Raw genomic sequence first — 144,179 nt, 5'->3', positions numbered from 1 at the left:
AAACCTGGTGCGAACGCTAGCAGGAGCGACCTCAAGGAATTAAGATGCCTGATTTGTCTGTTATTAATGTTTGTATCTTGATTCACGGACAAAATTGTGAACTAATAATACCAGGATCAGGATGTAGAGCGGGTTCACTGCAGCAGTTACAGAGAGAGGGGTGACAATTAACCATATACAGTTGACACCAGAAGTTTACATACACTATATAAAAAGACACATACGCTTTTTATTCTCATTGTCTGACATGAAATCAGACTAAACTTTTCTTTTAGGTCAATTAGGATTACCAAAATTATTTCTAAAAGCCAGAATAATGAGAGAAATTTTTTTTAGACAATTTTTCATTACTTCAAAGTCACAAGTTTACATACATTTCATTAGTATTTGGTATCATTGACTTTAAACTGTATGACTTGGGTCAAACATTTTGGTTATCCTTCCACAAGATTCCCACAATAGTTGGCCCATTCCTCCTGACAGAACTGGTGTAACTGAGCCAAGTTTGTAGGCCACCTTGCTTGTACATGCCTTTTCAGGTCTGCCCATACATTTTCAATAGGATTCAGATCAGGGCTTTGTTTCACTTTGTTAGTCTTAAGCCACTTTGACCCAGAGCATATTGACAAATTGTTTACACTGTCTATCTGGAAAACCCATTGTGCCCAAGCTTTAACTTCCTGGCTGATGTATTGAGCTTCTGTATTTCCATATAAAGTTCTTTCCTCATGATGTCATCTATTTTGTCAAGTACACCAGGTCCTCCTGCACTAAAACAACATGATACTGCCACCCCTTATTTCACAGCTGGGATTGTGTTCTCAGGTTTGTAAGCTTTCCCCTTTTTCCTCTAAATGTAACAATGCTCATTATGGCCAAACAGTTCAATTTTAGTTTTGTCAGACCACAGGACATGTCTCCAAATTAAAGCCTTTGTCCCTCTGTGCATTTGCAACATTTTTTTTTTGGAGTAATGGCTTCTTCCTGCAGAGTGGCCTTTCAGCCCATGTCGGCACAGTGGTTGTTTCACTGTGGATAAGGGCACATTCGTACCAGCTTCAGTCAACATCTTCACGAGGTATTTTGTGCTTGTTTGTGGGTTGATATGCACATTTCAGACCAAAAGCACGTTCATCTCTGGGACACAGAACCCATCTCCTTCCTGAGCGGTGTGATGACTGGACATTCCCATGGTCTTTACACTTGTGTATAATTGTTTGAACAGATGAACGTGGCACCTTCAAGCATCTGCAAATTGCACCTGAGGATGAACCAGACTTGTGCAAGTTCTCTTCCTGATATCTTGGTGGATTTCTTCCCCATGACTTTCACATGATGTTACATAAAAAAGGAGTGTGTTTCAGCTGCGCCTTCAAATACATCCACAGGTGTGTCTCCAATTAACTCAAATGTTGGCAATAAACCTCATCAGAAGCTTCCAAAGACATGACATCATCATCTGGGTTTTCCCAAATTGTTTAAATGCATAGTAATGTTACTGTATGTAAACTTCTGACTTTGAAGAAAGTCATGAAAAATTGTCAAAAAACAAAAACAAAAACTCATTATTTTGGAATTTAGCACATAGAAATATTTTTGGTAACCCTAATTGGTCTAAAACAGGAAAAGTTTAATCTGATTTAATGTCAGGCAGTGAGAAAAAAAAGTGTATGTGTCTTTTTATGTAGTGTATGTAAACTTCTGGTCTATGCTTCTGTCACACCTAAGTGATGCCTTTTGGAAAAAACATCTCTGCATCTGTAGATCTGTCTAGAGAATTCACCATCCTGTCTAATTCAGTTGGATACAGTGCTTGTTTTTTAATTTTTTTTCTTGCCAAAATGAATGAGCTGGAGACAAGCAGGTGTCCTTCAGGAGATGCCAGAAGAATGCAGACAGACACAGGCCCTGAGGAGCCTCTGTCTGGGCTCTCTCTGGAGTAAGGCTCAATGGAGTGCCAGGTCCTTTTAAAATCATGACTCTTTTTGTGTGAACTGACTTCAAACAATTGTGCAATTGCATCTATTTGGAAATAATGTTTATTGCAATTGGATTTATGATTTTTGTTATATTCAACTGTGGGCTTAGTTCTTAAATTCAGTGTGTATAAACATTAACTAATACGAATGTCACATGCATTTCAGAACATACAGACATCTTAAAGCAGACCAATAATGCAAAATCAACTTTTCAGACTTTCAACCATGTTATAGTTGTTTCCTTCTCATTTACCCCCTAAAAGTTATTTTGAGAGTGATTCAGGCATGTTTGAGCAATCTTTAATGATCTGTGATCTGCAGCTGTCCATTGGAGGGCCCGACAGCTCCACGGCTCTTTATTGTGATGACGTTTACGGTGACGGCAGCTCCCAATGGGCAACACATTTTTCTAATGGGGAAGTCAGCGGGCTTGTTTCTTTTATATAAAGTCATTTTAGATTAATATTGTGATTTAAAGTGTGCAAATTATAACATAATGATTGATGGGTGTCATAAATTATAGCAGTATAATGGCCATAATGATAAGGAAACAATAAGCATAAAGTATAACAACACTGATACAGACAAAGTACAGTATGACTTTATATTTAAAGTGGTCTCTCTCTGTATTATATAAAAACTTACATTTATGAATACTTTGGCATTGCTTTTGTTTTAAATCTAGAGCATTCCACAATTTCACCCCACATAGAGTCACACAAAAAGTTTTATTAGTGTTTTGAAGATTAGGCAGTATAAAATTTCCATAACCTAGATATTGTTTTGCTTTATTTATAATTGAGAGGCTCTTGGCTATTTTAGTTTTTATAGGCCGGATGTGGGCTTTCCATTATAATTTGTTGTCCAGAATTACTCCTAGGAATTTATTCTCAAACACATTTTCTATTTGTACACCCTCCAGTAATTCTGGATTGGTTTTATGGTCACCACAGGTCATTACTTTGGTTTTACTTAAATTTAATGGCAGTTTATTTGTATCCATCCATTGTTTTATTTTATTTATTTTCACATTCACAGCGTCTACAAGCTCATTATGATCTAAATGTCTATAAAAATGTTAGTGTCATCAGCAAAGAGAAATAGTTTTAATGAATGCGATTAAATAATAATAATAATATTAATAATTAAATATATAATTTATATAGAGATTGAAAAGCATGGGCCCCAACACTGACCCCTGGGGAACAACACAAGCAATGGCAAGGTATTCACATGAGTGTTCTCCTATTTTAACATACTGGACTTTTCCTCATAAGTAATCTCTTAGCCAGTCCACAGCTGCTCCTCTGATCCAATGTCTTTCAAGTTTATTTAGCAGGATTGAATGAGTAATTGTGTCAAACACATTTTCAGATCAATAACCACCACCAGCATCAATAACCACCACCAGCATGCTTCTTTTGGTCCAGTGCATTGGTGATTTCTTGTACTGCTTCAATTATTGCCATGGAAGTGGCTCTTTTTGCTCTGAAGCCGTCATTTATTATTCAATGTTTCTCAACAAACTTTTCTAGCCAAGATATGAATATTTTTTCTAGAATTTTTGAGAACTGAGGCAACAGTGAAATTGGTCAATGATTTGTGAAACTGTGTTTATTTCCATTTTTGAATAGTGGTATAACTCGTTGGAAACAGACTGAAGAGATAAATTGCATATATGGTTTAGACATTTTACAATGTTATCTATGACTTTTTAAACAATTTACTTTTTACATTTTTGAACAACATATATGACTTCTTGTTTGTTGCTTGCTGAGAGAAAAAATTAGAGAAGGTTCCTCATTATTGTTTTTCTACACTGAATTTTAGCTTGGTCTGGGCTTTCAGCAAACAGCTTTGGGCCAATATTTAAAATGTTAAAATATATACCGTTAACTATATTCTTCATGTTGTGATTATCCCCATTTATATCATCAAAATAACTGGGCTACACAGCTTTTGTTGATCCTTGTTTGATTGCACTATTTAGTATGTCCCAGGTCCTCTTTATAATTGTTTTATTTTCATATAATTTATAGTATTCTTTTATATTATGACTATTTGCCAGTTCTAAGTATATCTGTTCATTTATTTTTATATGACTTGTATCTTTGTTCAGCATTTTTAGTTTTTAGTTTGATAAACTTTTTTTTAAACAAGCATTTAATATTCCTTTGCTAAGCCAAGGACTTTTTGTTGATTTGCCATTTTTACGATGTTCTTTTAGTGGACAGTGTTCATTATACAGAGATAGAAATACTGTATGTTCAAGAATTTCTCATGTGCTTGGTTTATTAACATTTGTCTCTGTAAAGACTGAGATCTGGTCCTGTTCTTTTAAACTATTATCAAATGCATTAATGGTCTCTTCACTTCTTATACGTTTATATGTCACCTTCTTGTTCTCTTTGATTTTTTTGAATTCACAGTCATAGAGAGTAAAGACAGGTCAGTGATGTCACATATTAACAAGCCACTAGTTGTTTGGTTTCCCATTATATTAGTAAAGATGTTATCAATTATTGTTGATAACATCTTTACTGTGTGACGTTATTCTGCTGGGTTAGTTTATTGCTGGATAGAGGGACAAACTGAACATTATATCAGAAAAATCATCTATTGCCTTTTGTCTAGGTCAGAAGGTAGATAGATAGATAGATAGATAGATAGATAGATAGATAGATAGATAAAACTTTATTAATCTCCAAGGAAGAAATTCAGGTGTCCGGCAGCAAACGCACACTTGCACAAACACACAGAAGGTCGACCTCAGATAAATAATAGCTTATGATTAACAGTAGAAAACAATTTATCCATCCACTCTGTAACTGTAAGTTTGTTTACCAGCTCCAGCAGAGTCAGAATCTTATATATCCTCGATCTCCTCTGGTGTTGGGCTTCTTTTTGGAGGATGAATTAAGTCTTTGTTCATGCTTTCTTAAGGCTATTCAAAGTGCAGTTATAAAGTCTTACCATTTGCGAGCATCCAGATTGCTTTTTGATCTCATGGCATTTAATCTTGCAGCCCTGATAGCAACCCAATATGAAAACGAATTAGACCAAAGTAGTTGAAATATTGTGACAGATCAATCTTTTCAAACATTCTTCAAAGTGAGCACAGGGAGTAACTCAAATGGCTTCTATGATTATGATCCACAGACATAATGAAGCATATGTAGATGCATACATTTCAGATACATCAGCTTATCCCATGTTTAAATTATGTATGGCTCATTTGGCACATTCTCTTCGCAAATGATATATTGATTTCTTTGGCACAGATGAGTATCACCATAAAAAATGTCAATCTCTGATACATTTCCTCTCTGCCAGTAAAGGGCTAAGAATGCATGAGCAAACATCTGATACAAAGTGATTCCAGAAGCGATCATTTTGTAGGTTTTCTCATTGTAACAAATATATTTCATTCCCTTTTCTTTCAAGGTGCAAAAATGTAAAAATGATACCATACACGGTGACATGCTTGCTACTGGGATTCCCATAGCATCCATGTTGGGTCTAAATCCATCATCTATAGTTTTAGTCAATAAAAACAGATTTATTTTAACTGTATGATTATTGCATTGCTGCATAGAAATGTACATGACAAGTTCCTCAGACGTTTTTAAATAATAGTAAGCTTTACATTGGAGAAAAAAAGAAAAAAAAACAGCCACTCCATAAAACCTTGTTTCCATAGGGCCTGTATTGGGTCCATTTCAGGGGTCCAAAGTGGACCGCTGGAGGTACTATCTTCCAAAGGGGTTTGGAATGCTTAGGAACTGGGACCGGCTCGGACCGGACCTCCAATGAAGCATTGGGCCTCCAATGAAGCATTGGAGCTCCAATGATTGTGTGGGGGCAATGCTAGTCACGTGCACACACAGTCATTGGAAGACCAGCAGCAACTTCAGCCAAGTTGTGTTTCCATGGTCTGGGTATGGCCCCGGGTCCAGTTCTGCTACGTGAACAACTGACATCACCTCAACATAACTAATATTAACTTTATAAAATCTAAATGGTATCTGAATTACATTTTCTAAAGGTTGATCTCAGCGAATGACAAAAAGACATTATTATTCCAAGTTTGTGGCACGAGGCTAAAGCTAAATTTGCGTAAATACTAAATCAGTTTATCGTCACTTTTTTGCATATATTTAACTTATCTGCACCTCTGTGCTGTGTTTTAACCTCTCTTTATTTAATGCATTGAGGTTTGCAAGAGCTTGTTACATTATACACTGCAAATGTAATTTAAAAAAAAATCTTAACGGGAGTGGTGTGCATGCCTATACAGGAACCAGCTAGCTAGATCGGTTTTGCGAAGCATATTAGCTCAACAGATGAGTTGCCATCACTGTAAATACAGTGGTATATCACAAGATCATGTGAGTGTCTGGTGAGAAACTATTATTTTATGTTCATATCTTGTTTTTTTGCCATCTTAATGATGATTGTTTATCCAAAAAATGTCACATGCACCACTACTGGCATAATGCTAGTCCTCCAATGACAGTGTGGATGCATATGCAGCCCCAACCTCCGCTAACTCATTGTTGTGCCACTATTGATCTGTTTTGATGCTCCTGTAGTACCAATGTTTTTATAGCTCTCCTGACTTCGTCATGCCTTTGGGTGTGTCATGCTAGACCTGTGTCATGCACAAAAGTGACCTGGGCCTTTTGAAATCAAAACACTCCCTGGCTGGGGGTGCCCCCTTCCCAACTGTTCCGTGCCGTGGCGGGCCTAAGCGAACCATGCAAGTGGAAATGAAGCTTAGGAGAATAAACCGTCACAAGAGCAGCTCGGGACTCCAGTCAGGTGTGCATCTCCATCTCAAAGCCTCTAACCGCTCTTTTGAAGATAGTAAGCTACACATCTTAGCCAAAGAAAATAAATGGTGTGAGAGGGGAGTTAAAGAGGCCATTTTTGTTAGGAACAGGAATGCGGCCTTCGACATCATTATCTCTTATTTATAACTCCGTCGTCAGACCTAAATCTAAACAAGGACAACAATAGTGATAGCCTGTATGCTAATAATCGTTCAGGCCCTATTAATCAAAAGATAATTCAGGCAAAGTTCACACTTAGTGTAGTTCAATAGACCTAGCTAACAAACAGAAAACAAATAGTTGTGTTATTTTTAGTGTAGTTAGCTCCTCCATTTAGAAAGATATAAGGCAATGTCCACCAGCAATCAGAACTGAGGTCACAGCGAAACATCTTCATTTTAAAACTTTTGCCCAGTTGAAAGAATTGAATTTAACTTTTGCTATTTAAGTCATTACGATTTTTTTATTTTTTGTTTTTATTAGTTTTATGCAGGAAAAATATGACACTAACAAAAAATATTTTATTAGATGAAATTTGCATAATTCATAATTATTATTATCACTTGAAAATGATGAGGAATGGCCACAGGAGCTTATGCACCTGATGTTGAAACCCCGGGACTCTTGTGACACCTGCTAATGCATATTAAAGGGTATAATGGGGATATAATGCTAAACTTGTTGGCACTTTCTACCATTTTATAATGTTGTTCCTTCAACAAAAACATGCTTGAAAAGGGTTCAGATGTCATCCATGTTTGAGTATTCAGTAATCTCTCCCAGGCCCAATTTGAGTCCTCCTTGCAGTTATTGTATAATCCTGTACAAGACACAGCCGGCAAGCCTGTGTAACCCGTGCTCGTGCATAACTCATGATTTTTCATAAAACAGCATGATACACTAGAACTTCACAGTAAAATATAAAACTATGCGCCAAAAATTCCCAAAATTGAATACATTTAATTTTAAATGGACTTACGAAGTTATTATTATTATTATTATTATTATTATTATTATTATTTATTCCTTTTGTATTGTTCTATATTTTAACAAGGCGCTTATGAAAAAAGAGTCTCGCACTCTTATTGGGCTCTCCTTGAATAAATATGAAAATGTGACAGCCACTAATAGCCCATAGACGTGTAATACCCCCTCTTTAAAGTTAACACTCATTGTCCCATTTGTGCTGTTGATTTTTTGGGGTGATTCAAATCTGACACAGTTAGTACGTCCATATATGTGAAGAGTCATTGTTCTTTCTACAGAATCCCCACTCCAACAACAGAAGTCCATAATCATTAGCTATTCAAAGATACCTGCTGTCGCCAAAGTCAAGAAAGATTAAGCTTCAGGACAGTGAGGACGAGATTGGAAAAGAGAGAAGAAAAGGAACAGGCCGACAGGTTGTAAAAATGCGTCGGCACACTCGTGAAACCAGAAAGAGCTATTGATTGTGGCCTGTGCACCAGCCAAAATCAAATGTCATCACCGGGGAACAAACTGACGGGTTCCATCTCGTACAAGGGTCTCTCTGGCTCTCATCCCCCATTCTCCCAACATACATCAACATTCATGACTTCATCTGTGGTAAACGCAGGAGCTGGAGGAGGACAGCAGTCAGGCACCGGGTATGTGTTGTTTGGTTAGAAAAGTAGATGATTTTTGTAAAACGGTGAGCTGAAATGTGTCAATTTTATAGGGTCTGCATTATAAATATATAATATGAATTTTAAAGGGCCCATGTTAGGCTAGTTTGTGATCTATGTCATAATGTTGTTTCGTCATCACAAACAGACCTGGAGTTTAGTTTTATTTCATTCACACACGTTTAACACACAAACCCTGCATATTTAGGCTTTTATTATTAGATCTCTCAAACTGAAAACACTCTGTTCCACCTTGTGATGTCATGTGGTGATACTCCATACACCTTCCTTCACTCGAATCATTTAGGTGATTTCAGCCCTGAAATTGCAAATCTCTACTGAACTAAAGGTAAAACTACCGCTTCATGACATCACAAGGTGGAACAGAGCATTTTGAGCTTCGGAGATGTAGAAAGACTAATAATACACAGGATTACAGTGTACAGGATTATAATACAGGATTAATTAAACTTGTGTCAATGAAACACAACACAACTTTAGGTATATTTTTGATGAGGTAACAACATTATAACATGGCTCACAAGACAAAATTTGTGTAATATAACACCTTTAATGCATGGTGTTGAGAAAAAAAAATAAAAAAAATTCAGACAATACTGTGGGAATTGATCAGAAAAGTCCTAGAATGCGCCTTGAGTGACGTCCATTTAACCTATAGCACAAAGAGTGAATGGATGGTGAAATAAGAAATATCACTTTACACCCTTATTTTGTGTATTTATAGTTTAGTTTATTAGTTTATTTGAAGGGACAGTGTGCAAAAAAAATATTATTAAAAATAAAAATTATTAAAAATATTATTTGTGCATTTATAAAACAGTAGAGTGTTCGTTGGTAGAGTATTCGTCCACTGATACAAAGTTCGGCGGCTCGAATCCCACTCTCGACCAGATCCACCGACTCACAGGTCGTCGGTGTGATTCCAGTTCCCACAGATGAATGCTGTTGTTGTGTCCCTAGTGTAACCCAGGTTGAAATTCTGTCTTATTAAAAAAGTTTTATTAAACTCCTACTTTGACCTGCCGTTAAATCTTGTTTATATAAAAGCTGCATTTATATATTTATTCCTGCCCTCCGTGTCTCATACGTGCCATACGTAACCGCACCCCTAATTACGTAACCCGCGTCGGCCAATCACAGCACACAGAGCACCTTTTCAATCTGTGCCGGCAGCTTCCCAGTCAGAGCTGTGGGAGAAGCTACCGAGGCAGCTGTGAAAAGGTTAGTCTCAAACAATTAACAACATTCGCTCTTTTCTGTGTTTTGTAAGCTTCAACAAACTAAGTAGTCCACTTTTAATATTGTAGAGCTAACCTCCGGTCCGTGGGGAGTCCGTTGCCGCCATCATGCGATGTTAAACTGAGGAATTGGTGAGTTTTGAATGAATGAAACGCGCTGTTAGCATCCGACGCTAAGCTAACTAGCTTAGCATTAGCATGCTCGGGCTAACACCGGTTTCTTGTTGTGCTTATTGTAAACCATATGTAGTGCCTTTTTGGAACATTTAGCACTTTCTTATGAACTGATTATTCAATGTTATGCCAGTAATGTAAGACTCAATTATTGCTAAATGGTTGTTTTAAATGTATTCATGTGAAAGCCTGCAAGGTTAACACTGCACCTTGTTCAGAAATTATTTAATTACAATTGTATTCAGAATAGTAAATTGATCCGTGTACACAATGAAATTGAGCAATGTAACCTAGTTTAGGTTAATTAATTTAGACATTTGATTTTTATTCAAGTCACTTAAGTAATCCTGTTTATTCAAATGCAGGCCAGGTGTTCTTGATTAGGATGGCGAGCTAAGACCGGAACCTACATCTTCATCATCTCACCCTACGGGTCTGGTAGGAGGCTGACACAGCCTGCCCCCCCACTCTTTCAATCTTTTGCTGACTTTGTAACTGTGATCAAAGCCAATGGACACTATTCCAATGAACAATACAAACGGATACTACGCAAAGAACTCATACTCTCAAACATTGGAAAGTCAGTAATAAGTGGACGCCACCCGTATGGAGTACTTCTTTTCATTTTCTTCCTTCTGTTGCTACTAACTCATCTCGACCAACTAGAACTTAAAGTGCACTTACCTATCGAATCTGCAGAGTGTAAATATTTGGGGTTTCATTGTTTTCATTATTATTATATTACTATTTTGTGTTTCACTATTTTTTTTCTGTAAATATGTTGTATTATTCACTTCAATATACGGTGCCAGTACCCAACATAATTCCGGCCTCTTGCTTACTTACTACACCAGCTCCAGCAGTCGAATCCCAGTCTTCTGATCTCAGTCAAACTCAGCCCAATTCATTCACACAGTAACTTTCCCTTTTTAAATATAAGTTAGCACGCAAATACATGCTACACTAGTGTCTGTGTACACTGGTGTATGAATGTATGGGTGAGTTCTTTCATGTAAAGTGTTGTATTGCTGTGACCATTTACCATTTAATTGGATTAGGACACTGCAAATTAATCGTTATGTCAGGTAGCAGTTTCATATGTTAGACTTAGCACAACAGCTAAGTTTTATCCATTGTCCAAAGGCAGATAAAACACATTGCATGACATTATACGACATTCAATATATGAAAGATTACACTGTTTTTTGTTTTTGACCTATTTGTAATAATTATCCACTATCATTGCCTGTTATACTACACTAATTTGTTTTAATCTCTTTCCATGCACCTCCCACCCACAACACTGGTTTAACTTGTTCCATCTTGCCCTACACATATGTTTGAAAGCATTCATTCAGATGTTGCTCAGCTGCTGGTGTGGGCTGCGGGGTCCGTTTGTCTCCTTGCGTTGTGTAGCAGGGTCTGGACACGTGTCAGTCACAGAGACACCTCGGGCACGACTCTTTGATCTGCCGACTGACAGCCCCACATGCTGTCCTCATGGTTAACGCTACAAGACAAGCAAACACTGGCGACCACCTCAGATCGTCGCAGAAAAAAGCGGCTTGTTGTTGAATGCGGTGGGACACGGAGGGGCCAACTTGGTCAATTTAACCATAATAACACCATGATTTTCAGTTATGAGTATTATATGTGCAAAATTGACTATTGTGAGCTTTAAACCATGTTAGAATGTTATCTCATCATATTTCTTATTCCGTGCATTGAATACCTCGCCTGCGCATAATTTTAATCGATTATTAATTTTACATGCAGCGGGTATCTGAGTATATATCAGCTGCTTTAGATGATGAGATTCAAACTACAACACTTCAATCGTAATTCCAAGGTTTAAATTGGACAAGACTAGTTATTTAGTTTTCCGGGTGCATGTAAACTTCGTAAATTAAGTGTGAAAAGTCAGAAAAACCAGATGACTTATGCAACGTCCTCAACGCAAAATGAAGTTTACATGAAGTGTGATAAACATCTAAATCGTGCCTCAAAGAAGGTTGTGATATAACACTTTTCGACATCTTTTGGCGTATTGACGACAGTGGGTCAGATGGTGTAGTGTCAGATCCAGTGACCCACAGGTTGGCGGTGCGATTGGCTGCTGCCGTTGTGTCCTTGGGCAAAACACTTAACCCAACTCGCCTCCAGTATCTGTGTAGACTGCTGTATGAACGTGTGACTAAATGAGTGAGTTGTTTCTTGAGGTAAAGCGATTTGAATGCCTTGAGGGTGGAAAACGTTATATAAAACTGTGACCATTTCCATTTACCATATCGCCCACTTTCTTAATAACATTGTCCGTAAATATTTCAGTGCAGTTACTTTATCCAGACTACAGTGGACATGAGGGTTCACAAGGACGAAAGCTCGGGCCGTGAAATCTGCCGTCACCTCTCTGAGCTCGGTTCATACGGCAGTGGAGTGGATATTGTATTGTTGTGTATGTGGTGGTCTCACTCCAGGGGCTGCAGAGGGTTAAGAGGTGGAGCTCTGGACTGCCTTCGATAAGGAAACAAACCGCGCGAGAACTGCATGCTACTTGGAGATAAAAATGAAAGGCTAGAAAAACACTTTTGTCTTTCTGAAATCAAGAGCACTGCGCACACACTAAGGCAGGATTAATAAAACAGATTTGTTTGGTCATTTTTCAGGGTCATCACGGGTTGATTTTTTTTTTTTTTTTTTTTTTTTTTTTTTTTTTGCACAAAGGAAAATGGCGTTTAAAGGGGAGGGCAAAGAGACATGGTTTGTGCAAATGCCACGTTAGCATTCCCGCCAGACATCCATTTGTGAATGTTGCCAGCTCTTGATCTGCAGGGGAAGCATGTAGCCATTTCAAAAGACACAATGAGGAATACGTCTGTCTGAAAAATACAGAACAAAAACTAAACTCAAAGTGCTGTTTAGGTTTTTGAGGGGATAAGTACATCAGCAGCTCAGTTAGTAGAGTGTTTGTTGACTGATCTGAAGGTTGGCGGTTCGAATCCCGCTCTCGATTTAAACATCATTGGTTCAGCAGTTAAGATCCACTGACCCCAGACAGATGAATGCTGTCTTTGTGTCCTTGGGCAAGACACTAAACCCACCTTGCCCCCAGTTTTTGTGTGAATGGATGAGTGGTTCCTTGATGTAAAGCGCTTTGAGCCTTGAAGGTGGAAAAGTTCTGTACTATAACAATGTGACTGTTTACCATTTGTATGCCCCAGTGGTGAGCCTAAATCACAAGAATACAGGTGTAATACAACCTACAGGTCTGAGACTGCTATCCATCTCAAACCAAATCTGTTTTTGGAGACCATGCTTCTCCATTAGATTCATCATTAATCCCCACCAACAGAGGGTGCTCTGGATTTGGACAACAAACAAAACAGATGCAACTAGTTTGAACAATTAAACTCTAACCACACAGTACTGCTGGAAATGTAAACAATTCTAGAGGGTGGCACTGACTGAAATAGTAAATGGTGCAGGGGGAGTTGGGTTAAGTGTCTTGCCCAAGGACACAACAGCTGCATTCATCTGCAAGAACTGGAATCGCACCATCAACCTGCAGTTCAAGGGACCTGACTGCTCAACCAATGATGTTTATGTTGAGAGTGGGATTCAAACTGCTGCTGCTGCAAAAAAAAACAACAACAAAAAAAAAAAACCCAAAACAGATCATTACAATACTTGAACAAAGGAAAACAATAGAGCTAGCCAGTTTGCTAATAAGTCTGAGAGCACCCATTAGGGGCCTGAATGATTATGCTAAATAAGACTCAAGCACAGTTCACAGTATTGTAATTAATTAGACCTAGCCTACAAAAAGAAACTGTAAACAATAGGTGTTTAGTTTCAGTGTAGTTAGCTCCCCCCTTCAAACAGATATAAGGCAGTGTCCAGCAGTAATCTAACCAGAACTGAAGAAGTGGCTTGGATGAGCAGCGAAACGTCTTCACTCTTACAACTTTTTGTCGATTTAACAGATTTAAATTTTTTTCTTGCACTATGGACCATACCTGGGCGACTGAAGGATTACACAGACATCATTACAATACATTACTTCCAGCATTGAAGATATTTTTTACTTTGGCACAGGAAAAAGCATCTCTCAGAATCTCAGAGAAAGTGTGTATGAAGGAAGGACAAATAAAATACCTTGATATTTTTAAGAGAACATTTACATCTTCCTGAAGGTTATAAGGCCCTTGACGATGTTTCTATGTTCCAATAGTTCCATGGCACAGAGAAACGTATAGGAATGTTGCCTCACAGCTTTAATACAAACTTGATCTAACATCGCAGCACTTACAGCATGTGAAAAACAAAGTGCGGAGGTTGAACGCTGATGTGAGGCCTGTTTAGAACCTGGAGCTGCTTGGACTCATTGGGGAGAGGAAGTCCAGAGACTGACTAAGTGGTGATGGACATCTAGCCTTCTATAAGTGAGCAGAAGTGATTTCCTCCTATCCGCAGGTATTCCCGGCGTAGACGGTTGAATGGATGTGAGGGGCATGATACAGAGGAGAGTCAGAGAGCCTTATCTCACCCAAACCCTCTGAGCAGATCCGCCTTACTCCCACACAAGGGCACTGAGTCATTTTCACACTAATCTTTGGCTTTTCTCCTCTCCTGAAGTGCTTTTTCAGCTCTGAACAAGCCAATGACATTGAAAATAGAGGATTCTTTTTGCCCTGTCTGCAATATCTTATTTACCATTCACATTCAAAGCAAACTATACATCTGAGAGTTGTGGAGTGCACTTTTTTGACTGCAGTTTGAGGTCAGGGCTTGCACATAACTTTTATTCAGTTTTTGTTTTTTGTTTTTTTCAAAAGTACCAGCTGATTGGGCTTATAACTCATCACCATTTCAGTAGTTTTCATTTTTATGGGGTATAATTTGTAATGTAATGTACTTCTGGCTTTAAACTATACAAGTTACATTAAAGGGGTAAGCTAGGGGTTACATTAAATTGTTATTTCATCAAAACCATAATAACATACATCAGAAAATAGCGTAATACGGGCCCTTTAAGTCTCCCAGCATTCAAACTGTGTTCAATCTGCAGTTAAGCTAACATGCACAGTCTTTCTGTCTTTTGAAGAGCATAAATTTTATATGTTCCATCAACATCAAACACATGTACATATCCTGCAATGATGGTGAAAGTTGGGGTAAGTCTGGTTTCTTTTGCTCTGAGACTGCTGAACAAATGAACATTTTCAAAGCCTGGAAATATAGTCTATATGAAGTAAGATTTATTTGAAAATGAAGATTATATATTATTATTTTTACACATATACAGTCATTTTAGTACTGATCAAGCATAAGAGCATAACAATTGCTACTATGATGACTAATCAAAATTTAAATAAAATAATTGCCAATAAATGAAGGTCAAAAGTCAGGTTTGTGGAGATGCAAGCCCACTCAGTTATGTAGTGCAATAAACACAACCAGAAAACAAAAAAATATATATTTTATTTTAGTTTGTTTACATATTATATCTAGTTTGGACACCACTTTAGACACAGTAAACCCACTTCTATTTTGTAGACTCTTGCAGACCTTGCAGTTATGTAACATTGAAGTCTTCATATAAGATTGGTGCATTCATACAGGGATTGATGGAGGATTAATCTAAACGTTCTCCGGCCCAGTGGGATTGACTTGGGAATTACTTGGCATTTACAGTGGATTTCTGCTATTGACCGATGCTGGGGAATCGCAACAGTGATGCTCTTTTCTGCACATTTTTCATATTTTCTGAATATTTTCATTTTTTCCTCTATCTTTCATCAGACATATGAGGTTCTTTATAGTACTCTTTTTCATTCATCGTGCCAGAATCATGAAGTCAAAATACTTTGTTCTTTCCCCAAGACAATTTCAGGAAGACATTTTTAAAAGGTGTGCTATGTAATATTTCTGATTTAGAGTCTTTCACCTGTTTGTTTTCATTAAGATGTTATTTTATTATGTTTTTAATTGTGTTTAAATGTGTGGAACATAGTCTGGGCAATGTTTAAGATTAGACTCAGCTCTTCTCCCTGGCATTTAATAATCGCTAGACAGTATCTTAGTGTTTTACTGTTCTTTTCCTATGTATCGTGTTATCTGTATTTGTTTTTAATGACTTGGCCAGCTCAAGTTCTTTTAAATTTGCGATATAAATAAACTTGAACGAAGTTGAATTCAGTTCCACAATATGGCATTAAATGTATCTCTCAAGTAACGGGTCAGATTTGCATAATTGTTACACATAAGAGCACAAAAAAGCACTTATTATGGCGTTTAATGTGACGTATAACCTTTCTGAGATGGATATTACACTCTGTACTGTTTGTTTGTTTTATGATGAACAAAACAGACTCTGTACATAAGCCTGAAGGACAGCAGAGACCCCTGCGCTGACAGCTGATCTATACTGAATATGAGTTAGAGGGGCTGCATCGATCCTGTGTGTTTGATTTAACTCTGACCTTCTCCGTCAACTGTGCCCTTCAGTTTAAGCGAGCTGAAAAGTTGTGTTCTTGGTTCTATTTCAGTGGCAGAAATGTCAACAAAGAAAGTAAAAGTAAAGGCAAAATGTTTGTTCATGCAACTTGGCAAATGATTAATTGCATTGAGTTGTATGTATCAAACTGACTAAATTACTCTTAAGTGCATTGATCTACAGTGTTTCAATCATAGACTGTATATATAAATGGACATAGCTAACCTGATAGTCGCTGCGTTCCAAATCTTCTGGCTCCAATTCACTTTCTATTGAAAAACTGTCTCTCTGCCCTCTCTCTGTAACTGCTGCTGTCAGGCTTGTCATTTTGGTCTTAAAATGTTCGTATTAACCCACTCTACATGATCCTAGTATTTATATGTAACTATTGTGTCCATAAATGAAGATATGAACATTAATAAGGGACAAATCAGACCCCTTCTTTCCCTGAGGCTGCTCCCGTTAGCGTTAGCAACATGTTTGATTGACAGTGTTGCTAAGCGCCCGCTGCCTGCTAATGGGTGTTACCTTCAAACAGCCTTGCTCCTGATTGGCTCTTTGGTTGCTATGATACTAGGGGTCGTAATTGCAGATGTGAAACTTGGCTCCAAACCTCGATGAGCTTCATTTGACTAGAGCTAAACACTATGGGTGACGTCACACTTACTTAATCCACTTCTTTATACTGTCTATGGTTTCAATGCTAAAAAAAAAATACATTCCTTTTATGCAACCCTCAAAATCACACGCAATCTTGTAAACTATTTATGTAGCCACAGCTGCCCAGGGGTTGACTGACAGAGGTGAGGCTGCCAATCTGCGCCATCGACCCCTCCGACCACAATCAACGTCTCACTCAAATCATACCCATACATAGGCGAAGTGGTTTAAGTGTCTTGCCCAAGGTCAAAACTATGGACGGGTCAGATTGGGATTGAACAGCTGATCTTCAGGTTAGCGGGCAAATGGTCAAACCTCTGAGCCACTGTCTCTGTTTACTTCACACACAGAAAGAGGTAAATGAAGTCAGATTTGACATGGCGGATTCTTCTGTTGAGAGATAAGTTTAAAACAAGCTACAGGCAGTAACCATTTTTAAAAATAACTCTGCGGTTCATTGTGCACATCTGCTGCCTCCTCCTTTAACCGCTCCACATGATTATATTTACAAAAAAGTAACGCAAGTCTGAGGACGGAACAGCTCGTGTGGCGTGAAGAGAAGAAGACGACAGGTGTGTGTGTGACAGAGAGAGGAGGAGAGAGACGGGGAGAGAGAGGAGGGGGGGGAAGATAGACTGGGGGAGAGAGAGAGACAGAGAGAGAAGGGGGAGAGAGGAGGAGGAGAAAGGGGGGGAGAGAGACAGACTGGGGGAGAGAGAGAGAAAGCGAGAAAGACAGGAGAGAGAGAGAGAGAACAAGAGACACAACGAGAGGAGGGAGAAAGAAATGGAAGGGGAGAGCAAGAGGGAGAAAGAAAGACATAGGGGTAGAAGGGAGAGAGAAAGAGAAAGATAGACTGGGGGAGAGAGAGAGACAGAGAGAGAAGGGGGAGAGAGGAGGAGGAGAAAGTGGGGAGAAAGACAGACTGGGGAGAGAGAGAGAAAGCGAGAAAGACAAGAGAGAGAGAACAAGAGACACAACAAGGGAGGAGGGAGAAAGAAAAAGAGAGGAAGAAGAAGGGTGAGAGACATAGGGGGTATAGAGGGAGAGGGAAAGAGGCAGAGGGAGACACCGGGGAAGAGAGAAAGACAGGGGGAGAAAGAAACAGAGAGAGAGAGACAGCAAGAGAGAGAACAAGGGAGGAGGGGAAAGAAAAAGAGAGGGAGAGTAAGGGTGAGAGACATAGGGGGTAGAGAGGGAGAGAGAAACAGAGGGAGACACTGGGGGAGACAGAAAGACAAGGGGAGAGGGACAGAACGAGAGGGGAGCTAGAGAGGGGAGAGAGGGAAACAAAGAAAGAGGGAGGGAGAGTAAGAGAGAAAAGGGGAGAAAGGGGAGGAGAGGGAGAGAGAAAGACAGATGGGGTAGAGAGAGAGAGAGAGGGAGAGACTATGGGAGAGAGAAAGACGGGGGAGCAAGACAGAAAGAGAGGGGAGATATAGAGGGGAGGGAAACAAAGAAAGAGGGAGAGCAAGAGAGAAAGGGGGAGAAGGAGAGAGATAGGGTGGAGAGATGGAGAAAGTGAGGGAGAGAGAAAGGGAGGGAGAGCAAGAAAGAGAGCGAGTGAGTGGTAAAGCGAGAGAGTGAAAGAATGAAAGAGAGAGGGGGGGAGATAGAGATAAAAATAGAGGTCTCGCGTGTGTGCTTATCCTGTCTTTTCCCTGGAGCTGTTTTTTGAGCGTCGCCTGATGTCCAAAGGGAAACAGATTAAACTTTCATTCCTCAAATGTTACATTTGCCTCACAAATTGTGCTGTGTCGGTGTTTGAAGATTTGGCACTTTAAACAAAACCAATTAATAATAAGCATGTTTCCATAGCCACCAGCTTGCGTCAAATTAAAACGATTACATAGACAAAACACAGGCAGATTCGTCTTCTAAATAATGAAGGAACATGGAGGAAAACGATGCCCCTAATACTGAACAAAACGCTGACTGTTCTTGTAAATTAGTAAATGGATTTTTTCCCCATAGAGTTTATTATAATAGAGAGAGAGAAAATGAGACGGCTGCTCTGTCCACATCTGGTACAGAACTATAGTAACCAGCACTACAGGATTGAACAAATAACAGAAAAAAAACGGTTCTATGGATGAAAATGTATCTTTTATAGTGATGATGCTAACTATTAAAGACCCTGACCCGGATTTTTACAGTCCTCAAAATGTGAAAAAACTCAACTTAGTCATTTTAAACAGTTTGCAGATGTCCAAAATGATTCCTCACTGACCTTATGCATTGAAAACATCCTAATTATTCATCACAAAAAGTATATAAGTGTGTTTTTCAACCTTCAGAAGCCACATTAGAGAAGGTAACACTAACAAAAACTGGCTAACATCACACTTCCTGATTCTCTGATAATAAAACAATCACAAACAGCAGTCTCATGTCTCGTCTTTATTAAATAACAACTTGATAAAATGGTTCTATGCATGAAAATGAATCTTTTACAGAGATGGTGTTGAATATTAAAGGCATTGTCCCTGATTTTTGCAGCCTTCAAATGCAACTTAGTCATTTTATACAGTTTGCAGACGTCCAAAATGTCCAAAATGATTCCTCATTGACCTTATGCAGTTAGAACATCCTAATTACTCATCATGACGAGTTTAGAAGTGTGTTTTTCAACGTTCAGAAGCCACACTGGAGTTTTGCCGTGACGAAAACTAGCATGCTAACATCGAACTTCCCGATTCTCTGAGGACGAAACGTTTTATAATTAGACGCACGAATCACACAGCAACTTCATGTCTCATCTTTATTACATAACTACTTGATAAAATGGTTCTATGGATGAAAATGAATCTTTTATAGTGATGGTGCTAAATATTAAACTCTCTGCCTCTGATTTTTGCTGCTTTCAAAATGTGAAAAATGCAACTAGTTCATTTTAAACAGTTTGCAGAGGTTCAAAATGATTCCCCACTGACCTTGCGCATTCAGAACATCCTATGTATTCATCACAAAAAGTGTATAAGTGCGTTTTTCAACTTTCAGAAGCTAGATTGGAGCTTTGCTGTGACGGTAATGCTATCAAAAACTAGCATGCTAACAGCACACTTCCTGGTTCTTTGATAATAAAACTGTTTATAATTTGATGCAGACAAGCGCACAACAGTCTCACGTCTGTTTTAAGACCTGATTTTACATCTACTAAAGCGACAGTCGCTCAGTCGGCAGCGTATTTGTCCACTGATCCGAAGGTTGATGGTTCAAATCCCACTCTCAACATAAACATCAACAACAGATTGGTGATGTGATTCCAGTTCTTACACATGAATGGTGTCGTTTTGTCCTTGGGCAAGATAATTAACCCCCCTTGTCCCCAGTGTCTGTGTACACTGATGTATGAGTGTGTGTATTTAAATCTATAACTAAAAGTAACAAAAAGCTAACAAAACTAAAGTATATACGTTACAATACCTCAAAAACAAACTAGTCTCAGAACTAAGTCACAAAAGCCTTCAAGTGTCTCAGTTTACAAAGTTACAAAAACCTATGTGGGAGAACAAAAGTAGCACCCTGTTCTCAGACAGAAATCAGCCGCGAGCAGTGGCAGTGGGGGCGGGTCCTCTTAAAGGTGTGGCAGCTGCAGGTGAAGGTCCAGGAGTGGCCAGGCTCTAGGACAGAGATGTCAAACTCAATTTCACCGAGGGCCACATCGGCAAAATGGTTGCCCTCAAATTTGGATAGATGTAAAAAAAATATGACTGTAACTGTGTATTTCCTGATAAACTGACATTTTAAGACAGTCATACATTTTAATTTACCTTGTCGCAGGCCACATAAGATGACGTGGCGGGCTACATTTGGACCCTGGGCCTTGAGTTTGACACATGTGCTCTAGGACGACACGCCAATCAGTAGATCAGACCCAGGAGTCAATGCACATTTACCATATATGTGTACTGAGTTAAAACTAATTTTACCTGAGAAAGAAACCGCGTACAGCCGCTTTATGTCACCTATATGCTTCTCATTTTCCTATGCATGTATTAACTGAGTAATATTCTCTGATAACCTATGACAACGTTCTCACTGGTTGCATCCAAATGACCTTTCAGGAAGCGTGATGAATGTACCTGTAACTAAACTGTAGTTCTTGGAAAATACATCTCCTCCTCCAGACCACCAAGGCCTCCTATCTCCTCATCTTCTCATTTCCAACAAATACTTCACCAATGCCAAGGAATAATAGGACTGGCCTCTGTGTTAATTGCATTTTTTAGATTCAGACCTAAATGTTGGTTCTATTCGGAGTTATTTTCCAGCAGCTACAGTGAGTCTTCCCGCTGCATGTTAAAATGTAGGGCTGAATAATGTGGGACAATGGGAAGAGCACATGGCCGGGGAGGCGCAGGGGGAGGAAGGGGGGAGGCGCAGAGGGAGGACTGGGGGAGGCGCAGGGGGAGACTGGGGGACATGCGCCCCTAATCTCAGTTTGACTTTGGAGAAAAGACATACTTTGGGGCTCAATTTTTACAAATGCTGCACCGGTCTGTAAATCTATTTGAGAAAAACATAGCTGACATTTTCATTCTTACTTATTAATAAAATTGAGTTTTGTGCGATTGCTCAAGGCCTATACGTGTTGTCAGTTTGTAAAATGGTTTTGGACAGACTGCTGTTTTAAAGCAGAACTATTCTCCAAAATCTTTTCAGAACTTTTGACCATGTTATAGTTGTTTCCTTTTCATTTACCCTCTCGAAGTTGTTTTTGGAGTGATTTGTGCATTTTTTGAGCAACCTTATGCTTATTTTATTTTCTCAATGCTGTACATAGTGGATTGTAATAATTAAAAAATAAATATTCGTATTGCTGTAACAAACTCAGTTAGCTCATAGATTTGGTCCTAGTGTAGTCCTGGTTTCAATGCCTAATTAAATAACTGTACATTATTTCACAGCGTCGGTGCTCCCCATACTTGTACCTGGTTGAGCTTGCCCTCTACTGGCAGCAAAGGGACTTACCATAGGGAAAATTAATTAAACTAGGTAATGAGGAACACATCTGGAATTGTTAATATAAGTGTGCAGTAGTAAACACGGTTTGACTGAAGAAATTCACAGAACTAGACACCCTAACTGAGCCTGACCCTGATCTTGAGAGATGAGTCAGCCAGGGTCAAGCTATGACATCACAATCCAGGCAATTTTCAAAACATGTGTTGATGAGGCTCAAAGGCAAAGGACTACACAAGATTACTGACACTAGTGTGAATAACATGAAATTCAAATCCAAGTATGTATTCTACAGGAGGCAAGATGAGTGCATTGTCTTGCCCAAGGACACAACAACAGTGTGCATTTCATTGAGTTTGCCACTGCCGCCACTACAGAACCTGCTACTCCCATCCTGGCCATTGTCCTATAGGGCTCCAGCAGCTCTGTTCATAAATAGTTCAATAGTTTTGCCTCCTCCTGTCCATGTTTCTTAAGCCATAGGACCGTGAGCAGCTGAGCATCCTCAAGAATGTTTCTTTTTCATTTTCAGGGATTTACAAAGGCGCACAAAAGCGAAGACACCGCGCCAACTCAACAGGAGCACAGCCAAAGGGAACGGTTAGGGCGGTGTAAAGAACTAGACAACTCCCCAACTTTTACGGAAGAAATTTGTGGGATTCAGCTAATTTTACGCTGATATGGTATTTGTGAACTTAATTACATTCTACTCTTTAAAGTCAATTAGAATAAAAGGCCCTGAGCCTGTTTTGTGGAAAGAATTTTTAAAATGCATCAACGAATTGGATGGTTTATGGTCACGTTTTTATATAGCGCTTTTCCACCTTCAAGGCACTCAAAGCTTTACGTGAAGGAACCACGGCGGACACATTCATACACAGTGTACACAGACACTGGGGACGAGGTGGGTTAAGTGTCTTACCCAAAGACGATAATGTTTATGTCGAGAGTGGGATTCGAACCGCCAACCTTCAGATCAGAGGACTCTACCAACTGAGCTCCATCTGTAAATCATTATTTGCTGAATAAATGAGCTTAATAACTTGGGATTTTTTTTTTCTTTTTTACCTTTTGCAAGTATTGTTTTATAAAATTTTGGCCATAAATACAGCAGCCATTGTTGTCTCAGATCAAACAGACGCTTAAATGTTCCCATGTGAAAGGCAACAAAACAGAGAGAATATTTCACCTTTATAAATATTACATGGACTTTTTCATGTTTATATCATTATTTACAGGTATATTTGCCATCAAAATCTTAACCTTCAAAGTCTTCATATTTTCCTTTCTACATATGCTTTTCTCATGTTAGACTAAGTGCTACAGCAGAGAACACGAAACCAGTTATTAACTATGAGGAGAATAGACCTCCTGCTGGCTCCCTGCATCTGTATTTAGATATCACGTCATATGCAATTACTATGTAGATGAGAACGAGCAGACAGGCAAAGAGCAGACCTTTTTTTTTTTCTTTTTTTTTAATTGTACTCCATTTTAACAGATCTTTCTTTGAGTTCTCCCTATTTAAATAAAGATACATGAAAAATAACGAAAATTGGTGCTAAAAGCAAAAGTACTTGTTGTTGTTGTAGGACTTTTGTACATGGGAATTCATTTTGGATTATTGTGAGTTTTTGCAGTAGTAGATACAAGATTTCAAATAAACAAAATTATATATAAGACCTAAAATAAACATTACAATTATAATTATCTGCATATGGAGGCGTGTTAGTAATGGACACATGTGCAGCCTGCATGTCCTGGTTTAGTCCTGGTTTAGTCCTGGTTTAGTCCTGGTTTTGTTTTGGTTTAGTTCTGATTTAGTCCTGGTTTAGTCCTGGTTTAGTCCTGGTTTAGTCCATGGGAGTGGATCTCTCCTTCACTGTGGTTCTCTTCACAGTTTATCTTTTTACATGTCTGTAGTGACATATAATGCCTCTGACTTTAAAATGCTGATAGAAAACATTATTCAGTGTTTTAGCACTACAAAAACAAACTTGTGAGAATCTGCTTTTCTACTTTTTCAACCATTGTCTTGCAAAGATGTGTGTATTAACCTGCGTTGACCTGGTTTTAGCACAGTTTTGTCCTGATGTAGACTTGGTCCTGTTCATAAACTGTATAAAGAAGTGGACTAAGTGAGCGTGACGTCACCCATAACGGTCGGCTCCAGTCAAATGAAACTCATCGAAGCTAAAGGTCATAGGGGCGAATTTCCAGCCGAGCTCCATATTTGGAATTCTGACTGCGAGTATCATAACAACCAAAGAGCCAATCCTGTCGAAGTTAACGCTCCTTCTGCACCGCTGGTTTAACAGGGAGCAGACACTTAGCACTGCTGTCAATTAAAACTGTTGTCAACGGATTTAGGGACACAATAGCGCAATAGAAACATGTGGATCATGTAGAGCGGGTCAGTACAAACATTTTAAGACCAAAATGACGAGTCTCACTTCAACAGCTACAGAGAGGTAACATTTTTTCAATATAAAGTGAACTGGAGCCGATGAAGCCGGAAGTGCGCCCATGATCACGCCCTATTTTGAACATGTCGGCTAGCAGGTTATCTATGTCCATTTATATATACAGTCCATGGTCCTGTTTTAGTCCTGATTTAGTCAAGGTTTAGCTCTATTTTAATCCCAATTTTGATGTGATATGTGCAGGAGTGTGACCATACCCTTAATGCCGTAGCTTCAGTTCGGTTTAACCCATCCTGCCGTCGCCACTAACACAAGTGTATTTATGTTTCCCATGTAAAACAAATGCAAATCCAAATACTTCACATGTTTCCTTCCACAGCAGCTCTGTCCCTGAAGCTGGATTAGTGCTTGTATGTGTCAGCAAACATGGCTCTGGTGTTATTCGCGACGACAGCCGATAGTCTTCTTCTAGCCAATGCACATACTCACTTTAATGTGTTTTTACAGCGTCTCTGCCGGCACTGCAGATCATGTGCCATTGTGTCGTGTGGGGAAAGAGCAGATAGGCCGGCCTTATTAATAATTTGTGTTATTGCTTCAGCAGAAAGTGGCTCCTCCGTCAGCCTGAGCCACTGCTGCCATCTCTGTGCGGTATTAAAGCTATTGTTTATACCGCATGTTTTAACACCCTGCTATAAAATTTACACACAAACAGGCAGTGCTACGCTAAACTCCACCTACACAAAGAATACAGAGTAGTGGAAATGTGTACTCAGTTACAAATATAAGTACTGCTGCCAATTTGCACATTTAAGACAGAAAATAGACTAAAATTAAAAATGCAAGCAGTGATAAAGGGCCCTTGAAACCCTTGCAACTGTGGAAGGCCACGACGCACTAGAATGGGACCAAACCAAGCTCCCAGTGGAGGGCTGGATCAACTCTTGGACTGGTTGGCGCTTGTACTGGTTGTTAAGCCTTTATGTGGTCTGTTTTATCTATGAACATTCTGGCACCCTCCAATAGCAACAGTTCATTCATTAGACAATTTTTGCAAGAGTTAAGGGACTTTTAAGATTTCAAAATGGCCGCATTGTTAAGAGACTTGAGACTTATGCAAATTCTTTTAACAACTTTTGACCCCAGATGTGTCCTGATTATGCTGCGTCAGCTTGGAGTCCGTCGGATCAAAGCCCTAGGACCAATTTGCCAGCTAGTATTAAATGCCAGGGAGAAGAGGTGAGTTAAAGACTGGGAGGATCTGACAGGCAGAGGGCGGCTGAGGAAGGGCATTGGGACATTTGGGACTTGGTGCTGTACTGAATAACTCGTATGATTTTAAATGCAGCATATTACAATTACATGGGCAGAACTATGTTGGTTTTCCTGTGACCTTGCCCAAGATAAGCAGAAGAAAATGGATGGTTGATGGAATACAAGTACACTCAAGTCAAAAAATCTACTCAAAAAAGTACAATAACCCATAGTACAATTAGCCAAAACATCTCCTCAGTTAAAGTAACATGTGTATTTGTAATGAGTTACTTTTCACCCCTCCAAATAGGACAAACTCAAAGGGCGCTCTCTTGTTCGCTCATTGCCCTGGGAGAACATAGGCAATCTAAAGCTAATTATAATGAACAGCGTGCTACAATGGCATTAGAGTGTTGGAGAGCTTTTCTTAGCAGGTCTAGTGTGTCATTAATCCCATGGAAACTGATGTAAAGCCAGTGTGCGGTGCAGCACTCTCGCTAACAATCAAATTGCTAACATGCTTTTGCAGAATTACAGAGTCAAATTGACAACTGTTCTCCGGCATGCAGCGAGAAGTGGATTTATACATTTCAATTGGGGTTATAATGTAATATGCTCATATAGAAATTATTATAGAGTGCTTTTTGCTTTTCTAACACAGCATGTACATGGGCATTTAAGGCAAAGCGCTTTAAATGTCTTGCTCAAGGACACAATGGCAGTATATAGTGAAAGTACAGGGTCACGTGCAGAACCATTTTCATCATCACCAAGAGGGCAAACTGGTAAAGTGGTTATAACATCTTAGCTCATAATGGTTTATTGTATGTTCCATTCTCAGAGTATGCAGAGACTTCTTTCAATTTGGTGTCTGATTTGTCTCTTATTAATGTTCATATCTTGAGTTGCGGACACAATAGTGACATAAACACACCAGGATCATGCAAAGCGGGTTAATATTAACATTTTAAGACCAAAATTATGAGCCTGGCAGCAGCAGTTATGGAGAGAGGGGTGACAGTTTTCTAATGTAAAATGAACTGGAACCAAAGTCGATGGAGCCAGAAGTGCGCCCATGATCACTTTCTATTAGAAACGTGGCAGCTAGCAGGTTAGCTATGTCTGTTTATATATACAGTCTATGGTTCTGACCCACCCAAAAACCTAGTTCAGAATGTGCATGGGAGCTAAAGATGGGCGTTACCAATGATTTTTGTATCGATCCTATACCAGTGCATTTTGTATTAATATGCAAATGAAATTCCTCTATTATAAAACGTTAGCATAGGCTCATTTTTCCTTTAAAATGTCTTAAAATTTGAACTGACATCTTTTGCATTAGAATCAATACCTTTCAGATTTTTACTTCAGTCAAATTAGTTTTTTAATACCTCCTCTTTTATAAAAAAAAAAAAACAAACATAAAAAATCTAGAAGACTTTTAATACACAGAACCAAAACTATCTCAAAATTAACCTAGGATTCAAAACCTTTCAGTGCTGTCTAACGAGGCTGTGTGGGGACAGAGGAACAAAACATCTAAGACGCTGCGAGGCGTAGCACACTTAAAATCCTTTTCCTCTGTCTTACTTTTCTTATGGGGCCATCATCCGTGAGTGTCCTCTCCTATTCACTTCTGTGGCATAAGAGCTCCATTACTGTGATTTAGACTGTGCGCAATTACACACACAAACACACACAAAACACACAACTGCCCAAGGCCAAAGGAACCATCCATTACAATTCAGTCAGTCATTGCGTTCACCCTCTTTTCCTCCTTTTTGTTTAGCGCACTGACCTGACACACAATGGAGCACCTCAGACCCGAAGTGCTCGCATGAGATTTACATTTTGAAGCTTAAAAGTAAAAAGAAGTTGTGTCCCTGTATGAGAGTGAATGCAGCAAATATTAAAATAGCCGCCTGGATGTGTCTACCGAAAGTATGGCGAAACAATAGGCACTTCAATAGACTGTATATATACATGGACATAGCTAACCTGCTAGCCGCTGCGTCCCAACAAAGTGAGCATGGATGCACTTCTGGCTCCTTTGACTCTGGCTTTACTTTGCATAGAAAACTGTTGCTCCTCTCAATGTAACTGCTGCTGTCAGGCTTCTCATTTTGGTCTTAAAGTGCTTTTTTATTAATCTGCTCTACGTGATCCTGGTGTTTCGATTTCGCTATTGTGTCCGTAAATCAAGATATGAAAATTACAGAAAAAACAGACAAATTGTGCGATTTCTTTCCCTGAGGTCGCTCCTGCTAGCGTTAGCAACAGGTTTGATTGACTGTGTTCAAATCATAGACTGTAGCCGCCGCATTCCAAATAGGAAGTGAGCATGGATGTACTTCTGGCTCCTTTGACTCTGGCTCCAATTCCCTTTACATTGAAAAACTGTTGTCCTTCTTTCTGTAACTGCTGCTGTCAGGTTCATCATTTTGGTCTTAAAATGTTCGTATTAACACGCTCTACATGATCCTGGTGTTTTTATTTTGCTATTGTGTCCGTAACAGAGGATATGAACAAAAATAACAGACAAACAGACAAATCAGGCGCCTTCTTTCCTCGAGGTCACTCCTGCGAGCATTAGAGACAGCAATGGACATTTTAAGTACCAGCTCTATAAAGTGACTGAACTATAAAGTGAGTAAATGTATTGACCAGTAGTAACGCAGCAGCTTATTGAGTCGAGCTCTTTTGTTCACTGTTTTACATTGTTGTTGCTAATGTATCTAATGGATGTTTTGAACTGCTGCTTCAAACGTGGCGATTTCTGTGGAAACGAGCATATTTCAACGTTCCATCCCAATCTCTTCTTTTAAGTTTTCAAACCCCAACCATTTTTATTGAGAAAATGGTGTCACCATCTTGTTTAAGGAATTTTGCAAGTAATATTTGCTAATAAAATAAATAAATAAATAAATAAAAAATCAAAATGGCCACTAGAATATGTTCATCAGAAGTGTGACAAAACTGCACTTCAGAGTCCGTATAATCCCTCATCTGCCCCGGTTGGATCCATAGCAAAAGAAGGTTCCTATTACGTGGCCGCCTGTATGAACATCTTTGAATTTCCCTGGTGGAATGATCTGTTTTGAGAGAAGTCTGGATGTATTTCTCCACTCTCTAGTTTTTTACATGCTGGCTTTACACAGAAACATGACTGTAAAGCTTTGTATGTACATTTTTTTCACCAAAACTTCACAAAATCTATCAAAAACTTTCATTGTTCTCCCCAAAACTCTGTAGGTCAACGTACATTTTGTTTCCCACACTTTTATCTGACTGAGTAACACCGGCTGCCAGGGACTGTGAGTGTAGTTTGGAGTCTGTTAACAAGCTCGCCCCCTTTTGGCCTGGTTCACAACCTGTAAGTGACTCTATAAAGCTGCCTCCAAGTTCACTGCCAAAGATCTGTATTGATTTTCCTGCTTATAAAGTTGGTGGCACAGGACCCAGAGCTAACACAAATATCAGACTTATGTTTTTGGTCTGTCGAGCTACACAGTGTCTTTGCTCTGTTGTCATTTTAATTCGGTAACACTGGTCAACACTAAATTTATTGTCTAAGATTTTTTAGCTGATTTAGGATAATTTTGATGTGCTGAATCCAAAAATCACATTGGTTTTGCTCAATCAGGTCAACGTTCTGAACTCAGCTACATATTTGTTTTTTAACGATTTTGTTTACATGTATGAGTATTTTCACGTCATATGATGCAACATTCTGTTATATTTCTTGCTATAAACAAATTCTGAAGATTTTGCATGTGCCAACTTATGACTAATTGTTTTTATATATATATATATATATATATATATATATATATATATATATATATATATATATATATTACAAGTGAATGAAATGGCTTGGACTAGATCTTGCAAAAATAAGCCTGACATATTCTGCTACATCTGCGGTGAATACACCAATGTTCCTAACAGGAGTCAAGTCACAAGTTTCATAAAGCGTGCTTACCGTGCTTATTTTGGTATTAAACTTGGTGACCAAGATGAAGCTTGGGTGCCACACATGGCATGCAAGTCATGCACCGAGTATCTGCGTCAGTGGACTAAAGGCAAGAAGAGTTGTCTGAAGTTTGGAATTCCCATGGTTTGGAGGGAGCCGACATCAATAGCTACTTCTGTACTATTGATGTGACTGGGATCAACAGAAAGAACCGAAGCAGCCTCAAGTATCCTGACCGTGAATCAGCACGTCGTCCTGTAGCTCACTGTGATGAAATTCCAGTACCTGTCTTTGTAGAAGTTCCTGACATCAGTGACAAAGATTCCTCCAGTGTGGTTTTAATGATGATGCTCCACATCCTTTTACCCAAAAGGAGCTAAATGTTCAGGTTTCCTGAGAATCTGGGATCACTGAGTGATGAGCAGGTGGAGAGATTCCATCAGGACATAAAAGAGATGGAGACCAGGTATCAGGGACGCTGGGATGCAGTCATGATGGCTGATTACTGTTGGACTCTGAAGAGAGACATCCCTGCTGCTGAGCATTCAAGGGGTTCATAGAAACAGAAGTTCATGTCCTGAATTTTGCACAATGATAACGTAACGTTCCAATTTACATGTACTTACTTTTATCAATTAACACAACATAACATTTAATTAATACATTCTGTTAGAAAACTATTTTTTATCTCCTAAAACATTTTTTGGATGAGAAATATTAAAGAAAATCAACTGATAATGTCACAAAATTGTAATCAATTTAGTCAGAAGATTGGATTTTTCAAAATCAAATTAGCATAAAAACCTGATCTGACTGAGAAAAATGGATATCATTTTTGGATTCAGCGGTGCAAAATGGTCCTAATTCAGTTGAAAAAACACAGACAACTTTCAAAAATGTTTTTTTTGTAACCCAGTGTAATAATTGAAGGATTTTACAAGGGATCGATCGTAATCATGTTTGGATTGTTTTGTTCTCAGAAGGCGTCCATAGATGCATTAGCCACAACAAGATTAAAGTATTTGCTTGAGTTACTACTAGTACTAAATGCATTTATCATAGTGTATCAGTGGTAGAAGTGGTAAAAGTAGTACAGTACTCCTACTACACATTTTAGGTATTTGTACTTTACTTTAAGTAGATTCTAGAGTGGATACTTTTTACTTTTACTTCACTACATTTGAGAGCAGGTATCTGCACTTTCTACTCCACTACATTTTGAACAGGACTGAAAAGTAAAAGTATTTTGTTTTATTGTTTGAGATCCGCTGAAAAGGCGGAGAGGTTATTTTTTAACACATTCATAGTTTAAGCAAACAAAAATCTCTCAAAAATAAAAATAGGTAAGAAAAAAATCTCAACTCAGTTTCTGTTGAACAAAACTAAGCACAAATGTTTATCAAAATCACTACATTTGAAGCTTTATTAGTACTTCAATGCTTTAGATTTTTTCATATGACACTTTTACTTGATTATTTTTTGCTCTGGGATGTGTACTTTTACTTAGGTAACACAACTGAGTACTTCTTCCACCACTGTACTATGCTACAGAATATTCAACACTAACTCTATAGCTGATTGAAGTTCCATTGGTTTACTTTTAAGCTAACAAATCATTCCCAGATTTCAGTCTCAAAATATTGGACTGTCTCTTGCCTGCCTATAGGAACATCTTGGAATTTCCCTGGTGGAATGGTCTTTTTCATTCTGGGTTTACACAGAGACATGGCTGTAAATCAGGGCTCCCCAACATTTTTTGCAGCACTGACGGGAGTGATGTAGGTTTTATTTTCACCAACCGGCCATCTACGCATGGCAGATAAATATGACATTACATACATTAAGTGCATAAAATAATACAAGTCATTACACTGCTGAATCAGTGGGAGCCCTGCACTTGTTTCTTCTTCCTACTTGTTCACATTTGTTTCTTTCAAAAAACTCTAAAGGCTTATCTTTTAATCCAGAGTGCTTAATCTCCATGTGCCGAAGCAGTTTTGAAGGTTTCATTGCCTCGTTCACTTTATTCCGCATATTACCCAGGGCGGACTTGGTGCGTGAGAGTCACCTGTAGTGTCAAACCCATATTTTAAGTAGGACTCCTGGTGTTGTCTGTTAAATTTAGCTTTCTTTTTCTTGGAGGTCATAGGCTCCTCTTCTGGCTCCTCAGTTGGCCTTTTCTTCTTTCCAAAAAAGCTCTCCAAAGACTTTTGTTTTTGGCTCATTTTCACTAGCTTATGGATCTACTTTTGGGCAACGTGTCTGATTATCCGGTTATACGTGATACGTCATGGCGGAGGACAAGAGCAGATCTAGCAGAGATATAATAAACTCGCCGTTAGATCGAATGGATTTCTGTGACGATTTCCCATCAGGATTTTTATTATATATCTACGGATTAACTTATTAGCACGTCATGAGGGACAGGTGAAAGTTACATTGGAGAAAATGCGGTCGCTGATAAATTATGTGCTGTTTTTGTGCGGCCCGGTAGCAAATGCGCAACAGACCAGTACCAGTCCCCGGCCCGGTGGTTGGGGACCACTGCTGTAAATATTTGTATTTTAAGTTTTGTCAAGATCACAGTATGTATATATCGTGTATTTCTGTGTTGTCTTTCCCCCTCCCTTCTGTGTCCTTGTCTGGAGCTGGGCGGAGACTCTGGCACCACCCGCTACACACCTGCAGCCCTTGAGCGATCAAGCCTGCACCTTGGGAGTACAAAGGGACTGAGGATCCTACACACTCCACCAGGTTGTCCATGTATCCTCCGTGTTACAGTTTCTCTTGGCTAATTTTCGTGATTACGGTCACAGCACTCAGCTCCTTGGAACTATCCTGCACCTCCACCTCCGACCCAGCTCTCTACAACTGGTACAAACACCTCCGCCTCCGACCCAGCCTCCTACAACAGGTTCGAAGACGTCAACCTGCGACCCCCTTCTCTACTAACTCCTCTGTCAACCAGCATTCACATTTCTTTGTTTGCAATAAACTCCATCAAACTTTTACCCCGAGTCTGAATCTTTGATCCCCCAGACGTTACAACTAGTTTGTTCACCAAAATTTCAATACTTTTTCTTAGTAGTTTCTTAAATAGACTTTTTCATGTGATACTTTTACTTGAGTATTTTCATGCTCTGGTATCTTCTGTACTATAATGCCATAATGCTCAACAGTAACTCCGTAGCTGATGTTCCATTGGTTTACTTTTAAGCTAATGGATCATTTTCTGGGGTTGTGATGAGACAAACACAAACCAGTGACAGATTTTTGTAAAAGTGTATGTCCATCCATGCTACTTAGAACATGTACGCATTAGGGACCTGTAAGACTTTTGAACCAGCATGCATTTTTTCATGTTTTCTCATCTACTTTTGCTAAAGGATTGCAGTGTTACCTTTATACCATATCGCTCTGAAGGAAAATGAGGTAAATGGAAGTACACCCACGAGCCTCACTTTATTTAAACATTCAAAAACACTGAAATGCAATTAGTCGACGCTGCCTTTATAATTAATGATTGAAATAAACAAACGCAGAGATAGCAACTGCCATTAGCGAGAAGCTTCATGTATAATTAAAATCAATGAGATCTTGTGATAAGAAACGGAGTGAAAAAGAATTAGGATCACAAACCACAAGTCAGCGTTCTGTTGTAGTGGAGACTGGAAATATCACCTCAGCAGAAAGTACCAGGGTCCTCTCCAAAATATAAGACAGTACTTGGAATCTGTTTAATCTTTCATTTGAGTTTCAGGTCAGGTACTAATGCCGTTCCACACCTCTGTTAAAGGTCCTATATTACACAAAATTGACTCTTGTGAGTGTTAAGTCATGTTATAATGCTGTTAACTCTTCAAAAACATACGTGAAGTGGTGTTTTGTTTCTTTCACGCGTGTTTGAGTAACCCTTTATTATTAGTCTGTGTACATCTCCAAAGCTCAAAATGCTCTGTTCCACCTTGTGATGTCATGAAGGGGTAATATTCAAGTTAACATCTCCTTTTACCTTAATGTTCAGTAGAGAGTGGCAATTCCAGGGCTGAAATAATCTAAGTGATTCTAGTGAAGGTGTATGGAGTTTAAAAACACAGTGGAGCACTTCCTGTATCACCACATGACATCACAAGGTGAAACAGGGTGTTTTCTGTTTGAGAGATGAACTCGGTCTAAATATGCAGGATTTGTGTGTAAACCATGTGTGAATGAAACAAAACACAACTCCAGGTATGTTTTGTTTTTATATTGAATATTAAGATATAATTTGAATCATATAATACACATTTTATACTGAAATAATCAAAGTAGCCACCCTTCCATATATGGTGCTTCCTATATTCAATGTGTTCTGTGTGTAATTAAAATGTATAAAGTAGGAAAAAAAAAACAAAAAAAAAGTTGAATGAGATTGTGTGTCCAAACTTTTGACTGGTAGTGTAAGTAAAAAAAAAAAAAAAAGTGCAGGTCCTGTTTGTGACTCACATTAACAACAATTACGATGCCGATACAGGCTATTGAAACAATGCTTCTATTTCCAGGAATTAAACGCAAAACTACTGTAACACAAACGGAGGATAAAGCAGAAACACTGAAGTACACTTGTATCTAAAACCATATTTGCCAGCCCAAAGTGAAAAGTGGAGCGGTGACCTCCAACCGGCCTTCTACGAGCGTGCACACCGCTCCCCAATCATCCCAGATAAGGGTCAGTGTGCGTCCTCAGGCTCGGGGAGGCAGATCACTTCCTCTGCGCCTCCTTGGCCCTGATGGAAATGTGTGATTTCATTTGCCCAGATAGGACCGTCCTCCATACCCTTGGTCAGTGCATTGGGGGTCATCAAACCCTCTTTTGTCCATGGCTCTTGTCCCTGTGTGCTGAGTCACCAAGTAAAAAGTCCAGTGTAGATAGAACTTGTGCAATGGTAGTAGCCACACAGAGGCTTCTTCACGCTGTTCTGGGTCACTTTTTTTAAGAGAAAGAGGGAAGGGAGCCACCTGCTTGTCTCTGGGGAGATGTTACTCCTTTGTCTGAATGTTTCATGGTATGACATTTATTTTGCATTTACTCAATTATATGTGTTGATTGCAAGAAAAGAAAGAAAAAAATCTGGAAAAATGTACCGCAATCATGCAAGTCCACGACAAAAATATCAGATTTATCTCATCAGTTGCCTCAGTTAAAACAAGAAAATATGATTAAAAGTCAATAGAAACTAAAAATAATATTTTCCAAGCAAATTAAAACTCTAACGACAAATTTATGGGTGCCAGGACTGATCCTTGTGGTACCTCAATATTGTGAATTATTAAGATCAAATATGTTTCAAAGTTTACAGTAATAACTTTGCCAAATCATTATTAATTTAATAAAGTAAAAAATACAGTTTGGTGTAATGTGCTACTGTAATAAGTAAATTCATATTGTATTGCGCACCATTCTGACTAAAGATTTGACAAATCTTTGCCTGTGTAAACGACGCTTCTGGACAGGTTCCATCTTGTCCTTTCACTTCCACACCTCACAGCCCATCCTGACCTGCTTCATTTATTTCAGCTGCTCAGACAGGATAATCAAGACGCTATTTCCTCCAAACGCATATAATTACGCAAGGCCGAAAATGAAATGTATTATCAGTTTTGCACAGTCTCAGCCAAAACGTCTTTGAATTTACTGCAAACTGTTAACGACACTGCCCTGATGCTGTTTGAGTGTGTTTTGTTTACAGTAGGGGCAGTATCAGTAACTTCACAACAACAATGTGTCAGGTTAACACCGAGGGCGAAGATAATTAGACATATCAAACTTGGTCTCTAAATGCTTTCACGACATGGGGGCCAATTTGAGAGAATTTGGATAACAACGTATTTGGAAAATGAGGGTGAATCATCAAAGGGAAAATTGACTTGTGAGTTGGCTGTTGTTGTTTCTCTCTTGTGGTGCAGTCTTTATCTGCAGAGTGTCACAATATAAAGCAATCATACACTGCGCTGGAGAAAGAAAACTTTGGGTCTTAAACTTTTGTTAGTAAAAAAACAAAACTACTTCTGGCCATATTTTGCTATTCTTCTGATACTGAATAGGTTTGTCAATTGAAAAGCCAATAGCGATGAATCCATCTGCTCTAACAACTGCAATTACTGTCAGCTTGAAATCTTCTTGCGCCTTTGTGTATCCCTCCGCTTTGGAAATGTGCTAATTTGTGTTTTACTATGATTAGAGGTGCCTCATCTGAGGGTGCTTTGCTTTAGCTCAGAAGATGGCAGAGATGAGATGCTTAGAGTTGTTGACAATCTACTTGTACATTATGGAGTAGTTTAGAGTGTAAATTGTTATGGTAAGTGTTTCTTCTAACACTTCGGATGGTATTAACTCAAGCTTTTTATGGTTACTGTATCAGGCTAAGTTTTAAAGGATTTAAAGGGAGGATGTACAACAAACTGCACTCAGTTGTGTTGGCCAATATTTGTCTAATCCTTCAGTCATCCAAGTATGATCCATAGTAAAAAAAAAACAACAACATTCAAATCTGTCAACTGGGTAAAATGTTACAGGAGTGAAGATGTTGAAGACATTTTGCTGCTCATCCAAGCCAGTTCTTCAGTTCTGGTCAGATTACTGCTGGACACTGCCTTATATCTGTCTGAAGGGAGGAGCTAACTACACTGAAACTAACATACCTATTGTTTACAGTTTCTGTAATCTGACCAGAACTGAAGAAGCCACTTGAATGAGCAGCATAACATCTAACTTTTTTTTTAACTTTTTGTTCAGTTGACAGATTTTACTTTTCATTTTACTTTGTCTAATTGTATGTGTGGCGTGGCTGAGTGGCTACCACCTTCACCTCACAGCAAGACCTTTTTGTGCAGAGTTTGCATGTTCTGCCATTTTTTGGATGCGTTTCCTCTGGGCACTTTCTCCAGCTAAACTCAGACAAGACTGAACTCATCACCTTTGGCCCACAGAAACATAGAGAAAGTGTCAGCAGTCACCTCCAGTCTCTCTCTCTAAAACCTTCAAATCAGGCTAGAAATCTAGGGGTAATAATGGACTCAGACTTGAACTTTAACAGCCACATCAAATCAATAACATCTGCAGCTTTTACCACCTAAAACACATTGCAAAAATCAAATGTATACTGTCAAAACCAGACTTAGAGAGACTTATCCATGTATTTGTCTCCAGTAGGTTAGACTACTGTAAAAGTCTGCTCACTGGCCTCTACAAATGAGCCTTAGCACAGCTGCAGTACATCCAGAACAATGCTGCTCAGGTCCTGACTAGAACCAGGAAGTATGAGCACATAAGTCCTGTGCTCAGGTCTCTGCACTGGCTCCTGTGCCTCGAAGAACAGACTTTAAAGCAGCTCTGTTTGTGAACAAGTCTGTCCATGGCTTAGCACCAAAGTACATCTCTGACATGTTAGTGCCATATGAACCATCTCACACTCTGAGAACTTCAGGGACCGGCCTCCTGCTGGTGCCAGAGTCAGGACTAAACATGGAGAATCAGTGTTTCAGTTTTATGCAACTAAAACCTGGAACAGTCTTCCTGAAGATGTGAGACAGGCCTGTACTTTGATAATTTCATTGCACTACCACAGGGGGCAGTTGCCTGAGTGGCATTGAGGGAAGGGCAAATGCAGTCAGCACTGTCCATGACACACAAAAAAAAGACACCTTAACCTTAATAAGTGCACTTTTAAATTGCTTTACTCCCCCTCCCTGCAGTTAAGTTCAAAATAGATTCGCTTTTGAAGTTGCAAGGAACGAACATAATTAGCTTATATTTTAATAAAACGTATTGCGATTAAGGCCTGTGTGCGTCTAAGAACACCTGAGGAGGAACTATGGAGTGATTGTCTCTCTTTGATGACTTGGCTCAAACAGCTCGGTGTCCTTCAGAGAAACTTTCCGCACAAAAGCTTTGCACTTGATAAAACCACTCAGCAGGAGGAAGTGTACCCTGCAGCCCTCCAATCTCACCTCCGCCTTCATCCGGAGCCACAAGCACCTCTTTGATATTCTGCGCCTCAAATCAAACGTTCTGGTGTTTTGCTGGACCGGCTCGTTTCTGCTCGTGTCTGCCCCCGGTGCCATCTTCACGCACAGCTCCCAGACGCAGCAGACACTTATCACAAAGTATTATTATTAATATTATTACGCATCAGTGTGCAGCAGTTAAAGGTCCTATATTATACAAATGGATTATGGTGAGGTTTTAGTCATGGTGGAATGTTGTTACCTCCTCAAAAACATACTTGGAGTTATGTTTTGTTTCACTCACACATGTTTGAGTCATCCTGGTTTATTATTCTGGTTATATATCTAAAGCTCAAAATGTTCTGTTCCACCCTGTGATGTCATGAAGTGCTAGTTTTCAAGTTATCAGCTACCGTTTACCTTTTGTTTGGTGGAGATTGGCAATTCCAGGGCTTAAATTACCCAAGTGATTCTAGTGAAAGTGTGTGGAGTTTAAAAACACAATGGAGCACTTCCTGTGTTACCACATGACATCACAAGGTGGAACAGAGTGTTGTCTGTTTGAGAGAAGAACCCACCCTAAATATGACAGGATTTGTGTGTTAAACGTGTGTGAATAAAATAAAACACAACTCCAGGTCTGTTTGTGATGAGGAAAGAACATTATAACATAGATGAGAGAATGGAGTAATATGGGCCCTTTAAATGGAAGTGACTAGCCAACTATTAAAATAATCAGATTTTAATTATTGTAATTGTTAATTGGAGGTAGATTCTAAAACACATTCCAGAAGACCTTTTTAATAACAAAGAGAGCAACATTATTAAATTAAAATGTCAAAAAATGGATTTTCATGCATGTCTCTCCTGAACAGTAACAATAAGCTAGTACTCAGCAAGAATGTAAGAACGATACTACTATAACAATAACAAATGCCAAATAAATACTTCAATAACACAAGAGAAATTGAAAAATTAACATAAAAACTGTTGCACTACCTGACCAGTTGAGCAGACCCTCCCCTGACCAGGCTGCTGAGTTGCTCTGAAGGGTGGAGGGGGCACACTTGCTCGACTAGCTGCCTCCTCTGGGTGAGACACAGCTGAGATTACACACAGCAGTCTGCAGGTCTGCATTTTATTTATTTATTTTTTTAATCACTATATTAAAAAAAAATTATCTTCACATTTCCCTTGTTTATTTTTTCACTTGAGTTCACCCCTCACTTGCTACACATGGACACACACCTACACACATGCACACCACACACACGCACGCACACCCCTACACACCCACACACATGCACACACGCATACACATGCAAGCGCACACACATACACATGCACACACATACACACGGATGCACACACACGTGCACATACACGCACACCCCTACACACTCACGCACACACACACGCACACACACACCCACCCCCGCACACACATGCACACACATACACACGCTCACGCATGGTTTATTTTTATTTATTTTTTTCTGTCTTCTTCTGTTATTTGAATCAATATGTCAATATTAATATGTCTCGAACCTACAATCTTGTATTTAAAAATGCTTAACTTTTAGGTCTGTCTGGCTTTAAATAAAAAAAAAAGAATAAATAAAAAATGTAAGAACTATGAAAGACACTTATCAGGGGTTATACTAGTCACATTGTTGCAAAAAGATGATTACACTGTACAGTTGAAATGTGTGTCATGTTAACAGCTATAATAATAATGAATGAATAGCAATGTAGGACAAAACTCTTTGTTTCCTGTGTTTAGTAAAGTACTACATTTATGTAAAAATTTTAGGAATCTGTGCTTTACTTGAGTACATTTTTAAGTGGATACTTAAAAACACCACATTTTAGAGCAGGTATCTGTACTTTCTACTCCACTACATTTTTGAATAGGACTGAAAAAGTAAAAGTATTTTTCATTATTGTTTGACACCTGCCGAAAAGGCTGAGGGTTTATTTTTAACACATTCATAATGTGAGAAAAGAATAATATACAAATAAAAACAGAAGGGGACTCCAAGAAGGCCGGGTACTCTGCACTGCTGTTTGGCCAGGTCGGCCGACACAACAGTGAGAGACCTGTCCCCGACCCGAAGTTGCACCTCTCGTTCACCGGGGTGAACTCCAACATGTGGCGGCTGAGCTGTGGGGCAATGAGCAAGCCCACACCAGCTCGCTGCCGCTCCCCACGGGCAATGCCAGAGAAATGGAGAGTCCAGCCCCTCCCAAGGAGTTGGGTTCCAGAGCCCAAGCTGTGAGTGGAGGTGAGGCTGACTGTATCTAGCTGGTAAAGCTCAACCTCCCGCACAAGCTCAGTCTCCTTCCCCCCCAGCGAGGTGACATTCCATGTCCCCAGAGCTATCGTCGAGATCCCCGCCTTCGACCGCCGCCCGGATCTCTATGCACCGGCCCCTTACGGATTCTCTCGCGGGTGGTGGGTCCACAAGAGGACGGCTCCAAATCGCTCCTTCAGGCTGAGCCCAGTCGGGCCCCGTGGGGAAAGGCTCGGCCACCAGGCACTCGCTCTCGAGCACCCACCCCAGGCCTGGCTCCTGGGTGGGGCCCCGGTGACGCTGGTCCCGGCGACGTAACGAATCTTGATTGTGCACTCATCATAAGGGGCAACAAAATTAAGCACAAATCTTTATCAACATCACTACATTTAAAGCTGTATAAGACCTCAAAATCTGCATAAAATACTTTTACTTTTTACTCTTTAAGTACATTTTTAAACTAGATACTTTAATACTTTTTTCATGTGATGCTTTTACTTTTACCTGAGTATTTTTTGCTCTGGCATCTTTACTTTTACTTAAGTAACAAAACTGAGTACTTCCACTGTATGAAATAGTCCATATGCAGTGTAATTCAGTTCTGACATAAACACAGTATAATAAAAACACAGTGAAACGTCTTTAAAGTGATGAGATTTAAAGCAGAGGATCTGTCTCATGCTCCACAGTGAGTCCTGTGTCTGTGTCACACTGGACTGAACCAGTGACACCTCCAGAGCATTAAAGTCCAACAGACTCAGCCAATGATACGCATTAGAGACACAGGGAGAGGAAGAGAGAGAGGAAGAAGAGAAGGAAGAAGAGAGGGAAGAAGAGAGGGAGAATGTGTGCTGAGAGAGAGAGAGAGAGAGCATAAGAGACACAGGGAGAGGAAGAGGAGGAAGAGAGGGAAAAGAGGGAGAGAGAGCATTAGAGACAGAGGGAGAGGAAGAGAGAGAGGAAGAAGAGAAGGAAGAAGAGAGGGAAGAAGAGAGGGAGAATGTGTGCTGAGAGAGAGAGAGAGAGGAAAAGAGACACAGGGAGAGGAAGAGGAGGAAGAGAGGGAAAAGAGGGAGAGAGAGAGCATTAGAGATAGAGGGAGAGGAAGAGGAGGAAGAGAGGGAAAAGAGGGAGAGCGAGAGCATTAGAGACAGAGGAAGAGAGGGAAAAGAGGGAGAGACAGAGAGCATTAGAGACAGAGGGAGAGGAAGAAGACGAAGAGAGGGAAAAGAGGGAGAGAGAGCATTAGAGGCAGAAGAAGAAGAAGAAGAAGAGAGGGAGGGAGAGAGAAAGAGCATTAAAGACAGAAGAAGAAGAGAATGTGTGCTGTGTATTGACCAGAGGGGAGAAGAGAGAGAAGGACAGAAAGAAAAAGAGAGAAGGGAGAGAGGGTGAGAAAGAGAGAAAGAGAGAGAATGATAGCGAGTGGGAGCGAAGGACAGAAAGGGAAAGGAGAGAAACAAAGAGGAGAAGAGAGTGGGAGAGAGAGGAGGGAGAGTGTGTGTGTCTGTGAGGGATGAAGGACAAAGAGAAAAGTAGAGAGTGGGAGAAAGAGACAGTGCGAGGAAAGAAAAAGAGCAGGAGAAGGACAAAGTGGGTAAAGAGAAAGACAGAGAGAGAGACCCAGAAAGAGAGAGAGGAAGGAGGGGGTAAGTCTCAGCCCGGGGGAGGCCTGTGTCGCCCACATACTCTGGCTGCTGCTCAGCGGTGGTCCTTTTGTTGTGCTGATTTGCCCAGTCTTTTGTTTGAAAGGCTCAAACTGGAGCGGAGTGTGTGAGAAACAAACTAAGGAGGCGTAAGTGAATCAGGAAACAACTTCTCTAACTCCATCAGGAAATATATATGTATGAACCAATTGCTGTCAGGTTAAGAATGCAGATAATAGACCTGTTTATGTGTGATTCTAAATGTATATCTGCCTCTTTAAACATTACAAACTGATACGTGATGTGTTTAAATCTCTCCACTGTCAACAAAACTCATTCACCTCTTGACCCTGTGCAAACTTTACGGAGCCGTTGACCCCTCAAAAGCAGAAGTTAAATGTGCTGTAAACCAATAATCTGTGTTACTATTATTCAATTAAATTCTGTTTTTGTAGAGCCCCAAATCACAACCATGGCAACTCGCAGGGCTACACAAAATTGTTTATTTAACCAACAAAAAGTCCAAATTAAACAATGAAATGGTAATTGGCCAATAAAAAACAAACAAACAAGCAGATCAACCCACATCAATGGAGGAAATGAACAAACTGACTGAGTGTGACTGTTTCTTAATATTTTATGCAAGACTTGGTAACACTTTATAATAACTATGACGTTTGCATCCGCTATATCGTTATAATCTATGACACCTGGATCATTTTGAGATAATTTGCACATTTTAAATCGCAATGTTCATCTAAAACGACTTAATAAAAGAAAAAAGCACATTCACTTCCGCGTTTGAGAATTACGGTGACCGATGGGAGCTGACGTCGCTGTAAACGTCATCGACATCGACAACAAAGAGTCTTATAGATGTCGACCCTCTTATGGATACGAAAGCAAGATGATTACGTGACGCTACCGAATCCTACGCCTATCACCGATTAAGAAAATAAAACTAGAGAATGAAGTCAGTAGGTCACAGTGGGCGTGTACGGGTGGAGGTGAAAACGGAGCTGAGCAGCAATATGGCGTCTTGAAAATAAGCAATTAACATGCACGAATCACTCCAAAAACAAGTTTGAGAGGGAGAAAGAAGCAGTGAGAGGAAAGAAAGAGAGGAGGAGAGGGAGAAAGTGTGTAAAGAGAGAGAGAAAGTGATAGACAGAGAGTGGGAGAGAAGAGAGGAGGGGGAGAGAGAGAGAATGTGGGTGTGAGAGAAAGCGAGAAAGACAGCAAAAGGCAAAGACACAGAGAGAAAGACAGAAAAGAGAGATAAAATGAGACAGGGAGGAATAAAGAAAGACAGACAGGGAGAGTCACAGTGGGCGTGTCCGGTTGGAGGTGAAAACGGAGCTGATCGGCAATATGGCGTCTGGAAAATAAGTGATTAAAGATTGCTCAAACATGCACGAATCACTGCAAAAACAACTTCGAGAGGGAGAGAAAGACAGTGAGAGGAAAGAAAGAGAGGAGGAGAGGGAGAAAGTGTGTAAAGAGAGAGAGAAAGTGATAGACAGAGAGTGGGAGAGAAGAGAGGAGGGGGAGAGAGAGAGAATGTGGGTGTGAGAGAAAGCGAGAAAGACAGCAAAAGGCAAAGACACAGAGAGAAAGACAGAAAAGAGAGATAAAAAGAGACAGGGAGGAATAAAGAAAGACAGACAGGGAGAGTCACAGTGGGCGTGTCCGGTTGGAGGTGAAAACGGAGCTGATCGGCAATATGGCGTCTGGAAAATAAGTGATTAAAGATTGCTCAAACATGCACGAATCACTGCAAAAACAACTTCGAGAGGGAGAGAAAGACAGTGAGAGGAAAGAAAGAGAGGAGGAGAGGGAGAAAGTGTGTAAAGAGAGAGAGAAAGTGATAGACAGAGAGTGGGAGAGAAGAGAGGAGGGGGAGAGAGAGAGAATGTGGGTGTGAGAGAAAGCGAGAAAGACACAGAGAGAAAGATAGAAAAGAGAGATAAACAGAGAGAGGGAGGAACAGAGAAAGACAGAGAGAGAGTCACAGTGGGTGTCTCCAAGTGGAGGTGAAAACGGAGTTGATCGGCAATATGGCGTCTGGAAAATAAGTGATTAAAGATTGCTCAAACATGCACGAATCACTGCAAAAACAACTTTTTTGAGAGTAAACGAGAAGAAAAAAGCTTTGAAAAGTCGATCAAATTGTTTATTACAAATGAATCAGGCTTAATCACTGCTCTACTTGATTAAGAGTTTGCGAGTGAGCCTTTTAATGAAGTCTTTGTTGATGCTTTATTAAGGCTAATTGAGGTGTTGTTATTAAACTGTTTTTTTTTTTTTTTTTTCTTAACATGTCTCGTCTTAAACGTCTTAAACCGCCTCTACTATCCGTGTCCTTTTGCGCCACCGTGTCAGCATCTCTCACACTTGTGGCGCATCACGGAGCAGGACCGACGACAGAAGTGTCCCTCTCTCGCGTGTGTCCCCTCCCCCTTCTCCTCCTCCTCCTCCTCCTCCTCCCCTCCCCTCCTTACGTCACTAACGCAGACACAAAACAAGCGCCCCTCTACGCGTCCCCTCCACACTCTCACCCCGTCTCCCTGTCCACACACGCGCGCTCTCGCTCTGCGTCACCTGCTCTCAACCACGCCGATCAAATCCTCACAACTACTCTCCGCTATTTAACTGACGCAGACCTGCAACCACGTTTCAACTCGGTGAACCCTTTAAAAAAAAAAAAAAAAAAGTAGCAGATGTCACGGAGCAAAACATGCCGATGCCCCCCTCATTTTCACCCCACGGGACAATGCTGAGACCCCGTTGGAGAGGAAAGGGGGGTTTGCTTTTGTGCGTGGAGTAACCGCTCTGACAACCTGCTGCTGCCGCTATCAATTGGAACGAGACTCCGGCCGCCCGCACTCGCTGAATTCAGTACTTGGATAGCTCCTGCCTCTCCGATAGATGTGCGAGTGAGAAGTAGACTGTAGACGCAAGCTTCGGCACACATGGAGCCCGCGTGTTCGCTTACGGTGCCCTCGCTTTTCGGATCGTCGGGTCTGGTGCGGGAGAAGCAGCTCTTTGAAAAGTTTTGGAAAGGGACGTTCAAGGCTGTGGCCACCCCGAGACTGGAGAGCGTGATCGTAGCGAGCATCACGGCGCGCACCAGGGTCGCTGAGTGAGTAGTGTTTCTGTACTAGAGGTGTCAGTGCGTGGCGTGGGTCTTTGAAATGTACACACTGCTTGTCCTGCTTTGGGAAATGTAATAGTTTTCTCGCCTAATCTTTACTCTGGTGTCACAGTGCCTCTCTATTCTCTTGCTGCTCTTTAACTGGCGTTGCAACACTGGAATTTCCCTCATCGTAGGACACGTGAAGGTTCCGGTGTGTTATCTTAATGGAGTGATCTTGCTTCACTATTAGCTCTATTTTGAACAATTTTTCACCTTCTACTTGGATTACACCCATCCATCCATCAATCCATCTTCTTCCAGCGGTCTAAGCAGGGACTCCCAGACTTCCCTCACCCCAGACACGTCCTCCAGCTCCTCCGGTGGGACCCCAAGGTGTTCCCAGGCCAGCCCAGAGACACGTAGTCCCTTCAGTGTGTCCCGGGTCTTGGATTACATTGTTTCTGTTTGTTTAGCTGTTGTAATGTTTAGTGTTTCAGAGTCAAATGTCAAAATTCGTGCGCCAGTCCAAAAACCAGAAAAAACACTTGGATAACTGGAAAGAAGCTGTGACTTACTATTAGAATTAGCCTTTGCGGGACTAAAATCTTAATTTTAAAAAGTTCTACTACTAAAATTAGTTCATCTTAGTCGTTCCTCCAATGGATTTTTAATATCTCATTTTTCTCAATCCTGCTGTGTGGAAACGTGATGAAAATGTGTTTAATGCTGAAGCTTTTGATTAACTTGTGTCAAACGTTTGGACACACCCTATCATTTAAGTTTTTTTTTTCTTTATTTTTACTACTTTCTACATTATATATACACACACAGAAGACATCAAATATATGAAGTAAGATATATGGAATCACGTAGCAAAGACAAACATTTAATGGCCCTACTAAATATCTGTATGTATATAAATCTAGGAAATAGTAAAAATAAAGAGAAAAAAACACACTTTTTACTGGTAGTGTATATCAAAAACCATCTGAACCTTAACACTTTATAAATTGATTGACACCATGTTAAAACAGTCCTCGTCCGATGCTAAAAGCCCCAACAGTAATTGTCTTATGTGGCGTTCTACCTCTCACCAGTGAATACAGCGGTATGCTCGGTTTACGCCAACAACACAGAAGATTGTAGTGTTGAGTTAATGGTCCCGTTTAAAGGTCATGACTCATGTGGCATCCTTGTAGGAACATCACACTAGAGCCTTCTTTCTCTGATGACAGGGTTTGGCAACAACGTTCTCTTTCTCTTGTTATTGTTATACGTCAGAACTAAGATGCAGGATCAGTCTTTTTGTCAGATGCGTTTAAAGGTCCAATATTACGCAAAATTGTGAGCGTTAAGTCATGTTATAATGCTGTTACCTCCTCAAAAACATACCTGGAGTTGTGTTTTTTTGTTTCATTTACACATGTTCAAGTAATGCTTTATTACTAGTCTCTCAAAATGCTCTGTTCCACCTTGTGATGTCATGAAGCGGTAGTTTTCAAGTTAACAGCTGCTTTTTACCTTTTTTAGCAAGTCCAGCGCTGAAATGATCCAAATTATTCTAGTGAAGGCGTATGGAATTTAAAAACACAGCAGAGCACTTCCTGTTTTACCTCATGACATCACAAGGTGGAACAGTTGCAGTGTTTTCAGTTTGAAATACTCAGCTTAAATACGCAGGGTTTGTGTTTTAAACGTGTGTGAATGAAACAAAACACAACTCCAGGTCTGTCTGTGATGAGGAAACATTAAAACACACATCAGAAAATAGCGTATTATGGGCCCTTTAAACTGAATTTTACTATTAAAACATAAATAGCGAATCAAATCACAATCGCAGTTAAAAAATCTGTATTTTTTCCAACTACTCCAGCTCTGGTAATGTAGACAGGATAGTAAGATACATGTGTTATATAGACATAGACATACTCAGAGACAGCTAATGACATCTCTTCATTGTAATTCACTAATTAATGAGCACTGGGCCCTCGTGTGACCAGCATCCTAAGCGCTTGTTCATTGAAGTAGGTGGAACAAATAGATGCAGATTTGAGAACATGTTTTGGTCAAATTGTTGTTGGGATGGTGATGGCATTTGCATACAGAAATAGTGTTTTACTTCAGCTGCTTATAACAAACCTCATGATTGTCCACGTGTAAAACCTGGCCACGCTACGACTGAGATTTGGTTATTTTGCTTCCAACGAATGGAATATATTTCAAGGACAGGCAAAACTGGATAGATTGTTGCCACTAATGCACTTAAATAATCTGGTGATAAACATTTATACTTGCACCTGCTCCTGTTTTTAATGTTTGACCTACGCAGTTGTTTTTTGGTTCTTTTTGTATTGTTCTGTATTTTAACATTGGGCTCTCCCTGTATAAATAATGCTAAAACATCAAATCCATCCAACACCACCAGCCAAACCAGGGCATACAGGCAGAAATGAGTACTTCTGCTGGTAAAAAATGCATCTCTTGTGTTAAAGCTGCACTGTGGAACTTTGTGTGCCTAAAAAAATGTTGTTTCCTCATCACAAACAGACCTGGAGTTGTGTTTTGTTTCATTCACACATGTTTAACACACAAATCATGCATATTTAGGCTGAGTTCTTCTCTCATACTCTCTGAAAACACTCTGCTCCTCCTTGTGATGTCATGTGGTAATACAGGAAGTGCTCCACTGTGTTTTTAAACTACATAGCCGTATCCCATTTTAACGTCTGCATCCTTTGAAGGAATCTGTGTAACCTCTGTGGACCGCAAAGACTGTGCTGAAATGGGACAGGTCTGACCCACGGAGCCGATCCCATGACCCAGCAACCGAAACACGCCGCTAATGCTAATGCTAACTACATGCATCACCCATAATACGCACATGGATTGATTAAAAAGATTACGCTCTAGTGATCAAATACTCAGACCATGAGCCCAAGATATTATAATAAATCTCATCCAAATCTTATGACTAAATACTCAAAAATGTAAACTAGTGTGTAACTTCTATAAATATAACCATTTTGACAATGTTCTTGTAATAAAAAAGCCTTAAAGTTCCAACTAAATTATTTGAATTCTTAAAGTAGGATTTAATATTGACAAGGGAATGTATAAATGGTGAATATCAAATGTGTACAAACCTATTTTATGTTAAGTACAGGTCTATTTTCTGTAACTGGAACATCACCATGGTCGACCTCCTCAGTGTTCTTCAACTAAGATTAAGGGAACCTATCTTTACTCTACATTTAAATGAAATATTTTTAACTTCTGCAAGAAATTAGAAGTTAAACCTAAACTTTACGCACACGCTGCACTATTAGGGGACTTAAGGGACAGCAGCACACAGCATGGGCCCTGATGGAACCATAGATGTCTCACAGGTCTTCTGCAGGACCACCTCCTCCTCAGTGACTCTGGACGGGGGACACTGGAGACATGACCCAATGCTCTATCGAGGAGGACTCAGCTCGCTCTGCCTGCTACACAGTGGGATAATGAGCCATTGAAAGTCCTGCAGAGTCAAAGCCTGTGATGATAAACACATTAACTATTGCAGGTTAGGCTGAAGTTAGGCCCACACTGCATGTCATAAATATTATTCATATCCACTAGACATTTACATAAATACGTATTAACAGCAGGTTAGCACCCCTCTAGCTTAATGTTTATTCACTTTATTGTCATCTGCATTTGACCCGTTTCATGCATCACCGGCATCTTATCAGCCACCAGTTCTGTGACCCCAGAGGTGAGAAAAGAAAATGAATATCAAACATTTTAAGCAGTTTCCTCATTATTATACTATTAGGACTGATGGGCAGAACAGACAGACACAGGTCTATAGTATTTACAATGTCTCAGCACAAATCTATTAAATGTCCAAACTGTGTTCTTTACTTTTTAATACTTTTACTTTTTAATTGAAAAATATTCATGGATTGTGAAAAGCAACTACTTCACAGAATTAAATGCATACCTTGGAGGATTATATTACGAAATTTGCACATAAATATAAGTTTGTTATACATAATTAAACTGTGCCTTCATTTATCTGACCTCCAAGCTCCACTGGCCAAGTTTAGACCCACGTCCAGGAAAACTTGGTTGTTTCCTCCTCGGAGCTTTATGAATTACTCCATGTGCTTCTTTTCTCCTAACAGTAAGAATATGATTAGTGTCTTAATTTGTCCAAATACGAAAGTTTGAGCAGACGTTTTGCCGTGTTAGCTGCAGTCAAACTTTTAGCTCAAATCTCCGAGTCTTCTCTGACAATTTTGCGAGTGTCATGACCTTATGTCAAGTTTACAGTTGTGTTAGTAATGATTTCATGAAGTTTAAAGCGTGTACTTACATGTTTTCTCCACTCTCAGGCCGAGCTTTTCATTTCATGATTTTTGAACTTCAGTCCAGTGGTGCATGATGGGATATAGGAGGCCACGAAGGATGCTTGGACATCTCCTTTCATGGCCGATATCCATGGAAACTTGGGTCACATTTGTGGGCTGCATGAAATGGGACCACCTTGTCGCTCTGATCGTGATGCAACTGGCCTTTAAATGCAGCCACCAAAGGATCCAACCATTGAACAGGGACACGGCTCATACACCTTCACTAGAATCACTTGGATAATTTCAGTCCTGGAATTGCCAGTCTCTGCTGAACTAAAGGAAAAAGGTAGTTGTTAACTTGAAAACTACCGCTTCATGACATCAGAAGGAGGAACAGAGCATTTTGAGCTTTGGAGATGCAGACAGACTAATAATAAAGGCAAAGCAATAACACACATCTACATGGAGACGACCAAGTGGCGGACCCTGCACCATAAATGCACATGTATATGGTTAACTTGTCCATGTGAACGTAGACTCGCACACACACACACACACACACACACACACACACGGCGTCTCTTTAGTTGTAAAGTCTGTGGATATAATGGCGGCTCTTGCATGGCTGAACCTTGACTGCTTTTGACATCCCTTATCAACTTTGTCTCGTGTGAAATTAGCTATGTTAATGAGGATGAGAATGGGCCATTTCACCACGCACGGCACCAGCAGCACACTCAACCGGATAATGTGTCTATAATGACTCCTATTACGGCACAACTATAATGCAACACACAGCTCGAGTTTTTTTTTTTTTTTTTTTAATCATTGCATCTTTCGAAAAACTACATTTTTATCATCAGCGTGTAGCGTCTCCACTTATCTAACCATCTGAAGGAGAAAAAGTTCCATCTTTATTACACTCTTAAACAGCTACGTCTCGCACTAGAGCTTAAAACTGCATACTATTAAAAGAATACTTTAATTAGAGTAGTTTAACTAGTTTATATTTGCTAACTGGAGGAAGATTCACTGTTGGACTTGTTCCACTGTACATTGCTTGTTAGATTCACATTTGCATAATTACCACAACTGGGACTGAACCCGGAATTAAACCAGGACTAGATCAGGAGTGAATCAGGACTAAATCAGGACTGGACCAGGAATAAATCAGGACCAAACCAGGACTTAACTAGGACTAAACCAGGGCTGGACCAGGAATAAATCAGGACCAAACCAGGACTTGACTAGGACTAAACCAGGACTAAACCAGGGCTGGACCAGGAATAAATCAGGACCAAACCAGGACTTAACTAGGACTAAACCAGGACAAAACCAGGACTAAACCAGGACTAAACCAGGACTAAACAAGGACTAAACCAGGGACAAACCAAGCCAAGATGAGGACTAAACAGAGGCAAAATGAGGACTAAACCCAGACTAAATCAGGACTACACCAGGACTAAACCAGGACTTCACGAGGTCTAAACCAGGACTTCACGAGGTCTAAACCAGGACTAGACCAGGACTAAACCAGGACTTAACTAGGACTAAACCAGGGCTCGACTAGGACTAAACCCGGACAAAACCATGACCCAACTAGGACTAAACAGAGACTAAACCAGTTCTAAACCAAAGCAAGATGAGGACTAAACCAAGACTAAACCAAGATTAAACCAGGACTGAACTAGGACTGAACTAGGACTAAACCAGGGCTAAACCAGGACTAGACCAGGACTAAACCAGGACTAAACCAGGACTAAACAAAGACTAAACCAGGACAAAAGCAGGACTTAACTAGTACTAAACCAGGGCTAAACCAGGACTAGACCAGGACTAAACCAGCACAAAAACAATACTTAACCAGGGCTAAACCTAAATTCCAATGTGGTATCGAAATTTCAAACTTCTTAATAATCTTAATTACATCCATCCAATTAACTCAGCAGATTATCATGCTGAATTCATAATATTATTTTTTTTAGCTCAGGAAAATCCGATGTTCTGTGTCTTGCTGTGAAGAGAACATCCTTTGTAAATAGGCTGGGTCTGGAGCGGGGGCTGGATGTCTGTTTAGAATGGGCGGGCTGGTTGTCTGCGTCTGTCCCATGTGGGCTTTGTCCGGGTGACAGTGACGATGATGGCAGCATGGCAGGGGCACGCCACAGCAAACATCTCCACAGAGCGGCAGACAAACTGGGGTCATTCGCTCTGTGTTTGGACAAGACTGGAGCAGTGTCTATGTCTACTGTCCATCTTAGATTCAAATTATTGATATGACGATGTGTGGGTTTTTTAGTTTTAGTATAGCAAGTACTTGGGGTTAGTACTGAGAGTAGTTTGTGATTTATATTTTAATAATAGGATTCTGTTTAAACTCATCCAAAAGAATTGACAAAAAATACTAAAATACCAGGACTAGATCAGGACTAAATGAGGACTAGAACAGAACTAAAGCAGGACTAAATCAGGACTAGAACATAACTAAACCAGGACTAAAGAAGGACCAGACCAGAAATAAACCAATACTAGACCAGTACCAATCCAGGACTAAACCAGGATTAAATCAGGACTCGAACACGACTAAACCAGGACTAGATGAGTACTAAACCAGGACTAAAACAGTACTAGACCAGGACTAAACAAAGACTAAACCAGGGCTAAACCAGTACCAGACCAGGACTAAACCAGGACTAAACCAGGACTAAACCAGGACTAGAACAAGATTAAACTAGGACTAGATGAGAACTAAACCAGGACTAAAACAGTACTAGACTAGGACAAAACCAGGACTAAAACAGGACTAAACCAGTACTAGACCAGGACTAAACCAGGACTAAACCAGGACTAAAACAGGACTAAACCAGTACTAGACCAGGACTAAACCAGGACTAAACCAGTACTAGACCATGACTAAACCAGGACTAAAACAGGACTAGAACAAGACTAAACCAGGACTAGATGAGTACTAAACCAGGACTAAAACAGTACTAGACCAGGACAAAACCAGCACTAAAATAGGACTAAACAAGTACTAGACCAGGACTAGACCAGGACTAATCTAGGACTAAACCGGAACTAATCTGGGACTAAACCAAGACAAGGCTAAAAAAAAAATAAAAAAAATACTGAAATTAGTCCTGATGTAGTCCTGGTATTTCCTTATTATTTTAGTACTATACCAGGACTAGACCAGGACTAAACCAAGACAAGATCAGGACTAAACCAGGACTAAACCAGGACTAGACCAGGACTAAACCAGGATTAAACCAGGACTAAACCAGGACTAGACCAGGACTAAACCAGGATTAAACCAGGACTAGACCAGGACTAAACCAAGACAAGATCAGGACTAAACCAGGACTAAACCAGGACTAGACCAGGACTAAACCAGGATTAAACCAGGACTAGACCAGGACTAAACCAGGACTAGACCAGGACTAAACCAGGACTAAACCAGGACTAGACCAGGACTAGACCAGGACTAAACCAGGACTAGACCAGGACTAAACCAAGACAAGATCAGGATTAAACCAGGACTAAACCAGGACTAAACCAGGACTAGACCAGGACTGAACCAGGACTAAACCAGGACTAGACCAGGACTAAACCAGGACTAGACCAGGACTAGACCAGGACTGAACCAGTAGGGTGCCCGGGTGTCACAGTGATGGAAGCAGGGGTGCACCACAGCAAACGTCCCCACAGACACATGTCTTTTTTAAGCTCTTTGTATATCAAGAATTATTAGTACTGCAAGTAGATTTGTGATTTATATTTTAATAATAGGATTCTGTTTAAAGTTCACATTTTAACCCATCCAGAAGAATTGACAAAAATCCTGAAATATGAACTGACAAACTAATCCCATTAAGAATCCCATTTCTCTTTTCTAGGGGAAATTTTGGTACTTCAAAAATGTCAGTGTCTGCAGTTTGCTAATTAAGTTAATTCAAATTGCTATTTTTGATTCTATTGTGATTAGTCTTGCACCGTTACCATGAGATACACAATTGTTTATTGAATGGATCACGTTTGGCCTTTGGTGGTAAGAGGATGAGGAGATGGAGAGGCTGAGGTGGCTAGTTTGGGAGTTGGTTGACTCAGAACGTTTATTAGATGAAACGATTAACAAGCAATTAGGTGAATATCATAATTCAAGGTGCAATGGAGGAAGGTCTGATATCTGCTTGTTTCCATGGAGATGTTGTTGTTTTTTCACCTGGAATATTCCCAATATGGCATTAAATATAACTAGATACTTTTTAAACTTTTTTTTAATAAATATGCAGTTGAATTTTTGATCCAACATGGCCGACTTCCTGTTCGTCATAGAGCAATGCTTCAATTCATTTTTAGGCTTGTTTCATGGATCTATTGTTTTTGCAAATTTTGTGAGTTTATGCCAAAATTCGCACATCTCCTTTGCAATATGGTTCTGCCTCTAGGTGTTGCTGCTGAGTCAGTGGTCAAACGACATTCTCACGATGCCATTTTATAACTTTTTTTGTTGGACCAATAATTTTTATACCTCCGTGTGACACTTTTCGTCCAGGGGTCAAAAATGTGATTGGTTTGTTGGGAAAAAAAAAATATCACGAAACGAAGAACAATACTCCTCTTCAAATACGCCTAAGGAGAAGAGCAGGAAATACCTCCAGGCCAAGTTACAGGTCAGATCTGTGGAGCTAGGCGACACTGCTCATAGTAACAATGCATGTTTTTCCAAGTTATTTATCTGTGATTGAATAAACGCTAGAAAAATCAGTTTAACGCCATACCAGGCTAAACAAAAACAACTCCATTGGAAACAAACAGGTGATGTACCCCCTACCAGAAAAGTTACATAGTCCACCTTTACCTGGAGTGTGCATTCATTTAATTGTCTACCTGTGTGACCACAACATCCACACACATAGACACAATAAAGTTGATGCATATTGCAAATAATGAGCTCCCAATAAACCCAGAAACTGAAACACACTGTTGTTTTTGCCTGAGTAGAATGCATTACCTAGACCATCAGAATGCATGGCCCAAGGCGTTCTCCTATTCCCATTCTTTTCCCGAGTCGAGGAAGCATCATTATTCACTGAGGATAACTGAAGGCTGATGCACAGTGAAAGCGAGGGGAGGAAGTAGGGAAGTGGGGAAGCGGGGGGGGGGGGCATTCTGTACCTACACGAGGGGAGCGAGGCGAGAGAGGAGTCACCGGATGCCACAGGGACGCCTTTCATGTCCAATCTGTCCTTGCGCTGCCACTGTTTTTTTTGTTTGTTTTTGTTTTCGTTCCTGTTGGGATCCGCTGCAGGCCCAGACAACCACACAGGAGTAATTAGAGTTTGCTGTTCTCCTGGCTGGCTTCTTCTCTGAGCCAAAAAGTGTAAAAGAGGGGAAGGGGATTGGACTATTTTGACCCCACAAGCAGTTTGGGTCTCGGAGGGTGTCTTCATTAAATATGCATTAAGGTTAGCTTTGTATGAAGACTCCTATGCTGTATGTTGGGATAATATTTGCGGGTAGTTTGGAGCTTATATTGTACAAAGATCTGACTCAAATTGTTGCCATCATAGTGAGAAATCAATTTACCACAAGACAGAGAAACAGCTTTTTATCATTTATTTTTGTTCATTGAAAAAAAATCTATATTTTCTTTTAAAGGGGCAGTACCTGATATTTATTTCTTGTACTTCAGGAAAACACATTTTAAATCAAAGAGTATATTGTAAAAAACAGCTATTTGGGGGAAACAGGCTGAATGATATTGCCTATATATTGAAAAGCTGTTTTGTTTTGTTTGCCGGAGACAGACAATTTTATCCAATGAGAGGCAGTGTTAGCTGAGAACCACGTGGAAACAACTGCATGTAACTATCTCACACCGTAGACTGTGTATATAAATGTATATATACAGCCCGCTAGCAGCTGCGTTCCAAATAAGAAGTGAGCATGGGCGTGCTTCCGACAACTCTGGCTTTAATTCACTTTCTATTGAAAAACTGTTGCCCCTCTTGCTGTTACTGCTGCTGTCAGGTTTGTTAGGTTTGGCTTAAAATATTTGTATTAACCTGCGGTACATGATCCTGGTATTTTTATTTCACTATTGTGTCTATAAATCAAGATATGAATATTAATAACAGACTAATCAGTTGGCTTCTTTCCCTGAGGTCACTCCTGCTAGCGTTAGCAAGAGGTTTGATTGACAGCAACAAGATCGTGACGTCTAGTACATGCTATTTTACTACAGCAAACATGTGCCCTCCTAAACTCGTCCATACTATAACTATTTAAAATCTTGTACAAAGCTGAATTTTTACTTTAAACAACGCCCTCTACTGGATGCACAGAGCAACATTCACCCTATTGTGCACTGAAAACTCATCTTATATGCAGACGTTAATCTGCTCCAGCGCACCCATTGAGATCTTTATTGTTGCTGGCATGTTTTGCAGTAAAAGTGGGGTCTTGTCCATTCCAGGGGCAGATGGTAGACTACAGACAGTCTGATAGAACCAGGAGGGGCAACATGTCGGTACTTTGGGGGGGTCTCTTACCTCAGCATAAGGCGCTTTAACGAGGAAGGGAGGTGATGGTTTTGGAGGGGCTCGTAAAGTGACAGCCCCTGTGGGAATGTACGGAAGTGTGGCCAAAATAATGAGAATGCAGCACAAACAATACAGCTACAGGTTCAAAATGGCTCCACGGTCTAATGAACTCATCTTTTCACCAAGCTGTTTCGTGCAAGAGGAGGCACTGCTTGTGACGTAGACTCATACCGAAACAGCACCACAAAATTAGGAACTATTCTCTATTTTAAAATGCGTATTCTGTTAGCGTCCATTGCTAAAACATTATCCCAGGTATATTATCCACTAGTGTTTACTAAAACCAGTGCTATCTATATGGCCAGAAAGATAATGGCCGTCTAGTGGCTACTTTGCAATGAAGAGTTTAAAATTACAGAGGCATTTCTATGTTTTAATGATGTTTACCTGCTGAAAAATACAACCCAAGAACTTTCAATTGGGCAGAAGAGACCATTGTTTGGATATGGAGTTGTGATGTTTGAGAGTGATTATTGTAAAGAGGGGTATTATGCAAAGTTAACCTTTTTGGACCTTTCCACCTTGTTATATCGATGTTCCCTCGTCAAAAACATGTCTGAAGAGAGTTTAGATGTCATCCATGCCTGTGTGAGTAACCTACCACTCTCTTTGGGGTCCTATTTGAACCCTCCTAACGGTTAGATTCTGTGCAATTCTCCGCCCACAAGCTTACGTGTACTTTGTGAAGCTATACAAAGGATATTAGCAAAAATCTTACATCAAAATGCCACAGGTACTTTGATACATGGTCTAGGGGCTGCTTTTGCTTTTCCCAGTATGGCAGAAAGTGTAACCATGCAGGGCGACTTACCCAAAACTGTATAAAGAAGATCAGCTCCAGTCAAATGAAGCTTGTTGATGCTAGCGGTTATAGGGACGAATTTGGAGCAGAGTTTCATATTAGGAATTCCAACTGCGAGCATCATAGCAACCAAAGAGTCAATCCGGAGCGAGGCTGTTGAAGGTAACCCCCCTCTTTCCGCCTGCACCGCTGGTTTGGCAAGGAGCAAGCGCTTAGCAACTCTATTACCCGTTGCTAACGCTAGTGGGAGCGACCTTGAGGAAAGAAGACACGTGATTTATCTGTAATTAATGTTCATATCTTGATTTACGGCCACAATAGTGAAATAAAAACCCCAGGATCATGTAGAGAGGGTTAATACGAACATTTTAAGACCCAAATGACGAGCCGGACGGCGGTAGTTAGAGAGATGGGCGACAGATTTTCAATAGAAAGTGAATTAGAGTCAGAGTTGTTGGAGCCGGAAGTGCGCCCATGCTCACTTCTTATTTGGAAAGCAGCGGTTAGCGGGTTAATTATGTCCATTTATGCACACTCTCCCAACTGCGCTAGTGTCTTAAAAGAAAACTGAATTTTTTTTGTAATACGCCTATTTTTATTTTTGCCTGAATGGAAATAGTAAGTGATTGTCTCCTCACTGGTTTGGACAGGACTGAATAATTCTGCAGCCATCACGGTTTGATAGAGTGACAGCCATATTCTTACAATGACATTTTGCCTGCTGTACCTGTCCTGCCTCTTCCATCCTTGTCTGTGTTGTCGGTGGCGGTGCACATGGCTTGCCTCTTAATATGAGCAGGATCTGAGCCCCCTCCCCAGGCAGGAGGCCACCAAAATGGATTCCTGGTTTGTATCGATTCCCGTGTAACTAATCCATTTGAGTCCAAGCAGCATCTGTGGCTTTGGTTGGGTCTTCTCTGTTACAGTCAGGATGAATTCTATATCCTCCAAAGTACACAACATTCCAGTGCATTTCACAGACTATTTTTTATGTTTGATTTGGCAGCAATTGATGTAAATATATGCATGTGCTTCAGTTGGTAGCGTGTTTGTCCACTGATCTGAAGGTTGGCGGTTCAATATCCTGCTTTAGACGCAAACATCATTGATTGAGCGTTGGTGAGGTTGGTGGTGTAATCCCAGCTCAGATGATCATTGCTGTTGTGTTATTGGGCAAGACACTTAACCCACCTCGCCCCCAGTGTCTGCGTACACCGGCGTATGAATGTGTGTGTGAATGGGTGCGTGGTTCCTTCATGTAAAGCGCGTTGAGTTCCTTAAAAGTGGAAAAGCGCTATATAAAATGTCACCGTTTACCATTTGTTTGAGTATGTTCTATGTCATTTTTCCACTATAGTTGTTATTTGTTTGCCTGTAATGTTTCAAATGCATTTATTCAGTGAAGCCAAAGAGCTTTAAAGAAATGTGTTTTGAAAAGGTACAAATAAAAGCTTTGGGTTTATGTTAGCCATTAGCTTTTCATTTCTGTTGTTGTATATGACACCAATTGAAATAACGACCGCAAAACTCCCCCTTAATGATCTATATTACCTATTGACAATGAGAGTCACTCAATTAGTAGAATGTTTGTCCACTGATCCCAAGGTTGGCGGTTCAAATCCCACTCTCGACATAGACATCATCTGTAGAACGGTCAGATCCATAGACCCACAGGTTGGAGGTGTGACTCCAGTTTCCACAGACGAATACTGTCGTTGTGTCCTTGGTTTCTTGATGTAAAGTGCTTCTGAGTGTCTTGAATGTAGAAAAGTGCTATTTAAAAATTGGATGAGCATCACGTTTGTGTTTTTAGACATAGTAAAGTCGTCAAGAAGTACTCAAAAGTTCTGCACACTTCCAAAAAACATGACTCAAATGCGGTACACGTGTAAAATGTCTAACACTGCAAATATGTTATATCTGATTCTCGCTGATCACTGCTCCTGGGGATCAACTCTGGGTGAAAAGCGGAGTCAGTGTTGTATAATTCACCGTAGTGGCTGGGCCTATGTGATTTATTTTACATAGTTATGTGCAGTGAATGGACAGAGTTTCCTCGGGGCTTACACAGTAGTTGTAAAGGGGACGTATAGAGCGGAGCGTAAAGGGAACTCAGTACAATATATAACTGGAGGCAAACTCTGCTCTGGTTCACATCCTTTTTTACAGACAAAAGTAGAGAAATAAAGATGAAATATGAAATAAAAGTTTAGTGGAAGATATATAAAGAAAACAGTGTTGGTGTTTGTATTTATGAATAACCACAAACACTAAAAGCAGTAAGAAATGAAACATATAGATTTGATTTGTTATTATAAAGTTTTTGTGCAGTATCAGTCTATTGTTGTCGCCAATCTTCCTATTCTCTAAACGCACTAATGTTTGTTGAATATTCTCACAGTTGCATTTCGTGAAATTAAAACAACAAAATCCACAAATTTTAAGATGTGGCGAAGACACTCACAAGGTCAGTGTTTTTAATTACAAGTTGCTTTGTTATTAATCATTAAAAAAAAAGCAAACGTGATTACTTGTTTTGGGTGGCAAACGTTTTGACTACATCTGTGCTGAACAAAATCTAAAACAAGTTTAACTAACTAATTAAAACTAACTAAAATAAATAAAAGTGAAGATGTGTATATCGTGTACCTCATTTGCAGTTGTATAGGACTTGGTTTTGATAACTCTATTCTCTGCTTATAGCGTTAATCACTAGGCACCGATACGATACTGGTATTGGATATCTGCGCCGATATTGAAGTTTTTAATGAGTTGGATATCGGTTATAAGATATTGGTTCAGTTGGTATCACATTTTGGTGTATAAACTGGTGTAATAAGATGATTTAGTGGCTCAAAACGTCTAAAAGCTGTTTATTAGTGACTGAAAAGTATAAATAAATACATTTACAACTGTTACAAAACACATTTTTTTGCCATAGACTGAGTTTGTAGGAATTACATTTTTCAGTCTCTGCCCTAGTATCAGTTGAGACACTTAAAGCTAAAGTATCGTCGTCGGTACCAGTAATCGCCGCATGACGTAAATTTCTCCATAGCTGACATTAAGCCACTACTTAAAGCTGATCAACTCAAGAAGTTCAATGACGTACCTCTACTCTGCGCAGAAGTGTGATCCTTACAGTGCGTATATGAGCTATGATGTCGGGGCACCTAGAGCATAGTTAAACCTACAGTTAAACACATTTATGATGGATGGTTTCTGAATCAGATGCAACCTGTTCATTCTGAGGCCTTGGTTCCTCCAGCTGAATGCATTATACACCACCAGGTTTCAGCTATAACTGCAACATATAACCACCTGCTCTTCCATTACTGTTTGTTAGTGACATTTTTTCCCTTAAGTTTATTTTCACATTTCACAACTCATTTAAAGAGTTATATTTCAAAACATGCTTGATTTATTTCAAATGTCCCAGAAAATAAAAATGTTATATATTGATGAATGAAAAATTAAGATATTGATGCTTGAAATGATGCATTTACAAGCTTATTTTAGTTTTTGAACACATCTCACTGTAGGTATAAAGTAACAATGCATCTTCCTTATAGTTAAACTGTTTTAGTTCAGTAAATAGACTGTATAAAGACGTAGACGGAGTGAGGGTGACGTCATCCACAGCGTTCGGCTCCATCAAATGAAGCTGATCGTCGCTAGCAGTTATAGGAGAGAATTTGGAGCAAGTTACATATTTGGAATTCTGAGTATCATAGCAACAAAAGAGCCAATCCAGAGCGAGGCTATTAAAAGTAATGCCCCTTCCCACCCACAACACTGGTAAAGCAGGGAGTTTAGCAAAGTTATCAATCAAACCTGTTGCTAACGCTAGCGAGAGTGACTGCGGTGAAAGATCTGATTGTTATTAATGTTCATATCTTGAGTTACGGACACAATAATGAAATAAAAACACCAGAGCAGACTAATGTGAACATTTTAAGACCAAAATGACGAGCCTGACAGTGGCAGTTACATAGAAGGGGGCAATGGTTTTTCAATAGAAAGTGAATTGGAGCCAAAGTCGATGGAACCGGAAGTGCGCCCTCGCTTACTTCCTATTTGGAACGCAGCAGCTTGTATGTTAGTTATGTCTATTTATATCTGTAGTCTATGGTTCAGCTTTGTGGTTTAATATAAGCTAATGTGTTACAAGCTGCTAAACACCAGATGAAATCACAAAATAACTGCTTTACATTTTACAACTTCTCTGAAAATCCTTTTTTTGGACATTTTGGTGTAACAGCTGTGCAGAGAATTGAACCCACAGCCTCACAACCAGGTCATTTGAATATATGTAGAGTGAGCACAAGTGAAACATAATTCAGCTGTGTACGGTGTTGTCGTATAGGGGACACATTTTCTGCTCCACTGATCGAGATCGGGGAATGATTTTGTTGAGCTGGTGTTTTTACGCTCAGATTCATTTAATTCTGTGATATTAAAAGCAAAAGATACAAGACTTCATTTGGAGTTAGTGTGATGCCGGCAGTTTAAGCTCTGCCCGTGCATCCATCTGGACCTGTTCACTGGAAAAATAAGGTGCGTTGACATTTACAGGTTCTTGGCATTTAAAACAATTAAGGCTGAAAATAGTGTTTACAAGTTGTGAACTGCAAGAGCGGCTGTAGAAGTTTGTAGAGAAACAGGCTGAATTACAAACTGGGATGGATAGGTGAAATTAAAGGCTCTATATTGCACAAAATGGACTCTTGTGGGCTTTAAACCAAAAAAAATATACCTGGAGTTGTGTTTTGTTTCATTCACACATGTTTGAGAAGTCCTTTATTATTAGTCTGACTTCATCTCCAAAGCTCAAAATGCTCTGTTCCACCTTGTGATGTCATGAAGTGGACATTTTCAGCTACTTTCTTAGCCTAATAATGCCGGATTTGTGTGTTAAACATGTGTGAATGAAACAAAACACAACTCCAGGTCTGTTTGTGATGAGGAAACATTATAGATCAGAATATAGTGTAATATGGGCACTTTAAATAAACACATCTAGCACCGGTTCCATCATTTCTTCCACAAACGACAGAAGCGTCTGTCTTGTTCTGCACAAAAACTGCCAACTCTGTAGTTTTGATTTATTAGACATGTTCTGATATGCAGTTCTTGTATATTCATATTTCACTTGGAGGTTTTAACATTGTGAACTTGAATCCTATTGGTAAAACAAACTGCAAATCCAACAGTAATCACAAAGCTTGTCAGAAAAATCACAATTACATGTTTTTGCCAATTTGGTCTGCCCTAATCAATAGTGGAACGTAACAAAGTAAAAGTAGTAAAGTACTGTATTTAAGCAAAAAATGTAGGTATCTGTACTTGAGTAAATTTTACAGTGGATACTTTACTTTTACTTCACTACATTTTGACCAGGACTGAAAAGTAAAAAGTATTGTTCCACCACTGGCCCTAATGAACAGAAATATGACTGAAATGTACCAGTGCCGTTGAAATGTTATTGAGATTTGACTGGAAGACGGCCAGTGTCTAATGTGCAGAATTATAATGTGGCAATTGCTTGGAAAGTGCCTTGAGTTGCCACTGATTATCTTAACCTTGAAACACAATATTATGAAACAGGAGTGGTTCAACAGTATAACAGCTGAATCATGTAGACCAGGGCTGTCCAACCTACGGCCCAGGGGTCACATGTGGCTCTCACACCAATTTTTTTTGGCCCTGACGCCTCCTCCTAAACTCGCCCAATTGATCAGGAAGTATTTTTTACTAGAAATTGAAGAGATTCTACCTCTATAACCTGAATAACATCACATTGTGTTGTGACACAGACTTAAAAATAATCTTCCAAGTCTTATTATTAAACGTACAATGTCTCTGTCAAACCTGTGTAAAATGCACCATTTGACTCTCTGTATCGACACTGGTCAAATATGTTTCAGTATGCAGCCCTCGGTGAAAAAAGTTTTGACACCCCTGATGTAGACACCTATGTGCTCAACGCTGATGCGCAACTGATCAAAACAGAATCAAACTCGCAATTTGAGTTAGGACAGTTATTACATCATAAATCCCACAATCATTTAGACAAAAGGATGTTTTCTGAACAAAACAAAACAAAAGAACAAAACATCATTATTCATACTCTTTTTGTACCCATAGAATGTATGAAGGAGTGAACTAAGTGAGTGTGACGTCACCCATAGCATTAAGCTCCAGTCAAATGAAGCTCATCGAGGTTAGCAGTTATAGGGGCAAATTCCATATTAGGAATTCTGACCATGAGTATCATAGCAACCAAAGATCTGGAGCGAGGCTGTTGAAGGTAACGCCCCTTCTCTGATTTAGCAGGGAGCAGGCGGGTGCTGTCAATCAAACCTGTTGGTAACACTAGTGGGAGCGACCTTGGGGAAAGAAGTCACAGGCACAAAAGCAAAATAAAAATACCAGGAACAGGTTAAGACGAACATTTTAAGAGCAAAAATGACAAGTCTGACCGCAGCAGCTACAGGGAGAGGGACAATGGTTCTTCAATAGAAAGTGAATTGGAGCCAGATTCGATGGAGCCGGTAATGCACCAATACTCACTTTTTATTTGGAACGCGGCGGATAGCAGGTTAGCTATGTCCATTTATATATACAGTCTATGGTTGCCCCTGGAGTTTTTTACAATGTGCACTCTGAACAGAATCCTATGTTTAAATCAATACTTGTTAAAAAAAAAGGGAAAATTCATAATTATCGCGCAGCCCTATTGTAAATAAATTATAATGTGAATGTTATAATGAACAACAGTAGCTCAGTTTGTAGCATGTTTGTCCACTGACCCAAAGGTTGGCGATGCAATTTCAGCTCCCACAGATGAATGCTGCTGTTGTGTCCTTGGGCAACACACTTAACCCACCTCGCCCCCAGTGTCTGCGTACATGGGGTATGAATGTATAAAGTGTATTAGGTGCCTTGAATGTGGAAAAGCGCTATATAAAAATGTATCAGTTTATCATGTATCCATAGAGGTACAGGTCATGGTGCTCATTTGACATTTACATACATGGCACTGTGCTATTTCTAATCAAATATAGTTAGTCTGAATGAGTCCCACCCAGGTTATAGTCAGTGTATGACGCTGAAGCGCTTTGTAGAAACCAAGGCCTTTCTCACTCGTGGTGTCATCCAACAATCACAATGACCTTGATGCAATATATTTCCAGATATGAGGTTGTCTGAGTAATAATTTTCCCAGAGAAAAATATGGTGAAAGAAAGAAAATAAGCTAGACTGGAGGACAGTGAGTGACATTTTTAGATTGTCCATTTGAGCACACAGGAGCTGCCAAGGTTATTACCTGTGAATGAGTGTGATATTGAAATCCTTTCTGCAGACCGGGCCAAGGGAATTAATTTATGTGTAGGTGCATAATGTACAGCATTGAATAAACTTATATTAGAGGCTGAGCGAAGGTGAGCGGCTCTTTGTCCTCCACACCAAAACGAGAGCTGTAAATCTTACAGACACTAAGAGATGACCTATTCTTTACAGCCATTCATTTTAATAAGGGGCGGCCAGCTCATTACAGCCTATTAGATCTTTACCAATAATCCACTAATATAAAAACCTACTGCAAATATCACTTGACCTCAAGAAAATAAAGTCACCATACAAGACAAAGTTAAGGAGGAAATCAGAGTTTTCCATTGTGTAAAGTCAAACCTGAAATCAATGTACTTTTCGTAGGATAAATGATTTTGGTCTTTCTCACTTTTGTATATTTTACAATGATACATGGCCTAATGTGGCTGCATAAAGTAGTGTCTTGACCCTATGTTGGATTGGTATGTAATACTTAAATACTCATATTTTTTTCAATTCAGTTCAGTTTCATTAATACAGCACATTTAAAACAACTCCATCTGACCAAAGTGCTTCACATAAAGTCAACAAAAAACAAATATTTTAATTTAACCATTTATCATGTGTCCATAGAGGTGCAGATCATGGATATATAGGAAAAGAACCATATCACACCAAGATATCCTATCTAGCTAGTATTAAATGTCAGGGAGAAGAGGTGGATTTTCAGTCTAGTCTTAAACTGTATTAAAGACAGAGAGGATCTAACAGGCAGAGGGCGCTGTTCCATAGTCTGGGTAGGATCTGGTCAGCTGTCCTCAAGACTCGGTGGAGTATAGGGCTGCAGTCACTCCCTCAAACAAAGAGAACCCATAGAGGACAGACATTTAAACACAATCAAAATCTAAATTTCTTTGGCCACTGAATCGCCTGGACAGTCCACCAGCTGCTTTTCTCCACGGAGATGTTATTGCTTTGCCTGGAATGCTCCACAGTATGACATTAAACTTATCTATCTCCATGGAGACATGCAGATGACACTATCAGGCCAAGTTAGGGTTGTCAGAAGTATCGCAAATCAGATACTAAACAACACTAAAATATATAAACTAGATTTGAGCACTACTCAAGCACTACTTATTTGAGCAAGTATCGATACTGGAAAAAATCACAAACAGGATCAAATTAGACCTTTCCTCAACAAAATTATCTTAACTAGTAAAAAACCACATGGTATAGTAATAAGTACTGTTATTTTGTGTTGAAAATTACAATATTGTTTTAACATTTTTATTTGGTGTTGAGAATCAAGTGTATTGTTTAGTATCACGATCAAATGTGAGATTTCAGTATCGTGACAACACCAGTTACACAAGAGCAATGCACATTTTTTACACATTTTAGAGCAATAAACCCCCTTCATTTAAATAAACACTATAGATAAGTTCAATACTATAATGTTTAACAGATATAACATGTTCATAGAGACGAGCAGGTGGCAAACCCTCCACCTGAAAATTTACATAGTGCATCTTTAGTGGAGTAACAACTATGTGTCTTCAAAACTAATTAAATAAACACTATAGATGAGTTCAATGCCATAATATGAAACAGATATAACAGTGAACCCTACACCCGAAACCTTACATAGTGCATCTTTAACATGTATAACAGTTGGAACTATCCACATCATCAAAATTACTTCATAGAAAATTCAAATTCAATGTCATAACGTGAACAGATATAACATATCCATGAAGACAAGCAGCCCTAACCCGGACTCTAGCCCTGCACCCGAAGAAGTTACATAGAGCACCTTTAACTTTAACAGAGTTGCCACTAGCCGTGTCATCAAAAGTAGAACTTCCAGAGATGAACTCGGTGTTTGTGCATAAATTATTGAGTGCGACAGGTTGTGATTATACAGCCTCAGTGAAACTCATAATCATAATAAGATCAAGGGCCTGTGGAGATGGGTATTGTCATATGTGTGTGGAAGGTGGCACCAGGCAGCACAATCACTCATACCGACAGCCCATTCCCTTTCTAAATATGCACGCAGCACTCGGGCGGATTGGAGCATCAGAAAATAGTTTATAATGGGCCGGGAGTTTCTTCCTCTGGCAGAAAATCCAACTCCAAAAGTCTCTCAACGATATCATTAACATACAGAAAGGTAGTGCAGCACATGGGGAGTATTTCATATCCATCTTGCACATTATGATCTATATTTTTGTAAGATTTTGACCTTAAACGCTGTAAAAATTAAAACAGAATTGCATGTTTTCTAAGTTTATGCCAAAACAAGAACTCAAAAGTGCACCGTGTAACTTTTTGATTGGGTGGCACCTAATTGTTTCCATGGAGACGTTATTGTTTGCATGGAACGTTAACATATGTGTCTTGCATTTATTCAATTACAACTCCTGCCAAAAAATACCTTCGAAAACAGTCGTTGTTAATTGTTAGTCTCCAAAGATCCGACCTGTAACTTGTTGTGGTGGCGTCCTTTGCTTGTTGCCATGGAAACTGACAGGTTTAATGCCATACTGTGAACCATACCAGGCCCAATTTATGTGACAAAAGTTTTATTAGCTTGTCAGGAAAAAAAAAAAATCACTGCTTATATTGAAATTTTATATCTTGTGCCTTATGATAGGAATAGCCATGCGACCCTGATAGACACATCTATTTTAGCAACTGATCGTCCGCCATGTTGATTTGCTTTTTGAAACTTTATGTCCAAATATGGCTCGGTAACTGGACCTTTGAAGCGGTCATTTAGAATTCATTACTGAAATGAAAACTTATCAAAGTCAACTCCTCTTGACTTAAATTAAATCATTTCAAGGCTGACTGGCGCCCACATCTCCTTCATTTTTCATTTGCGCTCTATGCCCATCCTCGTTCCAGGAAGACGAGCTGCCATTCACGTCAAATTGCCACCATTTGCATAAGCGTCGCCGTGGTGGTTGTTGCTGGGGGGGTGAAGGGGGACGGGTGTGGCGGGGGCTGGCGGAGATGGAACTGAGTGCTTAATTGGGGCTACGCTGTTACTTCCTGCGTCCTCTTCACCTCCGAGTGGCTCTTTCAGTGTGAGATGATGAGTAGTGACAGGGATCCAACCAGGTGAATGGGACATGCACCAAAAGTAAACAAAACATATATGTAGGCATCTCGTGTGTCCTGGAAAACTCGGAAAATAATTGGCCTGTTTTCCAGACATGGAAAGATATATTCTGTTCTTGAAAATTCCTCCACCCTTTGCTTATTGGATGTCAAACTGGTGCAGACTGTTACTTCCATCATCACAGTAAGACATTTAAAACCCATCAAAATGCAAGAAATTAACCTAATTTATGCAAACTCTAATTTGAATTTGACCGCAAGAGTCCGCCCACAGCCGCATATGGGTTTGTTAGTAATCAGAAGTGCCTGGTTTTAATCAGGCTGGTATTGTGTGATGTCACATAGCACTTGAAATTGCCGTGGCCACTGGAGGCAGCACACACTCAGACACACAGACTGTTTAGGAACAGGAAATGTTATTAAAACACTATGTACAGTTGAGTTCCATTTTCATTCATGTGCTCATAAAATGAACATTAAAAGAGTGAAGTGTAGAATAAAACCCTTTCAGTCATATGCACAGCTAAACAGAACTGTTTTGAGCCTGGATTTAAACATTGTCAAAGTACAGGCCTGTCTCACATCTTCAGGAAGACTGTTCCAGGTTTTAGTTGCATAAAACTGAAACACTGATTCTCCATGTTTAGTCCTGACTCTGGCACCAGTAGGAGGCCGGTCCCTGAAGTCCTCAGAGTGTGAGATGGTTCATGTGGCACTAACATGTGGGAGATGTACTTGTTCACAAGCAGAGCTGCATTAAAGTCTGTTCTTTGAGCTACAGGAGCCAGTGCAGAGACCTGAGCACAGACTTATGTGCTCGTACTTCCTGTTTCTGGCCAGGACCTGAGCAGCAGCGTTCTGGATGTACTGCAGCTGTGTTAAGGCTCATTTGGAGAGGCCAGTGAGCAGACTGTTACAGTAGTCTAACCTACTGGAGACAAATACATGGATAAGTCTCTCTAAGTCTGGCTTTGACAGTAAACATTTGGTTTTTGCAATGTTTCAATGTGTTTTTTTTTTGCTGCAGATGTTTTGATGTGGCTGTTAAAGTTCGAGTCTGGTTGGACAGTCCTCCTACTTCACAGAGTAAGGTTTGTTATGTAGAACTTTCAATGTAAGAACAATAATTGGCAAAAAAAGGAGCTGTCATAGAATCAATATCGTAGTGGTTCCCAAAGTGTCACCCAATTTTAAGTTTTCTGGTGACAAAGCAATAATGTTTCCATGGAGACAAGCAGGTGGTGGACCGTCCATCAATAGTGCACTTTTAATATTTGGGACTATAACTTAGTTAAAAAATGGGACAACATAGTCAACATGTAAAGTTGAGTTGAACTAAACAGTCACTACTATGCTTTTTAAGTCTTGTTAATGTGGAACTTAACAGTAAATCTTAAACAGTTTGTTTTTTGCTACTAAACTGTGGAGTTTTAATCACATTATCTACCTGTTCATTTTTGGCAACGTCAGTACAAACTAGGTAAATTGACCAGCTTTCTGGTCAAAAGTGCGTGCTGCCTTCAGTGTTATCTACAATTTCAAGTAGTTGGTAACATCACAAAAGACTACCCTGACTACAACCAGGTGTTTCTGATTACAAACACTTGGGGCGGAGTTTAAACTGTGGACATCTGTTAGACCAATTACAGTTCTGTATACCTCCAGACCCTGCCCCTATTTCCCCATTCACTCTTCCCTGTTTTAAATGTGGTTGTGGGCGGAGTTGAAATTCCCATTGACCCCTGCATTTGACTCCGCCTTCAATGCCTCTGCAGCAACACGTCAGGAGCTGAGTGCAGCATCTCCAAAATGCAAAATATAGATGCGCTGTTTAATGTTATGGCCAATTGAGCACACTCACCTTTTAACAACTGCACTATAGTGTTATCTCATTACTCAATAACTTAAATATTCACTAATCAATAATGAATCCACTTAGCAGCTTTGTTCTGTACTTGTGAACAGAAGTGATTCCCGGAGGGCAGCTTCCTTTATTACTCCACTTCTTTAAAAAGCAATAATGCATTTTTATAGCCTTTTACCAGTGAACGCCCCATTCTATCTGCGGCGTGTCCGGAGCTCTGATCAATACTCACTTTTAACACACTCTCAGCGCATTACTGTGTCATTACTGTGGTTATCTCCACCTGGGGGACGAGGCGCAGTCACATGGTAAATATACAGTGTAGTCTGTTTTGTGTAAGAGTGTGACGGCTAAAATCGTAAAATTGTACTTGTTAGCGGAGCTGGGTAAGTGATATTTTTTTTTAGTGCTTTTCTACTTTCAAGGCACTAAAAGCACTTTACATAAAAAAAAAACAAAAAACAGTTGCACATTCACACACATTCATCAAGTGTACACAGACACTGGAGGCGAGGTGGGTTAAGTGTCTTGCCCAAGGACACAACGACAGCATTTATCTGTGGGAGCTGGTAACGCACCGCCAACCTGTGGGACAGTGGATTTGACCGCTCTCTCAACTGAGCTACTGTCGCCCCCAAGAGTACCATTACTTCAAAATGATATTTCTCAAGATGAAGTGCAAAGCGTTGGTGCAAGAAATCACCCAAGTAAGAGTAACTATCTGGAGGCAACATCTGATTTATAATTTGAAAGTAAAAAAAAAACAAAAAAACATCAATTAGTAATGGACAAACTCTGATATTTTCCCAATATAGACCTTGTTTCAGGTTCAGTTGGAATCCCATTCATTTAAATCAGGCATGACCAAACTGTGGCCCCGGGGCCAAATGCGGCTCTCAGACCAACTTTTCTTGGCTCAAGCTTCCATATTTCCTTACACAGTACTTTTTACTGTACATTTCTGAAAATCTACTTACTGCCCATCTCAAATATTGTCCCATTGAAAATGTAAGCATGAATAAAGGTCTAGTGGTTCAGTCTAACTTGTAATAAACACACAGATTTGAAGTATTCACTGTATTGGTGACCAGTCTATGGCCCTCAATCGGCCCTCAGCTTTGTCTGTGTTTTTATATGTGGCCCTTAATGAGAAAAGTTTGGAAATCCCTGATTTACATGGAGAATTTGGGAAATGTTTTGTCTTTCTTTCTTTCTTTCTTTCTTTATTCTTTATTTGACAGGGACCATGTACAAATTCATTAATCTTACAAAGAAAAGATGATTTGCACCAGATTTAGCTACTGCTACTTTCCATCTGCAGTCCCTGAGCAGGTGAACACACATTAAAAAACACATATCAATTGACAATTACAATATATGACTACCGATCTGCCATACATATGTCCCCCCCAGTCCAAACTAATATAAAAATCATTATGTGCAGGTTTATACAGTGAGCACAGAGCAGCACCAACTAACTAGACTAATGTGGACACGTTTGATTATTTAAAATGAACTTTTTCAACTAAAATATGATATAAAGTAGTTACTATTTGTTTAAAATGTTCACTGTTCATGTGCAGCACTAGCCCTGTCACGATAATTACTATATCAACTTATCGTTCATATATATTAGATGGAACAATACTTTTTGGGGGTCAATATTTATCATGGGTACCTTTTCCTTGGAATCGTGGGATATTTTTGGTTATTTTTTGCAATATCAAATTTGAGCAGCAGGAGACTGAATTAATAACTTCTATGACTCATGATAGATACAAACAAATTACTTGACTTACTGAGTAGTATTGAATTCTGCTATTTAGTTATTTTAGCTGTTTTCGGTTTTCCTAGAGAACTTATTTCAAGATTGGCCGCCCCATGCAAAATAATACAACCTGAATGACGATGGCGGCGTCCACGGCAACTTCCGAAGGTGAATAGACCAAAAAAATGAGAAAAATCTATATAATATGTGAAGGATGTTGATATCATGTATGATCATTTAATATTATCAGAATAAAACTTTTGTCACCTAACTAACGTCCCTTACTAAGCCCTTACTCAAGAGTGCTGCCATACTGTAAAACGTATACCTGATATATTAATCAAGTAGCAGTATCTGAAAACCTCTCACCCAACTCAGATGATTATAGATAGTTGCTATTCCGTTGCATGGGTGGAGGTTGTTTTATTTAATTACCTGGATCTAAAATGATTGCAATGGAAATGAGTCCTGACAGGCTGATGAGGAAAAATGTGGCTCTGGAGTCACCTTCACAAGTTTAAACACAACCAGAGGAAGCGGAACAGGATTCTGCGAGGAAACTTTGAAATACTTTGAATACTTAAAAAAAAAATGAAATCATATTACCTAATTGTCTTCATATTTCAATGTCACTGAATAAAAAGTGTGCAGAAATACTAAAATAAGCTGGTTTAAAAGGAACCACCAGTGAAGACTACTTAGCAAATTACTATAGCGACTACTTTTATGTAGTAGTGCCATAGACTGTATAAAGAAGTGGACTAAGTGAGTGTGACTTCCGCCATTGCGTTCAGCTCCAATCAAATGAAGCTCATCGAGGCTAGCTGTTAAAGGGGCAAATTTGGATCCGAGTTCCACATTTGGAATTCGAAACCGCGAATATCAAAGCAACCAAAGAGCCAATCCGGAGCGAGGCTGTTAAAGTTAACGCCTCTTCCCAATGCTGCCAATCAAAACCGTTGCTAACGCCAGTGGGAGCGACTTTGGGGAAAGAAGGCGCCTGATTTGCCTGTTATTAATGTTCATATCTTGACTTGTGGACAAAATAGTGAAATAAAAACACCTGGATCATGTAGAGCGGTCTAAATTGGAGTCACTGGAGCCCGAAGCACGCCAGGGCCGGCTCAACAAATAAGCAGACTAAGCAGCTGCTTTGGACCCCAAGGCCATCAGAGGGCCCCCAAGAGCCCATACGCTTGTGCTGAAAATAATATAATATGTAAAGCTACTTCTCTATCTATAATTATATACATAGTAGCAAAATATCAGTTGCCTACATTTGTTTTTGAACCAGGCATAAGTGTGGGCAGCTCTGTGTTTACACCCCCGACGTGCGCTGAGGCCTCTGACGTACTTTTGAATGGCTGTTTTACAAATTAGATTAAAACATGTCAGTCTTTTGGTCATATAAATAGAAACAAATAGAAACACACTTGGACAAGGTGACGAGAGCAGGGTCATAATGTCGTCAAATGTGAGTCACCAATAGCTGAGCCCGGGTACAGTCACTGCCAAGGAGCCCAGAGACACATTCTACCTAGGGCCCCCTTAAAGCTAGGGCCGGCCCTGAAGCACGCCCATGATCACTTCCTATTTGGTACCCATTGGCTAGCGTGTTAGCTATGTCCATTTGTATATGCAGTCTATGGGGAGTGCTGAATTATTTAAAAAAAATCTAATTAAACATCTAACTGTGATTTTTCTGACAAGCATTGCGGTTAGATTAATGTTTTAGAATTGACAAAAAGACTGAAATCTGAATCACATTTCAGAACTACAGGGTTAGCAGGTTTATGTTTTTACGCAGAATAAGACTAAATATTGTCGTTTTGTGGAGGAAATGATGGTCCTTTGCGATTTACTAAGTGCCTCGGTTCAAACTCCGATTTCGATTTGATTGCGATGAATCTCGTGGCCCTGTTATGTGTCTTGTCATAATTAGAAAGAGAATGGTTAACAGTCAGTAATTACACTCAGGGTGAAGGGTCTTAATTGGCTAACAAGGCTCACAAGGCGACTGAGGAGATTGTGTCATGAAGGATTTATTCGCTGACTCCAGGACTCGTGTTTTAAAGAAGTATCTCGTTCCTGCACAAACCGTCATGCCCACTGCGATCTGTTACAGGTTCAATCATTTCAGCTGCACTTTAAAATGACTAAGCGGTGTTTTTATGTGATGAGATGATAATGTCAATCCGCTTGTATTATTCATGGGTTTCGGCTTAATGCTAGATGCAAGAAATCATTCAAAAGATGTAAAGCTTAAAATTGTTCATCGCTACGGCAACGGTCACAAGTTTGCATCATTCGGAAACCACATTTAAACGCGACTCCTGTGTGATCTTCAAATGTGCAGGGTTTGTGTGTTAAATGTGTGAATGAAACAAAACACAACTCCAGGTGTCAACTCCAGGTGTGTTTGTGATGAGGAAACAACATTATAATAGATCAGAGAATAGTGTAAAATGGGCTCTTAAACACAACAAATTCCATTTCCGCAACGCACTACCCACCTAGTTATTCACATTTAAACACAATTGTGATATTAGCTTCAAATGTATTTCATTTTTAAACATTATAATATTAAATTAGAGTAAAATGGAACAGATTTCATACAAACAGATCAGATATTTGGCCTATGCATGCACCAACTAACCTTTATAGTGGATAGTCCCATCTGCTTGTTTCCATTCAGCTGTTAATGCTTTTCTTAAATGTCCCACAGTAAGACATTAAACTTCGCAATCTCCATAGAGGCAAGCCACTGGGATAAGTTGCAGGTCAGATCTGTGGAGAGGTGACCCTTCTCATGGTATAAGCTCTTAAAAATGTGAAAAAAAGGATTAGTTCTTTTTTCAATTTCATTTATCTTTATTTATACCAGAATATCAGACACAAAACAAATAACTGCATAGATCCATTTAAAATATTAAAAACAGGAGCAGGTGTGATTACAAAAGTGCACTACTGGCACCGATGTATCCAGTTTTGCTGTACTTGAAATGTGAAGTCCATTTTTAGGAACTAAAATAACCAAAAGCTTTGTTCCCATTTCAGTTCCAGTGCGACCAGTTTTTTTTTTTAGACATAAACAATATGACATCTTGTATTAAAAGTTTCTGTATCAAAGTTCAACAAACAAGTGAGCTACTCAGTCTATCGTCGTAGTCACTTACAAATACATTTTATACAGTGTTGTTCTCTTCTGACAGATAGCGACGGCCAACCTACTTTTTCCGAGTGAACAGTGATGGGTTTTAAATTCATCTGCTGTTATGAAACGAAGGGCTGAGGGAAAGGGTGAATCTAAAGGTTTCAAAGTTGAGGCTGAAGTCTGCATGTGCATTATATCTCCATAATCTAGTAGTTAATCGCCATCATTTACATAATCTTTTACGCTGTTTGTAGCGATCCAGTGTAGTTCCTCATTTTCAGCATCTCCAGTGTCCTAATTATTCACTATAATGAGTTTATAAGTAAATTTTACAGCCCTATTATTATTTTTCCTTATGAATTATAGACTGTATATATAAATGGACATAGCTAACGCACTAGTCATCTCGTTCCAAAGATGAAGCGATCATGGCTGCGCTTTCAGATCCGTCGACTCTGCTGCAGATCACCACAAAAGTTCTGCGGTACACCTTTAAGCTATGTTGTATACGTCACAGTTTTCCAAGCTCCTTTAACCTTTTCACAGGAGACAACAACAAGGTGAGCTGCTGCCTTCTTGTTGCTCTTCCATGTTCTCCTCTCATGTGAGCGATATTCCCAGTGACGCTCCGGTATCTGCCACATCCCTCTCTCCGTGTGAGGACGAGCCGAGCCGACAAGCGGAGTCAGGGGGCCGTGTACTGTCTCTGCAGATCACACATGAGCAGACACTTCCAAGGATACTTTGGGAAAACGCCTGATATCTCTGTTGTTGTACTAGTATAATTAGTACTTAGGCCTGTCGTGAGAGTTACTATATCGACTTGTTGTTTAATATCTGAAAGCTGGAACGATATATTTTGGGGCTTAATATTTAGAATGTGTACAATTTCTTTGCAATAGTAGGGAGATTTTTTTTATGGAAAACAATAAGCTCAGTCACACTGGAGGAGCTTGGAGCAGAGTCGCTGATCGTCCACATCGAGCAGAGAAGAGGAGAGGGAGGAGGAAGGAGGAGAGCCAGGACACGTTGGAGGAACTATGTCTCTCTGCTGGCCTGGGAACGCCTTGGGATCCCACCGGAGGAGCTGGAGGACGTGTCTGGGGTGCGGGAAGTCTGGGAGTCCCTGCTTAGACTGCTGTCCCCGCGACCCGGCCCTGGATAAGCAGAAGAAAATAGATGGATGGATGATAAGATTTGAGCTGTAGAGTGTTGAATAAATAATGTCTGTGGCTATATATTGGTTTATTCTGCTTTTTATTTGTTGCAGCTCAGGCCTTTTTTAATATTGTGACAGTGGCATAGAGTAGTTTCAATATTATCGTTTATCGCAATATTTCTGTGCAGTGATATATCATGCTTCAGCATTTTTTATTGTGACAGGCCTATCAGTACTTATTATCTTTAAATACTGCTTCATGGTTACGTCGGAACAGCATGGATTTGCGAATAATGAAAAATTCCGACTGTTGCCATAGCAATTAACAATTCAAAACTAAATGTTAGGCCTGTCATGATAATTACTATGTCGACTTATCGTTCAGTTTATGAAAGCTGGAACAGTGTACCTTTGGAGTCAGTATTTATCATGTGTACTTTTTCTTTGCACTACTGGAAACATTTTGGTTCTTTTTGGGCTAGGTAAGATTTAAGCTGTAAAAGGTTGAAATAAATAACTTCTATGACTTATTACAGAAGCAAACTAACCATTATAGGGTTTTAATTGCCTGTTTATTTATTGCAGCTTATGATTTTTTACAATATTGTACATTTAGAGTTAGTTTTTGTGGTTTAAATCTGCTCTTGGGTAATTGTGTCAGTGGTATAAATTCATTTCAATATTACCGTTTATTGTCTATATTTTCTCCAGCGATATATCAGACTTCAAAAATTGTTATTGTGACAGGCAAGGCAAGTTTATAAGAAAGACATTAAAATCACAATGCAACAAATCAATACATAAATAATCACAATAAACATCATAAAATTGACATGACTCTGTTTTCTTTTCTTTGTAATGGTGAAAAGTCAGTATGACCATTTATTACTATATTTTTCTTTGGATATTTCACTCCAAACTGTTCCACCTTAAGCCCGGTAATTCCTCTATTCCTTGAAGATCGATTGTTTAGGGTTGCTCTGGGCTAACGGCTCATCACTTTCTTTAATTAAGTTAAGCTACAGACCAATGAACAGCTCAGCATCACAGAGTATGTTAAATGTGCCCAGTGACTGTGATCAAGTGCTGACAGATGCTTCCCAAACCCGCGTAATCACATCGCTGAGTCACTTCAGTGAGTCTGAGGGGGACTATTTACTGAGGGTGTGTTCATTGGACTATCTTATGATGATACATATACCTATAATGCCTGCCAGTGTTGGCTTTAAGCGATAGAAAAAAGGAATGGACTTATTTTAAGTGCGGTAGTGGTGAACGCATATGTCACGATTAGTTGGTTCTTATTTGAGCCACAAATTGTAAATCGTGACTATTTATTTCTTCTGCTCACACAATTATCTTTTTTTTTTTCTCTATTCATTTTTTTTTTTTTTTTGACTCAATGAAATCAAATTATAGTTTAGGTGTAGGTCATATTTAAACGGTTTAGTTCAGGTGGTATAGGGGTAAATGTGCAAACTGCCCAGTCCATGGATTAAAGGAAAAATAAAACCTTTTTTTGATGTAATAATTATATATTTTAAGATGGTCTGATTATTATATGATTGTTTTAAATTATTTAGATTGAAAATAGTGATAATATTTTAATTTTGTCAACATTACATTTTTGTTTTGTGAGAGTCTTTACCGCTGTGCCACTGTTTGGTTTCGTGGTTATTTTACTCAATTTCACTTCTGTTCTGACGATAGACTGTATAAAGAAGTGGACTAAATGAGTGTGACGTCACCCATAGCGTTCGGCTCCAGTCAAATGTAGCTCGTTGACGCCAGCAGTTATGGGGTGAATTTTGAGCCAAGTTCCATATTTGGAATTCTGACTGCAAGTATCATAGCAACCAAAGAGCCAATCCGGAGTGAGGTTGTTGAAGGTAACGCTGCTTCCCGCTCACACCGCTAGTTTAGCAGAGAATGGGCCCTTAGCAACGCTCTCAATTAAACCTGACTTCAGGGAAAGAAGGCGTCTGATTTGTCTGTTATTAATGTTTAAATCTTGATTTATGGACATAATAGTGAAATAAAACACCAGAAGCACATAGAGCAGGTTAATACGAACATTTTAAGACCGATATGACAAGTCTGACAGTAGCAATTATGGAGAGAGGGGCGACAGGGGATGCATAGTGAATGCAAAGTGAATTGGAGTCGATGGAGCCGGAAGCGCGCACATGATCACTTTCTATTTGGAACGCGACGGCTAGCAGTTTAGCTATGACCATTTATATACGTAAGGTCTATTGTAATGACCAAACATTGAAATGCAAGTTCTTAAACCTTTTCAAACATACTACCTGTAGAATCTGCTTTCAAGACCTCAAACTATAGCATATATAGGAGAAAGCTGTGTCTGCTTTTCCTTTAATTCCTATAATATCCAAGACAAACATTTTTCCAAAGAATTCCAGTATTGAATTGCTATCTGCAAGGTTTGATGTTTTGTCTTTCTTTTGTGACACTTAAAAGATATCCAACAGTTTTTGGTGAGTTGCAGGCAGAGGAAAAAATTGTGTTAGCTAATTAAATGTATCAGGGTAGGATCAGGGCTCTCAGGGGATATTGAATGTAATTATAAAATGTGTAATTATCATCTTTGGCACTGTGACTTTTTATAATTTTGTGATAGAAAAGGGAAGAACTTTTGCATCAATAGAAGAGTTGGTTATCGCATTTGAGCTGATTCATTTGGAAAACATGAAAGCCACTCAGATAGGCACGTAATGAAATAGTTATTTTGGGGCATTCAATTTAAACCCAGGCTCAGCAGTGTCCTTGTAGCAGAATGAGAACTGCTTTGTCTCAGCGTTCTCTTTGACTCCAAAGATGGTTAAAGAAATAAAGGAGACATGTAGGGCACAAATCTGCTCTGATTGAAGAGTTAAAACCTTTTGTTTGTACCGAAAGATTAATCCTACAGAAATATGAAAATGTAATGCGCAAATGTGGATACAAGGAATTCACTGTAGAAGAGCATCATTCTTTATTTGAGAAACTGAGAGTGTCTGTGTACATTGATGTATAAATTTGTGTGTGAATGGGTGAGTGGTTCCTTGATGTGAAGCGCCTTGAAGGTGGAAAAGCACTATATAAAAATTTGAGCATTTATTCTTAAAGGTATTCTATCCATCCATTTTCTTCCGCTTATGCGGGGCCGGATCGCGGGGACAGCACTCTAAGCACGGACTCCCAGACTTCCCTCATCCCAGACACGTCCTCCAGCTCCTCTGGCGGGACCCCAAGGCGTTCCCAGGCCAGCCAAGATGTCTTCACCGGGGACTTCTTCCAGAATCATCCAGCATCCAGAACAGTTGCCACCTCAGCTGGCTCCTCTCGCTGTGGCGGAGCAGCAGCTCTACTCTGAGCTTGCAGCGTCTGCAGTGATGCGGTTGCTGTATCGGTCTGTTGTGGTAAAGAAAGAGCTGAGTCGAAAGGCAAAGCTCTCGATTTACCGGTCAATCTATGTTCCTACCCTCACCTATGGTCATGAGCTTAGGGTAATGACCGAAAGAATAAGATCGCGGATACAATCGACCAAAATGAGTTTCCTCCGCAGGGTGACTGGGCGCACCCTTAGAGATAGGGTGAGGAGCTCGGTCACACAGGAGGAGCTCGGAGTAGAGCCGCTGCTCCTACACATCGGGAGGAGCCAGCTGAGGACGCTTCTCTGGGGAGGTGTTCTGGGCATGTCCCACCAGGAGGAGGCCCCGGGGAAGACCCAGGACATGCTGTAGGGACTATGTCTCTCGGCTGGCCTAGGAACGCCTTGGGGTCCCACCGGAGGAGCTGGAGGACGTGTCTGGGGTGAGGGAAGTCTGGGAGTCCCTACTTAGACTGCTGTCCCCGCGACCCGGCCCTGATAAGTGGAAGAAGAAAATGGATGGATGGATGTATATGTAAGGTGGGTTGAAGTATGTCCAAGTCATAACATGTAAATTCGCCATTTATTCAGAGGTCTCATTCAAACTTCTTGAATTTCTTTTGTTTCTATTCTATTTTCCCAGTAATTCTTTCATAATAACTAAAGGTGCACTGTGTAACTTTTCTGATGAGGCGCCATCTGTTTGTCTCTGTGGAGATATCTTTGCTTTGCCTAAGATATTTGACAGTAGCATTTATTCTATTGTGGATATAGTTAAAAATCCCATGAAAAACATCCATTGCCCCTCACTTTGGCTCCTGGGTGTAATTTAATGTTGTACTATGGGACATTCCATGTAAAGCAATGAGTACAATTATTATTTTCCTTAAACACCAGCAGAGGGGCATACCCTCCACAAAATAGTACGCATTCCAGCTTTAATACATACTTTTTTATGGGCATTTCATTCGTTCATTTACAGATGGGTTAAAAGCCTATGAAATGTGACTTTTTAAATGTTATCACTTATTAAAAGTCACAGGAGCTGGAGGAGTTTTCCAAAATAGAAGGTTAGCTTTGTTTGTGATGAATTGCCCAAACAAATATGTTCTCACCGCCACCATAATCCCTCTTTTGGTGACTGGAGGGCATTTTATTTAATACTTTCAGATATCTGCCCCAAAGTCAGGACAAGAAATAGCTTTTGTCTTTTTAATCCACTTATCAGTCCAGGGTTTTTGTGTACACTTTCCTTGTTATTTATCCAGATGAAAAACACTTTTGAAATGCTGGCTTCTCCATCCAGCATGTGCTCTGTGTGTGCATGTTGATAAGCTTTATGTAAACCTGCATAATGAGCGTCCCAGGTTTAGGTTACTGTTGCTTTGGCAGGTTTGGAGCTATGGGGAGTGTTGACGTTCCCTTCTGTAAGAAAACTTTAGAGTGACATATTTACCCCTCTAGTCTCATCCTAAGTCTGGGTCTGCCTTCAACATCTCATCCTGTTGAGAAGGAGCCAGAGACGCAGGAGATTAGCAGCTAATATATGACTGAAAAGGAAGGAGGAATCTCGTGGAAGTCTGTTTTTACCTAAGTAAAGTTTGTTTGGGCAGATGACTGGCAGACATGTGAACGCCGCACACGCAAGACTAAAACCTGGAGTGTTTAGAGCAATGATGAGATGTAATGATGATAAGTCTTTTCTAATAACTGCAGGCGTAAAGGTGATTCAATAAACCCCATAAATGTTCATATCTATATGTGTCCAGTGTGTGTTTTATGGGTCCTATAGCAATGTTCTCAAAAACCAGATATGTTCGTCCCGCCATGATAAAACCTATGTACTTGTTCAAATATATCTTGTACAAATCATTTAAATGCCAATCACAGTCTCAGAGTTATGATTCTGGAGCTTATGCAAAAGGATCCAAGGGGTGGTCATAGGTTAAAAATACTCCTGCAGAGAGAAACATTCTTGATTGACATATTAAATGCAAACAGTTACGCAGGACTCAACGAAGAAATAGACTTTTCTCCATTTTTATAACCTGTTCTCCTTCACCATCTCATGTACATGTGCTCCATTCAGAGTCTATATGAATAATAATATCTTTCCCTCTGTCCTTTATGCCCAACAGTGAGCTCAAGTTTTCTTTTTTTCTTTTTCTTTTTTATAATTATGTACTTTGCTGTATATTATGTAAATGGTAAATGGCCAGATTTTTATATAGCACTTTTCCACCTTCAAAGCACTTTACATCAAGGAACCACTCACCTATTCACACACACATTAATACACTGGTGTACGCAGACCCCGGGGACACGAGGGGTTAAGTGTCTTGCCCAAGGACACAACAACAGCACTCATCTGCGGGAGGTGGAATCGCACCGCTAACCTGTGATGTTTATGTCGAGAGAGGGATTCGGACTGCCACTCTTCGGATCAGTGGGCAAACACTCTACACGCTGAGCTACTGTCGCCTCATGCGTATCCAAATTTACTCTGGTCACATGACTTTACCATGTGACCTCATTAGCTTTAAATTCAACATCTGGTGTTTTCTGGTCATTGCCCTGATGAAGACACATTGACTGTCCATGTCGTGTCCATAAAGGCTTTTCATTTTCCATACTAGGGAGAGCGCCAGGGATGTCACTGCTGTACACACATCTTTAGTTCTTTCTTTGTTCTTTCTTTATTCTTTATTTGTCAGGGACCATGTACAAATTCATTAATCTAACAAAAAAAGAGATTTAGCTGCTGCAGTCCCTGGGCAGGTGAACACACATTAAAATACAAATTTCATTACAGTTACATAAGACAAACAGTTCATCATTGACATCAGCTGTAAAATACAATAAATGTCCCCATGTCCAATACATGGTGTTTCCCACAGTCCATACCAGTTTAAAAAATCAAATATGTGCAGGTTTTTCCAGTGAGACAAAACAATACAATGGTGTGGACACGTTTGATTATCTAAAATGTACTTTTTCAAATTTCTAGTAACATTATTCAAATCTACAGACAATTTCAGACTGTCTGGAGCCGATTCAAAGGCTGTCTGAGCAACGGCCGAGGATCTTTTTGAAACTGTGCAATTTTGGTTCACAGAGGACCAAGTGGATCGGGTCGTTTGATCGGAAGAAAGTTTAGTAGTAACGTTGGCAAGTCAATCATATTTCGTTTTTAAAATACCTTTTGGTCACATCCTAGCACAGGATTACTCTCTTGACGCACTGATACACTACTTTCTCCATTTTTTTCACCCAAATCAAGATATGACGCAATGTTTTAGTAAACTATGAACGTTTGTGTAATCCCTCAGTCGTCCAGATATGATCCATAGTAAAAGAAAAATTCAAATCTGTCAACTGGACAAAAAGTTAGATCTCGACTACAGATTGAAGCTGTAAACAATAGGCCTGTTAGTTTCGGTGTAGCAGTGTCCACCTGTAATCTGACCAGAACTGAAAAACTTGGATGAGCAGCGAAACGTCTTCACTCCAGTAACTTTTTATCTAGTTGATTTGAATTTTTCTTCCACTAGAGGCTACGAATGTCATCTTCATCATATACAACCCTCCACTCCCACCATATTTCCATATTTCTCAGCTCACTCATCAGAAGAACTAAAGCGGTGAGTCAAGTGAACTCCACAAGATTTGTGTCACTGGAGAGTTCTTATAATAAATATGTTTTCTTTTTTTATTTTCCAATATTCCTTCTGCATTCACTGAGATATGAAACATGCCATTTCAACCACAGTGTCTGTTTACCTGTCTTATGAACAGGTACGCCCTTGATGGACTCAAGTACATCTGAAAACAATATGACGATCAGAGTGGAGTTGATTGAATCTGCTTTCACCTTCAGACTTAATGCATCAGATATACTACACCATATATACTACGGTCTCAACGGAGGAAGCGGAGATTGGATTTAAGAATATATATAGACAAAGACCGACCTTGAAACAGGTGGAACGTTACTGCTAACTGACAGTTTTTAAGTATTCTTTCCATATACCTACTTTACTTCTTTCAATAATCATTTAAAACTATTTGCGCTCTCGAAAACAGTGAAATCCGCAATGACTGACAGTAATGAGGATTATGCATTATTAAGTATTTAAAAACATTCTTTAACCAAGCTCGTCTTTGATATACTGCTTTTTGTTGCTTTTAAATTAACTGCTAGTATTTCGTTCTTTCTGTTCATCATAGCGGGGATTCAGTGCTCAAGTATTTTCAATTAAACCACGAAATTAAAGATGTTTTTTTTTTTTTAATCCTTCAAACATCGAAATTGTGATAACACCAATTTAGCTCTCCAAAAGACGACAGTTATAATCCGACGGTAATCAAGGTCTGTCTTTTGAGATAATTAAAGATTTATATAACGGAAATATGTGTCTTGTAATGTACTTGATTAAGATGAAACTGAGGACCAAGCAAAACATGTACCGGGACTATATTAAAGTTGCATTATTTGACTTTTTTCTCCATGGATAGGTCATTGCTTTACTTAAAATGTTCCATAACACAACATTAAACGTATTACCTATCATTTACAGGTGTATATAGTTAAAGAAATGCCACTGAACACCATGCATCCTTCTTGGTCTCCTCTGAAAACAAGATGATCCATGTGCAAGGGGCTTTCCAATAGTACGAACAGGCTCGCATCTCCACAGATCAGACCTAGAACTTAGTCTGATGCTTATCTCCATGGCGATAGATGCCGGCCCTGCTCCGTCAGAAGCGCGGTTGTTCAGGGGCGTCCTCGTCTTTGTCTCTTCCCTTATGCAAGCTGCGCAATAACAAATATTTTGCAGTTTGCGCAATTAGCGGCACTCTCCTGCATCGAGACCTCGCAAACTGTTTCATATCGTCGTATCGTTGGTCTGTGATTCGCGTCCAAATGTCGTAACAGCTGAAGGAAAAAAAATTCACTCACAGTGCTGAACAGGAACAATTGTTAACTCTAAAGATATTTGTATTAGCGTATCAGTATAAATGTGACCCAAAAGCCTCGGTTCTTGAATTGTATTATTATTCTTTGGATGGTGTTTATTTCTTTGAAGGTTTTTCCCCTGTTGGAATGAACTGAGTGAAACCAGTCCACGTGAAGCTCTTCCTTTCAAGCTGTACAGTTAAAAACTTGACAGTGGAAAATCCAATAAAAACAAAGCAATAACCTGGAGAACTTGGAGTAGGTCGCTAGTACATTTATATATACTGTACATAGTGGACCTTATTATTTAGTCTTCAATAACAAGCCACATAGCAATCGCAACTTCTATTTAAAGCTTCAGTTGCCCTGTGGAAGATTGTCAGAGTTTTGGTCATCGTTTTGCCCCAACCACCTCTTCGAGCGCCAATCCGTCACAACAATACAATGGAAGTGTCTAGCCCAAAAATACACAATATCAGTATGCAAACGCCTGAATGGGTGACAGAACTCCATCCCTCAGCTATAAGTCAACTCTACGACTCCCGTCCCAGTATAAAAGCACTTGGCGACTTGCCCCTTCCAACACATCATTGTAATAAGTGAGTTGCCCTTGATCCTTCGCTATATAACCATACACAACTTCTCACCGGCAAATAGAAGGAAGCTCCTCCCCATAAAGCGCTAATGGAGTCCGTGCGAGGGGGCTCTAAATAACATGGGCGTGAGAGGAAGTCGTGTGAGGGAGGGCGTGAGCGTGAGCGGTGGGCATGGGAACCTATTTATTATGTGACTTTGGTGAAGGTGTGTACAAGAGGCTAAGGTCAGCGCCGCATTGATCTAAGGTGTAGCCCGCAGGGAGAAGCTAATTATGTCTGGCTAGCTACATGCACTCAGGTCACCCACAGCTATGGGTAAGACCGCTATACGAAATAACAGTTCATGCAAAAGACGGAAGGTGATGTTTTGGTTTTTTTTTATTATTATTAATGTCAAAGTTAAAGAATTTTTCAAGGTGGACTACGTAATTTTTCTGGAAATTGGTCCATCACCTGCTTGTCTGTACCATCTGTATGAAACTGGACATTTTACAATACCTTAATATATCATGTTTGCACTGTTGTTCTGATGTTGCTGTATATATTTTTAATTATAATAGCTATATTTCTACTTTTTATATTATTATTATTCAGTGTTTTTATGTTGCACTTTATCACCAAAGCAAGTTCCTAGTTTGTGAGTTGTGTTCACTGACAATGGCAATAAAAGGTTTGGTTTCATGGAGATGAATAAGTATAATGCCATGCTGTAAAAACAGTCTGGGTAAAACAGTCTTCATTGAGAGGCAGGTGGCGGACGCTCCTGAAGAAAAGGTACATAGTGGACCTTTAATTACCTGAGCATGAGCACTCTCCATTTATCCAGGTTTGGGGCAAACTGTAGACTGTATAATGAAGTGGACTAAGGGAGTGTGACGTTACCCATAGTGTTCTCCTCCAGTCAAATGAAGCTCATGGAGGCTAACAGTTATAGGGGGAAAAGTCCCATATTTGGAACTGTGAGTATCATAGCAACCAAAGAGCCAATCCAGAGCAAAGCGGTTGAAGGTAACGCCTCTTCCTGCACGCACTGATTTGCCTGTTATTAATGTTCATATCTTGATTTGTGGACAGAATAGTGACATGAAACACCAGGATCATGTAGAGCGGGTTAATACGAGCATTTTAAGACCAAAATGATGAGGCTCTGCAGCAGTTACACAGAGAGTTTTTCAATGTAAAGTGAATTGGAGCCAGAGTCGATGGAGCCGGAATCGTGCCCGTGATCACTTTCTATTTGGGACGCAGCGGTTAGCACGTTAGCTTTGTCCATTTATATATACAGTCTATGAGGCAAACACAAAGAGTATATTTATAGCCCATAAGCACCTACTGACTCATAAAAAAAACATTGTAGAGTTTTTATTGAATGCATTTCTATATATACGTTGTCTAGTCTTTATGCAGTAGGATAAAGATTGAACACGTTTTGTTGACATACACTGAGATGGTAACTACTCCGGTTAATAGTTCCACCCCTTTTCAGCTAAGTGATTAAAGTTTAAATATAGTGAGCTTGTCGCTAATGAGAAGCATGCGTTTTAGCGACTTGACTGAAACTGTGAGCTAAGATAATTTATGGGCTGTGACGCAAACGTTCCAATTAACAAAAACAACAAACAGGTTGTAAAAGTTCCATCTGGCATCTGCTTCTGTCTGCACTGATTTGGAAAATAAATTAATCGAGCAATACTCATTTAAACTACAATGCGTTTGAAGCAATGTCATTATGGACGCAATATGCAACACTGTAAACTCCATTTATCTTATTTTAAAACTAAGCAAAAATATGTTAAAAGTACAACTACTTGGAATTTAAATGTTGTGTTAATGTCCTCGCACAAGTCACATAAGAAATTTACAAAAGCATTAAGTGGTGTTTCCAAATCAGAATGAAATCAAGTCAGTCATGTGTGCGCTGAGAAGAGAGAAGAGTGTTTGTGTGTGTGTGTTTGTATGTGTGTTTGTGTGCATGTTTGTTTGCTTGTGTGTGAGTGTGTTTGTATGTGTGTGTGCATGTATTTGTTTGTGTGTATTTGTTTGTGTGTGTCTTTGTTTATGTGTGTATTTGTTTGTATGTGTTAGTGTGTCTGCATGTATTTGTTTGAGTGTGTTTGTATGTGTGTTTGTGTCTGCATGTATTTGTTGGGGTGTGTTTGTATGTGTGTTTGTGTGTGCATGTGTTTTTTTTTGTGTGTGTTTGTATGTGTTTGCTTGTTTATCTCTATGTGTATGTGTGTTTATGTGTGTGTGTTTGTGTGTTCATGTGCGCATTTGTTTGTGTGTTTATGTGTGTGTTTGCTTGTGTTTATCTCTGTGTGTGTATGCGTGTTTATGTGTGTGTTTGCTTGTGTTTATCTCTGTGTGCATGTGTATTTATTTCTGTGTTTGTGTGTTCATGTGTGCGTTTGTTTGTGTGTTTATCTGTGTGTGTGTGTGTGTGTGTTTGTGTGTTCATGTGTGCGTTGGGGTGTGTTTGTGTGTGTGTGTGTTGATGGGGGCAGTGGGGTGTGATTGCTGTAGTTTTAGGATGATTATTTTCTATAAAAATGCCACATGCATAAATAGCTCATGTAAATTATATCAGAATGTGTGTTTCAGGTCCTTTATTCCTTGTTGACTGTAAACATGTCACTTTTTTCCTTTCACTAGTGGGAAGCTTTTTGTTATTTTCCTTGTTGTTCTATGATCAGATCTGAGCTGTGGAAGGCTGAATTACCTCTATGACTCATTAAGCGTTTCATTTATTTATTGCAGCTCAGGATCATTAATCGTACTGTACATTTACCGTAGAATTGTTTTTTGGAGGGAAATTCTGCTTTAGGGTTTTCATGTCATAATGGCATTCAATATTATCATTTATGGTTTATATTCTCTTCAGCAATATATCGCACTTCAAAATATGTTACCATAAATGATGTTTATGTCGAGAGCGGGATTTGAACCACTAAACTTCAGATCAGAGGACAAACACTGTACCAACTTGGCTGCTGTCGCTACAAGAGAAGTACAGAACAAAGATAGATCAAGAGTAGGTGTGTGTTTTTTAAAGATCGTTACTGTCGACATAATGAATAATAAGTGTCTGAGGTAATTTCAGACTCTGCATTTGACCCATCCATTCATCAACTTCACCGAGACAACCTGTAGGAGAAGTGGGCTGTCACAGTGCAGCACCAAGCGACCCATCTCCAGATCCTAAGCTAGGTTAACCTCTTGAGACCCGAGTTCTTGCATGAGATACTTTATTAATTTCTCTTTGTTATTTGGGCTGACTGGAACCAGATGAGTGTAAATACAAAGAATTATCTTTTTACATCATGCAGTTTCTGAGAAAAAAATATGTAAATCAAATGTCTTCATATGTGGACATTTTCATCATTTTGATAAAACATTTGAACAATGATTTGCAAACCTATTTATTAAGACCCTGAAAACAGCAACATTTGTCCTGAATGTAAAAACAAAATGAGAAACAACAATTGTGCCTCTTGGAACAATGTGTCTTGTGTGAAGAGCTGCTGACATGAGCAGGAAGAAAAAAATAAATAAATAAAAAATAAAATATTCTAAACATTCAAAAAAAAAAAAAAAAAAAAAAAAAAAAAAGAATATATATAATATATTTGCATTGTTGTTGTTCTTCTATTCTTCTAAAAATTTGCATTGTGGCCTAGACAACCCAAAATGTGTTGTCCACATATGAGGACGCCAGGTCTCAGGAGGTTAAGGGCCCTGGCAGGAGCATGGGAATTTTGCATGTTTTTGGTAGATTGGAAAAAAAACAGGACTATGGGAAGCAAACAAATCGTTGGAGATACAATGATATGAATAAAGTACAGAACGCATTCAGCCAAATATACATAAATGTTGGATCAGTGTGACTCTGAAGTGCTGTATGTTTGCAAGTTTTCTCCCCGACAAAACCCACAATGTCGATGAAACCTTCTGCACCGACAAAGGAGTGTTTAAACAAGAGAGAAATGTGAGAAAATGTTAATGTCTGTGTGAGAAAAGTGTATAAAGTGTGTGGTGAGGGGTTTTACAGCTGCAAAACACATATAAAATAAAGCTGATACTTCGCGGATTTTGCCTATTGCGAGTTATTTTTAGAACGTAACCCCCGCGATAAACAAGTTACCACTGCACACTACTGTGAAAGTAAGTTTTAGCCGTTATGTTATCACGGTAAAACTCTGTATATGACACCCTTGGCTTAAGTAACAGCCCGGCACCATCTGTGGGTGTATTGGTCCCATAACTGCTGCACCTCCTGCGTTATGCTTTGAGAAATACACCCCGCTCCCATTGACTTCCACCAGAGGAGATGGGAATAGACAGAGACAGAAGGTTAAGGCTGTGCTGAACAAGCCCCCAGGTCTGATAGAAGGAAATAGAGGGGCCGGTTGGCTGGAGACGGGCGGAGATAGCATCTACAAAGCCACATTAGAGGCATCAGTGGGTTTACACAGAGCTGAGAGGATGCTGAGACTCCATCTGTCTGGGCGCAGTACCTGGTGGGTGCTTAGAGCCCTGTGCCAAAAGCAGGAGTGAGAAGCTCAATGCATGCTGGGTAAACTAATGAGCACAGGTGAGGGAGCAGAGGCAGGTGTGACACATCAGAGAGCGAGATGTGCGCAAACGTCCTGCTAAGTTTGCGGGGATATTTTTAGTAGTTGTTTAGTTACTCGTTTAGCCACGTGCGCTGTGTCCGAGGTTGTGGTCATTTTTCACACTGGGTCAGAGCAATTTTCTCGGGTTCCTAGTTTTAAAACTATACATGGATTTAGGGCTGTCGTGATAACAAATTTTGAAGTGCGATATATTGCTGAAGCAAATATAGACGATACACGATAATACTGAAACCGAACGATAAAGCTGAATTATCCCCAAAAGCTATTCTAAAGTTGCAATATATAAAAAAAAAAATAATAATAATAATAATTAAAAAAAAGAAATAACAGAATGCAACACTTAATTTTTAGTTAGTTTGTATCTATAATGAGTCATAGAAGTTATTTATTTTTTCTAAAGCTCAAATTATATTGCAAATACCCAAAATATACTGCATAGAAAAAGTATCCACGATAAATATTGACCCCCAAAAATATTCTTCCATCTGTCATATATTGTCAGTATAGTAATTGTTGACAGGCCTACATGGATTATTTATTGTTTATTGTGGATCCTCACTACCCCAGTAAAGCTATCGCTAATCTGGATGGGAGCCATGTATTTTGTTCGGAATTTGTGTTAAATATTTCAATTTCAATGTACTCACTTTGGAAGCATCTGTTTTTTTGTTTTGTTTTGGGTTTTGTTTTGGTTTTTTTTATACACCAAATACACCAACAGTATAAAACCCTTCATTTCCTTATGTGCACTGCTTTCTCCACATTGGTTTAGCTGATCATGACTAGGCCTGTCACAATAAAAAAAATAAAAATAAATTGAAGCTTGATATATCGCTACAGAGAAATATTACGATAATATTGAAACTACTTTATGCCACTGCCAACCTAGAGTATCATTCAAAAAGCCCGAGCTACAACAAATAAACACCAGAATGAACCAATAATTAGCCACAGAAGTTATTTATTCAGCTCCACTCTCATTGTTTTACATAAAAAATGGCTAAAATCTCCATACTTTTGCAAAGAAAGTGTCCACATGATAAATATCGAGCCTCAAAATATATTGTTCCATGTGTCACATATTGAATGAGAAGTCGATATTGTAATTATAGACCTAATTATAGGCCTAATCCTGACATAACAAAACTCTATGTAAGACCTAGTTTATAGCTGGTTGTATTTTGAGTGAAATGGTTGATATCTAGATAAAATACATAGATAGTTAGTATGTATGTATCTATCTATCTAACTATCTGCGTGTTTATAATTGTTTTCCATTGAATGTGTTACTTTTATAGTTCTTCTCGCCCCTATACAGCCACTCTGCTCCTCTGTATGAACTAAAGAGAGAGACAACATTCTTCGCTCGGGTGTTGACATTGATTATCTAATCAGGGACGGAACTGTGAAATAGTGTCATCAGCAGGATGTTTTGAATTATTCATACTACTGTTTAGCATACATCAGTGCCACAGAATGAAGTTGTAGGAAAAGTACAACACAGTGAGGGCTGTTAGTCCATAGTGACATCGGCTAATTATGAACATGTCCAAGATATCAAGAGCTTCTTTTGTAAAGTTCCAACGTCCAGTGTTTAGATTAAGATTTAGGCATTCTTAGTGTGACGGAGACATATTTATGCACACTTGCAGCCTCTACTGGATAACTTCTTTGGGTATAGGTGTCCTTCGAAATTACTTTAAAGAAGACCTATTGCGCTCAATGGAATCTTTAGAGCTTTTAACCATTATATAATTGTTTTTGTTTCTCATTTACCATCTCGAAGTTGTTTTTAGAGTGATTCATGCTCCGGTATTCAAGACGTCATTGCTCTACGCCTATTTTCACCACCACCTGTACCAGACATTATAGATCGATATCACTATAATATAATAAAATAAGGTAATGATACATGGGTTACACAGACATATTCATTTGATTAGTAACATGTTGTCTGTGACATCCACCCGCATCTCTCTCTCCACTGCCTTATCTTTAAATATTTATTCATAAGGACAAAATTGGGCAGGAAGGAGTGACGCTAACGGGGAGGTTTAGTCTATTAGTGTCATGCAGTATTTCCTTTATTTACCATGCCATACAATTTGAAGAGGGGTTGCTGGAAAATATAAAAACATCCAAAGACTTGTCGGTTTATAGCATCATCAGCTAATTACCGCATGTCAAAGCCAGCGAGATCTTCCCCCGACGCGCTCCTTCACTGAGGTGTCGATCGGCCCATTGGATCCGTTTGGTCTTGTCATGACTATAGCTGCAGCCCTGATATGTTTACTGACACAAATGAGGGCAGAAGGATCCCCGCTCATTACAACAAAGGGTCATATACTGAAACAGTGTAAGAGTAGACTCCCCCGTTCTGACAAGTGTGCGGGAAAACACATAGGAGTTAGCTGGAAGTGGCTACAAGCTAACACAATACTGGATAATTGGAGGCTGGAGTGGGGAAAGCCAACACAGATGGACTTTAATGTAGGAAGCTATGGCTGATGGACTGTCAAAGGACTTTTTAAATTAGCAGCGGCGTCGTGAAAAGAAAACTTGTTTGTTCGCACGGGTTGGTAAATAGATTTGTTTTAATTGGATGGTTTGAAGTTTTCACAAATAATTCTGAAGGAAGCGTTGCTAAAAGTCCACAGAACAATACGAATCCAATTAGGAGAAGGCAGAGACTGTAAATATAATGATGCGTAAATATTCTCTGCACAATTGAAATAGCAGGCTAGGTGTTGAGACAGGTTTTCAATAGCAGCAATTACTTTAACTACTTAATTGGCGTCAACAAGGTGCTCATCTACAAAGAAGTTTGGAAGGAACAGAAATACAAGAGAATGCGTTAGCTAGATACTTAAAATAAAAGAAAATGCATGTTTTAAGGTATTTATTGGTGTTAAAAATAGCTGTTCTTCAATTAGAGATGGGACTTTCGGGTCTTTTATGGGATGTGAATCTTTTGGATCTGTCACTGTCAGAGAGCCGTTCAAAAGACTGGCTCTTTTATATTTATTTATTTATTTATTTATATGACAGAAGCCAGTGTGAGAACTCATTTTATGTCCAAACTAATCCCAGAGAGAAATGACCAAGACTGAGATCTATGTAAAATGGTTTGAATCATAGACTGAATTAAGAAGTGGATCAAGGGAGTGTGACGTTCAGCCCCAGCCAATTGAAGCTCATCGAGGCTAGCAGTTCTAGGCCGAATTTGGAGTATCATAGCAGGCAAAGAGCCAATCCGGAGCCAGACTGTTGAAGGTAATGCCCCTGCTAAACCAGCGGTGCGGGCGCTTAGCAACGCTGTCAATCAAACCTGTGGCTAATGCTAGCAGGAGCGAAAGAAGGTGCCTGATTTGTCTGTTATTATTGTTCATATCTTGATTTACAGACAAAATAGGAAAAAAAAAACAAAACAAAACAGAATCATGAGTGTGAGTTGATGCAGCAGGAATTGTGCCCTTGCTTACTTCCTATTTGGAATGCGGCGGCTTGCGGTTTAGCTTTTTCCATTTATATGAGAATCAGAGTGTCTTTACCCTTTGAAATGATGCATAATCCAAATAAAACGTTGCACTACAATATTAACCAACTGTTACTATGATGCCAAATATGTTTTTTTTTAGCATAAAGCTCTCATTTGTGTTGCCTTCTCTGCTTCTGTGCTGATTCTTGTTTTGGTTCAGGGTTAATCTTTATAAAAATGCATAAAGCTTTTTAAAAATGAGATCCGGGTCACGCCATTCACATTAAGAAATCGTTTAAAAGAGCTAACTTGTTCACGAACATCACATTACTATCTTCAATAACTGCTAGAAAGAAAAGCTTATGACAAAACGTAGAACATTCCAGGCAAAGCAATAAGTGGTGAACCATCCAACATGCAACTTTAAAGCTCCACATGTACATTTTTTGCCATTTTGCGTGATTTTATTGCACTAAAAAACATAAAAACTTACTGTGGGTGGGCTTGTACCTGTCTCCATGGAAAGGTTGTTCCACATATGGCATAAATCTTCTATGGCCATGGCGAATGTTCTGGAGAATGATTTTAATTCGCTATTTCCATGTATTTATGCAGGTGACACCTCCAGAAAGTTACCCAGTATTGCTCTAAAACGTAATAAAGGTGTGTTGCAATAGGTATCTTAAACTTAAATATAGATACGAAGTGCGTCTCCTGCATTTGACCCATCTTTCAATGCTTGGCCACCAGTAATCCCCAACCCTAGCGTCAAAGGAATATTCATCTCTTGAGTCTTTTTAATGATATATTTCCACAGTTTACTATATGTTAGCTGCTTATCAATGTGATAATGGAAAACGAATGAACACGAGTCCCATTTGTCTCGTTCTTGTATGTTCTCGGCCATGCTCCGTTGCTTCACATTGTAGGAGCCATCTTGAGGCCTTTTTTTTCCCCGCAGCTTCCTCTCAGAGCGCCGTTCGACTCCGGTGTCACAGTTATGCTAATTAAAGCGAGCTATGCAGTCATTATTACTCAATCCTCTCCACATACATTTGCATCTGGCTCTTCAGTAAGCTCCTTCATAGAGGGAAAAGTGTGCCTCACAAGCTGCTAATTAGCCACTAACTAAGGCTGCTTCCCCTTTCTCCGCCTTCACACAAAGAACCCTCTAATCACTTCTAACTCAATTTGGAGCCGAGCGCAATTTATGGCCCGTGAAAGAGGCGACACGTCACTGCCTCAAAAGTTACCAGCGCGGTGTTAGAGGGACGGTACGTGAAGCGATGGGGGTTCAACGGACATTGCTCACTGTAATGGTTATGAAAGGGAATCATTGACTTCTAGATCATACACGATGGTGGAAGATGTACTCGATTTTGTTAGTTAAGTAAAAGTACGGATAGAGGGGTAAAAAAAATACTCAAGAAAAAGTATGACATGAAAAAATGTCCCTACTTAGACTGCATCCCCTGCAACCCAGCACTGGTAGGCGGAAGAAAATGGATGGATGGAAATAAAAGTATTAAATGTAGTTAAAAAGAATACGTATTTCGCACAGATTTTGAGGTCTTATAAAGCTCCAAATGTAGAGATTTTGATAAAGGTGTGTGCTGAATTTTCTTCACTACAAACAGTTGAACCAATCGTTTTTTTCTAGTTGGTTTTATTTGTATATTTTTACACACTCAAATCAAAAATAAACCCCACAGCCTTTTCAGCAGATTTGAAACTATCATAAAAAATACTGTCACTTTTCAGTCCAAAAAAAAAAAAAAAAAAAGTAGTAGGAGTAGAAAGAACAAATACCTTCTCTCAAATGTAGTGAAATAAAAGCAAAAAGGATCCACTTAAGATACGTAAATTGTATACTTAAGTTTACTACTTTTCCTTTGCTACGTTCCACCACTGGTCGTTCAGTGTAGTGTCATATAACTGTAATGATGGAGTGAACGTAAAGGAGCTTATAGACGACCTAGTATTTCTCTAACTGCGGGTTGGTACAGCTTAATGGACATTCTGCAGTACTGGAATGGTATTTTTTATTAGCTCCCGCCATTGACATTTTGCTGTTGTTACTGTGTAAACCTCAATAAAAGACAAAGTTGTATGTAGTTGTACACGGGCTACTTCTGGTGGTACTTGAGGTCCTCTTTCTTGTCTTTGTTTAATATAGAGTCAAAATTATTCTTATTTTAGAGTTATGGTCCTATTTTAGACATAGTTTAGATCTGATATAGTCTTGTTTTAGATCTGGTTCCATATTTTCTCAGATGATATTTGTTGTGAAAAGTTTGAGAACCTTACGTCTATATTTGTCAGCTCCGTGGAGGTAGCTGGTGCTCATTCAGATAGAGATTTACTTGAGGTAAAATTAGCGTTTCATCACATCTGCTTAAGTGAACAAATGTATTCATCGACTAAATCATGCACGAGAAACATTTGTCTGTATGTACTTAAAATAAAACCCTCCCTAAAATCCAAGGCAGTTCTGTGTGTGTCAGCTTGGGGCAGGCTCTTTCTTCTGTTGGAGCTGAACTGTTGATGACTCCTCTGGCTTTGGGTCCATGCTGCGAGTCTCATCCTATTCCTCCTCCTCTTCCTCCTCCTCCTCCTCCTCCTCCTCACTGGGGCAGCCCAAAGCTCTTCACTGTACAGAACTCAAAGGTAAATCAGACTCTGGAACATGCCTTTTCACCACAGTTGGTCCATTCAGAACACTTCGTCCCGGCCTCAACTCTGCCCCCTCTGTGCACTTTGGATCATCACGCAGCACGGAAAATAAAGTTACGATTTTTTTCTTTTTTTATAAATTGATATTTTTTTAAATTTTACTTTTATTATTGGGCTATTTTTACGACAATACAGCATTGCTCAGATAAACCAGACTGCTAACTAACTCTTATATCGTTTTCAAAAAGCTATAACCAATCAAAATATTTCTTTAAATGTTTGAGGATTTGTCTTCATAGAACCTACATTTCTTGTGGGTGTGACAATTAATAAAATTCATTACAGAAGTGTACTTGTCTCATAGAGTTGAGTAACTAAAGTATGTTATGGGGTTATATTTGAATTTACTCTCAAGAAAATAGTTGAGTACCCCACCTTAAAGCATTCAGTTTGTCAGGATATGAAACAGATATCCAATCATAACGTACATGTTTTCCAACTTTTCCTACTTTCCCTATGTTTTCCTACTTTTCCTAGTTAAAATCAACAACTCTATCCTCAGACCCAAAACAAACAGGGAACAAAGAGAACCATAGATCACCATTACAGGTTGTATAGGGTCGTTAAGGCTGAAACTGGAGACAATAGCTGTTTACAGTTTCAGTGTAGTTAGCCCCTCCCTTCAGACAGATATAAGGCAGTGTCCACCAGTAATCTGACCAGAACTGATGAAGCGGCTTGGATGAGCAGGAAATGTCTTCACTCCTATAACGATTTGTCCAGTTTACAGATTTGAATTTCATCTTTTGCTATCAACTTTTCCTATATATCTAAAACTATATGTAACTTCTCTTACTTTATATGCCAACTTTTATCCTCTTGAAACTCGATAGAAACAATTCTTTTTATATCTTTTTTATGAGCTTTGAATGAAAACCCAGCCAAAGCCACATTGCAGAAGTGACAGTGTGTAATATGAAGACATTATGTGGATGGTAGCAGTGTTCTCCACATGTTCTTGTCTCTGTAGTGGCTCGTCTAATGAAGCACAGCGAGGCTCTCGTGTACTCTGCTCAGCCCTGATTTGATTTGAGCTGCAGAGAGAAGGCAAACAGAGCCAACTGCCAGAGGAAGCCGAGTAGGTTTACCCAAGTCAAATGAAGCCTTTAGGCAAGTGTTCACTAGCTCCAAAATGGATTTATATTGCAAAAGGGTTCATCCTTGAGTTGACGATACATTGCTCATTCCAGAGAATAAACATCACACTTTAAGCTTACTATCATGTCCCAATAATGCATTTGGATAAAAACTCCGCTTTATATTTATAAGCTCGAAGAGAACTCTTTTGGTCTGTCTGAATCCTGGAAAAAAACTATGCCAATGTAGATTACAAATATAAAGTATCTAAAATAATCTTCTGTAATTTCAATACAAGAGGAAAGGTTATATGGATAGTGCTCTATTACTTAATCCCAATTTTGTCCTCCTTTGGGTTAGTCCTTGTTTAAATCTAGTGTATCAGTTTTGTAATTTTAGAACTGGTTTAGACCTAAACCTAGACCAAGAATAGTCCAGTTATAGAGACAGATTACCTGTGTGGCCAAATATTTTTAAGTGGAAGTTGCTGTGAAAAGTTTGACTACTTTAGAGAGGAAACAGATGCAATTGGGATGGCTGTATTTCAATTTGCACTGTGTTGCATGCATTCTCATCTTGCATTTATAGCTGGGCACCAAAAAAGCCCGGTTCCAAATAGGCACCAACCGGAAAGATCCAGTAAGTACGTTTGATCGGTGCTAAACTTCGATTCCGTGGCTTAAAATGTCCACGTCGATGAGCCAATACATACACCACACTGATGTATTTAACAACAGCGCAGGTGCTCACACCTCAAACAGCACGTTTTAACATCGTGTCGTGTGTGTCATCTCAGCAGTAAAACAGCGTGCTCAGAGTTCTACTTGTATCCACTCAAAAACACATCAAATCTCCAGTGTGGGGCCTTTACACTGTCTCAAAGTCAAAGTGTTGTGCATGATAATAAATCCACATCCAGTCACAGCCTGCAGTGTCTATTTAAAGATGAAGCCAAACAGATAATATGAACCAAACTTCACCAACATCCTTCTTCTCCTCGGTCCCAGTAAAAAGGTAATTCTTAAATAAATGCAGTGTAGTAAATATATCCAGTGTGGAGCATGTGTGCGTAAAGATGCAGCCAAAGTTCACCATAATCCTCCTCTTCCATCCAGGTAACTGCGTGGTAAAAGAGTAAAGTTATCTATCAAAACAAAGCTACTACTCTACCCCTACTTGCAAAACTATAAAATGGTTCTACATCCAAACCAAATATTAACCATCTCTCCTATACCCTTATATATCCTTTGGGACAGCTCACTTTCGTGGAAGTGTATATACAGAGCTCACAGTGTCACATCTAGTTCGCTTTTACAAACTCTCTTACACCAACTTTGATAAGTGGTACTTTTCACAGTCTATTTAGCACACATCTCAGCTTTCTCCTTTTACGATGAGTTCCTTTGGCCTTTTTTACTTTGGTCTTTTACTCAGCCTGGCGTTTCTGCTGTATGTGATGACTTTCTGATCCCATTCGCACAGTTATCCAAGACTCCAAGGGCAGTCTGTGATTTAATAGTTGCTTAAGGGAGTGAGCCTGACCTTAGTGCATTATTACATCAAGCACATGTTGAGGTTTTCCATTAAGATTTTATGCCTTTCCTGGTCACCTATAATCAACCATAGTAACCTTTGCTTGTAGTTTAGGTTCTTTGAGGTTCTTGGGTAAATGTCTTTTGTAGCCCCAGGTCCGAATCGTAGAGAATTGACTCATTTGTTCTGTTTGGAAAGTGATTGCCAAGTTCGCACTACTTTAATTTGATTGATGTGCAGTTGGCCAAGCGCTGGGTTCGGCAGTAATTACGCTTTGTGCTTGCCGTGATAAGGAAATTAATCAAGCCATTATGTTGCTCCCATTTTATCATCAGGAGACAATAATTAAATAAAGCAACTTCACTTATCTCCAATGTCAGTGGAGGTGGCGACGTGGAGGCCAAGGAGGTAGAAAGGGCTGCGATTCCTCTGATTGGGGGGTGTGAATTCGCCGGCTTATTGCATATTCAAACACAACATTGTCACTCTGATTGTGATAATCAAGGCCAGTTGTTCTTCAAATGTAATCAAAGAGCCAGGTTATCAACAGGGGATGCAGTCAGACCTCCTTTGTGTGTGTTATAACGGGTCTGTATTTGTCCTGCGGTAATAAAGACATGTATAACAGCACAAAATATATTACTAACACATTTAAAGGTTCATATTACGCTATTTCCTGATCTATGTTATAATGTTGTTTCCTCATCACAAACAGACCTGGAGTTGTGTTTGTTTCATTCACACATGTTAAACACACAAACCCTGCATATTTACGCTGAGTTTTTCTCTCAAACAGAAAACGCTCTGTTCCACTTTGTGATGTCATGTGGTGATACAGGAAGTGCTCCACTGTGTTTTTAAACTCCACACACCTTCACTAGAATCATTGAGATACTTTGAGCCCTAGAATTGCCAATCTATGCTAAACAAAAGGTAAAAGGAGCTGTTAACTTGAAAACTATCACTATATAACATCATGGAACAGAAGAATTTATGAAACAAAACACAAATCCAGGTATGTTTTTGGTGAGGTAACAACATTATAACATTGTATAATGGAAATGACTGTCATTTTTTATAATATGCCATTTAGTTTGGTATTAAACTTAATCTGACCTTCATTCATGTACGGATTCTCACTCTGAGCTGCTGTGCCTCTCCACAGATCTAGCCTGTAACTGTGCCTCATGGTGAATCTTTCAGACAAAGCAATAACATCTCTATGGAGACAAGCAGGTTACAGTTAGTTACATAGTTTGCTTTTGAAATTATAGCTATACATTCACTAATTGATATACTGACGTTGCTCTACAGCTATAAACCATATCTAACTACTCTAAACTAGCCTAAACTAGTCCCATGACATACAAAAAAAGTCATCAAACATTGTCTCAAATCATGCCATTTTCAGGGGAGTCTTTTGTGATGTCACCAGCTACTTCAATATCCACTGAAGGCAGCACATGTTTAGATTTAGACGTTTTTAACCAGAAAGCTGCAAATTTACCCAGTTTGCACTAAAGTGGGGGAGTTACTGTTCCACTTGAATAATCAAACAGCGTATAAAAACTTGCTTCACATTAGTACTCAGAGATAGACAACTTCTAAATTAAACAGCGCTTCAATCATAATAAAAACTTTGCACATAATCACATCCAAATGCGCTGTCAGCTCTCCATGATAAAAGTTGGCGCTTATAATTCAAACAAAAACAAACTTGAAATTGCTTTGAGCTACTGATATTTCCTAACTGGATCGTAACAGCCATTAAAACTTTAGTTTCTATCACAGAGTTTTCCAGTATCGTGCATTGTAGTCGAACAAGGCATGGCCAATTTAATTCTTGTTCCAGCTACCCGCGAGATTTGCATTTGTGCTCACAATTTATCTGGTCTGTTGGGATGTCATTGTAGTCTATTCCCATCTGAACGCCACCGGGCTGTTCGCAGATAAATGACCTTTGCATGACGGCGATGCATAAGAGGGATTCACAAGCTTAAGAAAAAACAAGAGCATGGAAAGTGTATTATTAACAGGCTCAACTCAGAAGTGGGAGTCCAACTGTCGGCTTGATTTATTACCACAGTACCACCTTACTACTTATTCTATTGCACATCATGACCTGTCCTATCTATATTCAACATGTTTTATGCCCACATTGTATATGCTATACCACAGAAGTAGCTTTAGATTTCAAACATTACAAATATGGATCTAGCCAGATTTATGTGTGCTTTCAGACACTCTTCCAGCTAAATATTATGACCACCACAAATATTATACCATGTCATTATTGGAGCTGTTTAGTGGGTAGACCTTAGGCTGTAACCAATCACTTTTTTTCTTAAAGGTCATTTTGGTCTTTCAGAAATAGTTACTTGACTAAAGAACAAGACCCCAAGATACTTGAACTCCAGGGAAGGATGGAGCGTGAGATTGACAGGTGGATCGGTGCAGCGTCTGCAGGTCGCTGTATCGGACTGTTGTGGTGAAGAAGAAGCTGAGTTGAAAGGCTACGTTCCTACCCTCACCTATGGTCATGAGCTCTGGGTAATGACCGAAAGGACAAGATCACAGATACAAGCAGTCAAAATGAGTTTTCTCTGCAGGGTGGCTTGGCGGTCCCTTAGAGATAGAGTGAGGAGCTCAGTCACACTGGAGGAGCTCGGAGTAGAGCCTCTGCTCCTCCATGTCAAGAGGAGCCAGCTGAGGTGGCTCGGGCATCTGATCAGGATGCCTCCGGGATGCCTCCCTGGAGAGGTCTTCTGGACATTTTCCACCGCGAGGAGACTCTGCGGAACCTGAAACCAGACCCAGAACCTGCTAGGGGAACTATGTCTCTCAGCTGGCCTGGGAACATCTTGGAGTCCCACCAGAGGAGCTGGAGAAAGTATATGGGGTCAAGGAAGTTTGGAAGTCCCTGCTTGGATTGCTGTCAAAGGGATAAGCAGAAGAAAATGAATGAATGGGTGAATGGGGAAATGTTGTATAAAAGCAAACCATCCGATTCTCACATGTGCATATCAGAATGTTGAATTGAATCTTTGACTATAGGGTTGAGTTGCCTATAGAAGATCAAACTATAGAATAATAAAACAAAATGTTTTGTGCCTTGCACAGTTATCAGTCTTTGTGCCACAGTGGCGAGCAAACAAGAGGTGCTACATGTTTGCTGATTTGCTGTTTGTACCGTGTAACTTTTTTGGTGGAGGGTCTGCCACCTGTTTGCTCAATGGAGATGCTATTGCTTTGCCTGTTTTGCTCACACAAATGAACACCGTTGTTGCGTCATTGGGCAAGACACTTAATGTGAATGTGTGTGTGAATGGGTGAGTGGTTCTTTGAGTGCCTTGAAGGTGGAAAAGCGCTATATAAAAATGTGATCATGTTGTGAAATCAGTTCTTAACACACTAGGAGTTATTAAAGTCAGCCACAGATTTCTTCATCGTGAGCTTCTTAAGTGAGACATCAGTTTCACTCAAGATTCTGCTCCTACCCTCTGCTGACCGAGCGACTGCTGCTCTGCCAAAGCACACCACCAACTGAGAATCACAGCAAGTGGCCACTCTGTCCTGGATCCAAACCAATTGTCCTTATTAAGGCTTATTAACAGATGGTCCAGGATAGACACTGCGGAGACTAGAAATCATTATTACCCAAAACCTATGGTCTAGACAAGATTGGAGCTCAAACTAACATTTTCTTGCTTGTTTAACCGCACTATTTATGAACCAACACCCACCGTCCCTTCATGATATTTTCTTATTATTATTATCTCGCAAGAGCTTGTAATAATTTTTTGATTGTTAGAAGGCTATTTCAGATCCCTATAATTTAAAACACTGCCATTTCATCAACCAATTCCAAGTAAAAAAAGAACAACATGAAAAGACATATTTGTGGATCTGGTTAACAAGAGTTAGTCATCCTTTTTATACATATATTTTTGTGCACGATATGGTATGAATTGCTGGAAGTGGTTCAAGTGCATTAAATAGCTCTCCTAAGTGAGTGCTATAACATTTTCCGCATACTTTTGACAGCTTTTCTGCTAAGTAGCCTTGTCATTGGCTTGTGCAACATAATTGATTAGCAGCACTTAATTGCATGTCAGTGTTACTATGGGACTGGGCCTGACTGATTGCTCCAGAGGCTCTTAACATTTAATCAATTGCTCTTTAACCCAGAATATCCCCTTTGTATTAGAAGTTACTGGAAGCTTAAGTTTGTTATTTTAGAGGCAAGGGCAGGTCTGTCTCTCTATTCTGCAGCGCTGACCTAAGCTTTTATTGTGGTAGGTGTTTTAAACTGTTTACCCTAGTTTTGCTTTTATGAATAGAAAGAAAGTTTAAGGTGTTTTTGAATGTACATTTTATAATTTTCCAAAATGTATTTAAAATAATATTGTAGGCAATCCTGGTAATTCTGAACCATAAGGCAAGAGTCCCATGAGGGCCCCACATCAGTCAGCGGTGGAAGGTGTACTGCACTCAGTTCTGTTACTGATGTAAATGTTCAGATAGTAGAGTAAAAATACTCAAGTAAAACTAAAAGTATCTCATGAAAAAAATGTGGTGATTTTGATAGATTTGTGCTGAATTTTGTTCAACAGAAACAACTGATTGTTTTAAAGCTGGTTTTATTTGAATATTTTTGTAAAATGTGTTAAAAAGTAAATCCTCAGCCTTTTCAACAGGTCTCAAACAATAATAAAAAAATACTTTTACTTTTCAGTCCAGTTCAAAAATGTAGTGAAGCAGAACATACAGATCTGTGCTCTCAAATGTAATGAAGTAAAAGTAAAAAGTACCCACTGTAAAATGTACTTACAAATACAGTACAGATACCTAACATTTGTACTGAAGTACCACAGTACTTTTACTTTGTTGCGTTCCACTACTGCAACCTGTACACATAACACATTTAATATGAGATTGGGCCCCAGTTTACTTTGTATAGAAAAGGTCAGGGCCCTGTGGTGTGAAAAGGTTGAGACTCATCAAATCAACAAATCTGGTTTTAATACAGCTCTACATAACATCAGTAGGTTTTCTGTGCTTGGACATTAACTTTTTATAAATAAAGTACTGTACTGTACTTAACTTACTTAGTGGATACTGTTTACTTTTACATCACTTCATCTGAGAGCAGGTATCTGTACTTTCTACTTCAACAACAATTTTTGAACAGAACTGAAAAGTAAAATATTATTTTTGTTATTGTTTGAGACCTGCTGAAAAGACTGAAGAGTTTCTTTTTAACATGTTCATAATTTGAGCAGACAAAAATATACAAATAAAAACAGCTGTAAAAAATATATCAATTCAGCTATTGTGAACAAAATTCAGCACAAATCTTTATCAAAATCACTACATTTGAAGCTTTATTAGATCTAAAATCTGTGTGAAATACTTTTACTTTCTACTCTTTAACTACATTTTTTAAAAGGTACTTTAATACTTTTACTTTAGTAGATTTTTTCATGTGATACTTTTATGTGACTGTTCTTTCGCTCCTGTATCTAACACTTTTACTTAAGTAACAAAACTAAGTACTACTTCCACCATCTTTACCAAACTTACACCGAACAATGATTTCTCTCACAAATAGACTTTTTATTTTGATTTATTCATTGATTAAGCAGGAAATATCCATATCCCTGCTGTGAACTGAACAGATTTGGCCATGACTCTCAGAAGCAGCGGGTCATGTGAGTTCTTCACGCTCTCCTCGAATCGACTGGATGTGTTTACCAGCCTGCTGCCCAGAACAGCGCTCCTTACGTGCTAATTTGGACCATTTGGCTCATCTCCACTCTGAATAATAAGGTTGTTTGGATAGTCAGATGGAGGGCTGTTCATACACAAGTGCAACAAAAGTAAGATTGAGTTAACATCTGAAGACAATTAAGAGGACTGTCGCAGATATCAGAATACCATTAGTGTATGTAACTTTTCTGAGAGTACACGTTACCATGGGGATCATATTGCTTTGCCAGGCATTAAGCTCATATCACATTTAAAGATCCAATATTGCGCAAAAGCCACATTATAATGTTGTTACCTCATCAGAAACATACCTGTTTTGTTACATCACACATATTTTCGTAACCCTGCATTATTAGTCTGTCTACATCGCCAAAGCTTAAAATGCTCCGTTCCACCTTGTGATGTCATAAACTGGCTGTTTTCAAGTTAACAGCAACATTTTACCATTTGTTCAGTAGAAATTGTAAATGCCAGGGTTGAAATTATCAAAATGATTCTAGTGGAGGTGTTTATTGAGTTTTAAGACACAGTGGAGCACTTCCTGTATTGCATCATGACATCACAAGGTGGAACAGAGCGTTTTCTATTTCAGAGAAGAATCCTAAATATGCATGGTTTGTGAGTTAAACATGTGAATGAAACAAAACAACTCTGGGTCTGTTTGTGATGAGGCAACAACATTATAACAGATCAGAAAAAAGTATAATACGGGCCCTTTAAGTCATTACAGGTGTTTTTATTGCAACTGTCACCTGCTTGTCTCCATGGAAATAGATAAGTTTAATGCCATACTTTGAACAATTCCAGGCAAAGCAATAACATCTCCATGGAAAAGTTACATAGTGCACTTCAGTATTTAATCAGTTGCTCATAGAGGTCCTAGCAATGCCATGAAACATTTACAGCTGGCGTTGTTTTCTTCTTGCTTCAAGGTTAGATGTCGATGTTGTGTGTATCTCTCTACGTTGTTTACCGCATCTACGCACAATGCTCCATAACGAGTCCAGTATGAAAATATTTAACGATGAAATTATGGTTTTCAATAAGGCTTAGTTGTATTTTTTATTAATTACACTGATCATTATACAAATTTTAATTAAGCAGCAGTTAATTAACAATGAATTTATTTGTTTATAAATAAATGAAACACTCTACCTCCTTGCAGCAGTTGTGTTTAGGTGGGCTGCGTGTTAGACCTGGTCCAGCTCAGTCCTTGTAGTTTTGTTTTAGATTTGGATCTCGGAAAGCCAAATATTTTCTTGGTGTAAATAGTTTGAGAACCATTTATCTAAGGCATTATTCTTAGATAAATAAAATGTTTGTGCTGTCATCATTGGTGTAAATCTCCCTACAATGGAACCATAGCTAGAATGGAATGGACAACAATGACAGTGTCTTGAGGGTTCATGTAGTCGAGTGCTAGGTCCCGTATCCATCCATTTTCTTTCGCTTATCCGGGATCGTGGGTGCAGCAGCCTAATTAGGGACTCCCAGACTTCCCTCACCCCAGACACTTCCTCCAGCTTGCCCAGTGGGACCCCAAATCATTCCCAGGCTACCCAAGAGGCTGGTCGTCCCATATTGGTGGCCAATAAACTTTTCCTGTGTTAGTTAACTCCAGCGTCATGTCTATTCTTTTGTTTGCACATCTTTTGTATAGCGCTTTTCCACCTTCTAGCCACTCAAAGCACTTTACATCACTCTTGCCCAAGGACAGAACTACAGTATTCATTTTAGGGAGCTGGAGTTGAACCGTTAACCTGCGGGTCAGTGGATCTGATTGCTCTACCAATGATGTTTATATCAAGAGCGGGATTAAACCACCAACCTTTGAATCGTTGGACACTCTACAAACTGAGCTACTCTCGCCTCTCGGGCTACTACAATTTATTCAATTATAAAACAATTATAAATCACTATTTTAGATAAGCTAATAGGGGTTCATCACACTGCATTTTGCACAGGGCTTCCACAAAGTCAGAAACAGCCCTGCACTTCCTTCATGTCACTTTGTAATATCCAACAGCAAAAATGTAGCAATGAAACACATTTGAACAGAAGGGAGCGAAGATCAGAGGAGCATCGCCTTACAAACATGTTAAGATCTCATTCTGTCAGCAGCACACAGACACAAGGGTTAGCATGCAAAACCGTGTTATGTATTTCTCGTATATAGTCCCCGGAGATCTTTTGTACACACTCCGCTGCACTAAAGCTACCCGCCGAACGCCTCGAGTAAACACTTGCTTTCAAATAGCAGAGTGCAGATGAAAACACACTTTTGCCGAACGTAATTGGAGCTTAGAATGGCAATCTGGAATAATTGCGGGTTAGATTCCGATGGGTTCCAATGCAAAACATTTGATCTGTATAGCCCTATTTGTGTGGGACTATTAATGGCTTGCCTTTGTGCACCTGTACATTGTCGCCTGATGCCCTCCCACTGTGAGAATGAGCCAGTGTTTGGTACGGCAGCTGGTAGATTACTTACACAGATATTGTAGCACTTTATCTCAATTTTATATCGCAAATGAGCTTTGGACAACGGAACTGTACTCAAGCTCTGATGAGGATCCCGTGGTGCAGGCAGAGGATAATATTTTATGAATATCTCAACGTGGAGCTGTGCAATCACAGGCGCACAGATGGGTAGATTAGATGTTTCAGATTACAAATAGCTTTTGTCCTTAACAGCGTGTTGATGAAGTCGGGTAAAAATAGTTGGTACGTCACAAAGGGACAAATGCAAAAGAGCCACGCCAATCTACCAATTTCCAAGGCCTTGAAATAACTATACCCGAATTAGTATTAAAGAAAACATCATTAAATCCACACATTTCAGTATTTCTATTGACTTTTACCTGTTAAAACTAATTATGTGCTCATTCATCAAGAAGGGGCCCTTGGTACAAATAGAGAAAAACACTGCCACTTTATAATAACTACTTTTTAGAGCTTTTAGCCTTGTTATAGTTGTTCACTCTTCAATTTACCCTCTTGAAGTTGTATTTGGAGTGATTGTTTGAATAACCTTTATATGTCTTTAAACTCTGTATTCAAGTCATCTTTGCTCTGATCAGCCCTCACCGGTACATGCCCACTGCTCTGCTCTGCAATTTTATTTTCTTAATGGGTGATGTAGGATTCGGCAGCGTCATGCAGCCATTTTGGCACCATCCATCCATTTTCTTCTGCTTATCCGAGGCCAGGTCACAGGGGCAGCAGTCTAAGCAGGGACTCTCAGACTTCCCTCACCCCAGACACATCCTCCGCGTGAGATTGACAGGCGGATCAGTGCAGCTTCTGCAGTGACACGGTCACTGTATCAGTTCATTGTGGTAAAGAAGGAGCTGAATTGAAAGGCATAGCTCTTGATTTACCGGTCGATCTGCATTCCTACCCTCACCTATGGTCATGACCTCTGAGTCATGACTGAAATGATACAAGTGGTCGAAATGAGTTTCCTCTGCAGGGCGGCTTGGTGCTCCTTTTAAGATAGGGTGAGGAGCTTGGTCACATGGGAGGAGCTCGGAATAGAGTCACTGCTCCTCCATGTCGAGAGGAGCCAGCTGAGGTGGCTCGGGAATCTGTTCAGGATGCCCCCCGGACGCCTCGCTAGGGAGGTTTTCTGGGCATGTCCCACCAGGAGGAGGCCCCAGGGAAGACCGAGGACATGCATTTTGGCACAAATGAAAAAAAATCTGCTAGTCTGTTACTGTTACTACACATTTGTACAGAAGTAAAAGTACAGTTGGGTAAAAATGTACACAATTACAAGTATCGAGCCAGTCAGAGCAGTTCTGCTATGTGACTTTGTATGGACAGATATACATGTAGGATAATTTGAACTTGTGTTGTACTCAGAAAATACCATGATTTTAAATCTAACAAGTGACATGTGCAGGCTAAAATGATGCTCAAGTACAAGTATTTTTAAAAAACTACTCAAAAAAGTACAATCATCCCAAAAATCTACAGTAACTTGAGGACCGTGATGTGTAATGTGCAGTTATACATAGTTAAAATGTCCAAATTATAACAATAGTAATCATCCACGGGTGTCATAGATTATAACTATAGAGCAGACACATGCTCAATAGGTCTGTATATAAAGTGTTCTTATAGCAACTTGAACTTAAAACATTGCCCAGAACACTACACTTGAAAACATTCCTACCAAAGTTATTTATTCTAGTCTAACCATTTATGATACATTCTCTCCAAATGCCATAAATTATTTTATATTAATCTCATTTTTTTTTCTCTAGTCTAGACACTACTTGACAGCTCCAATTTCTGTAGCAAAACCATTTACACCTCTACATCTATATCTCTTCTACACTTCATAACTTTTACCAAAATCTATCGTTTCATTTGCCATCATTTGTAGTGTAAAACTGTTCTTGACAAACCGATAATTATTTGACCACGTGGACCCAACTCGTACATTCAGTCATGTTCTCTTGTTGTAGGTACATGAGATAAAGTAAAAGTGTGTTGAAAATCCTTCCTCCTTCACATCCAAACATGAGTGCTTCGGTGGCTGCTTCCTGTCCCAGCTGTCAGCGTTTGTTGTTCAAGTCACAGTACAAAACCTCACCGCGCACGCCTCAAAGATTCTGACACCATAAACAAGGTGTTGTGCTGTCGTCGTCAACCATGACTGAACCGAGCTCTATATGAAACCACGGCAACCACTGAGAATGCAGCTTACGACGCAATATTAACTTTATCATTGCTGCTGACGAGGTACACTATGTCATTTTACTGCCACCTGCTTGTCTCCGTGGAGATGTTATTGCTTTACCTGAAACTTTACACAGTATGGCATTATTTGTTTGCCGTGCACGTGTTTCATGACACGTGTTTACTGCTCCAAAACACCTTCAAAAACATGCGTGCATACTTACTGTTCTCCATGGTGATAGATTAGTTTAATGCCATACTGCTGATTATAAAAGGAAATGCAATTATATTTCTATTGTAACAGGGATGTGGCAGGTTGAAGGTTTAGGTACATCTTATAGTCCCCGTAGGGTAATTTGTCCTTTGCATTTGACACATTTTTTAATGCCATTGGACCAGTCTGTCACATCTTGTTACTAGGCCTGGTCAGGACAACATGTGCTGGTGTTGACAATGAATTTATAACTGGATTAACTAGATATGTTACTTTACTTATACTAGTTACTTAAATATCCACATAACAGTGTTCTCATTTTACCATAATACATTTGATTTCATTTCATGGGTGTTCCTCAGGTCTGTGTCAGTCTCAAAGGAACCAGAAATAGGAAATATACACTGCCTGGCCAAAAAAAAGTCACCACCAAAAAAAAAAAAGGTTGCACACTCTAATGTTTTGTTGGATCACCTGTAGCTTTGATTACTGCATGTATTCAGTGTAGCATTGTTTCAAGTTCGCTTCTGCAACGTCACAAGATTTAATCCCATCCAGTGTTGCATTCATTTTTCACCAAGATGTTGCATTGATGATGTTAGAGTCTGACCACTGCACAAAGTCTTCTCCAGCACATCCCAAAGATTCTCAATGGGGTTAAGGTCTGGACTCTGTGGTGGACAATCCATGTGTGAAAATGATGTCTCATGCTCCTGAACCACTCTTTCACAATTTGAGCCTGATGAATCCTGGCATTGTCATCTTGGAATATGCCCGTGCCATCAGGGAAGAAAAAATCCATTGATGGAATAACCTGGTCATTCAGTATATTCCGGTGTCAGCTGACCTCATTCTTTGAGCGCAGACTGTTACTGAACCTAGACCTGACCAACTGACAGCAACCCCAGTACCTATTTGCTTAGTTAAATCTAGGTGGTGACTTTTTTTTTGGCCTGGCAGTGTACTTGCTTTCCAATAATTGAAAATATCCACAAGTCTTGAGTGAACCGAATGCATTAAAGTCATGGAGCACTGCAGAAGAGACTGGGTTTGTGGGTCAGAAAGTCTCCCAAACTAAACTACAGCCGTGACCTCAGTAACATCACATCGTGCTGGAGTGTGCTGTCTGCGGCTTGAATTTCCCTTGTGATATGGCAAAAAAATCCCAACAGGATTTAGTTGGATTACTGTCCATGTACTTCTTAATCATCGACTTCTATGAGCACTTGATCTCTGTATTTGCATACATTTCAATCACTTTACCAGTTCTCCAATAGTCCCTGTGCTGTGATTACCTTCTTATGGTCTGAGAGATTATGGGGATTGAGGCACATTTGGCGGATATAAATGGCGTACCTTCAGACTGTGTAAAGAATTGAACAGTGGATAACACCACCCAAATAGTGCGGCTTCAGTCAAATGAAGCTCATCGAGGCTAGCAGCTATAGGGGCGAATTTGGAGGCAAGTTCCATATTTGAAATTCTGACCGTGAGTATCATAGCAACCAAAGGCCGATCTGGAGCGTCCTCCTTTAGCAGAGAGCAGGCGCTTAGCAATGCTGTCAAACCTCTTGCTAACACTAGCGGGAGCAACCTCGGGCACAGAAGGCGCCTGATTTGTCTGTTATTAATGTTGATGTCTTGACACAATAGCAAAATAAAAACACCAGGATCATGTAGAGCGGGTCAATATAAACATTTTAAGTAAAAAATGATGAGCCTGATAGCAACAGAGAGGGTTGACAGTTTTTCAATAGAAAGTGAATTGGAGACGATGGATGCACTCATGCTCCCTTCTTATACAAGGAATGCGGTGGCTAGCAGGTTAGCAATGTCCATTTATATATACAGTCTCTGTCTATATGTAGATCTGACATTATGAGTTTAGCTGTTAGTATGAAGGGTAGAAGAATGACCACATGGGAAAAGCTGATTCCCAGAGTCAAATAGGCAGCAAATAAAGTTGCAGTTTGGTTTACATACAGTACAGTTTTCAAGCAAACTAGTCGTAAAGCGACTTAGCAGATTTTTTTAACTGGTTCCTGTTGCAAACAAGCCACATGAATGTAACGGAATGATCAACTGAAGTTAAATGTATTCACTCCCTTTTGCTCTAGAGCTGGATGTCATAGTTACCTCAGTGGTTGATATTATTAGTAACATCTGACACATTTCTTACTCTTATAGAAGACTCTTTAGAAACCACATTTAAATGTTCTATATTACGCAAAATTGACTCTTGTGAGCTTTAAGACATGTTAGAATGGTGTTACCTCATCAAAATCATACTTGAAGTTGTGTATTGTTATCCCTGTAGTATTACTCTGTCGACATCTCCAAAGCTCAAAGTTGAGAGAAGACGTCAGCCTAAATATGCAGGGCTTGTGCGTTAAATGTGTGAATGAAACAAAACCAAACTCCAGGCATGTTTGTGATGAGGAAACAACAATATAACAGAAAATGGCTTAAGATAGGCCCTCTAAAGCTGGTATTTTTAGGTTGCCATTTACAAACCAACAGCGATATAACATTATGACTTTGCCTCTGGATATTCATGTGAAGATGTTTCTTTCTTTTTTCAAAGCAGAGAACAGATGGGTTACCTTTGGCTGTGTTTGGAAAGGGTCCAATTGAAGCAGACATTGGCCAGGGCCTATTTCCACAAGTACACTTGCACCTGTAGCTACAACAAATTGTTACATTTTGTTGGTGCTGGACCTGGACCAGTCTGAAGTAGATTGATTCAGACCTGTGATTTCTTTGTTGGAGTTTGGTGGAACAATGGCTTCTCTTGGCTTTACTAAAATTGCAAATACTACTAGGTGTTTTGTGCCAGGTCCATACTTATTATTATGTTATTATTTGACTTGATGGTAGTAGCTAAAGTGGATATGACAGTTTTTCATGTTTTTTTTTTTCAAATTATGACTTGATTTGGAAGGATGATATGTGTAGTAAAAAGTTCCCATAGTTTTATAGCAATTAAACAAAAGATAAAACATTGATTTACCGAAATACAGGTGTTGGCATCTATTTTGTATTGTATTGGGTGTTAACATTATGGTTGCTTGGTAACAGAACTAGAATTACCTCTTTGTATTTCATATCTGCTGTGTCCAACCAGAAACTAAGATAATATACTTGAAAAAAAATTAAATACACAAAACTAGGCAATACTGTTAAATCTTATATACAATCATGGTCAGAGGAGTAAACGAGGTGGACAAAGTGGTTTATTGTCCCGAGCCCCATTGTTTTAGGGACTCAGAATTAGATCTTCATCCTATTTATTTATATTTGAAGGAGGTCCCTGTGAGGTTTCTTTCCCAGGCCTTGAAATTTCTGTCGACTTAGTTAGGGTTAGTGGTAGAGCGGTAGAGTAGTCATCTTGTATCTGAAGGTGAGTCCATCCATTCCACCCGCTGTTGTGTCTTTGGGCATAACACTTCACCAACCTGTTAAAAGCGTCATACGTCAGTGAGGAAGGATTTGGTGGTTGGCGTAAATCATCAGTCCTATACATTTCCTAAGGACAACTGTAGCTACAGAAGTACTTTACTACCAAGGAGTGAATAAATAATGCAATCTAAAATTACTTTGAGGTTACAAAAGTGCACTATACTGCCCAATTCTGAGTACTCTCTGCTATTTTCAAGACATGTTTCAGGTAAATTATATATGTCCCTGTATGAGTCGTCTAGTAATTTTTTTGGTATTATGATTTTATGTCAAATTATTATATTTTTAAATAAATAGTCCCGCTACATAGGCTTGTTTTGTGTCTGTTAAAGTGGAATTAAATGCTAAATCCTGATTTTTTTTTTGCAAATAAACATCATCTACTGTTCCTGGTTTTTATTTTTAGGCAACTTCAGTGCAAACTAGATATATTTGCAGCTTTCTGGCGACATTACGCGCCTCAGCCCTGTTTACATCCAGGTGTTTCTGCTGCAGGGGTGGAGTTTGAAGTGTAGATACCCTGTAGTGAAAAATCTGAGGCAACTTTATTACTTGCCTCTCATAAAGTTGTAAAGATAAACTGCAATATTCTCATATTATCCATCCAAACGTGTCCTCCACAAATTATGAAATCCAGTCCACAAAACAGCGCTGTTCATTCAGTTTGAAGCGTTCTGTAAAAGTGAAAAGGAGAGAGTACATCCTCACATGTGTCTGTTTACATAAATCCACACTGTTATTTTACTGTAGACAGGAAACAGCTGACATGAGGTGCACTATGGTTTTGATACCCAACAACTTTTAGCTTGTGGTGTGCGGTCTCTTCACTGCAGTCTTTACACTCAAGGATTGTGGTGTACACTTTCTGCCACAGGATTAAGATGGAAGAATACTGTTGTGTGTTTCAGGGTTTCTCTTTTCCATAGTCCCTAGTGTAGTGTAGTGTTTGAAATGTGGTTTAGGTATTTAGTTCCTACTTCAACTAAATAGTGTTTATGCTTAACATGGAGAATGAAATTGAACAGACAGGCAGATATAATGTCCTGCAATCAAATAAGCCCAATAACACAGTTTAAACCATCACTGGCCCACCATGCAGCCTTCCTGATCAGTCTAATTATCCTCGCAGTGGCTGTCTTTATCTCACCTTCCACCTAACTAACTGTTTTACATGATTACCTCTGTGCCTGGCGTGCCCTGCTTCTGACAAAATAAAAGACTTAAAGGTGAGGGCGGATGGGTGGAAATTTCGTTGCCTCTTGCGATGATGGCCTAATCTCATTTTGTGATTATCTTCTCATTACAATCAAACAGGAGCCACTCGCCGAAGAACTGAATGTGTAATTACGCTCAAATCTCCCATGACTAAAATAGGAGACAATCGGCAGAGCAAAGGCTGTGTGCACGTCCAATCATTTATTTAGTAGCTCGTTCGGCCTCCTAATTTGTCAGGCGGTTTTCAGATGAAATTGGGTTGAAAAATATATTTTTTTGTCATTTAGTGACCATATGAAGTGTAAAATTGGGATAGGAATATACAAAAAATGTATCTTGAGCTGATTTTCAATAGGAGCAGTAGTAGTAGTAGTAGTAATGATAGTAGTATTGGTGATGGCAAAAAAACTGTCTTCATCCGCATTGCCTAGTATGAAAGTGGTGTGTGCAGGAGTTATTGGTGGTGGTCAGAGGAGCTGATGGCGCCTTTTGTCAGTCTCAATTTCATCAATCTGCCCCGGGACAGCTGTGGTTTCAATAGTAGTTTACCACCATCAAGTGTGGAGTGAATGAATAATGCACTGTAAAGCACTTTGGGCATCTTGAAAGGTGCTTATAAATCCAATGCATTATTATTATTATTATTATTATTATTATTATTATTATTATTATTATTATTATTATTATTATTATTATTATTATTATTATTATTATTATTATTATTATTATTATTATTATTATTATTATTATTATTATTATTATTATTATTTTATTTTTTATTATTATTATTTTTGTAGTTGTAGTAGAAGTATGAATTTGCATATTTATATTGTTAATTAATATGCACTGTCCTTGAAATAAATGTATGTAATAGTAGTTGTAGTGGTATTAATGGAAGTAATACTAGTACTAAGAGAAGATGTGAATGCAGCCTATAGTTCAAGATTGTGTGGGTTTACTAGTACATTCAGTATAGCAGAACAAGTAGTAGATGTCATAGTAGTAGATGTGGAACAAGTGCTTCTACATTCTTCTACATTTTATTCTGTAATCTGTATTTCATATGCTTCAGTGGCCATATTTTACATAAACCTTCACGTATACAATCATCAGCTGCCATTAAAATAATCAATGGGACCTTCAGTGTAGATTGCTCCTGGCTGCATCTGCCTGGCCCGAGATACAAAAAAAAAAAAAAAAAAAAAAGCCATTCCCGCAAATGTCAGAGCAGTGAAGCATGTAAATAAGTACATTTCAATTGACACCTCCATTTGAATGGTAAATGGCTCACCTCCAATTTCCCAGAGAATGCCAGTGGGTGGAAATGAAAGGGAATTAAATACGGAGAGAGTGGACCAGGGCGTAAAGCTTAACCAGGCATTAAAAAGAATCCTTGCTGTTCTACGACTTAGATATTGCTCAAAACCTCAAATTTACATCAATGTTTGTGTTTTGTTGCAGCTCCAAGACTGCAGCTTGTCCGTCATTGAAGATCGAAGAAAGAAAAACTGTGAAGTTGGACACGACTAAAACCAGGAATGGAAACGTGAAGAGAAGAGGACACAAACGTCACCGCCGCAACAGAAGGTGAATGTCAAGTCCAATTTATTTATAAAGCACATTTAAAAACTACTACAGCTGCCTAAAGTGCTGTGCAAAGACAATATAAAGTGCAATGTGTGTGTTGTGTTAAACATGTGTGAGAATGAAACAAAACATATAATGTAGATCAATCAAAACATGCAAAAACACGATAAAACAATACAATACAAGAGTTCTGCTCAACTTATGTTAAAAGCCAGTCCAAACAAATGAGTTTTCAGCAAAAATGTAAAAATATTTAAAGACTGGGCTGTTCTATTACACAGGAAATCTCAACGTTCTACTGGGAACATGGATAGAAAGACGCTCAGAGAGATAGAGAGTGGCCAACCCATGGAAACATTAATAAAAACATCATCAGAATCTTAAAATCAATCCTGAGGCGGACAGGAAGTGGAGAATTACCTGCCATTTAAACGTGAACTATGTAACTTGCCTGCTTGTCACCATGGAGATGTTATGTCTATTTTGGAAATGTTCTACACAGTATTACATTAAACTAGCCTATCTTGCATTTATTAAATTACAGCTGTTCTTGAAAATTGTATTATTGTGAGCATGGTCGCCTCTCCACACATCTGATCAGACCTGTAATTGCCTGATAACATGACCTGCTTGTGTCTGTGATGATGGATAAGTTTAATGTCATACCGTGGAAAATGTTGAGGAATAACAGTCAATTACATCTCCATGGAGACAAGAAGGTGCTACACTAGGAAGGATTTAGTGCATCATTAATTTAAAGACACCCGTGGATCATTATGTTATAATTTGCACTTTTTAAATGGCAATATTCATCTGAAACAACTTAATAAAAGAAACAAGTCCACTGATTTACACATTCGAAAACTGTGGGGTGTCCAGTGGGAGCAGACGTCGCTGTAAACGTCATCACAACAAAGAGCCGTGGAGCTGTCGGCCCGTCTTGTGGATAGCTGCAGATCACACTAGAAAATAGCTGATTTAAAAAAAAAATGCACCAAAATGACGAATGATGAATGCCGAATCCTACGTGTATCATCGATTAAGAACATACATTTGAATACCGAAGTACAGAGCAGTGGGCGTATGCTGAAGGTGAGAAAAAATGGGGATCGACAATATGGCACCTTGCAAAAAGCGATTAAAGATGCAGAAGCAGGCACCAATCACTCCAAATACAACTTAAGAGAGAGTAAATGAGAAGAGGAACCAACTATAACATCGTTAAAATGCAGGTCCCTACTATCCTGGTTTCAAACAGTCCCATAGATCTAGTTGGCCAGTTGAGCATTTCCAAACTAACTAAAAAGTCCTGTGTGTGGATGTGGTGGTGAAAGTTAAGCAGCTGTGATTACGAGGGCAGAAAAGTACTTCCTCTGACCACCGGGCTGCTCAGAGGAAGCCACCTGGACACTACCTCCTGCTCCAATCGACTCCCTAATACAGAGGAATGGCATATCCTTCAGCTAGCTCACCTCCGGTATAAAAGTACAAGATATGGAGGAAGATAATAATACTTCTAATAGCTGAAAGCATGCCTTATGAGGCTCAAAACACAACAAGGCGACATATGTTTTTATAAAGACTTGACAGTGACTGCTGCTTTCCTCTTATCTGCTTAAAAAATGTGAGTGGCAAAAAGTGATAGTTGAACAGCTGACTGAGAGTAAAATCATCATTTTGATATGGAGAATATAATTTGTCCATAAAAACATACAACATGGACCTCACTGACCCACAGGTTGGCGATGCAATTCCAGCTCCTACAGATGAATGCTGTCGTTGTGTCCTTGGGCAAGACACTCAACCCACCCTTAATGTCTGTGTAGACTGGTGTATGAATATGTGAGTGATTCCTTGATGTAAAGCCCTTTGTGTGCCTTGAAAGTGGAAAAGCGCTATATAAAATGTGACTATTTACATATGAAAACAGCTGCCCAGGGGCACACTTACCCATGTTAGGTTTCCATTAGAACACTACGCTGATTTACATTCATTTCCTGGAGCCTGATCCTAACCTTTGCCTAACCTAAACCACAACTTTAATGTAGGCAGGTTTTCGTGATGTGAATGTGTATCATAGACTCTATAAAGAAGTGGACTAAAGGAGTGTGACATAGCGTTCCGCTTCAGTCAATTGAAGCTAATCAAGGCTAGCAGTTATAGGGGTGAATTTGGAGCCGAATCCCATATTTGGAATTCCGACTGCTTGTATCATAGCAACCAAAGAGCCAATCCGGAGTGAGGGTGTTGAAGGTAACGCCTCTTACCACCTGCACGGCTGATTTAACAGGTTGCAAGGGCTTAGCAACGCTGTCAACGCTGTTATTAATGATCATATCTTAATTTACGGACAAAATAGCCGAATAAAAATGTAGCGAGGGTTAATACGAAGATTTTAAAACCAAAATTAAGAGCCTGACAGCAGAAGTTACAGCGAGAGGGGCGGGAGGTTTTCAATAGAAAGTGATTTGGAGCAAGAGTTGATGGACTGTGGCGGCTAGCGGGTTAGCTATGTCCATTTACGTATACAGCTGGAGTTGAATGCTACCACCAACAATCATGAACTTTCTAGGTTGATTAGATATAATGTCTGATCATTGCATGTACTGTATATAAGGGAGGAAAATCACAGCCATTTTAGAGAAAAGAGCTGCTCTCTCCACTCGGTACATTCAAACATCTCCCATTGCCTCTTCATACACAATTGTTTCACACAATCACCATTCCCCCGCTGCAGCCAATTGACTACACTCACATTTTCTTTCATTCTCAGGCTTCATCAAAAGAAACTGTTCTTTTTTCTTCTCTGGTATGCAAAAATGTAGAAAGGAATGAAGCTAATTCCAGCCTTTTCTGCATAGGACCTGAGTGGCGGAGGTGTTAATGACTGACAAAGTGTTCTCATTACCAGGAGAGGCTACTTGGGTTCGGTCAGTCTAATCAAGCCTAATGCAGCTAGCTTCTTAATGCTCCCAAACTGCCGACCACACACGGCCCGCTCATTTGTTATGTAGAGACAGCCGCAGCATTCGCTAAACAGGAGCGGTCTCTGGAGTTTTGTGGGCGCATACATCAAGTCCGGGTCCACTCTGTCACTGTCCAGGTCAGCTCTGATCAGCTCCCCTCACGCCTGCTGCTGTCTCTGCATTATTTACTGTTCATTATAAAAGAGGGGAAATGGATTACAGAAAAACAAAGGAGATGACAGGTGTAGTTGTAAACAGATAGGGTGACGGGATTGACGGGAGCGTGAAGAGGAAATACGAGTTGTGTGTTCAAAAAGAGCAGTGCATCTGCGAAGCTGAAAGGAACCAAGTACTCAGTTTTGCTACTTAAATCAACTAAAAGTATCACATGAAAAAATCTACTTAAGTAAAAGTATTTAAGCCCCTGTTTAAATATGTACTTTAAGGGTAAAAAGAATAGTATTTCACACAAGTTTTGTCCATTTGTCTAAGTGTTAACTGTAGTGATATTGATTCAAAAATGATGCATATTTTGGTCAACAGTTGCAATATTTCTTAATTTTTCTCATCAATTTTGTGTATTTACTTTTGTTTGTTCAAAGCTGAAGTTTGAACTACAAAAATGTAGTGAAGATGTTACCATGAACATAAAAATAACCCCTCAAATCATATGAAAAGTACTTTTTACTTTTCAGTCTAGTAGAAAGTAAAGATGCTCTCAAATGTAGTGAAGTAAAAGTAAAAAGTATCCACTCTAAAATGTACTTAAGTAAAGTTCAAATACCTAAGAATTCCACTGAAGTACAGTACTTTACTACTTGTACTTCGTTACCTTCCATCACTGAAAGTAACTCAATTTCAATGTGATTTGCAGTATGTAAGCCAATACCTGTTTAAAGATACTCCATGCAAGTTTTCTGGTAGGCGGTCTACCACTTGCTGGTTTCTATGGCGATGTTATTGCTTACCTGGAATGTTCCACAACTTATCTATCTTACATTTAATCAGTTAGATTATTTTACTACTAAGAAATACATTGAAAAACATGCATTCTTGTTTTCAGCATGGTCGCCGTTCCACAGATCAGACCTGTAACTTGAATCGGCGGTGCCTCTGCTTGCTACAGCTCCTTAGAGACAAACAGAGGTGTAGACACATAATGTTACGCACTGCACCTTTAAACAACAGAAGTGCTCAGTCATATTCATTGACTGTATGTTTAAATGAACATTTTGGTCTTGAAATGTTCGTATTAACTTGCTCTACATGAAGCCAATTTGAGAAGAAACATATTATTACTTTTTTATTTAAAAAGACTGAGCAAAGGGTATCGACTTGTGCTAATAAAACATGCACTCACATCATCAGGCATTTCGCCTGCAGCTACAGGATAAACCTTATCATAATATTTGTCCTTCTCAGGCTCCCGTTGGTTTAATAGATAGATCAGCTTTTCCCTGCTGCTGATTAAGTTGTCAGCAGACAGACTTCACAGTAGTGGTCATTAGGCACATGCAGAAACTCTTATACCATGAGCTCAGTGTGTCCTGTCCTGTATTTGAACCCAACACACAGACTCTAGTTATGCTCTTATCTTTCCTCTCAAGCAGGACAAAGCAGACATGTGTTTTCTTGTATATTCTGCATATTAAATGAAGCGCTTTAGGCCAGTGGAAGACAGCCATGTTCATGTGTCAAAAGTCTGGAGCTTGTCATTTTTGAATTTTAAATATAATAAAATAGATTCCAAAAATATCAACTAAACAAGCTTGAAATTCATTAGAAGCAAAAAAGACATTACATTTTATTAGGCCTAATTATAGTGTTATACGTGGTAATGATCAGATGATGAGACGGTAATTATAATAGTTCTTGACGTACTACGCTGGCGATGTTCCATGTTGAAGTTTAAGGTTTTGAAGGCTTCAGCAGAATCACTTGTTTCTTTTTCGCTATTTTAATGTTTTCTGCAGAAATGATACTGAAGCTAAGGCGTATTGTCAAACATTCTGTCAGCAGTTTTGATTTTGGTACGTTTAAAGGGCTCATATTACGCCATTTTCTGATCTATGTTATAATCTTTCCTCATCACAAACAGACCTGGAGTTGTGTTTTGTTTCATTCACATGTTTAACACACAAATCCTGCATATTTAGACTGAGTTCTTCTCTCAAACTGAAAACACTCTGTTCCACCTTGTGATGTCATGAGGTAATACAGGAAGTGCTCCACTGTGTTTTTAAACTCCACACACCTTCACTAGAATCATTTGGATGATTTCAGCCCTGGAATTGCCAATCTCTATTCAACTAAAGGTAGAAGGTTGCTGATAACTTGAAAACTACCACTTCATGACATCACAAGGTGGAACAGAGCATTTTGAGGTTTGGTGATATAGACACTAATAACAAAGTCTTACTCAAACATGTGCGAATGAAACAAAACACGACTCCAGGTATGTTTTTGAGGACGTAACGACATTATAACATGGATTAAAGCTCACAAGAGTCAATTTTGTGTAATATAGGGCTTTTAAATGGTTTGAAGAACTGCATTTTATAATTAGCAATAACATGTCTGGTACCTAACGCCCTCTCAAATGTTATACCCTTAGTGCTGTCTTATTCTGAACATAATCTTATACCTTGACATTTATATTAGTTTTAAAAAGCAGAGATCCCTGTGTCAGCCCTGCACCTGTCTGCCTCTCTGTCTCGTCGCTCATACTATCAGCAGAAGCACACTGACTGATCTGTGATAGGATCATTTCCACTGGGGCATTTGGCTCTCCATAATCTCTGGATTGTTGAGTGAGAGAATTAGGATGCGTCTGTGCTGCTGCTGATGACTCATATTTTAGCCCAATCATTTTACTGCAGGGGTTATCTGAGCTTTTAGAGAGAAGGATTTCATTATTTGATGTTTTACACATTAGGATATTTGCCAAATCTAGATCAATTAGATATATTGGTTCAAAATGTGAGATAAAGAGGCACAATGTAGCTTTTCTGGTAGGGTGTCCGGTGCCTGCTTGATGTCATTCAGGCGACAGTAGTTAGGTTGGTAGCATGTTTATCCTCTAATCTGAAGGTTGGCAGTTCAAATCCCGCTCTCAACATGAACATCATTGGTAGAGCGGTCAGATCCATTGACCCACAGATGAATGCTGTTGTTGTGCCCTTGTGCAAGACACTTAACCCACCTCGCCCCCAGTGTCTGTGTACACTGGTGTGAGTGGATGAGTGGTTCCTTGATGTAAAGTGCTTTGAAGGTGAAAAAGCCCTATATAAAAATGTGACCATTGACCATTTGCTTTACCTAGAATGTTCCACTGTTGGATATTTAGTCTAAAATCTACACTGCCTGGCCATAAAAAAGTCGCCCCCTGGATTTAACTAAGCAAACAGGTCCAAGCCTCCTGCAGATGGTCAGGTTCAGTAACAGTTTGTGCTCAAAGAATGAGGTCAGCTGACACCTGAATATACTGAATGACCAGGTTATTCCATCAATGGATTTTTTCTTCCCTGATACCACGGGCATATTCCAAGACGACAATGCCAGGATTCATCAGGCTCAAATTGTGAAAGAGTGGTTCAGGGGCATGAGACATCATTTTCACACATGGATTGTCCACCACAGAGTCCAGACCTTAACCCCATTGAGAATCTTTGGGATGTGCTGGAGAAGCTTTGTGCAGAGGTCAGACTCGACCATCATCAATGCAACATCTCGGTGAAAAATGAATGTTACACTGGATGGAAAAAAATCTTGAGACATTGCAGAAGCAAAATCAAAACAATGAAACAGCGAATGTGTGACGTAATCAAAGCTAAAGGCGGTCCAACGAAATATTAGAGTGTGTGACCTTTTTTTTGTGGCCAGGCAGTGTACTTGCTCTGTATTGCCAAAAAAAAAAAAAAAAAAAAATGCATCTCACCTGTAACTTGGCCCGGTGTAGTTACCTGCCTTTCTGCACGGAGATGGATACATTTAATGCCATATAGTGAAACTTTGCAGCCAAAGCAATAACAGCATCCATCTCTTGTTTGTGTAGTACTGTTGCAGAGTTACACAAAAAAGCTGAACTTAGAGGATATTTTCTTTGCGTTAAGAAAAGTTTTCACAGTAGTATTGATTAGTTTTGGGTAGGGACAATACTCCCAATACTCAAATGTTAGTATGGGGCGGGTCTGTCTCTACTGATTTAACAGAAGTCTATTTTTAGGTTCAAAATGAATCAATGCAGGGCCCTGACAGAGTTAATAGGTGAATGTGTGTAAGTTTTTTCTGCTGCTGCGTCATAAATAATCCCCAAACACGCTGTCAGAGGAGCTATCTCTGATCTGTTTGTGCTGCAAAGTTTCGGTGATAAAAAGAACAACAAATTAAACTCATTTCTTGGTTCTTTGGGAAAAATAAATCTCTCCGATGAATCCAAACAATTTCCATGCTTTGTAAAACGAGCGCTGCCTTGTTAAAGCATGTCAAACGTGCAGCTAAGACGCTATAGTTTTCAAATGTGTTGTTTCTCTCTCAACAGTCGCTCCTTTGATGAGGACCTCTCTCCTCGGCCCAAGGCGAAGAAGAAGAAGAGGAAGTCCCAACGCAAGAGGAAGAGGAAAAGGTCTGTTTTTCAAAAGCCATGACTCTCCTGTTTTAGAGAATATTAAAATCATGTAATGCTAGAAGTTGGGTCCATTGGAAGAAGACAAGACCAGACATAAATTTTAATGAAAGTTCGTAATTTTGGCTTCACCAGTCTGCAAAATGAACTTTATAGAGCAGCTTTGAACCATGTTATAGTCGTTTCCTTCTTATTCACCCTCTCAAAGTTGTTTTTTGGAGTGACTCGTGCATGTTTGAGCAATCTTTAATCGCTTATTCTCAAGACACTGTATTTCCGATCAACTGTTTTCACCCCCACCGGCGTACGCCCACTGCTCTCTACTTACTTTGTTCTCCAAATTAATTTTCGTTATCATTGATATGCGGGGGATACAGCAGTGTCGCATTGTCATTTTTTTACAAATGAAAAAAAAAAAAAAAAACATTGCTTGCTAGTGCCATCTGTAGGTATCCATAGGAGGTGCGTACTCTTTGTTGTGATGACGTTTACAGCGACGTCAGCTCCCACTGGGCAACGCAGTTTTCTCACACATAAGTCAGCGGACATGTTTGAATATTGTGATTTAAAATGTGCAAATTACAACATAATGATCCACAGGTGTCATAGATTTTAACCATATAGCAGACACAAGCACAATAGGTCGTCTTTAAATATTTTCGCTGTCAATATACTACTACGTTTTGGAACTACATCTGCGTTCCAACACTTAACCTACTTTTTCGTCTCGTCCCACGCCTCTGTAACACATTTGTTATCTGGTTTTCCTGCAGGTCTCCGTCTTACAGCCTGTCCCCAGTGAGGAAGAAGAAAAAGAAGAAGAAGAAGAGCTCCAAGAAAAGCAAGCGCCACAGGTATGAACGTGCTCACAATCAGCAGAGCGGTGCTATGTTCCAGTTTGGGCCAGTATTCTGTTAAAGCTCATATTTTTAAGATGAAAAATTTATCACAGGTGTTTTTAAAGCCGTGCTGTTGGAACATTCTAGGCGAAACAAGAATATCTCCATGGAGACCAGAAAAGTTCAACTGGAACTGTATAAAAGATTCCCCAGACACAGACGTTCCCAGATGTTCATATCAAACACCGTAACAGCTCTAATGCTATTCTTAATTAGAAAAACATTAGATTTATGTTATAATTTTTAGGTTCTCCGGACAATTATCCAATCAGAAAGCAGAAAGAATCCCACACGAGTCACTCATTTGGGTCGCTAGATTTAATCCTGAAATCTGTCTGGGGTACTTTGCCTCACGAGACACCACAGTGGCATTGATATATTGCTTCAGTGGTGAACTTTTCCATCATAAATAGCAGTTTTTGATCTAAACAAGCCTGGACCAAACTGAACAGTATCACTTCTGGCAAAAAAAAAAAAAAAACATTCATAAACTCATTCACAGACAGATATGGAAACCTAACACAACCTTTCCATTTTTCTCATTCTAGGTACACATCCAAAAAGTCCAAACACAGGTACGTCTATTAGTATTATCCTTTCACATTTGAATATTATTGTTAGTGCAAAACCTTTTAATCCGGGCTTATGTCTGCACTGCATTCACACCTGCTGCTATCGCTAACCCTACATTTGCATCGTCAAAGCCTGCACCTTTTAACAGCTTTGTCCTGCCGCAGCTTTGTCAGTCTAATGCCTCCTCTCTCATGGCTGTCTTCTCTGTGATCTTCTCAGCTCCTCCAGCCTCAAACATAAGAGGAAGAACGAGCAGCGACGCAAGAAAAGGTCAGTGTGTGTACGTGTGTGTGTGCGTCTAACATTATGGGGACTAAAGCTCTACGGGGACCTGTCGACCTTATGGGGACGCAAACAACCATGGATATATATATAGTTTCTTATTAGATTACAACATGGTTTATGCAGTTTTTAGTACTTAGTATAATTCACAACATATGTAGATTGATATTTTATGATTTGTCCATTGTTAACTGCAAAATTGTATCCAAAACAGCTTGGGAATCGAAATGGGACCATTAACTTCCTGTTAAAAAATGCAAAATCGCTAAGTTATTATAATTCGATAAGTTAAATACTATTCAATAAGTTAACTATTACGATTATTATTAAGTTAACTATTCGATAAGTTAAGATAAATCGATGAGTTATCAATGCAGAAGTGAACTTTTTTAATTGTTGAAAAACGCCAACATGTTTAAACTGTACGTGCATAACCTGGAGTCTAAGTGTTTTGAATAAAGGCAAGTTAAAATAGGGAAGAGGGCGGGTATATAGGGGGTAGGTGAAAACAGGAATTTTCTTAATACTCCAAGCCCCAAATACAGAGCAAACAATATCTAAAAACAACGTTAAAGTTCAGATATGGCTCATTTTAGTGCAGGTTAGGGTTTAGGTTAAGGTTAGCTTCCAGGAAATGAACGTAAGTCAATGCAATGTCCCCAGAAAGCATGGAAACTCAAAATATGTGTGTGTATGTACGTGTGCATTTGTGTGCGTGTGTGTGTGCAGCACTTGCATCACAATCCTGTCCTTTTGAAATCCTACAACTCTTCCCCTGACCCCTCTGATCCGCCGTGTCTCGTAGCAAGTGCAGCCTCCCCGGCGAGCGGCTACATGAGGCTTTTATATCTTTTGTGAGCTCTGTAAAAACGGTTTGCGGAGAGAAACAGAGAAACAGAGAGGGAGAGCGGGTGACGGGGGCTAAGAGAAACCAATTTCATGCTGTGATCTTGCATCATTTCATAATTGGACTTTGGATGAGGCGCGTGTTGTTTGTAAGCACGGAGCGGCTCTGTTAGTACAAAGTCGCAGCTCCAGCCCGGCTCTGTCTGTGTCTGCCCTCCTTTGTTCTCTTTATCGCTGCTCCGCTTCAGACTTAAGATGAACGCTTGTATTTCAAACACACCTCCTATCCCTCAAGTGAACCATATCATGTAACAGGGCCAATGCAGATATTTTTTAGTCTGGTACAAAGCGGGGATAGAAAACTGGCTGTTAGCTTTGGGACTTTGAGATTTATAGCCTTAGCCAGGAGCTGTCCGTGTAATGTATTTAATATTTACAGAGGAATTTCTGCCAACAGAGATTTAAACAGACAAATGAGTGATGTGCGATGAGTGGTTTAGTGAAATGATAAAACAACAGTGTAGTAAAGGAAGGGTAAATAAAGAGGAGATGGAGAGACTGAGGTTGCTTACAGTTCTGCTGCTGGGGTCATGGAGACGCAGAGCCATTTTGCTGTTTGCTGTATAACCAGGTATAATCAGAACAGTCAGTCCCAGGGCAGCTGTGGCTATAGGATGTGCCTCAATAGCTTACCAGGTGTGCCTTCAGAAAATGTTCCGTTTCAGATAACTAATTTGCAGTATGAAGTCATGATTGGGCTTTATTTCAGCGTGCCTTTTTATCAGAGCGGTTCTGATAAAAAATCCTGTTTCCAAATTCTAAGAACCAGACACTGTGTCATTAGGTTGTTTGTTTTGTTCTTTTACTAATTTGTTTAAGCTAGTAATGTTTTATTGGATGGTCTTTCTCTTCATCTTTTCCACAAAACTGTGCTGCAGCTAAAAAGGTTGAAAAACACTGACTTTTGAATGAATAATGCAATGTAAAGCTGATTTTAGTGTCCAAAAAAAACTGTATAATAACTTACGCTAACAAGGTTTTAATAACTAACTGCCTCCTAAAGCAATAGAAGAAAATAGTCAGTCAACAGTATGTCCATCACCATCTTCAGTGTTCCTTTACTGTGGTGTGCTCCTCAGCTCCAGGAGCCACGGTCGGAGGAGACATCGTTATCGCAGGTCTCCATCAGAGGCATCCTCCTGTCAGTCATCCCCAGAGGACAGGTGAGAACCATGCCCCCCTGCCCCACTCTCTCTCTCTCGTCCTTAAACCTCTTCATCTTATCATCCCGATGTGCCACCACTCCTGGTCACTCCACACAGATGACTGATAAGACAGAGGCAGGACTCCCACTGCTGGCCCTTATCGCAGGCACACAGGGAAATGCCCCAACTCAGATCAATGTGCAATATGAAAACACCTGCATACTGTATATTTACCATGGGATATTATCAAGGACTGACAATCTGTGGCGTTTAATGACATTCTGGGTCCACTCTCTGAACATCTTAAGCTCTATTTTTAAAGGTCCTATGTTACACCAACTTCTTGTGAGCTTTAAGTCATGTTATAATGCTGTTATTTCCTCAAAAACATACCTGGAGTTGCGTTTTGTTTTGTTTAATTCGCACATAACCGGACCAGAACTGAAGAAGCGGCTTGGATGAGCAGTGAAATATCTTCTGGACGACTGAGGGATTACACAGACATGTTTGAGCACCCCTTTTTAATTAGTCTGTCTACATCTCCAAACCTCAAAATACTCTGTTCCACCTTGTGATGTCATGAAGTGGTAGTTTGCAAGTTAACAGCTACCTTTTTACCTTTAGTTCAGTAGAGATTGGCAATTCCAGGGCTGAAATCATCCAAATGATTCTAGTGAAGGTGTGTGCGGTTTAAAAGCACAGTTGAGCATTTCCTTTATCACCTCATGACATCACAAGGTGGAACAGAGAGAAGAACTCAGCCTTAATATGCAGAGTTTGTGTGTTAAACATGCGAATGAAACAAAACACAACTCCGGGTATGATTGTGATGAGAAAATATGGACGTAACAGCGTAAAATGGGTCCTTTAAATCATTTTCTGTCAATAGTAAATGGCTCTCTGACTATTTCTTCAGACACCACCTGCAGAAGTCCGTGGTACAACAGGTGTTTGGGGATCTGGACAAAACTCAGCTCAAGTGGACGTCTCCTCCCAGCTCAGAGACTGCTCCAAAGTTCCACTCCATCCTCCCAGCTCCCAGCGTAAGTACTTCTTAATGTTTGTCTATTACAACCTGAATCTCCTAAATGACAGAGACCGGAACATGTTTTGTTTAACGAGAGCTTTAAATGACTCTAAATGTTTTCCAGTTGGAGCTTACGAGTTCCAAATTCAACAAAATGATATTGAATGTAACATGATGAATGCACCAAAACAAAAAAATGTGAAATCCTAAAAAAAATCCTTATAATAAAAACAGTTAGTGGTGTATATATCGCTGGTATGACTATGCTGTGGCTGTCGTCGATCGCAAGATAAACATTAAATTGTCAAAGAGAAAAAGAAAAACACAAGGTTGTAACTTTTCCGAAGGGGGTTCTGCTACCTCTGCTATGTCCCACAGTTTTTTATTTATCTAATCTGTCGTATTAACTTTGCAAAAATACCTTCAGAAACACGTAATCTTACTATAGGGCTTGCCCGTCCACAGATTGGACCTGTACATCCACCAGAACAGTCGCACAGTGCACCTTTAGCGCTATTGCAACACGAGAACCCATAACTTGTCCCTGAAGTCTGGACACATCAGTCACGGCTGAAGTTTTAAGGTCAAATAAAAACCAAAGCTAAACTTAAACGAAATGATCTACTATATATTCATTCATCTAAGGACATTTGCGCAATAAAAATCTACAGAAGTATTCTTTATAAGGAAACTTCTGCAGTGACTTTGAGCTTCCAATGTCCTGAGGAAATAGGTATTTTATAAAGGCACTGTCCCTAAACCCCGTCTCACGCTTAGTGGGCTGTAAAATGTATGAAGTTTCTCTGCGGCGATCATTAAATTATGCTAATTGTGCAGATAAATGTTTTAATTACACACCACAGGCTTTTAATTCTGATTCAATAAATTAAGCCATATATTGGATTATGTCGAGTGTTACAGGCGTCAGGAGTTGCATCAGATCTAAAGGCTTGTAGCACTGTGTTACTGCTGTTTAAACACTGAAGCCTCATTTAAAGACCGTATCTGGAATCTTTCTGACATGTTTAAAAGTAGATATGACAGTTAATGTTTGCTTTGATTTGCTGCTATATCTGATGGGAACATAAGTGAAAAAAATAAAAAGAAAGGTTAGGGGCATAACAGAATAAACTATATTAAAAAGTCATAGTGATGTTTTTTTTTTTATTGTCCTTCCGGGAGCTGCTCTATATTTTATGAACTTTAGATGCGCAAACACAAGGACAGTGATGATTTACTATCAGTACATTGATTTGAGAGACCGCAACCGTATCGACTTTGGCTGTGTTCATTGCCAGTGTCTTTTGCCTGACATTTAAAGCAATAAACCATTCAAAGCAATGATTCAAGCCACAGAAATAATGTAAAAAGTAGTTTGTGTAATACCTGAGTCGTCCTGGTAGGTTCTGTCGCAAAAGAAGACTGAATTCTGGCAACAGACATGAAGTTTTTGGGGTTTTTTAATACGTTTGCCACACATCCAAGTAGCTTCTTCAGTTTTAACAGGGTTCTGGTGAAGTCATTGCCCTCCTAAGGTGTGAACCGCCTGACAGTTCACTCCTTAGGGTAGTTAAATGGACTTAACTATTGACAACTAGGGTGTGTTAGTTTCATTGTAGTTCAGACCGATTTTTAACACAGTGACTTACCAGAACCTTGTCAAAAGAAGCTATTTGGATGAGTAGCGATAATAACAAAACAAAAACACAACTTTTGTCCTGTTGCTAGAATTACATTTTCTTTTGCGACGTAGAGAGTAGCAGAAGACGCATCACGCCATTTCAGGTTTCAAAAAGAGGGATACTGTTTTTTTTTTTTCTCTTGCAATTCACAACTCTAATGATGCACTTATGTTGCCCGCTCTTCCCTTTTTCTTACACCTTACCTACTTAAGGAGGAAATCTTGATTGGTAAGTGGATGCTGTCCGCAGATTGAGGGCTTTACTGTAGGCTCGGGACAGGCTCTTTAGCTGGAGACAGAGCACTGGTGCCTGTCCTGATCTGATCTGAGGCCTTGTAGATAGACTGGCGACTGCAGTCCTTTTTCTTTTCACATACAACCCATTCTGTGATGTTCGTTCAATGTTTTTTAACAATGGCTTTTCTATGAGGCTCTTGTTTCTCTTCTCTTTTAACGTGACTTATAGAGCTGTAGATCTCTCCACGCTTTCTTTTCTGTCCTTTATTTCCTGACAAATAATTACTAGCGTTAGTTTTCGATAATTTCTCGTAATTTAGTTTAGCCTTGTCTTTAAATAAGGGTTATCGCATGCTTCAGGTTTGCATGTTTATCTTTCAAAGCTTTTATACGGAATACAAAAGGGAAGCAGAGGGATTGTGTGATTTTTGTACTGCCAGTGTCAATGAAATCAAAATGAGTTAGAGTGAAGTCTATGAAACTGCGCTCCTGACTTTAAGCTTGAACATGTGTGTGCCTATTTGCAGATGTTATCTTCAAAATCTGGGAGTCAGGTCTTGGAGGGAAAAGACAATGGGTTGATTTTGAAGCCGAGACATGATTACGACTCGGGGAATGACACGTCGTCGCCGCCATCTTGTAAAACAGACGTGTGCAAGGGGAAGAGGAGCCACAGTGAGCAGCGTCTGGCGTCTCCAGACAAGCACAAGTTCACCGACAGGGACAATGGCTCCGATTCAGGGAACTCCGTCACGAGCTACGCCTCCTTGTGCAACAACGGAAATGATAGCGTGTCCACCAGCGTGTTCAGCCCCAACACTAAGAGGTAAGGCAGTACTCAGCCTAAACGCATTACAGTGGAATCTGTAGATTAAAATGTTTCTGACTTTTCTGAGGCCTGTCACGATAACATATTTTGAAGTTCGATATACAGCTTAAGTAAATATAGACGATAAATGTGAATATTGAACCTAATATATGCCACTGACACAATGACCAAAGAGCAGATTTAAACCACAAAACTACTCTAAATCTACAAAATTGTTAAAAATCATGAGCTGCAATAAATAAACAGCAGATTTAAACACTTTAGTTCTTAGTTTGCATCTGTAATGAGTCACAGTGAGTCATGAGTTAGTAATACAACCTTTTAAAGTTAGTGTATAGCTAAAAAAATGACCAAAAATGTCCCGGTAGTGCGAAGAAAAAGTGCACATGATAAATACTGACCCCAAAAATATGGTTCCAACTTTCATATACTGAACGATCCATAACTATAGTAATGATCGTGACAGGCTTAGTCATAATAAGACAAGGTAGGTTTTCTGAGTGTCACAGCAAAAATAGGGCATTGTTGCTAATGGTTATGTGACGCTATTGTAATATCATATAATCATTTTATATAGATTATGCATGATTCCAAAGGGTACAGGTGGCATGCTCCTTCAGGTCCCCTCCCCATTAGGTTCCGTACAATGGGGGACCGAGCCTTCTGTTCAGCTGCACCATGACTCTGGAATTGCCTCCCTGCCCCGCTGAGAGCCACACAGAACGTGGACTTTTTTTTAAAGCTAATCTAAAGACCTTTTTATTTAGAAAAGCTTATTGTTGATGTTTTAGCATTTAGCAAATTAGTACTGGTTTAAAGTTCTTGTTTTAATGTAGCACTCTGAGATTCTATGGAATAAAGAGTGAATTATAAATAAAATGTATTATTATTATTATTATTATTATTATTATTATTATTATTATTATTATTATTATTATTATTATTATTATTACACAGGCCACACACTCTCTCTCAGTTTGAATCATTTTAAACAGATCTGAGCCATGGTCATTTCTCGCTGTGATTAGCTTGTAGATAAAATGAGTTCTCATGTTAGCTTCTGTCATATCATTAAACGGTAAAAGAGTCTGCCTTTTGACCGGCTCTTTGAAATAAACCAATCCAAAAGATTCAGATCCCATAAAAGAGCCGAAAGTCCTGTCACGAGTTATGGGTTCTCTCCGTGTCTGTACAGTATTGGTTTCTCTCTACAATAGGATCACTAGGATTCTCCTGAACAAGGGACTGTAAGGGACTGTAAAGGACTCTCATTTTTTTTTTTACTTTACTGTGAAAAAAAAGTAAACTGTGTCATCATGTATTGGACTGAAGCAATCACTGTTTACGAGTCAGAAACAACTCTCACTACTCTAAGCTCTGTTTCTGATGAAAAAGTGGAACTGCAGTCATCTAAACAACTGACTGTTATTCCAAACACTTCTCTTGTGAGCCGTGAGCCTGTGTTTAAAGTTTGTCTGCTCGCTGGGGCGTGGGTGATCTGGATTGCACTGCCTGTTTGACTTGGATTTATTACTTTTTTATAACTTCATTAAATCAGACTTAATTAGCTGAATTCAGGGAAAGCTGTTTACTCAGCTGTGTGACTGTTGACTCGTTTATGCCTCTATCATTGCAGGTTAAATAATCTTTTCTGTGTTTTGTGTTGAAGAGAGCAGATGACCCTGGGCTGTGGTCGGGAGGGGTCGGTGAAGTCCTGTTGTTCTCACAGAGGCAGGAGGAGGTCGAGGACGCACCGGAGTCGCACCCCCAGCAGCAGCAGCAGATCGACCATCAGCTCCAGACACTACTCACGCAGCATCTCTATGTCGTCCTGCAGGTGGGACCAACTTACACGCACTGGAATCCAACTAACACATTTTCTGAAACAACTTGCTTAAATGTTTTTTTGTTTTTTTTTTCCATGTATTTGAGCAAAAAAAAGCAAAAAAAAACAAACACACATAACCTTTATTATTTATTATTTATATAATTATTATTATTTATGTATTTATTTTAGTTTTGCATTTTATTTGTTGTGGTTATTTGTCAGATAACCAGGTGTGTGTTAGCATGCTAGTTGTTGTTAGCTTTACTGTCTCAGCAAAAACCTATTTTGGTCTCAGAGTTGTGAAAAACGCTTATGTACATCAAAGGGAATAATTAGGATGCTCAGAATGCACAAGCAGGGTCGGGTCAGCCTATAAGCAGACTAAACAGCTGCTTAGGGCCCCAAGGTCATCAGAGGGCCCCCAAGAGCTCATACATTTGTATTGAAAATAATAATAAAGTTATATTAGAAACAGTGCTCGGGTGTTTACCTAAATATTCCTCTATAAAGATAATATTTGGGTTTTTTTTTATAAATACCAAAATAACTGCTGCCTACATTTGTTTTATCTATGTGTTTAAACCCCCGCGGTGCACTGAGGCCACTGAGGTGCTTTTGACTGGCTGTTTAACAAGTTAGATTCAAACTTTTCAGTTTTTTTTATCATATAAATACAGTAGAAACACAATTGGATGAGGTGATGAGAGCATGTTGTCAAATGTGAGCCACCAATAGTTGAGCCCAGGTACAGTCTCTGCCTTAGGACCCCCTAAAAAGCTAGGGCCGGCCCTGTGCACAAGGTAAGTGAGTAATAACTTTGGACCACTGTAAACCGTTTCTATTTCTGTTTCACATTTCAAAACTGTAAGAATCATGTACAGCACCATTTTGTAATTAGATGGCAGATCCAGCCCTGTTGTATTCTTACTTAGCACTACTAGTTTCAGAAGACGACATTACTGTTTCTTTCTTCCAGCTCATATTCCCGTTCACCAAGTTCCTCCTCCAGTTTGTGGCGCAGAGGAAGCTCTCGGGGAAGTTCCTGCAGGCACAGTGTGGACAGGTAAAAAAAAAAAAATCTCCATCTCGCACCTTCTTTTCACTGGAGTAGCAAATGTTTTACACTGCTTCACGCTCAGAAGGAGAACGTCCAGCTCCAGAGAGTCCAAAGCGGCACATTCACACAAGAAGAGACGGAGACGCAAGTCCTACTCCCCCATGAAGAAGAGAAGGAGAGACTCACCAAGTCATCTGGAAGCACGCCGCATTACCAGGTACACGCTTTTCCAATAACACTTTGAGACATACAGTAGAATGTACATTTTAAACCTTGTGCTAGAACACACCACCTGCTGTCTTTATTATACTCCCCCTCAGTTCTTCATAACCAAGAGTCATTTGCTTTGATTTTTATGAGCCATGCTTCACAAATGGCTTTTAGCCCAGGCAAGAGATACAGCCAAAAGAGGCACAAACAAGCAGAAACAAACAGAAAGAAAGTGGGAGTCTAAAGCAGCCTGGCATATGATGGTAGCCCAATTAATCTGTGTTGAAGGATATGCACCAAATAGCAGCAGCTGTCTTTAGTGAATGTGAACTCCCGCGATGTTTATGTCCTTCTGACAACCATTTCTTTTCCTGGAACCCCTACATTGGTCTTGAATATGGGGATGATGTGTTAACCAAATAAAATGTTTGTATTTGATTTAGCAATGCTTATTCGGATAAATAAAAAGTTTTCTGTTAAACGCTTGGATGAGCGATGAAACGTCTTCACTTTAACACTTTTGTCCAGTTGACAGAATAGAAGTTTTCTTGTTCTACTACTATTACTATTAGTCTTTATTGGGCAACAGTGGATCAGGGGAACAGTGACCAACTTATAATTAGTAGCTTATTCAGTCTATTCATGTATTGGCCTGTCTTTCCTGTGACCAAGGGCAAAACTCTCAATTTGGTCAAGGGCAGGGACAATAAATCGATGGAAATTAGAACTATCCTTTGAAGGTGGTTGTAACGATATCTAATCATAAATTCAATGACTACGTTATTATGATGAACTGTGTGGATACTGTATACATTCTGATATATGCGATTTCCGCCTTTACTATAAGGTATTATAAAATACCTTACCTCCCTCTGGTCTGAAGGTTGGCGGTTCAGATCTCACTCGTAAAATAAATGTCTTTGGTAGAGTGGTCCAGCTCCTGTGCCCATACCCCCAGTTTCTACGCACACTGGTGTATGAATGTGTGTGTGAATGAGTGAGCGGTTCCTTAATGTAAAGCGCTTTGAGTGTCTTGAAGGTGGAAAGCACTATATAAAAAGGTGACCATTAATGATTTATTGATGCTATTGGCAAGCAAGACTGATTAAGTATGTACACATATATAACATTTTTATCCTGATATCATTTTATATGGTAGAAGGGGTTTCATCGGGACAAAGGTTGCAGTCCAGATGGTATTATAAAGCTGGGGGGAACAGCCCTGAGAGGCCAGATTATACTGCCACATGCTATGCCAAATTCTGTATTACTTTTGCATTTTGAATTACTTTTTGTACAAATTTTGCTATACAAATTATTTTGCTTTACCTTGATTTAAAAAAAAAAAAGTGTCTGCCTTTGAAACCGCTTCTACCATGAGCAGAAAGTTAGTCAAGTTATGGTGAATTCATACCATATTTTAGTATCCAAAACGAGCCGACAGAGGGGAATAAACATAAAGTCTTTCACATTTCTTCTGTTCTAAAATACATCTGATCCTCTTCTCTCTTTTCCCAGCGCCAGAAAACGTCCCGTGCCATACTTCAGACGCAGCCCCTCGTCCAGCACCAGCGTGTCGTCCTGGAGCAGCCTGTTCACGCGGAGTCGCTCCCGCAGCGCCCCCTACAGGCTGAGCCGCACCCGCAGCCGCTCCTACTCCTCTTACAGGAGCTACAGCCGCTCCTCCTCCTGGAACTCCGTATTCGGCACACGCAGTCGGAGTCGGAGCAGCGGACATGTGCACAAATGCCACAGGAAAAGAAAAAGGCATTAGGTCGGTGCTCCGTGGAATATTAAAAAGACTGAGCCAGGGACAGCGGAGGGCAGCACTGAGCATGTAGGAGCAGCCGAGTGTGGAAGTATCCCATCTGGGGCCCAACACGACTGTTATGGAAGTACTTGTTCTCCCTGTGCATGGAGAGTACCACGGTCACACAGATGAATGTTTATGTTTGTTTGCTTTGTTCATCGTCTTGCATCGGCACACGCTCCAGAAAGACGCTGAGAAATGGCAGTTTGCACAAAGAGATTTTAAATTGACCTGGAGATGTGTAAATTGTGCGCTTCCTTTATACCTTCCTTTTTAGATTGCAGGAAATACGTCCTTTTTCCAACTAGTTTATAGTTCAACAGATTTTACTGTAGTACCATTTGATGTGACGGACTGGAGGAACGAGCCAAAACAAGAATGCACATTTGACCCTTTATTTCTTGATCTTTTATCCTTAGAAATTGAGAGAAAATACAGCATTCTGATAAACAAGAGAACAGATAAAGTCTTATATATAAAGTTGGTACGAAAATATGGAATAGGCAAAGGAAGTTTGACGAAAGTAATGTTGTAATCAATCACTCCCATCAACAGAAATTTCGGGGCCCAGAGCAAGATTTATTAAATTAATAGGAAGAGGGTCCAATTCTGGGCCCCCTAGACCCTGTGGCCCGGGACAACAGCCCCCTTTGTTTTCCCCGTTGACTCCCCTGTAATCAGTTATATTAAAAACTCATCAAACAAGTACAATGTAGCTTTTCTGGTAGGGGCCAAATGCTTGTCTCCATGAAGATTTTACAGCTTTGCCTGAAATATTCCACAGTATGGCTTTAAACTTACAGCAGGAGACAGCACCGAGCCGAGTCACAGGTCTGTGGTCTGTGAAAATGTGACGCAACCGTAGCTCAGTTGGTAGAATCCAATCCTCTTAGCATAAACATCATTGGTTGAGCGGTCAGATCCACTGACCCACAGGTTGGCGGTGCGATTACAGCTCCTCCCTGTTGTGTCCTTGGGCAAGACCTTGGACAACTCACCTTTCCCTCAGTGTCTACGTACACCGGTGTATAAATGGGTGATTCGTTTCTTGATATAAAGCACTTTGAGTTCCTTGAAGGTGGAAAAAGCGCTATATAAAAATGGGACTATTTACCAGTAAGTGCAATTTAGCTAAGTTTAATGCCGTAACGTGGAACATTTTAGGCAAGGACCAACCAAATGGAAAAGCTACATAGCGAACCTTTCAACGGACAAGAACTATATTGACTAAAATTTGTACACATTTAATTTTCTGCTTTTGTGGACGGTGTTTTTGCAGGAAAAATGCCACGGCTTGATGGGTGCCTTTTAGAAATGGCTCCCAGAGAAAAACCTTATCAGAACGAGGCAGGCTTTATTGCTGTGATCTGGCCACTTCACACGCAGCAGAACAAACACGGCACTCTGTCTGAAAAATGAAACGGGGAGGGAAGGCCGACGGCAAGCAGAGCACCTGTCAGCCCAAATGTCAAATTAATTTATCCTCTGATCAAGTGGAAAACTATTGAAATGTCAGCCTGTGTAATACAGCTCCCAACCACTGCAAACATGACGACGGCACGGGGAATTTCTCTCCCCTTCACCAATGTCAGAGCAATTTTTCAGCGCGGTACTAGGTCAGATGTAATGAACTAGCGTGTAATCATTATGGTTATACAAGTGAGGGTGGGCGCTATTGACAAAAATGTATACCTCGATTTATTTTTCATTATCTTTGGTGATGAGATGCAGACATAGGCTAATAATCTGTGTGGTAATGGTTGAGATTCAAGAATGATCTCCCAACTCTACATACACACAGTTTGACCAGTGTGTGGAGTTTGCACGCTCTACCCATGTCCAGGTTAATTTCCTCTGAGTGCTCTATCATTCTCCTCAATATTAGCTAATTCTTCAGCTCTTTGTCCTGATATACTGCTCTGAGGAAATGATGGAAGGAAGGTTTAAACGCAGACATCCATAGTGTAAGTCTCGCCGTGTTTTGAAGTTTAGTTTATAACTTCTAAACCAGGGGTGTCAAACTCACCGAGGGCCACATCAGCAAAATGCCCTCAGATTTTCATAGAGAGAAAAAATATGACTGTGTAACTGCGTGTCTCCTGATAAACTGACATTTTAAGACAGTAATAGATTTTAATTTACCTTGTTACGGGCCACATAAAACGACGTAGCGGGCAACATTTGGCCCCGAGGCCTTGAGTTTGACACATGTATTCTAAACCAAGATGGACCACATCAGTACAAAATATATCCAGATGATGATCTCGCCTCAATGATTTCTCAAATTTGGGGATAAACCATAGACTGCGTAAAGAAGTGGATTAAATGGGTGTGATGTCACCTATAATGTTCAGCTCCAGTGAAATAGAAGTTATAGTGGCGAATTTGGAGTATCATAGCAACCAAAAAGCCAATCCGGAGCGAGGCTGTTGAAGGTAACGCCCCTTCCCGCCCACACCGCTGGTTTAGCAGGGAACAGAAGCTTAACAACGCTGTCGATCAAACCAGTTGTGACCTTATTAATGTTCATATCTTGATTTATGGACATAATAGTGAAATTTTTTAAAAGGGATCATGCAGAGCGGGTTAATATGAACATTTTAAGACCAAAATAACAAAGTCTGACAGCAGCAGTTACGGAGAGAGGAGCGACAGTTTTTCAGTGTAAAGAGAAGCAGGTTAGCTTTGTCCATTTATATATACAGTTCAATATAGTTAATTTTTGTAAAGCCCGAAATCATAATAGCAACAAGATCAGAGATTAACTAACAGAAAGTTTGAAAATCCAGACATTGGTCAATAACAGACAGACTAACCAGCATTCAAACTCTCGGATTGTGTGAAAGCTTGGACTGGGTTGGGTAGAGTTGTGTTTTAGATGTCGTGTTTCCTGGAGTGATGCAGAAAAGAGGGAGCCACTGTCTGTGTGAATGGACACGTATGTCAGCTGTACTAGTCAGGAGTACTCAAGTTGTGTAGATTAATTACCCACCTCGTGATGAACCACAACCCAGATACAAATATTTCAAACACAGCATTTCATTAAAGGGCCCATAATATGTTTTTTGTTCCTGATCTATGTTATATAATGTTGTTTCCTCTTCACAAACATACCTGGATTTGTGTTTTGTTTAATTATTATAACACGACTTAAACCTCACAAGAGTCCATTTTTTGTGATATAGGACTTTTACGGTTAAAGTGCTGGCATGTCACCAAACCTGCAGTGTCGTCCTTTATGTACAAGCCATAACTCTAGAGACATTTTCGCATTGTCGTGGTGTATACATATTTATTTCTTATTATTTATTATTTTTATACACTCTCAATAGTGGTCACTCTTTCTATGCAACACTGTCAACGTATATCTCGATGTAATGTATTTTTATATGTTGTTAATTGGCTTTATCTTTCACTGCTATACACTTGGACACTGTAAAAAAAGAAGGAAACGCAACTGATTTTTATCATTATTGTTATTATTAGACAGTGTGGACTCCTGGTTTGGCCTGGCATACTTGTTCTATGCACTTATGGACTTCACCCGCACAGCATGGGGTGATAACATGTGTTGTGAACTCTTTGGGAGCAAATGCAAAGCCCTCCTCATTTCACTGTGTAAAGTTTACATTGTGCAGAAATCTTGTACAGAGTAATGTAAAGTAACGTAATGTAAATATGCATAATTCTGAATGGTTTGATTCTATAGTAAATTGCTTTGCAGAATGTGAAATATCATAGTGTAAAGTTATGTTCACGTTGGAATAAAAAGTACTCACATCAGATTTGGGTAGCATCAAAATCCGAAGCCACTTTATGTATTGCGTTATTGTCTGTAGTCAAACAAGGATCTACGGAATCCTCTGGAGGTCAGACTTCAGAACAGCTGTCTGTGTGGTACTTAAAGGTCCTATATTACACTAAACTGACTAATGTGAACTTTTTAGTTATGTTATAATGTCATAATAATAATAATAATAATCTTTTTTTTCAATTTAGACTCTCCTGAGGGTTGCCTTTATTGCCATGTATCAAATCATTGTATCCCATATTTTATTTCTACTGTATAAGCGATCAAAAAACCTAAATATGTCAGAAGTACGCAGAATGCAGATGGAAGCTTCTGATTGGTGGGTTTCGGATGACATCACAACCTTGTATCGGCCAATAATATTTAATACAGACGGAGGGAATATTGTTCAAATGCAAAATGGTGCTGTAATACACTGAGTTCTTGAGTCTAGTTGTTATAGAAATAATCAGGTTCAACATTTATGAATTACTTTTGGATATTTCATGGCAAAGTACAATGTAATTAACAGGAAAAACTTTCCCTTGCCCCTCATCTGGGAGTATGACATCATCACATACTAGAGCAGGGGTCACCAACCTTTTTGAAACTGAGAGCTACTTCACGGTTACTGAATCATACGAAGGGCTACCAGTTTGATACGCTCTTCTGAAATAACAAATTTGCTCAGTTTGCCTTTAGTTATACATTATTTATAATGATTAGTAATACTCACCTATGTAAAGACACTGATCATGTTAATGATTTCTAACAATGATTATCAAAAATGACAACAAGGTGGGAAACAGATATCAATATTCAACACTTTATCTCTATTAATCACAGTATTTGTTACATTTTCAGATGATCACTTACATCACTACATTTTAGCAAAAAATATCCCATTTGCACAAGCCACTGACATGCCCTGTTAACAAATCATGAACTATGTTGCAACATGTTTCAAAAAGTTAACAATTATGTAATGTTAAACAAAATCAACTTACATATTTTTAAATATGTAATACATTTTTTATTTCACATTTTGAACTAATGGCCAAGTCTGTGTTATGTTTAACAAAATTATAACTTTTAAATGTCATGAACACACTTTTAAATTGAACACAATTCTTCAATATTTTAATTCAACTTTGCCATGGCACTACCATGTTGTCACTGACTACATCTGGTATCCGTCCTTGGTTAGTGGGAAGACTGGCATTGCATGCTGTTCACCAGTGTGTTGTAATCTGGTGTGTAACTTGACACTGCAACTGTGAGTGAGTCTCTCAGATGTGCATCAGTGAGGCGTGTTCTGTGTTTGTTTTTGATGAAGTTCATGTCAGAAAATGCTGATTCACAGAGATAGGTTGAGCCAAACAGGCTGGCAACCTTCATGGCTGCTGTGCATACTCCACTGTACTTCTCTGTGTCAACAAGGCGCCAAAAGTTTGGTGCAGCCTGGTAGGCTTTGAGATGGAGATCATTTTGCAATGTTATAATTTCAATCTCCACCTGTCCAGCATCCAAGTTGAACGTTGCACTTAACTGCTCAGCAAAGCATGTGGTGTCCCCATTCATGAAAGGGTTGGAAATGAAGAACACACATGGTTCAAGCTGATGAAGGTCACAAAACCTATTCTCAAACTCTTGCCCAAGTCTGTTTATTACTTCAATGTACTTTTCTGCCACTTTTTCAAATGTCTCAGATGCAGAAGCATTGTCTTTCAGCACTGACTGCACAGAGGGAAAGTGCAGAACTTTTTTTCTCTGTAAATCTGCAGAGAATGCATTCATTTTGGCTTTAAATGCATTTAAAGCACTTATCATATCGACAACAGTCTTACCTTTGCCTTGCAGCTGGCAGTTCAGGAGGTTTAGTTTCCCAGTAATGTCCACCAAAAATGCAAGGTCAAGTGTCCACTCTGTGTCCTCTAGCAGTGAGACATCTTCGCCTTTGGACTGCATGAACTCTTTGATTTCACGCAAAAGAGACAAAAAACGATGCAAAACTCGTCCTCTGCTGAGCCATCTGATTTCTGTGTGTAGCAGTAGGTCCCCATATTCTGCTGACATCTCCTCTAATAGTACCTTGAAAATCCTGTGCTGCTTTGCTTTGGAGCGGATGTTGTTTATGATTTTCACAACGGGAGTCATCACGTGCCCAAAGCCGATCACTTTCGCACACAACGCCTGCTGGTGAATGATGCAATGGTAATGCAGAAATTTGGGGAAGTCTGGGTCACGTTTACAGTGAGCGATGAAACCTGTCTGTCGGCCGACCATAGCAGGAGCCCCGTCTGTTGTCACCGCTACCAGCTTTTCCAATGGCACCTTTTTCTGCACGAAAAACTCCTTCACCGTGTTATAAATGTCAACTCCTCTCGTAGTTGTCTTTAAGGGCAGTAGTGTCAGGAGTTCTTCTTTTGTGGAGAAATCATTAAACACCATCCGGATAAAAACCAATAACTGCGCTGTACTGCTGCTGTCCACGGACTCATCGCACTGGAGGCTAAACCACTTGCACTTCGCCAGATCCTGCTCCAACTGATCGACCAAGTTACTGGACATAGCTGATACTCGTCTTGCCATCGTAGATGCCCCCAGTTGGACGTCGGAAAGAGTGGAGATTAGGTCGCTTCCATTTTTCTCGTCTTTAAATACAGTGTTAGCAATTAATAACATCGCTTCTTTGACAACTTCTCCATCTGTAAATGCCTTTTTTTTCTTGATCAGAAAATGTGTAGCTCTAAACGAGGCTTCGGTTGCTTTTTGTGAGTTTTTGGCCGGCCTCGTAAAAAAAGACTGTTGCTTACCCAGAGCGGTCTTTAGCTCACGGGCTTTTTCTGCCCGTAGGGCGCTTGCAGGTGGATATTTATCATGGTAGCTTTTGTGACACGTATTGAAATGTCTCTCCACATTGTGCCGTTTTGCTGTCGCCACGGTCGTCCCGCAAATCAGACACACGCAGGTTTCTTTTACAGTCGTAAAAAAGAACTCCTCTTCCCATTCACTGTGAAAGAGATACGTTTTCTTTCTTTTTTCTGCCATGTTTTTGGGGTACGAAAGTGCATACAGCGCCCGCTAGCTTACTCTCCACATCCCACAAGCTCTACTTTACTGCCCATAGGTAAATATTGTGCGCGTTAACCTTAAACTTTAAGGTTAACGCGCACAATATTTACCTATGGGCAGTATCACACTTGTATGTATATAGATTTAAAAAATACTATCTTAAAAATACTTTAAGGCTTAAAGTATTTTTAAGATAGTATTTTTTAAATCTATATACATACAAGTGTGATTAAAAAAATAATAGCAACAGAACAAAATTAATTTTTAGACGCAGCTCTCTATGAGATGTGCTATTTTTGGAACAGGCCCGCGGGCGACTCATGTGGTCCTTGCGGGCGACCGGGTGCCCGCGGGCACCGTGTTGGTGACACCTGTACTAGAGTCTGAGGGGCCCAGCTCTTACAGCCATAGTGCACCAGTGTTTGGGTATAAAACAAAACAAACTCACGATTTTCTATTTTCTGTATCAAGAACCATATTTCTTTCTTTCTGTCCTGATTTGATCTGTGTCGGCCGGGTGATGGTAAACAAAGTGTCACTTGGAGCTGTCCCTGACCCCTTCTGTCACTGCGTGTTGAGAATAACAAGCGATATAAAATCATCCTCTATCTTGAACCGCCTGCCGTCTTCTTCTTCTTACAGTCTATAGCATCATGCACCTGCACTTGTAATATTAGCAGCTGAATGACGTAAAACAGCTTTCTCCAAGGCACTATGACCGAAGAGTTAATATAAAACACTGAGTCACACAGAGGAGGGGGTCACAGCAGCTGACTGACAGCAGCACACAACTTTATTTGGGCAAGAGAAGGCCCGCCCTGCATCAGCTGTCACATGTACACTGTAAAAGAATGTTCATGTTTGAAACCATGGGTACAGAATGATGAAAAATGAGGATTGTTGCCATAGTGATTAACAATTCAAACTAAACATTATATCTTCCGAATGAGGAAAAAGTCCTCAAAATGTAGAATAGAGCAGCATGTGATGAAAATATAACAAATCCACAGGACTCATGATATTTGTTAGTTATTTGGCAGTAACTTCAATATTGATTTAGGATTCAAACATTGTTTTAATAAGAACTACAGCTTTAGCTTCTATCTGTGTTATCATGTACCAATACACGGTTATAACTAATTAATTGTCAGATCTGACGGTCCACATTTTAATTAAGTTTGAAAAGTAAAGTTAATGATTTATTGGGGGCAGAACTTAGAGAGGAGTTTAGTTTACAGTGAGGGGGCGGAGTCAGAGGGTCATCGTGTCATTGGTTATGAAATCAGCTCTTTTTGCAGTGCGCCTGTACTCCCAGATCACCCCAGCACTTTCCCGACACTTGCCTGCGTGGACACATCGTTTGGGACATCTGCGCGCAGTATATAAGGCGCAGCCAGAGCAGAGGCCACAGGCCTGGAGTAAACAGCGGTGGGATCAGCAGAGGACCGCGTGCGTAAAGGTGATGCGCAACTCAACTCCGAGGACGTAAAAGTTTGAAAAGTTTTACTGCGAGCTGCTTGATTCATACTTTATTCCATTTGGAACTTTTGACTCATGGCTGAGGGAGATTACTACACGATGGGGAGCCGTCAGCGCTTTCCCCGGGACCCTTTCAGCGAGTCCCCGTTCAGGGACCAGTCCCCGTTCAGAGACCAGTCCCCGTTCAGAGACCAGTCTCTCGCGTCCCGCTTCATGAACGAGGACTTTGGGATGTCTCCGTTTCCCGATGACCTCGCTATGGACTGGCCTGGCTGGGCACGGCCCGGCCGCCTCAGCACGCGGATAGGACCGATGCCTTTCAGTGGCGGTTTACGCACAGGTTTTCCCGCGCGCACGTCCACGGGAGGACCCACAATGTACACGAGCAGATACGGGGAGCCCTCGTCACATAACGCCCCCACCACAACCAACGGAGAGCCGTGGAAAGTGTGCGTCAATGTGCACAGCTTCAAGCCAGAGGAGCTGCACGTGAAAACCCGAGACGGGTTTGTGGAAGTGTCAGGTGAGTGATTTCATAACTTCTGTTAACGGCGTCCACCTGTTGCCCTTTGGCTGGACCTCCTCCTGAGGTCAGGCCGAGATGGAGTCTAAGTGTGCCCTATAGACATGTATAATCTGTCCATCTACTGAAAGACTGATCATAAGTCAAACACATATTTCACTGTTATATTGGTCTAATGACGTTCAAAGTTTTAACTCCAGGGATGACAGCTGAGTAATAATAAGACGTGTTTAAGCTGTGTGAGTATTTTTAGTTTTGTGGGTTGTAAAAAAAATCTTTTAAAGATTTTGGTGCTGGTAAATCACAGACCACAAAACCAAGTGCTAATGAAATGAAAGATGGGCTGCCTGGCAGTATTTGCTTTAATCTGCCCCTGACACAGCGTGGCTCAGAGCAGCAGAGCAGAGTCCTGACTGTGGCCATGGAGCCGCTGGCAGAGCTCTCACACCTGTCTCAGATTCCTGCAGACTCACTCCTCACTTGTTCCTGTGCTGCTTTTAGACCACAGCCTGTGACAACAGCTCAGTGAAGCTCAAAGAGCAGAGAAGCTTCTGGAAACAATTGTACACGTCCAGTCTCTGCTCCTCCTGCCCCTCACAGATCAGTGTGTGCTCCTCCTGCCCCTCACAGATCAGTGTGTGCTCCTCCTGCCCCTCACAGATCAGTGTGTGCTCCTCCTGCCCCTCACAGATCAGTGTGTGCTCCTCCTGCCCCTCACAGATCAGTGTGTGCTCCTCCTGCCCCTCACAGATCAGTGTGTGCTCCTCCTGCCCCTCACAGATCAGTGTGTGCTCCTCCTGCCCCTCACAGATCAGTGTGTGCTCCTCCTGCCCCTCACAGATCAGTGTGTGCTCCTCCTGCCCCTCACAGATCAGTGTGTGCTCCTCCTGCCCCTCACAGATCAGTGTGTGCTCCTCCTGCCCCTCACAGATCAGTGTGTGCTCCTCCTGCCCCTCACAGATCAGTCTCTGCTCCTCCTGCCCCTCACAGATCAGTGTGTGCTCCTCCTGCCCCTCACAGATCAGTGTGTGCTCCTCCTGCCCCTCACAGA

At 39.7% G+C, this 144,179-nt stretch overlaps 2 protein-coding genes and 1 long non-coding RNA gene across 3 annotated transcripts in view; all 3 read left to right on the top strand.

Moving 5' to 3' along the window:
* The first annotated feature begins 9,639 nt into the window (after nt 1-9,639).
* On the top strand, nt 9,640-10,580 carry LOC117376835 (uncharacterized). Its single transcript, XR_004541797.2, has 3 exons — nt 9,640-9,699; nt 9,786-9,848; nt 10,256-10,580. It is a non-coding gene; the product is annotated as an uncharacterized LOC117376835 (long non-coding RNA).
* Nucleotides 10,581-44,562: 33,982 nt separating this feature from the next.
* On the top strand, nt 44,563-135,680 carry srrm4 (serine/arginine repetitive matrix 4). Its single transcript, XM_055224242.1, has 15 exons — nt 44,563-44,732; nt 114,062-114,187; nt 121,694-121,777; nt 122,551-122,631; nt 123,225-123,251; nt 123,469-123,519; nt 125,517-125,600; nt 126,499-126,625; nt 129,055-129,353; nt 131,028-131,193; nt 132,161-132,247; nt 132,324-132,458; nt 133,335-133,426; nt 133,970-134,166; nt 135,541-135,680. Exons 1-15 carry the CDS (start codon nt 44,563-44,565, stop codon nt 135,678-135,680), a joined length of 1,866 nt encoding a protein of 621 aa, XP_055080217.1.
* Nucleotides 135,681-142,415: 6,735 nt separating this feature from the next.
* The window catches only part of hspb8 (heat shock protein b8), a 13,339-nt gene continuing 11,575 nt past the window's right edge, over nt 142,416-144,179 (top strand). The window contains exon 1 of the mRNA XM_033973335.2: nt 142,416-143,128. Coding sequence (XP_033829226.1) covers nt 142,681-143,128 — 448 coding nt within the window. The 5' untranslated portion in view covers nt 142,416-142,680. The remainder of the gene's footprint in view (nt 143,129-144,179) is intronic.

This window comes from Periophthalmus magnuspinnatus, chromosome 9 (assembly GCF_009829125.3).
Source record: "Periophthalmus magnuspinnatus isolate fPerMag1 chromosome 9, fPerMag1.2.pri, whole genome shotgun sequence".
NCBI classification, from domain to species: Eukaryota; Metazoa; Chordata; class Actinopteri; order Gobiiformes; family Gobiidae; genus Periophthalmus; species Periophthalmus magnuspinnatus.
This window is presented reverse-complemented; position numbering and strand designations above follow the sequence as displayed.

Coding starts and splice junctions, on each gene's coding strand:
- srrm4 (XM_055224242.1), top strand. CDS start 44,563: ATGGAGCCCGCGTGTTCGCTTACGGTGCCCTCGCTTTTCGGATCGTCG. Junction 123,252..123,468: donor TCCAAAAAGTCCAAACACAG/GTACGTCTATTA, acceptor TGATCTTCTCAG/CTCCTCCAGCCTCAAACATA. Junction 126,626..129,054: donor CCATCCTCCCAGCTCCCAGC/GTAAGTACTTCT, acceptor GCCTATTTGCAG/ATGTTATCTTCAAAATCTGG.